General features: G+C 32.7%; 16 protein-coding genes, 1 long non-coding RNA gene and 2 pseudogenes across 19 annotated transcripts; 11 read left to right on the top strand and 8 right to left on the bottom strand.

The window, feature by feature from the left end:
* Nucleotides 1–30,511: 30,511 nt before the first annotated feature.
* On the top strand, nt 30,512–32,560 carry LOC114394910 (NAD(P)H-quinone oxidoreductase subunit N, chloroplastic-like). Its single transcript, XM_028356593.1, has 4 exons — nt 30,512–31,029; nt 31,313–31,429; nt 31,655–31,740; nt 32,023–32,560. Exons 1-4 carry the CDS (start codon nt 30,607–30,609, stop codon nt 32,084–32,086), a joined length of 690 nt encoding a protein of 229 aa, XP_028212394.1. The 5' UTR covers nt 30,512–30,606; the 3' UTR covers nt 32,087–32,560.
* A 3,480-nt stretch (nt 32,561–36,040) lies between these two features.
* On the top strand, nt 36,041–39,535 carry LOC114396373 (cytochrome P450 714C2-like). The gene is made up of 5 exons (XM_028358301.1): nt 36,041–36,387; nt 37,457–37,683; nt 37,769–38,016; nt 38,125–38,479; nt 38,907–39,535. The coding sequence occupies exons 1-5, from the start codon at nt 36,099–36,101 to the stop codon at nt 39,330–39,332; spliced, it is 1,545 nt and encodes a 514-aa protein (XP_028214102.1). The 5' UTR covers nt 36,041–36,098; the 3' UTR covers nt 39,333–39,535.
* A 7,889-nt stretch (nt 39,536–47,424) lies between these two features.
* On the bottom strand, nt 47,425–49,473 carry LOC114396374. The gene is made up of 3 exons (XM_028358303.1): nt 49,008–49,473; nt 48,541–48,773; nt 47,425–47,926 (listed from the first exon to the last, which is right to left on the bottom strand). The coding sequence occupies exons 1-3, from the start codon at nt 49,284–49,286 to the stop codon at nt 47,734–47,736; spliced, it is 705 nt and encodes a 234-aa protein (XP_028214104.1). The 5' UTR covers nt 49,287–49,473; the 3' UTR covers nt 47,425–47,733.
* A 707-nt stretch (nt 49,474–50,180) lies between these two features.
* LOC114396260 lies at nt 50,181–54,006 on the bottom strand (annotated as a pseudogene).
* A 1,758-nt stretch (nt 54,007–55,764) lies between these two features.
* On the bottom strand, nt 55,765–58,150 carry LOC114394502 (50S ribosomal protein L17, chloroplastic). Its single transcript, XM_028356095.1, has 2 exons — nt 57,790–58,150; nt 55,765–56,542 (listed from the first exon to the last, which is right to left on the bottom strand). The coding sequence occupies exons 1-2, from the start codon at nt 58,031–58,033 to the stop codon at nt 56,133–56,135; spliced, it is 654 nt and encodes a 217-aa protein (XP_028211896.1). The 5' UTR covers nt 58,034–58,150; the 3' UTR covers nt 55,765–56,132.
* A 1,816-nt stretch (nt 58,151–59,966) lies between these two features.
* On the top strand, nt 59,967–63,501 carry LOC114395050 (bifunctional bis(5'-adenosyl)-triphosphatase/adenylylsulfatase FHIT-like). Its single transcript, XM_028356738.1, has 5 exons — nt 59,967–60,114; nt 60,196–60,306; nt 61,381–61,527; nt 62,747–62,845; nt 62,946–63,501. Exons 1-5 carry the CDS (start codon nt 60,007–60,009, stop codon nt 63,060–63,062), a joined length of 582 nt encoding a protein of 193 aa, XP_028212539.1. The 5' UTR covers nt 59,967–60,006; the 3' UTR covers nt 63,063–63,501.
* A 766-nt stretch (nt 63,502–64,267) lies between these two features.
* LOC114395355 (bifunctional bis(5'-adenosyl)-triphosphatase/adenylylsulfatase FHIT-like) lies at nt 64,268–66,653 on the top strand. Its single transcript, XM_028357112.1, has 5 exons — nt 64,268–64,385; nt 64,478–64,588; nt 65,819–65,965; nt 66,120–66,218; nt 66,328–66,653. Exons 2-5 carry the CDS (start codon nt 64,478–64,480, stop codon nt 66,442–66,444), a joined length of 474 nt encoding a protein of 157 aa, XP_028212913.1. The 5' UTR covers nt 64,268–64,385; the 3' UTR covers nt 66,445–66,653.
* Nucleotides 66,654–70,138: 3,485 nt separating this feature from the next.
* On the top strand, nt 70,139–87,260 carry LOC114396797 (probable ATP-dependent DNA helicase RecQ). The gene is made up of 19 exons (XM_028358967.1): nt 70,139–70,270; nt 70,470–70,582; nt 70,692–70,767; nt 70,874–71,016; nt 71,237–71,407; nt 72,943–73,150; nt 73,721–73,806; nt 73,967–74,198; nt 74,320–74,443; nt 74,769–74,905; nt 76,025–76,133; nt 76,914–76,956; nt 77,400–77,562; nt 84,065–84,135; nt 84,232–84,325; nt 85,339–85,566; nt 85,666–85,875; nt 86,449–86,844; nt 86,951–87,260. The coding sequence occupies exons 1-19, from the start codon at nt 70,238–70,240 to the stop codon at nt 87,074–87,076; spliced, it is 2,763 nt and encodes a 920-aa protein (XP_028214768.1). The 5' UTR covers nt 70,139–70,237; the 3' UTR covers nt 87,077–87,260.
* Nucleotides 87,261–87,747: 487 nt separating this feature from the next.
* Nucleotides 87,748–90,442, bottom strand: LOC114397667 (calcium uniporter protein 6, mitochondrial-like). 2 transcript variants are annotated; one of them, XM_028359826.1, is made up of 3 exons: nt 90,262–90,442; nt 89,560–90,153; nt 87,748–88,422 (listed from the first exon to the last, which is right to left on the bottom strand). In XM_028359826.1, the coding sequence occupies exons 2-3, from the start codon at nt 90,085–90,087 to the stop codon at nt 87,937–87,939; spliced, it is 1,014 nt and encodes a 337-aa protein (XP_028215627.1). In that variant the 5' UTR covers nt 90,088–90,153; nt 90,262–90,442; the 3' UTR covers nt 87,748–87,936. The 2 variants fall into 2 exon arrangements, with proteins under 2 accessions (XP_028215627.1, XP_028215626.1); XM_028359825.1 differs by having other exon boundaries at nt 89,560–90,442.
* Nucleotides 90,443–94,198: 3,756 nt separating this feature from the next.
* On the bottom strand, nt 94,199–99,570 carry LOC114397671 (transmembrane protein 56-B-like). Of its 2 annotated transcripts, none has more exons than XM_028359832.1 (9): nt 99,462–99,570; nt 98,720–98,868; nt 97,258–97,346; nt 97,027–97,165; nt 96,100–96,174; nt 95,837–95,958; nt 95,679–95,754; nt 94,624–94,683; nt 94,199–94,529 (listed from the first exon to the last, which is right to left on the bottom strand). In XM_028359832.1, exons 2-9 carry the CDS (start codon nt 98,840–98,842, stop codon nt 94,392–94,394), a joined length of 822 nt encoding a protein of 273 aa, XP_028215633.1. In that variant the 5' UTR covers nt 98,843–98,868; nt 99,462–99,570; the 3' UTR covers nt 94,199–94,391. The 2 variants fall into 2 exon arrangements, with proteins under 2 accessions (XP_028215633.1, XP_028215634.1); XM_028359833.1 differs by lacking the exon at nt 99,462–99,570 and adding an exon at nt 99,274–99,400.
* A 2,559-nt stretch (nt 99,571–102,129) lies between these two features.
* Nucleotides 102,130–103,381, top strand: LOC114396110. Its single transcript, XR_003663231.1, has 2 exons — nt 102,130–102,545; nt 103,014–103,381. It is a non-coding gene; the product is annotated as an uncharacterized LOC114396110 (long non-coding RNA).
* A 1,321-nt stretch (nt 103,382–104,702) lies between these two features.
* On the bottom strand, nt 104,703–106,944 carry LOC114395954 (aspartyl protease family protein 2-like). Its single transcript, XM_028357821.1, has one exon. The coding sequence runs from the start codon at nt 106,487–106,489 to the stop codon at nt 104,879–104,881; it is 1,611 nt and encodes a 536-aa protein (XP_028213622.1). The 5' UTR covers nt 106,490–106,944; the 3' UTR covers nt 104,703–104,878.
* Nucleotides 106,945–111,189: 4,245 nt separating this feature from the next.
* LOC114396722 (deoxyuridine 5'-triphosphate nucleotidohydrolase) lies at nt 111,190–112,057 on the top strand. The gene is made up of 2 exons (XM_028358849.1): nt 111,190–111,451; nt 111,647–112,057. The coding sequence occupies exons 1-2, from the start codon at nt 111,244–111,246 to the stop codon at nt 111,889–111,891; spliced, it is 453 nt and encodes a 150-aa protein (XP_028214650.1). The 5' UTR covers nt 111,190–111,243; the 3' UTR covers nt 111,892–112,057.
* A 457-nt stretch (nt 112,058–112,514) lies between these two features.
* On the bottom strand, nt 112,515–115,198 carry LOC114396721 (probable 2-oxoglutarate-dependent dioxygenase ANS). Its single transcript, XM_028358848.1, has 2 exons — nt 114,302–115,198; nt 112,515–112,978 (listed from the first exon to the last, which is right to left on the bottom strand). Exons 1-2 carry the CDS (start codon nt 115,148–115,150, stop codon nt 112,730–112,732), a joined length of 1,098 nt encoding a protein of 365 aa, XP_028214649.1. The 5' UTR covers nt 115,151–115,198; the 3' UTR covers nt 112,515–112,729.
* A 1,949-nt stretch (nt 115,199–117,147) lies between these two features.
* On the top strand, nt 117,148–125,046 carry LOC114396487 (protein TIC 40, chloroplastic-like). The gene is made up of 14 exons (XM_028358495.1): nt 117,148–117,599; nt 118,432–118,537; nt 118,726–118,783; nt 118,879–118,896; nt 119,770–120,061; nt 120,432–120,535; nt 120,616–120,679; nt 121,227–121,299; nt 121,927–121,967; nt 122,329–122,374; nt 123,070–123,164; nt 124,016–124,119; nt 124,195–124,242; nt 124,603–125,046. Exons 1-14 carry the CDS (start codon nt 117,407–117,409, stop codon nt 124,657–124,659), a joined length of 1,299 nt encoding a protein of 432 aa, XP_028214296.1. The 5' UTR covers nt 117,148–117,406; the 3' UTR covers nt 124,660–125,046.
* A 1,508-nt stretch (nt 125,047–126,554) lies between these two features.
* Nucleotides 126,555–129,193, top strand: LOC114395040 (uncharacterized protein At1g65710-like). The gene is made up of 2 exons (XM_028356728.1): nt 126,555–127,962; nt 128,105–129,193. Exons 1-2 carry the CDS (start codon nt 126,727–126,729, stop codon nt 129,044–129,046), a joined length of 2,178 nt encoding a protein of 725 aa, XP_028212529.1. The 5' UTR covers nt 126,555–126,726; the 3' UTR covers nt 129,047–129,193.
* A 654-nt stretch (nt 129,194–129,847) lies between these two features.
* On the bottom strand, nt 129,848–133,299 carry LOC114397722 (WAT1-related protein At3g02690, chloroplastic-like). Its single transcript, XM_028359905.1, has 7 exons — nt 132,619–133,299; nt 132,476–132,523; nt 131,920–132,042; nt 131,498–131,647; nt 130,892–131,063; nt 130,563–130,623; nt 129,848–130,351 (listed from the first exon to the last, which is right to left on the bottom strand). The coding sequence occupies exons 1-7, from the start codon at nt 133,198–133,200 to the stop codon at nt 130,249–130,251; spliced, it is 1,239 nt and encodes a 412-aa protein (XP_028215706.1). The 5' UTR covers nt 133,201–133,299; the 3' UTR covers nt 129,848–130,248.
* A 3,178-nt stretch (nt 133,300–136,477) lies between these two features.
* On the top strand, nt 136,478–137,597 carry LOC114395559 (NDR1/HIN1-like protein 6). The gene has a single exon (XM_028357368.1). The coding sequence runs from the start codon at nt 136,628–136,630 to the stop codon at nt 137,360–137,362; it is 735 nt and encodes a 244-aa protein (XP_028213169.1). The 5' UTR covers nt 136,478–136,627; the 3' UTR covers nt 137,363–137,597.
* Nucleotides 137,598–138,554: 957 nt separating this feature from the next.
* LOC114394851 lies at nt 138,555–139,913 on the top strand (annotated as a pseudogene).
* Nucleotides 139,914–142,716: the final 2,803 nt, after the last annotated feature.

Genomic DNA, 142,716 nt, shown 5'->3' with positions numbered 1-142,716 from the left:
ATCACTACAATTATATTTTCTGTCTGGTGTGCAGTTAGCTGCTCGAAGACTCTATTTTTCTATGAAACTACTCAGAATGGTACGTATTTATTATGGAGTTTAATTAGCTTTTGAATCTCATTTAATGTGTGATGTGGGACATTCATGAAATAAGGGGTAATTTTTACGATTACATGAGCTCACATTTAATAGTCTTTGGATAGCTCAAGAATCTTGGCTATGGGAAGTAAAGACGTTTGCACATTATTATTACATGTTTGGTTAAATTTTAGACTTTTCAAAATGAATTTTGTGATGAATTGAAATGATTCAGCTGGAAGAAATGAAAAGTGTTTGATTGTAAAGAAATGATTCTGGTGACTTAAATTATATTTTATTTACATTTGAAGAGCTTATTTTATCAATTAAATAAAGATGGTTTTTTAACGTACTTTTAAAATGTTACTTTCAAAAATAATTACAATATTCTAATGTTAATCTTTGAAAATTTAATTCTAGCAAAATCTAAAACGGTGTATATTGTGCCACGAAGAAAAAAAAACTTAAATTTGCAAATTTTGTCTTGTTATATATAATACCTTGTCCCATGAACCAATTAAGCTCTGCATGGTAGAGCGAATTCAAAGTAGAAAACTTTGCTAGTTGTTGGCCAAGCAAACAGTAATAGTTTTCAATTCAAAACATACTCTTAAGGTACGACAGATAGTAATAGTTTTCAATTCAAAGTAGAAAACTTTGCTAGTTTGTCCACACTAAGCAAGCAAATTGAACATACTCTTAAGGTACAACAGATAGTTAGTATCTATCTAACAAAAAATGAAAAGGATTTTATGGCCTGTTTGAATCCCTTCAGTTTTCTAAAACAAATTTAGACTATTTAAGGATCATTTTCTCTCCAAAATTATTAAGTTTTAAACTGTTTTCAAAATAAGATTTTAAAAACCAAAATAGCTAAAAGATGTTTTTGTGATTATCTTCTGTTTTCTTATTGGTTGAAAACGTAAATTCTCCTGGCCTACTAACTGATATGCAATGCATTTTCAGTGGTTAACAATCAGCAGTTTCATGACTCAATATCATCAACACACGTGTTTAGAGACATTGACAAAATGGTTAGAAATGTATATATGACAATGCACGTGTTCATGATTCCAGTTTTGGATGGTTAGCAATCAGCAATTAGCAATGATCAATAAGCAGTACATGACATCTGATCTGATGTTACCAAATGGTTAGCATTCAGCAGTTAAAAATCGAAAAGAATAAACAATCATCACGGAAACAGGAAAGTAGGACACTCTTTTAATTTCAATGTAGAGAGAAGATTTTCCCTCAACTGCAATCAAACAAGTTTTTTAAAATTTTAATTCTAAGAAACTAAAACTATTTTTAAACAGAGAAATCAAACATGTCCTTAGTCTTCCATACTTTAGCAGATCGACCAGTACTATACTTAGAGGTGAAGTTCTAAGTTGGGTTCCTCATGATCATCATTATCATTGTTCAGAGGAAGTTGTGGAGGAACCTCTTCTGGCTGGCCTATAAGAGTACCTCCTCCTTCTCCATAATTATTTGTTTCACCTCCTAAGAGAATTTGTAGAAATGATGAATTTGGTTCCTGTTGAGGAACTGGTCCATGAGGATTCATTCTGGACACACAATCTTCTCGGTGTGGAAAAAGAGATAGCTTTGTAAGGTTATTGCTAGGCATGGCATACATTGATTCTCTTGGCGTTGGCTGAGATACAAGAGGCAGATCTGAGAGGTTACTAGTGCCTTCTGACCTTGGCTGATGCACAAGGGGTAGCAGGGCGAGGTTGTTGCTTGGCATGCAAGACATTGAGTTTTCTGGCCTTGAATGAGACACAAGACATGGATTTGGTATGAGAGACGAAAACAGTGAAAGGCTATTTCTATTGCCTGTTAACCTTGGTTGAGGACGTCCTGAGAACATGCTTGTTGGATGGACGTGAGCAAACACATTGCTGGAGCTTCCAGTGGCTAACATAGTTGGCGTACCAGCAGAGGTATTCCACTGTCTTGTGTTGCTTGTTCTGTTAGCTCCTAAGTGGAGTCGATTGGTATGCTCTTGAACTGCAGATTCATGAAAATAAGATACATTCTCAACTGGGGAAATAACTTCTAGCTTTTTGGCTGCAACCCTTTGAGCTGTTGGTCCCAAATCCTTCACAAACCGCAGCAGGCTCTCTTTGTACTTACTTGCATTTTCGTTCAACTGCAATACCAACATATGCATTATGAATGGCAATAGTTTTTATAGCACAAAATCTGAAATTGGAAATCTCGGTTAGTCATTTAAGAATTGAGATAAACAGCTACGTGGAAGTAGTATTAGTTGAATTAATAGTCATGTGGATGCAGTATAAGGAGTTAAGAATGGACTATCATGTTTCTCTTTTAAATTTGTAGCGAACACCAAATGAAATCTAATGTACAGAGTGTAAGATCCACTACTAAGGAAGTTTTATGTGCAAATGTGTCCCTATATGATCTACTGCTTGTTCCATATCCGATGTGTGCATTACACTCTTCCCAACTATTACTCATATAGTCATATTTATTATCAGCTTATATGATTGTTTTTAGATTGCCAACTTATATAATTGTTTGGGAGAAAAAAGGAACTTACTTGAATGATAGGCTTCTTAGCATTTAGGACTTCTGCAACCAGTGGCTTACTTGGAGGCCAGTACTTATCCCTCTTTTCTGTTTCAAGTACCGTAGAATGAGTAACATTGTTTCTCCCGGTGTTAAGAGGAAAATACAATTAGTTGCTCTTATTCATTCAAACAAGAGGAAAAGTTTTGGTTTACTAATTATTCACATGAATTTGGCTTTAATTAATATGTACAAGTTGAATCCGGTTATTCTAAAGTAAGCATTTCACGATAGAGGAAAAACTAAATTCAATTATTGATGAAAAAATTAATGGTTGTGGGTTGATAATACATGTATATGCATAACAAATTGTAAATGTATTAGAATATCAACCTTAATTTTCTTACCAACGTCTGAAATTACTTATTTTATCTTTATTTACTCACATGTATATACGTAACAAATCATGAATGTATTAGAATACCAACCTTAATTTTCTTACCAAGGAACTTTTTAATTCATTTTTAACATATAGTGAAAGAAGGAACTTTTTTTTTCTTCTAACAAACAATTTTTATTTATCAATGACAGAATGCACAAATGAGGATTAGGACTACATAATGGTTAAGTCTACATGCAGGTTAAATGAGGTACAGGTTTCCATACCAGCACGTTTTGTAGTAACCCTCCGTGGGATTCTCAATTGCTCCTTTTGTTGCTTTCTGCTTGGACCTCTCTGGTTGAGGGAAAGTTCCGAATCAAAATGTCCAAGATCCGAATTCAGAGCCTCAAATATCCACTTTGCATACCTATTAATGTCTCCAGCCTGAAACAAATTACATTGAACAAAGCTTATTCAAAATTTTATAGTGAATAATAAGCTTGAATAGCTTAAAAACTTCTATTTTATTTGTTCATACCACTTCATGATATTTTGATGTCTTAGGACTAGCGTTCATTCCATTGCTGCATATCAGAAAGATATCACGCTGTACATCATTGAAATAGAACGAAGCATCAGTTTGGCACTGAGGGAAATTGTTTCACAATTAGGCACTAAATAAAGAGGTGAGATATATTTTAAAAAGGGTTTAGAGACATGAAGCCAGCTAGCTTAATCATATTATTTTTATACTAGTTGTAGTCAATATTCAAGTACGTACAATGTGTAAGTGGTGAGATCAGGATCAACAAAACCAAAATAACACAGATTCTTGTTCTCAAAATAATTAAAATATAACAATTGCAATAGATAAAAATTCAAATTCAAATTGAAAGGTAAGTAAAAAGGTGAGTTAGAAAAAATGTTTGTTATAAAATGTAACTATTCAATTAATACATTACAGTGTTTATGATATACGAGTGTTCATATATAATTAAATAAGAAAAACGGAGAGCATACACCCCATTTTTTTTTTTGGGTGTGGGGGGAGTGATATAGAAAAAATATAAAGAAAGAAAAAAGTAATAAAGGTGATAAATTAATGATGTGATGAGAACCAAAAAGAGAGATGAGAAAAAAAATGAGATGAAAGATGAGATGAATGTATGATAATAATAACTCTAAAAATGATAGAGTTAAGTCTGATGATTTTCTAACCTTGAACTGATTGAGGTTTGAGTACATGCCCTCGTAAAGTTTGGCTCTCATGGTACCAAAATCCATTGGTTGCTTGACAATTTCGTGATAATTCTCCATCTTTCAAAGTAATTATTGAACATAACTAATCAAACTCAATGATCAAATAAACAAGAAGTAATTAATTAAATCATCAAATTTAAGGTAAACAACAAACCACATCAAGATTAGCTGGTTGAGCAAATAGTTCACTCGTGTCTTTTCTGCACATTTAAAAAAGCTTCATAATTATTTATACATGGATAAATTTCAGGGAGATCTTTGTAATGGAATATTATATATTTCATCCATTTTTAGGCATTTAAAAATAATCATAAACTAATATGATTTTCACCTTTGTAGGAAATCAATGATATTTTCAAGAATGCTCTTTAAGGGCACACCATTCAGAAATGAGTCTGCAAGTAAAAAGTAGAACAATTGTTATTATAAGCATATCATTTGGCAGGTGCAACTACAAAATCTATTGTGGTTGTTGGTGATAGTTATAAGAATACCGTTTGTTCCTGTGGCACTTGCATTCTGATTGTATTTTCCTAATTCCTGTATTGACTTTCAAGTGGCAGAATAAGTGAATAAACAAATGAAGTACAGAGCATATGGTTGTATTAATTATTCATTGGTAAAAACGAATGAGAGACTACAATTTGTGATGAGAAAGGGTGCAACCGTGCAAGTGTAACATCAATGTTTCACTAACTCAATCTTAAAGATCAACATTCCAACAAATTTACTAAAATAATTTGGAGATGAAATTGTATTGAACTGATATTTCTTAGGAAAACAAAGGATGATGAACAATGGCATGATCAATGGATGCTTTAGACAATCAATTGAGGCAAAATCACTAGCTACATAGAACCAAGTCCTGTGAATTTGACTGTTGGTGATATTATATTGAAAAATTATTATTTTATATTTTGTGTTTATTGGAACTAATAAGTTATCATGATATATCTTATAGTCTCCAATAAACCTCATCAAAGTTGCCAAGTTATATCTCAATTTTGTAAATTATTTCATATTAAAAAAATGATTTAAGTGAGACACATGATCTTCTAACAATAATGTTTTAAATAACAAAAGATGTCATTTACTATTTACACTAGACTTTCTATAAATTTTTATATGGAGATGTACTTTTTTTTATAAAAAAAATCTTATATTAAAAAAATGTAATCCATTTATCCGATATCAATTTATGCAACTAAAATTTTGATATTCATGAACAATATACCGCAAGTCAGAATATTGTTTCTAGCAATGAGTTCACATTCTGAAGTTCACAAATAATAAAATTAGCAAAAGTAAACAAGATATATACATGTATTTGCATTCAAGAAGTGGCATTGGTCTAACAAGCTTACTAGCTAGCTACTAGAATGGCTTACCAAATACTATATCTGCTTTGTTTAATTAAAATACAGCTGAAAAAAAATTATGGAGACACACCTTGATTGAAGAGATCAATTGATCTAGTTCTTTGCTCTTGTGCCCCTTCTTAATTGGACTCTCCTCATCCTTGTTAAAATCACTCGAGTCTTCCAGTACTTCCATTGTTTTCTTGCCTTTTCCTTTATTTTTGATGTCATTGTTGATTGAGTTGTTATTCCTTTCTAACTCCAATGCCAAATTTCTCTCTCTTTCTTGTTGATTCTTCTCTTCCAAATCAATAATTCTTCTACTTCTTCTTTTTTCTGTAAAATCTATTTCATCTTAAAATCTCACTTGTTTTCTTGTTGACACTATATGTATCAAGACATGAAGTTGAGAAGCTAAACTCTATACTCTTCATTCTATTTTAGTCATTGGTTGATTTTTTTTTCTTAAATATTTAGTCAATTTTGGTATAAAAAAGTATTTGACCTTTAGTCTCTCTCCTTATCTTTGTTCTATTAATAATGTGATATAATCATGTTATACAATATATCAATGATTTATTTGTCATATCATCACTTTCTTTAAAGTCCAATGTTAGTTGAAAACCCTAAATCCATGACCTTTCCCTCCCCCTTTCTCCTTTCAACCCCCAAGCCAATCTTATAACTCCTAATGATGCATTTACATAATCATTTCAATAATAGTAGTTGCAAGATGTCAACTAAACATAATTAGTAAGAGATGAACACAGATACAAAATGAGTAGAAAAGGAAAATAATATGAACTTGGGGAAAAACTTAGAGTTTGAAGAAATGGTTATGATAATTAAATAAACAATTTCATTTTTATGGATTATTCTTATAAAAAATTTCATGATATCAATAACTAACCATGAGTGTGATTTTTAATGTACTTATTATAAAAGTTAATAACTAACCATACACCATAAACTATGATTGACTGACATTTTAATTAAGATCAATAAATCAAGAGGATAAAAAATGAGTTGAACCAATTCAAAATCAATTTAATACTTATTATTAGTTCAATAAACTTGGTTTATGAACTAAATAAGTTGAATTTGAATTAAAAATTAAAGTTGATAATTAAATAAACTAGATTCTTGAATTAAGTGTAATTTGATTAATTTGATTTATAAGCTAATTTGATTATCTCTCTCTCTCTCTCTCTCTCTCTCTATATATATATATATATATATATATATATATACACACACACAAAAAAAAAAAAAAAAAAGAAAAAAGATATCATTGATGATATTTATGTAAAATGCCATTAAAAAATATTGATGTTAAATATTTTACATAAATATCTTTCTTTGTATTAAGGATGGCCTAAAGGCACAAGAACAACAAGCTAATAATTAACAAGTTTGGATGAAGACAACCTATATATAGCATCCCATAAACATAACAAACAAACCTCAAGGGAAAGGGGAAATTGATGTGAATGCAAAGACATGGGAGAACATTATTGTTCACCGCCATGACATTCACTCATGAATTTCAAATGGTAGATTCATAAAAATAATTTGATTCATGTAATTTTTTTGTTTATGTAATTTGAGTTCAAAAGCTGAAATCGAGTTGAATTGAATTTGAAAATATTTTCATAATAAAATTTGACCTAAATTCAAATTGAACCAATTCTCATTGAGTCGTAAGTCGAGTCAAGTTAATTTAACTCATTTATAACCTTTCAAATTGAAGAAATGAAAGTTGTGATATTGGATTAAAATAAAAATTGGAAAATAAATAAAGAATCTCTAATCGAAATACTTTGTGACCAATAAACAAAATGATAACCATAACATTTCAATTAAATAGTCATCAAGGGATCAATAGGGTTTATGATATATTTAGATCCAAAATAGTAAATTTTAATCAGTTTAAGTTGGTTTGGGTTGTTTACTTTTTTTTTACAACTGGAAACTTCAAGTTGGTTTGAGTCATGTCATCGAGTCTACTAACCAATAATTAAAAAAGCAATGGAAAGTTGAAAATATAAAAATTAAAAAATAGGAAAAAGAAATTATGGAAAAATAAATAAATAGTTGAGTAGTTTAAAAAAATAAGAATTATAAGATTACACAACAATTTTTTTACAGAATTATAGAATTATCCAACATAAATTAAAAATGTTCTAAAATGATATAGATTTAGGTTGGTTTGAGTTCGATGTACCCAGATCCAATACAATTTAACCAAATGGTCTGAACCAACCTGGGTTTCCTCTTTTGGTTTGATTCAAATATGATCTAGTCACTAAGTCAACCTAGACTTGTGTCTATCTCTATCAAGGGAAACAAAAGGAAAGACATATGAATTGGGGGAGAGTGTTATGGGAAGACAAATGAGATTTAAAGGGATTAATGTCAATCCAAGTTAGAGATGCATGAAAATCTTAAAAAAAGACAAATGAGAGAAGTCAATTAAACATAATCATCAATGATATATATTTACAAAGAAATGTTTTTTTCCACGTGGAGAATGAAATGTTTGAAGGGAACTTGATGTCATAAACAAGTCAAATCATGCATATAGATCATGTAAGGAGGCAAAAATGAGAGGAAAAGAAAAAACAACAACATAAAGTTTGGGAAGGAAGTTAAAAATTAGATATGCTAAATGGTAACAAAATAAATTAAGCATCTAGAAATTATATATGATATTCTTCAGTGAAAATTTGTCCATATGAAGTTGAAGACACATACCCATATAGACAGACAACACCAACCTGAATAAAAAGTTGAACCAGAAGGTATCATCAGTACACCAAAAACAAATATAACACAAATTTTCAAGTTAGAAATCAACCACATCCAATAATCAGATAGAGAAAGAAGAAGAAACCTCTTCTTATGAAAACTAAAAAATTTTCAAGATTCACAAATCTCTAATTTTTCTCAATACAGAAGAACTTTGCAACACTTAATTGATAAATTTTGAGTCTTGAGATTAACAAAAATGATTTCTAAGTGATTGAAATTATTGGAAGTTAATTTTATTGTTGGTGACCAGTTCACTTATAGTTGTAATGCAAATTTGACAATTGGTTGATGATTAAATTCTACCTTCAATACTGACAAAAAAAATTAAATATTAAAATTTAATGAATTATAATAAAAGTAATAATTTCACACAAGTCGTTTCATTTGTTTTCTCAAGAATTCTTGCATCATAGGCTAGGTTTGGCAAGACATGTATAAGAGTGACATGTATAAATTGTTAATAAGTGTTTGTTTGTTTAAATTTAGCTTTTTTGTGCAAAAATGTTGGGACGAATTGGGTCTGGAGGCTCGCCAAAGTCAAAGTAGGTCTTAATGCTCAAAAATCACTTATAAAGATACATATAAATTATCCACTGACAAGATACTCATATGAACATTTTAAGTGAAGTGATTCACTCCATAACAACTAAAATTAAACTTTACTAACAAAATATATATGTTTTAGCTCTAATTAACAAAAAATACTCTTAGACAATTTCTTACCACTACAAATTCACAACATAGCTAGCAACAAAATTTAGCAGTGTTGATTTTAGCAACTAATACTGTTTTATTGTAAAATATCCACCACTAATCATTTATCAATAAAAAAATCTTTATTGAAGAATTTTTATTTTGTTAATGTTTTGTATTTTTTAGTAGTGTCTTGTGAAATAAGGATGAGAAAAAATGAACTAAAAGTTTGTTTTTTCATCCAGTATGCATATATTAATGTAATTTATATAAAAATATATAAAGTAAAATTTTAGTTAATTAGCTTTATACGTTCATCGGGCTCTCTTTAAATCGCTGAATGCAATATAAGAAAAGTAATAAAAAATTTGTGTTTTTTCTTTTAATAATGTTATTAAGTAGTTGCATATATATATATATATATATATATATATATATATATATATATATATCCTCATAACATATAAGCAATATTAATTTGTAGAAAAAATTAAACACAAAGTAACAACAGTAAAATATTACAATATACCATTTCAAAAGTTAGTAAAACAATATTTTGCAATTGAAAAAGAAGGATAGTAATATGCTTTGGACATGCAAAATCTCTCTAGGATTCTAGTTTCCATTGTACCATTTGAGAAAGTAAGTCTTACTACATGTTTTTACTTGACAACATTATAGGTAGCATTATTTAGTAAAAATATTTTAAATTTGGATACAATTATATATACAAAGGGTAAATTTAAAAATAATGACAATAGATAAAAAAATAACACTACAAGAATAATCTCTCAACCCCACCCTAACACACATGATGACAATCCCGAACAAACACCATTGTCATCCCCGAACAAACACCATTGTCATCATCTTCCATATCATCACACTACCACCATCTCCAATAAGTCACACCACATTGATATTTTCATTTCTACCTACATTTTGTAGTAGTTTAGAGACAATTATGTGATATCCCTTATACTTTTGAGCTTTGTTTGTAGGCATTTTTAGTCAAGTTTGAATAAAAGCTTAGTTTATTTAGGATTTTTAGTTTATATATGCTTGATCTTTGGGTTGTTTATTTATGTTTTGTAGGAACTTTATTGAAGCTAGGATCATGCAAAGGAGAGTCCACAATTAGCTACATTAGGAGAATTTTGGAAGCCTTGAAGCTAAGAAGAAAAGAGTGATTCATACTAAAGAAATCAGAAAAGATCATAGGGTCAGGGGTGAGACCCTAGTCACCCCCATGATCAGAAGCTGAATAAATGATTTTCAACCGTCAGAACAATTCATGAGGGGAGGTGAACCTGATCATGCTTATGATTGTGACCTGTGAGATTTTTATTTTAATTTTTCATTCTGTTGCTTATTTGACTTGAACTTTATTTAGTCCATAATTTTAAATAAGGATTTTATGTCTAGTCTAGGGTTCCACACTTTGGAGAGTTTAAGAGAGAAAGAAACTAGAGACAGGGTGAGAACTTTGGTTGTATTTGAATTCACCCTCCATTGTTCCTCCATCAAAAGCTTCTTCCTTGTGGCCATGAGTAGCTAACTTTTCTCTTTCTTTGGGATTTAACTTTTCTCCCTACATTGTTTTTATTTAATAAAACATCATTATTGTTCTTATTCCATTCTTAATGCTTGTTTTTGGCCTGATCAACCTATTTACATGGTTCTAAGATTCCAATTATAATTGGAAAATTCCTTTGGATTACGAACTAAAGAAGACAACTAATTTTTCTTTATGTCAGGGGATAAGGTAAATAAGATTATAAACCATTTTTCTTAATGCAAATCGTTGATTATGTTAATTCAAGGGATTTAAGTCATCTCGCTCAAGGAATTAAGGTTGGGATAAAATTAAAGGTTGATGATAACATAAGCTTAATTGAATAGGAATACATAGTGATTGCACATTAGAAAGTCCAATGAATTAAATCCTGACGATTTTTCTTATTGAAATTACTCCAACCAAGTGTTTGACAAAATTCCTCAACCAATTTTCTTTTAATTTTCTCTTTTATTTTTATGCAATTGTCTTTAATTGTGGTTACTTAATTTGTTAATTCTCATAGTCTATAATTTTACTATTAATTACTCAATTATCACACAAGTCCCTGTGGAGATGATATTTTACTTATCACTTAGTTATTTGTGTGATCTGGTACGCCAAAATCCCAACACATACCTTAAACCTCAATTAAAGCACCACCAAGCCATATGGCAAGACCACAAACCTCTATTGTGAACAATTGTGCCATTATTGACCTCTACTGTCAATCACACCCCCCACCACACATCGAACACTACGCCAATGACCCTACCTAAAACCACATCGACCAAATCAAATATGCCAAAATACAAGCCATTGTTAATAAAACATGATAACCTTCTCTATACCGCCTCTCATAACCTCAAAACCAAGAGTTCAATTTCGCCTTTGTAAACCTTGTGCTCCCAAGAAACCAATTGAGAGTAAGGAAGGTCAATAGGGGTGGGTGGGAAGGGGTAAATGAAGGGCTAGGCAAGGGAGGGGGGATTGCAGAGTGAGGAGGTTGGAAATTTTTCCTTCGTTAAATTGTGATTTTCTTGGAGTACTATGCAATGACGGTACTTTTAAGTGGTGTGTCATACACAAACGACCTTATTAGTTTACACATCCACACATATGATAAAATCATTCAGAATTTCTAACTACATATATAACTAAAATTGTGATAATCCACACATGTTGTATTTTGCTATTGATTCATGATTTTCCAAGTCGAATAAACAACCAACACAAGAAGAACCAAATTAAGAATTATGAGCTTCACCTAAATCACACTTACTTAGAACAAAAAAAAAAGATAGAAAGCATCAATAAAGAACAAAAAAACAAATACAAAATATATGAAACAAAACAAAGATTAAAAGCATACCTTAAGGAGAATGTAACAGAGGAGAATTGCACCAGACAAAGGAAGAACGAAGAGAGAATGTGTGAATGATGAAAAATGTCTTGGAAAAGTTTATAAATTAAAAAAAAAGGGTAATTTAATATTTTGTTTGACAAAAGGGGAATTTAATAAATTAAACCTATAATTTTCCATTCATAAGTGAAACTTTTCCATATATAAGGAAACAATAAAAATTCTAACTTTTAATCATAAAGTCATATACTCATATTGTCAATGATCTTTTTTGAGATATATTAAAATTCCACCTACAAAGCATGATAAACTATTTTTTGTAGAGTGATCGAAACATATTCTCTAACACACTTCTTCAAATGCATTATCTTTAATTTGTTAAAAATAATTAAAAATTATAAAATCAAGAGAGAAAATCATTAACTATGACATGAAACTCATGAAATTTTGTCATTTTAAACAAATTTTAACCAATAATAAAGAATGTGCGCTAAAGGTAGTATTTCTAACATTTCTCTTCTATTTTTTTATTTTTTTTGCTTTTCTAAGATCCATGTTAAAAAAATTCCTTATATGAAATATTGCTTTCATATTGCTTAAACATTTTAAAGAAATTACTTCGATTCTTACCAACTAAACCACTTTCTATAAATAAAACATATGGTGTTTTATGTTCAAATGCGAACTTAAATGCTAATGAGTTGTTTAATCTGAGAAAAAAAAATTATTTTCACTTATAATTAAAAAATGTATCATATTTTTTTCACTTTAATTCCTTTTTAAAAAAAGTCTACACAGAAAATAGTGGAAACAATTTTTTTTTTCCATTTCAATCTGTTTTCACTTTTCCTATACACACTTAAAATTGAAAATGAAACCAGAAACATTGTTTTAAATCAAACGACTTTAAGTTTTGAACAAATTCGATTGAAATAAAAAGTAATTAGAAAATTCGTATTAATACAAATTAAATAAAAAACATGTTAAATAAAATTTCAATGCCCTTATCAAATATACTTACTTTTTTATTATATGCTGTATTAAAAGCATTCCCATGACAGGTTAGCAAGTTTGAATTTGGTCAAAAATTGATTTTTTTAATAACTAATAACAATGAATAATAAAGTTATAAAGAAATACTGCTTTCAAGATTCCCCAAAACACATTTCAAAGACCCAAATTATCTTAAATTTTATTTTAACTTGTCTACTCTGCAAGATAATTTTTTTATATAATTAAAATTTATACAAAAATATTTGGATTATATCATATCAATAATATTATAATTTTAAAATTTAAAATAAATTAATATTTTAATATATAAATTATATTTTGGATTTTAAAAAATCTAAATTACGATATAATGTTATTTTTAAATAGAAATAGATGTTCGGCTATGAAAATTAAGTACAACTTAAAGATAAAAGAGGGTAATATGAAATTATTTAAGATATTTTATCTACTCACAAAAATAGTGTATAAAGTGCACCTCTCCTTGAGAGAAGAGAGAAAATGTTAAGAATCTCTAATTGAAAGAGTGAGAGTTTCACTCTCTAAGTTAGAAATTATAATTTATACAATATGAATAGATTATAATTATAATTCATAATAAAAAAGTATTTTAAATTTATAAATTATATTATAATTAAATTTCATAATAAATAAATCCTTTTGAATATATGAGTTATATTTTAGATTTATATTCCCTCAAAATTGAAATATAAGCCAAAACATTATATGTGTGATGGACAAAATATAAGCAAATTTTAAGTAACTCTCGTCTATTTAATAATATAATATTCAAAATATCATTTATTTAATTAGAACTTAATTTTCAACAACATTCTCTTCTTCTTTTTTGTCGTATGCAATTAAATATAAAAGGATGTTTTAGGATATAAATGATTTTCTTTTTGAACAATGTTAACTAATTTTTTCAATGAACTTGAATTAGTTTTTTCTTTTTATATTTTAGTATGGAGGAAGTAATAAATAATTAAAATTGTGATATAATATAATTTATAATTGAAACAGATGGGGGATTAAGAAAATCAAAAAAGACAATTTTATACAAACTTAATTGACAGATGACATAATACATAATAGATGATGTGATGTTGACATGCTAACTTAGAATGCAACACATGCATCAATATTATTAAATCAAATAATTAGTTGTTTATAATTTTTAAAACTAGACAAAATCTTTATTATATTATAACTTAATCAGTTTTTTGACTATTTATTTTAAAAAATTGAGTTTTTTTTTTTTACTTTTTTACATACTTTAATGACTAAAATAAGATAATATTATAAATATAATAATTTTTATAGGATTAATTTCACTAAAAATTATATTTATTTCATATAGTTCAATTAATCTTATTCCAATATATTTATATTTCTATATAAATATATACTAATTAGTATTTATTAATTTATTAATATTAACTTTAATTATATTATTATATACATTTATATTTATTAATATTTACATTTATTATATATTATTAATTTATTAGTTTGTAATAGTATATATTAATAAATCAAATTAGTATATTTTATTATATATTAATAACTAAATACTAATTTATATTAATATTTTCTAATGTATATATTTAATAACTTATTAATTATATTTATTAATATTAGTATAAATTGTTTATTTAATACTCCATTTAAGTTTTATATAATATAATTTTCATATATATATATATACAAATTGTAACACTCAATTTTTTGTAAAAGAAATTAAAAAGGATTCTATTTAAAAATAAATAGAATTTTAGGAAAATAATGATGTTGTTGTAATTAAATAAATAAGAAGAAATAGTTTTACTAATTAAAATAATGATTTTAAGGTAAATAAGATAAATATATGTTCTTATGAAATAAGATGATGTTTTATTTATTCATTTGATAGGAAGTAAAATATAATTCTTTTTTGTAAAATAATAATAGAGTAAATAATAAACTGAGACTACCTAATTATAAATAGATATATATTAGGTCAGTTTTAGTATTTACGATACGTCTCTATACTTTCTCTTCCTCTCAAATCCGTTTTCCTTCACTTTTTCCAAAATCCTCTCTTTTTCCCACATACACTTAAATCCATCTCAATAAAACTAAGAATCATGTACTCGTTAACCGTCGGATCATCGTGAAATTGAAACACCAGGTTTGGAACTCATTTTTGCACATCCCCACGGTTGAAATTTCCGAAATAATGTTTGAGGTAAGATAAATGTCCCTCTAATTGTAACTTTCTTTTTCTCGCATACACCCAAACCTAATCCAGTAAAACTATGATTTGAGACTGGTTAACCGTTGGATTGTCGTGAAATATGAACACCAGGTTTGAACCTCACTTTCACTTAGTTCCACCGTTGGAATTTGTAAAATAATATCCTTGGAGAGATAAACTTCACTCGCATGGAGACAATGAAATGGAGGCTTCAATCACTTCTCCTTCTCTTTAACGCTTAAAAATCCTAGCAAAAAAATAAGAGGAAAAACTTGAGGAATCTTAGACAACTGCGAGAGATACCGCTATCGCTGCCGGACTACACATGTAGCCCGCTTAGAGGTAAGGGATGAGTTTATTGCAATTGGGATTATAATGAACATGTGTAGGGATCCTTATAGGATCAAATTGAGGTTTATTTTGGAATGTTTATTGTATTGAAATTCTTTCTATATGATTATGTGAAATTGTTTGAGGGGTTTTACTCCCCATGTTGTGAGAAACATTTTCGTATAATATGTTTGTATTTTGGACAAGAATTACTAGAATAGCATGATAAATTGTTATATTGGGATCATAAAATTGTGATTGAAATTGTGAGTAAGTGATAAATTGAATATGTGATGAATTATGAGATACATGTGTATTGAGATATTGTGTGTATTGAGATATTGTGAGCTATGAACTGTGCAATCACATAATTGTAAGATTCTTTAAGGGCGATGAGTTAATACGCGACGAGTATTATGATGATAACCACTGTGGGAACCCGACGAGTTTAATCACTTTGAGGCGCGATGAGATAAAATTATTTTGAGAACAATTGAGGAGTCATGTGTTTTGTACAATTCATAGATAGAGTCTGTGTGTTAAAAATTTTTCTGGGTTGGACTTGAATCAGGAGGGAGAGACCCTGACAGACTCTTTGGAGTGTAGGCCTTGGGGTAAATACACTTGATTTGAATGTTCCTTGAAGCCTATGCTAATCCCATATGGTCGAAGTGTTCTTGCAAAACAGAGTGATCCTGACTGGTCTCCCTATAATTTTACCTAGTGAGAGTGACCTAACTTACTAGTGTGTGGTCTGTCTTTTTATGTACTCTTAGGCACCCGACGAGGTTTTTCACTAACATGGTACCACGTTGCATATAGGATTGAGTCTTATTATATTTGTTACATAGCGCTTGTGTATTGATCGATATTGATTGGTTGAGTAATATTGTGTTTTGATCCTTGAGTAAGTTGTATTAAAGTAAGTTGTATTTATTTATATGATATATATATCTATATGTTGTCTCGTTTCCGTGTATTAGTTAGGAATGTGATAACTTACTTCCTGTGTGTTGTTTGTATTTGGATTATTGATGATCTTGAATCTTGTGTTCGTAGGAGCAGATTGTTAGGTGGATGACTATGGAGAACCTCATGCTAGAGGACGCTGGAACACAATACTCTGATAGAATGTGAGATTGAGGCATGGGTTTTTGTATTTATTGCATGAAGTTCTTGACATGTAATTTTTATCATTTTGTTTCACATATTAAGTCTTTTGTTCATTATTTAGAGTTTTGGACGGTCTTGTTTTGAACTGAGATACTTTTATTATTTGTTTAAACATGTTTTATTATGATGTTAGACAAGTGAATGTGAACATTTTACCCTTTTAAAATATTTTTATTTAAATGTGTTTTGAAACTTTTAATTAATTTTACATTTTTATTCCTTTTATTATTAATACATATATGTGTGAGATAGAGGTGTCACACAAATTAACATTTTGAGTGCCAACAAGTCATTTGTCATCCATTCATTCGCCACTCAGAGATTCCATAGTTCCAATTAATTAAATTTTTGGTCTTATTTCAGACGTGCAAAGGATGTTGGTTTTCCTTTTGTAATTTGTGAAACAGATTCTAGAATAGCTTTGTAGATGATCACTCAAGGTCCATAAAACCCATGCTTCAATAGTTACATCAATAAGATCATTGCTGGAACATGATTTTAAGGTTACTCTTTAGCACATGCACTCTAAGAGAAGGAAATGTCTGTGCTGACTCAAGTCTCAAGATCCTTTTATATTTTACTTCAGACTTGTCCTTCTCACTTGTGTCCTTTGTTATTAGCTGACGCAATGGGCATGTTTATTGTAGACTTTAGTTTTTTTTTTCCCTTCTGTTTGTATTTATGTTTATACTCGATCTTGAAAAAAATACATGGGATTCTTCAACTTCTACTACTAATTTATAGTATTTTAGATAGAATTTAATTTACTATCATTCTGTTTTTTTAACCAGAGGCATTACCCTTATTATTTACATAATCACTTTCTTATATAAATCAGAATAACTATTTAAAATGAGTATTTATAAGAGTTATTTTCCTAAAAAAAAGCTTTTTGTTAGAGTTTTTTTTTTAACAAAAAAGTTTTTAGAAATGATCACTCTTATTTTTTTTAGAGAGAAATTATCACTATTATGACACATATGTCTAGCTTATTCTAATCCCATATATAAAACATTTTTATTTATTTATTATTTCTTTCAAATATATTTCTTAATATTAATTAATGTGATTTGATAATTAGTTCAAAAAAAAATTGAAAGGTCTAACTCGGTTAATTGAGTCGAATGTGTATTTTATTGTAAATCTCCTGGTACCTATCTTTGATTCCCATGAATAAAAAAATTAGTTCAAAAAATTTCTTTCTAAATCATCTCAAATCATCCTTCTTTTTATTTGTATATTTAATTTTCTTAAGTTTTTAACTCTTTCTAATTATGATATTCATCTTTAATTTATTGCTAAATTTAAATTTAATATTGTTTTAAAATAAATTATCAAATACTTCAAAATAACATTGTTTTAGAACATAAATTATTTATTATAAATCTAAAATATAATTTATTTAGTAAAAAATATTATTTATTACAAATTTTAATTATAGAATAATTCATATATTAAAAATATTTATTTAATACAAATTTTAATTATATAAACTAAACACCTATCTTCTACATTGCACATGCTGAAATACTAGTTTACTTATATTCATTTAAACTAAGATACATTTTTTTAGTGAAAAAGAAAGAAACATAAATAAATTTTTTAAAAAAATACACTAGCAACGAATATACTAGTCCTATTTGATTTTACGCAATTTCATAAATAAATTGGGTAAAAATTCATTTTTGCATAACTCAGAAAACGGTATTTGATGTGAAGCATAGTAAAAAACATAAATATCCAAAATTAGAAAAGCCATAAATAATAATTAGACCTCACAACTATGGAAAGAAAACTAAACTTCAATTAACTTTAGAGATATTAAATTCAAAGAAAAAAGAAACTAAAAGAAGAAGAAGAAAAATGACCTAACCATCATCACAATGTTGGAGAAGCAAAAATTCTCTCTAAATATGTATAAACGTTTGAAAAAAAATATTCTCATCTTTGTTATGAAGTAATAAATAAAATAATTATTGTCAGATATGCAAGATTTTTTTAAGAAAATACTCAAGAATTACATTCTCAAAAAATATTCTCAAGATTAAAATAATTCATAAAACAAACGGTCCCTCATGGCTTAAAAACCGTTTTTAATATTAAAACTAAAAAGGCCATTTTTACTAAAGCCCAAATCACAAAACATATATGGTTAAAATATTCCTAATTAAAATTTAAAAAATAAAATATAAGATAAGGATATCTTAAATACTTTCTAGAAGTAGTAAAAAAATATAATTTCTAGAAGCTCCACTAATATTGCGTAATTTAAACCTCTCTAATTTCTTGATTTTTTTCTTTAATTAATCCTACTTAACTCCCTTTTTACTCCTAATTATGATTCTCTTTTCCTATAAAATAAAATAAATGTAAAATAGTGAAATAAACTAATAAGGTAAAAACATTTAGTTTCTGGAAAAATATATTCTTAATTATCATAAAAATAATTATAAGAAAAGAATAAATATGACTAAATGCAATGCATCACAAATGTTGATAATTTTTTGTCTAGCTAAATGGAGTACAAATCTCATTTTATTTATATTTACTTAAACTCCCACAAAACTTTTCCTTAACAACTTTATATACAACTGGTTTTTTGTGTGCTAAAAACAAGATACGTTCAATATAGTTGGTCTAGTTGTCTTTGTCATTGAAGTTTATCTAAGAGTCTGTCTTGAAATAATTTTGGGACGCAATTTATCACATTCAACATTAAAAAATTGCAAAATTAAGAATTGGATTGCTTGGGTGAAAACATGACTATTCATGTCAAATGTGTGTCAAAAGCATTTCCAAACACGCTATAAGTGTTGTCTCCAACCACCTGTTTTATCTAGCTGAAAATAGGAGGAATATTGATTCTGCAATGAAAGAAAACACCACATCTTCAAATCTTTCCAAGTTTGACAATGTTTCATGAAGACTTAATTAGTTGACTAATTTACCTGCATTTGCATGTCAAATGAAGTGTAAGGTGCATCATGGTGCAGGACCTATTCATGACTTGCCCGTAACGTTGCGGAAGTGCTATGGTTCATGGTTGATGAGTCCAATGTGGCTTGGAAGTCCATTGGTTGATATAGGGTGCCTAAACCATATGATGAAATGTTTGACCCATTAGAAAAGTTTGCTGTTAATGAAAGGCAAAATAGTTGAATTGAACTTGAGAGGATCTTACTTGAAACTGACATTCCTTGATTTGGTAGAGGCAAAGTAGATACACTTGTGGGATTCAGGCAGTACATGGAGTTTGCTTGCCATGGATGGTACACTAGAGATGGCTCAGTAGGGTTATTGTTAGGCATGCGATACATTGAGTCTCTTGGCCTTGGTTGAGATACAAGAGACAGGTCAGAGAGTTTAACAAAATCTTTTGGCCTTAACTCATGTGCACGAGAAAATTGTGTAAGATTATTGCTTGGCATGCAAGACATGAAGTTTTGTGGCCTTGGTTGAGACACAAGAGACAAATCTGAGAGGTTAACAATATCTTCTTGCCTTGGCTCACGTGCAAGAGAAAACTGTGAGAGGTTATTGCTTGGCATGCTAGACATGAGGTTTCTTGGCCTTGATTGAGACGCAATAGATGACTCTGGGAGGTTCATGCTAGGCCTTGAGATCACATGTGCCGGATAGACATAGGGAAACAAATTGTTGGAGCTCTCAACTCTTCCACTAGAACTATCTCCTTTGTCATTGTTGAAAAACCTATTGCTTAAAAGAGTAGCAACATAAGCATTCCAACTATCATTTGTATAGGTCTTGTTTCCCTGATAAGGACCATCCCTTATGTTAATTTTGCCAACATTATTATTGTTGAAAATTCTGTTTCCCTGAGTTGCAGAGCTAGGAATGGTGAGTGACCTGTTGAGAAAGGGAAGGGCTAAAGCAAGTGTCTGGGCATTGAGAGTTGCAGACTGCGTTTGTGGAGTTGGAGAGTCAACATTGCATAGTTGTTGATCCCTTAGTGCTTCTAGTTTTTTAGCCGCAACCCTTTTAGCCGTTGGCCCCAAATCTTCTACAAACCGCAATAGACTCTCTTTGTACTTAATTGAATTTGTGTTCAACTGCAAAACCAACATGCATTATGAGCTGTAGAAATTTTAATAATCTAAAAATGGGATTCTTGATACATGTACATGGAAGTAATATTAATTTGAAGAGTTATGTGGATGCTGCAAAAGGAATCAAGAATGCACTATCATGTTCTTCTTTCAAATTTCTAGCCATCATCAAATGAAATCTTATGTGCAGAGGGTAAGTTCCACTGGTTAGGATGTTTTTATGCACAAATGTAACTCCATATGATGTACTTACAATTTTATTACATATCCAATTTGTACATTACAATCTTCCCAACTATTACTCGTTTTTATTATCAATTTTTATGATTGTTTGGGTGAAGAACAAAACTTACTAGAATATTAGGATTGTTAGAACACGGGACTTCTGTAGTCAACGGCTTGCTTGGAGGCCAATACATATGCCTCTTTTCTGTTTTAGGTACCATAACATGAGTAGCATTATTTCTTCCTGTATTAAGAGGAAAATACAATTTGTGGCTCTTACTCACAGAAACAATAAAAAAAATAAAGTAAAAGTTGAAATAGTTTTGATGTACTAATTTCTCATGAGTTTTTCTTTAATTAATAGTACAAATTGGATCTGGCCCCTCTAAAATGAGTAATTAACTTTAGAGGATAAAGTAAATAATTTTAGTTGTTGATGAAAAAATTAACAGTTAGTAATATGTGCACATGCATAACAAATCATGGATATATTAGAATATCAATGTCTCACATCTCTCTTCATTTGTGTATGAAGATGAAACTTTATGTATTAGTGATCAAGAAAATGATGTCAATTACACATTCGTTAACTCAACAAGGGTACCACTCAGTCTTCTTCCCACTAAACATTTTCAGCTCATTTTTAAAAAATAGTGAAATGAGAATTTGTTTTTTTTCTGACAAAACAAGCAATTTTATTCATCTATGACTAATGAACATATGAGGACTAAGATTACATGAAATTTAAATGAGGACAAGGTTTTTATACCAATATCTTTTGGAGAAACCTTCTGTGAGGTTCCTAGTTGCTCATTTTGTGGCTTTCTGGTTGGGCTTCTCTTGTCGAGGAAAAGTTTTGAATTAAAATGATAAGGGTTAGGAAAAGCTTCAAAAATCCACTTAGCATCCCTGCTAATGTCTTCAGCCTGAAAGACATTATATTGAACAAAGCTTATTCAAGATTTTATAGTGAATAAACTTGGATAGTTTAAGACTTTGTTCATACCACTTGGTGATATTTTGAGGTTGCTGGATTGACATTCATTCCATTGGAGAACATTAGAAAGACATCACACTGTACATCATTGAAATAAAATGAAATATTAGTTTGGTCATGAGGGAAAGTGTGTAACAACTAGGTAATAAATAAAGAGGTGATATGTCAAGAAATTAAGGTTTGAAGACATGGAGCTAGATTGGTTGTAGTCAACTGGTGTATGTGTGATATGTAAGTGATGAGATCGGGAATAACAAAACCAAAATAATATAAATGTTTGTTCTAAAAACAATTAAGACTCATAACTTCACTTATTTGATTATTGTAAAAAACAAAACAAAACAATTCCAATTGAGAGAAATTACAGTTGGAATTGAATGTCGAGTAAAAATGTAAGTCAAAAGAATTTGTTTCTTTCAGTAAAATGCAATTATTTAATATACACAATTGAATTTGTTTTCTTGGATGAGATACTCTTGAAAGTCACATTAGACCCTGATTAATTTAATTTGAGTTGAGTGAACTCATTTAAGAAGGTAATGATTGCCTAACACCAATTTTTTAAACGCGCTTGTGAAATATATAGAATTCAACAATGTTACTACTTATTCATGGTACAAAAAATGAAGGGATGATCTCACTAATGTTCCTTGATTTTTAATACTTCCTATACAAATATTGTTTTTTAGATATTATACATTTTTATTATTCTTTTATTTATTGTTCTTACAATCTAACATCCTTGTTATGTTTTTGAAACTGCACAAATCCCCTTTCCTGTATACACAGATCTAGTACAAAGTGTCTTTAAAAATAACAAAGGTAGTTAAGTATAATTTTTAAATAAAATAGATGCTAATGTAATTTATGCTAATATTAAAAATAACAAAGTAAATAAATAAAGTATGATGTGTTTCAAACCTTGAACTGTTCGAGGTTTGTGTATAAGCCCTCGTGAATTTTGGCCCTTATGGTACCGAAATCCATTGGTTGCTTTATAATTTCATGGTATTTCTCCACCTTTCAAAGTAATTATTCAACATAATTAACAAAGTTCAATGATCAAACAAACAAGAAGTATTTTATTATATCTTCGAATTAAAGGTAACAACTAACCACATCAAGATTAATTGGTTGAGCAAAGAGCTCATCCGGGTCTTCCCTGCATATTTAAAAAACATTCTAGTGAGATCTTTGAAATGGAACATTATATATTTCATCCATTTCTAGGAATTTAAAAACAATCATAAACTAATATGGTTTTTACCTCTGTAGGAAATCTGTGATTATTTGAAGGATGCTCCTTAATGGCATGTCATTCAAAGATGAGTCTGCAAATGAAAAGTATAACAATAGTATTTATATCATTATATTAAGGAAAAATCACATGTAATGGCAAAGTGCTACTGCAAAATCTAGTTGTGTTTGCTTAAAGATAGTTATAAGCATACCATTTGTTCCTGAAGTGCTTGTATTCTCATAGTGTCTTTCTAATTCCTGTATAGACTTTGAAATGGTAGAAAAAGTGAATGGACAAAGGAAATACAAAGCATACTTTCCAGGAAAAACAAATGGGAGACGCATCTTTGTCATGAGAAAGGGTATACATACATACATATATATATAAGTTAGAGATGAAATTATATTAAACAAAATTAATATTTCAGGAAAGAAGTGGATGCTAGAGATGTTTTGTTGAGAAAAATATTGATGTATAAAAGAAATTAATCGGTAGTTCAAAGCATGATCAAATGGGTTGCTTTAGAGAATCAATTGCCTCACGAAGTTTACTTAAAGAGCTGAGGCAAAAACACTACCAAGAAAGAACCAAGTCTTATGAGTTTGATGATTAATAATATTATATTGAACTCCTTATTCTTTTATATTTTGTGTTTATTGGAATTAATAAGTTATCATGAAAACTCTAATCTAAAATAGACCCAATTTCACGAAGAGGTGTGTACTTGATTTTTTTAAAGTAAAGTTATATATCAATTTTGTAAATTCTATCATATATAAAAAAATTATTTAAGTGAGACACATTGCCTTCTAACAATAATTTTTTTAAGAAAAATAATAATATTTGTAAATCCACCAAAAGATGTCATTGACTATATATGTATACTACACCACGTATAAAATTATTAAGAGATGTACCTTTTTTTAAAAAAAAAATAATCTGAATGAACAAAAAAATGTCATTATTGATTTATACCAATTCATGCAACTAAAATTTTGACATTAGTAAACTATATATTGCAACTCACAATGAGTTCACATTGTGGGATTCACAAATCATAAATGCTATAAAATCAACAAAAGTAAAGAAGCTACATAGGCATTTGCATTCAAAAAGAAACATTTATAATATTTTTGTTATGTAAAATTAAGATGTTCAAAATTAAAATAAAATATGGAGGCACACCTTGATTGAAGAGATCAATTGATAAAGTTCTTTACTCTTGTGTCCTTTCTTGGTTGGACCTTCTACATCCTTACTAAAATCACTCAAGTCATCCGGTACCTTCATTGTTGCCTTTCCTTTTTCTTTGTAATGATTGACTAAGTTGTTCTTCCTTTCCAATGCCAATGCTAGTTTCCTCTCTATTTCCTTATGCCTTTTCTCTTCTAAAACAATAATTCTTGAACTCCTTCTGTTCATCCATTCTATTTCATCTTGAAATCTCATTTGTTTTCTTTTTTACCCTGTATGTATCAGACATGCATCTGAGAAGTTAGACTCTATATTGTACATTCTATTTACATCATTTGTTTAAAAATGTTTTTTTTTCTTTCTTGAAAATTTAGTCAATTTTAATATAAAAAATATTTTATCTTTGATTTTATTGAAATATATGTCTTTAGTCTTCTGCTAAATTAGTTTTATTAAGAAACAACGAGATATAATCATGTTTGTAATTCATCAATGATTTTATTTGTCATATCATCACTCAAATGAGTAAAATTATAATAGTGACTAAACATGTATTTCAATAGAAAAAGGATGCAATGAGAAAGAAAATGAGAGAAGTATGAGTATGATAAATAATATGATTTGATATATAGAGGGATATGGAGAAATTGTGAAATTGTAAGTGTTAATAAGGTGTCCATATAAATTTGAAAAATGGACAAGGAGAGATGATTCAAGAAGTGTTAAATTAAGTCAAAAATGAATGAAACATTTAAGTCAAACAAGTACAAGTGGAACTCGTAGAATTTTTTTAATTTGCTTTTAAAAGTTATAGAATCCAACCGTGAAAGTAAGATTTATGAAAAAAATAAAAATAAAAGTAAATAAGTGGAGAAGAAAAATAACCAACTAAAATAGAAGTATGAAATAAATAAAAGATATGCCCAATTCAAATATTTTATACCATGCAAACTATATAATTGAATGATGTTAATTAAATATAATAATTAAGAGATACACACAAAAAGACACATCAAGTGGGAAGTTCAGATTTGAATGAAACTTAATGCTATAATACACATGTAGAGCATTAGGTGAAGAGAAATGAGTAGAAGAGGAAAAATATATGGAAAGTTGAGGAGGATTTGAGAGTAAAAAATGGCTATGGTAATTAAATAAATAGTTTTTTTATGTATTGCTAGTATAAAAAAATGAACATCGTCAAATAATTAAAAATCATTGTAATTATGATTTTTAAAGTGCTTATAATAAAAGTCAACTTCAAACTATACATGACAAACTTTAATTAATTGACAATGTAAAAAAATCTTATAGTAATACATTCTAATTAGGTTCTCTTTTTTCATAAACATTAATATGAAAATATCACAATGGGCCAAGACATCCCAAGTTCCCAACTATGTTGGTACCCCAAAGTCAATTGATCATCAAGCACACATCAAGGAATTCATTAAAAAAAAAACGAGAACAAAAAGATTGGGGGGACATCAATCAAAGAAACCTAATTAAGTTCTTAAGTAAATTGATATGAGAAAAATAAGTTGAACCAATTCAAAATCTATTTAAATACTTATTTATTAATTAGTTCAGTAAACTAAATTCATGAACTAAATTAGTTGAATTTGAACTAAAAATTAAACCTGTTAATTAAAAAAACTGAAAAACATGAACATTTAATATATCGGGGATCCAATGCAATAAAAAGGATGTGAATGTACTCGCTAGATTAGCCACTAGATTAAAAAAAATTCTTATAGTAATACATTTTAATTAAGTTCTTTTTCTTCCATAAACATTGATATGAAAATATCATAATGGGTCAAGACATCCCAACTATGTTGGAACCCAAAACCATTTGATCCTCTACCACATATCAAAGAATTCATTGAAAAAACAGAACAAAAAGATTGGGGGAACATGAATCAAAGAATTTTATTAAGTTCTTGAGTAAATTGATAGGGAAAAAAATAAGTTGAACCAATTCAAAATCTATTTAAATACTTATTAATTAGTTCAATAAACTTAATTCATGAACTAAATTAGGTGAAGTTGAACTAAAAATTAAACTTGTTAATTAAATAAACTGGAAAACATGAAAATCTAATATATTATGGATCCAATGCAACGAAAAGAATGTGAATGCACCAATTAGATTAGCCATGGAGTTTCCAATTATATTTCTCTTTCTATAAACATGGAAAAACATTATTGTCTACTCACGACTTTTCCAATTTGAGTTCACAAATTGGAGTCTAGATGAATTAGAATTTGAATTGGAAAAATCTATAGAAATAAAATTTAATATGAATTCAAATTGAACCAATTTTCATTGAGTCACAAGTCGATTTCAGTTAGATTCAACTCAATTTGACTCATTTTCATCCCTACAACTTGACAAAATGTAAGCCTATTATAATGGATTAAAATAAAAATTGTAAAATATTTAATAATGTCTAGTCTATTTTGTGACTAGTTTATAAAACGATAACCATAATAACATTTCAATTAAGTAGTTATCAAGGGATACAAAAGGAAAGACATACAAATTTGGGGGAGGGTTAAGGTTTGAAGGGATTAATGTTTTATCCAAGTTAGATTATGCATGAAAATCTTGAAAAGGGACAAAGTCGGAAATCGATTAAACATAATAATCAATAATATATACAAAGACATGCTTTTTTACAAAGGGTGATATTTGAAGGGAACGTGATGTTATAAACAGTCAAATCATGCATGTAAATCATGTATGGAGGAAAAATAATAAAATGAAAAATAAAAACAAAGTTTGAAAAGGGAGTTAATGGTAAATAGTAGCTAATAAAAAAATTGAGCAAGTGGAAATTTTATATGGCATTATATTCATTTATAGAGAAATGTCAATGAAAAATTGTTCAAATGATGTTAAAGACACATACCCATGTAGATAGACATCATGAACCTGAATAAAATGTCGAATAAGAAGCATCATCAGTACGACATAAACAAACATATCACTAATTTTCAAGTCACAAAAGAAAGGTAAAAGGCAAGAAAATAACCAGTGTCTCCAATCGAAGAAAGTAGAAGAAGAAACCTCTTCTTTTGAAAGCTCAATTTTTTCAAGATTCACAAACCTCAATCGAGAACCATTGTTTCCTTGTTGACCTTTCCTGTCAACCACCACACATCAAATACACCATGTCATAACCCAACCCAAAATTGAAATAAACAATGTACAAACAAGAAAGGGGTTGAGTTGTTTGTATGTGAACATTAAAAACATTTCACAAATATTGAACAAATAAAGAAGGAATCAACCAATGTATTAAAGGGTGAAGGGTAAGAGAGAGAGAATCACACAAGACTTTTATACCGGTTCAATTTTAACCATAGTTGTGAAAATTAGCTTGGTTAGTCAGATCAGTTCAATTGAAAATCGGTGTTGTCATAGGATTCAAACACAACTCCCACACATGTAGCAAGCTAGTGTTATGTTGGGAAATCGAGAGGATAAATATCGAAGAGATTTATGCTAATGGGTCATGAGCAACTATATAAGTGAATCTGACACTAAACCTTAACCTAAAACCTTAAGACTCATATTTATGGGTCTTCTTCTCATTTATATGGTGCTCAACTTTTCTATTTCTACTTGATGTGAGATTTCACCTCACACTTATACTCCAACATATTGTCACTAAGCCAAGGTCCACTTGCTCATAATTACTAACAAGTTTAATATATATTATACATTAGCGAGATTTTTTTTTTAAGAACTAGCAAACAATGATACAATATAAAAGAGAAAAATAATTTTTATAGTATAATGTTATTTTGGATAGTTCAATTGTTATTTTGCTAATGTTTTTATATTTGGAGAAATTATATATATATATATATATATATATATATATATATATATATATATATATATATATATATAATATTGAATCAAACCGGACTAATTAGTGATTCACCTGTTCAACCATTGATTCATTGACTCATTGTTTCAACCGGGTCGATTTTCATAACATTGCTTTTAACACAATGGCTACGTTCGATCCTTTCAACAAGAAGTTCCATTAAACAACACCCATTACACCAGGTATTCTTTACAACCTTTTTAGGTCTTACAACTGTGATTTATACCCAAGATTAAAAAAAATTACAAGTATTTTTTGTCATAAAGCCTCTCTAGGATTTCTTAAACAACAAGTTTATTTATATAGAGAATAAACTCAGTGTGAGGATATTAAAGCTAAGCACATATACAAACTTTGCAAAGCAAAAATATGAATATTTAAGTTTGTATGAGGTATTGTCTAGTAAGAGCTTGTGTAAAGATCGTTTCTTCAGAGCGTCTCTGTTTTCTTGAAGCTTCAAGTCTTCTTTATATAGGGCTTCAACAAATATCCGTTGAGAGCTCTTTAAATTTTTTTTTCCCGTTCTTAGACAAAATTAAATACATGAGAAACTCCTTCATGTTAATCATGTTGACGTGTCTAGTTATGAGTGAGGAGAGTCTGTCTTGTCCTCTCGCGGTATTTTCTAGAAAGGCATGTACTAGTCTGACATGCAAATATTGCTTTGTTGCTAATTCCTTCTTCTGTTCTAGCTTTCTGTAATATTCCCTTGCAGGTTGGCTAACTTTTGTATAGGGTTGTATATAACTCAAAATATTTTACTTTTCATTAAATGCTTGGGATTTTAAATGTTAAAGCATATCAAAGAGGATATCATAGAGAAGTTTCGATTCTTACAAGGATATAAGACGTTCAATATACATGAAACCTTAACATAAACGAATATACAAGAAAATAAATTATTAGTGACAAAATTTAGAGATGAATTTATAAAAATTACATTTACATAGATTTGTCACTAAAGTTAATGTTTTTTTAGCTCGAGAAAAGAGCAGTAGATGCTTTTAGATTAGGCACTTTTTACAAATGGCATGTTGGACGCCTTTTTTAAAAAATGTTGGATAAATCTTAAGATAGAGTGTTATACCTTAAGTTTCTAGATAAACCCTTTTTTGCACACTTAACACAATTGTTAATATATTTCTAACTTTAATAACTCTTATTATCATAAACAATTTTTAAGAGTCAAACGCTTCAAACATTTTTGGTCCCTACCGCCACATATGCTCGCTCTAGCTTGATAGAGAGTTTAATGGGAGGGGTTAGGGGTGGGAGGAGAGAAAAAAGTTTCATTTATCCTTTTAATCTCAATCGTTCATATGTTAAAATTTTAATTTAATGGTTATAACTTGCCTTGTGTATGACAAAAAAAAAAAAGCTTCCCTTGTTTACACATAATTTACACATACATGTATTAAATGATTCAAATAAATAATTACTACTTTTAAGTGGAAGTAAATAGCCATAATTTACACATACACATATTATATGATTCAAATAATTAATTATAAAAAATAAAATGGATATTGTTTGGAGATTTAGCAACGACTAATAAACAGATGTTTATAAACTGGCCACATGTATAGATAGTATACATGCACGTATAGTGAGATTAAAACTAAGCATCTCAAGTGAAATGCTTAATTTTTTTTACCACTATTAACAAAACTAAAGGTGTTTTAAGTTTTGATGAAAATTTTGAAATAATACTAGTACTAGACATTAAATCAATTATACTGGAATAAAGATAATACAAAATAATTAAGAACTTATTTTTCAATATCTACTTTCCTTTTTTTTAAAAGAGAATAACAAACTGAAATAGTCTCAACTTTTTATGAGAAATTATCGCAATGCTACTACCACTAATTAAGAGTGTGCGTTAATTTTTTTTTTCTTCTTTAGAAAAAGAGAGGAAAAATAATAGTCAATTGAAGCCACATGGTATCATCTTCAATTTAAGGTTATAAGTGAAGACAAGCCCCCTCTCAGTGATCACTTTATCTCAATTCTCAACCATACAACTCACAATATTCACTCCCCCCTAATTTGTCGCGAACTTCTACTACTAATTAACCAACATTTTCTATCTCCCAACTATTGAAAAAAAAAAAGCCATGGACCTCATAAATTCTTCAATAAGCTCTCACATTTTGTGACCAAAATAATACTTTAGGAAAAAAGAAAAAAATGTCATCCACTGCTAGCTTGGGTTATGGGGCTCCAACCTGCTTCAACAACGTTCATCACACAAAGAAGCAGCAAGCAATGAGGAACAGTTTCTTGAGCAATAAGCACAACAGTGTGAGAGTGATGAAGGGTTGGAGAGGAAGACATGGTAACACTAACAACACATCCAAAAGGGTAGGAATTGTGCAGTGTAGAGGGTTAGGGGACTTCATAGGTGGAGACTTGATAAAGTTTGATCTTGGACGTTGGCTTTCAGATGTTGAAGAGCACAAAGCACTTGCAATATACCCTCCTCATGAAGGAGGCTACGAGGGCCGCTACTTGTCGCGTCTCAAACGCCAAGGGTACTATTTCCTCGACCTTACGGCTCGTGGCCTTGGTGATCCTGAAACCACCCTCACCAAGATTCACCCTGTTTGCCCTGTGAGTTTTTTCTACAAGACTCTTATAGCTGCTTAACTTTTGTACAGAACTTGCATGCAGTTCTATAGGTGCTTTTAGCATTGTTCTTCAACCAGAATTGGAGTTTCATATCGGTAATTTGTCATAAAGTATTCCATTGGATGTCAATTCGGATTACTGAGGGGAAACTCCAATTCTGATAAAATCACCATCTAAGTTTTGTCTTTAATATTTTTTTGGTTATTCTTGATGGATGTTATGTCACTCAAGTTTAATTACACTAAAAATTTGTCATGAATTTCAGCCTCATGTTGGCAAGCAGCCAATAGCAAGGTGGTATTTCCCACCAGAAGTTGATTACAGATTAGAAGCGTTGCCACCAAATGCCAAAGGATTGGTGGTGTGGATAATTGAAGCCAAGGTGTGAGGATTATAACATTATTTATTTAATTGTATTTCATTGAGAATTTAATTAGAAAACTCTTACAGGATAAAAGTTTATTTCTAATTGGTTCACAGTATATAAAATTCTTCAAATTAAATTCTTCTGTTAAAGTACCAATGTATCCTTAAACAGAGGAGCAGAAAATTGCTATGTTTTCCCGTAACTGATGTACTGGTTTAAATATTGTTTTGGCTTCCACAGGTTCTCTCTAAGGCAGAACTGCAGTTCCTAGCTTTGCTGCCAACACTTAGGCCTAATGTGAGGGTCATTGCTGAATGTGGAAACTGGTAGGAAGCCTACTTTTCTGAACCTTTTTGTTATTATTGTTAGTATTTTGTTATAGGTAGTATAGTTTTTTTCTTTTTTTGCTGCTTGTTTCTAGAAATTGTCAGTGCTATCTGCTGTAAAACTTGTGCTTGAGGACTTGAAATATAGCATGAGTTTGATTGTGCAGGATTTAAACTCATTGTCTTCATGCTTATATACCTCTTAACTTGTGTCTAACGCTATAATATGGAACTTTGTTCTCTAATACTGTTGTTTGATATCATTCTGGTGTCAATGATCAGGAGAAAGTTTATGTGGAAGCCACTTAAAGAAATTGCGGGACTAACAACCAGTGAGGAAGCTTGATGCTGCTACATTGCTACTTATCATCTCTGAGTTCCAACCATCAACAATCAAGTACAAATATTAAGTTTATTTTCTCCAATTTAAGGCTTCAAATAGCTGCAGACAACTGAGACAAGAAAGGAAGACAAAGAGATATAGGAAAAATCAAGTTCCTTGTAAATAATTAGATCTGCCACAATCATGAGTGGCACATTGTCAAGGTTTAATTCTGTCAAAGCACAAAAATTTCCTACCAAACATGATATTCCAGAAATTCCATTTCAACAAATTTTTGCATTAGGCCAATGGAGTTACAGAATAATGGTGGTTTTTATGGGGTGGTTTTCCAGCATTTTTTATCCGTATAAAACCATATGCCATAAACAGATGGATCAACTACTGGAGATCCTTCCATGTCTGCCTTGTACAACCTGTGATAATTATTATTAGCAGCAGAACTTTACCATATATTCTTATGAAAATGAACTTGAAAAATATATGGTGCAACTTGAGCATTGTTACAGTTACTTTAACTGCGATGCACGTGATGATCAGAAATTATTGTATAGTCCGAAACTTTAGGTGTTCATATAATCGAGATTTTAAAGAGTTAAAAAAACTTGATTAATGCACAGCACAGCGGATACAGGCGTTCAACCACCTGATAAAAAAGTAAAAAATAATGTATCTGTAATCTGTTTAATGCATAAGGATTAATATAATTGGCATTTGGGACGGGCATAGCTGGTTCAACACTTGGGTTGTCTCTTAACTAATATTTGGAGTTTGATTTTTAACTTGGTATGAAGTTAAAAAGCAGATATTATTTTACTTCAAAATGAGTCAACTCGATGAGAAAGAGATTAGTTGAATAATAAATAAGAAATCTCAAATACCTGGTGGTTATTAAAAAAAAATTATAAGTAACTACTTCTTGTTACTACTCTTGTCATTAATATTTCTCTTCCTCTTCTAAATGTTTGCTACTACAGTTAATTAATTAAGGATATTTTGGTCTAAAAACTATTAATGCAAAGGATATTTTGGATTGAGTCTTATAAAAAAAATAAACATCACTTCTAATTTAGATATTATAAATAGAAATAAAGGTAATAATATTGTCTTAATGTAGTGACATATTAACTTTGTTCCAAATTATAATCTATTCTCACAAACACTTATTATGAATTGTATATTGTCTTTAACTATGAGTGGTGTCATTAAATATAATCATCATTTAAACTATTTATCAGGGAGTGAGTTATCACATTTTTAAACATGTAGAGATAAATAAAAGCACACACACATATAGAATAAGTATAACAAGTTCAACTTAGCACAATTCGCATCATTTTACTACTCATTGCGTAACATCACTTGTCCCAAGGATTTAATCACAAAATCACATTTCACATCTTCACATTAATCACGTGTTCAAAACAACACATCTCAAGTACAACCCAACATCTCACACTCACACAATTAATTACTCATCATCATGTAACAAGTCATAATGATCATTACACATGCATTATGTAACAGATACACTAAGACTCAATCTTATATGCAATGTGATATCATGTCAGTGAAAAATTTCGTCGGGCGCTAATAACTGATGTGCATAAGCATATTTTGTGATTAAGACATATATGAATTATCCATTTTCTCCTCTTTTATCGCTTCTTTTTGTGTGAATTAGTGGAATTTTGACATCCTATGAGTTTTTGTGTGATAGATGCTTAAAATGTTAGAGTTATATTGTTTTGGTGGTATTTTTTTTTTGTTGTAAAAACACAGATGAGGGGTTGCAAGAGAAATTGAGACTTGAAGATTTTCGCTTAGTGCCTAAGGCTCGCTCAGCACGCTGAAGCCGCTTAGCGGGAAGATTCCACGTCACATGAAGACGCATTTAGCACGAGTTGTGCGCTTAGTGTCCAATCACTTACTCGCGCATAGCGCGAATTCGTAAAAACTCAAAGCAAAGTGGAGTTTAAGTGAGAAACAAGAAAAAAAAAAGAGGAGTTCATACTTTTACGAGAAGAAGACCTAGAGCTCACAAAAGGAGAGAAAAACACCCATTGGGAGCCGTTGCCTACCTCCACACCCATTTTCCTTCCATTCCTCCATACACTTTAATTCCTTTTTGTATAGTTAAGCCTCTCATGACAATGAGAGGCTAAATCATCCCATTGTTGGCAGTTTTCCACCAAAATCTCTTGATGTAATTACTCTCACTATCTATTTAATATTATTTCCAGTTTCATTGTATCTTTCTGTGCTTATTTTCGTGTATTTAGTTTGATCACCCACATATATGTCATGTTTAGGGTTTAGGCATTGGAAAATGTTTACAATCCTTAGAATCAGAATGGACATCTAAATGCTTCATTGCTAGGGATAGTATGAGGTTATTTAGCCTGTGTATGCATCTTCATTAGTAATGTGATTTAACTAATTTAGTTCTTAAGGGATTAAGAAAGAAATTAGTGGAATTAGGCTTTCTCATGTGAGAAATCACGGTTAGAGTAAATGAGTAGGTGTAGGTAATAACTAGAGTGATATTGAATAGAGAAAAATTAATTATATTGCATGCAGAGTAGTTTTGGTAGGAAAGTCCCAACATACTCGAACCCTGCGTTCACGATCACTCACTACTCCTTGTGTTTGTTTTCTTACTTGATTATAGTTTAGAATAGGGTAGTTCGTTTTAATTTACGAAATGACTTAAATTGAAAATATCAAACCTATTCATTAATTGTACAAAAATTGGATATACATCGTTCTAAATACAAACAAATTTCATGTGGAATTGATACTCGGTCTTACCATTTTAAAATATTATTTGGACGAATTGGTGCACTTGTTAATGAGTTAACATGCGCCTAAGGATCTCTACACATGTTCATTCTAATCTCAATTGCAATAAACTCATTCATTACCTCTAAGTGGGTTCACGTGTGTAGTCTGACAATGATAGAGACGTCTCTAGCAGTTCTCTAAGATTACTCAAGTTTTTCCTTTGATTGCGCTGCTAGGATTTCAAAGCGTTAGAGAGAAAGAGAATGAATTAGAGTATCAATTTTACTGTCTCCATGCAAGGTTAATTTCTCTCTCAAAAGATATTATTTTGCAAATCCTAACGGTAAAAATGTGCAAAAATGAGTTCCAAAGGTACTGTCCAAATTTCAGGATGATCCAACGGTTAACGAGTTCAAGATCGTAGTTTTACTGAGATATATTTGGGTGTATACGAGAAAAGAGAGAATTTTTGGAGGAGGAGAAAGGAGAACCTACAAGAAGATAGAGCTTAGAAAGTGTAGATGAACTAGGTACTCTAGGTACTCTAAGCCTATTATTTACTCTATTTTTTCTTTATTTAATTATTTTATAAAATGAACTCTATTTTACTCCCTATCAAATGAATAAATAAAACATTATTTTTATTTTCGAAAACCACATATTTAATTTATTTACCTTAAAGTCATTATTTTAATTAATAAAATTATTTTTCCTTATTTGTTTAATTATAAAAATCTTATTATTTTTTTAAAAACTTTATTTATTTTTTAAATAAAATCCTTTTTAATTTATTTTAAAAAAATGGGATGTTACAGTTAAGATTTCTTGACTTTTTTTATTAAGATTTTTAGTCACTAAACTTTTAAAAAAATTGGTTTTTAATCTTTAAAATCACATTAAATAAAAAAATAATGGATTCAAACTTTTGTTTAGAGACTAAAAACTGAAATTTTTTAAAATTTAGAAACTTTGACTAGTTAAATTTTGGTTTATGAACTAAAAAATAAATTTCAAAAAAATCGAAGGGATAAAAACTTAATTAATTATTTATTTATTTATTTTAGCTGAGCTGGTTCCAGCCAACTACTTCCACGGACTACTACTATTACCATAATATAATTAATAATGACTAATGTTCCATAAGATTGGAGAATGTTACATACATTTGTTTTCAAACCCAACACAGTAGAGTTTGCATGTGATTTGAGTCTAGAGAGAATAGTGTTCTTTGAGCATGCAGCTCCAACTTGATTCCCAGTTTTTCATGTCCATTGTATTTCTTGGTTTTGTTGGATTGTTGTGTCGTTTATACACTTCCTTGGTGGAGAACCCAAATAGGCTTCGCTCTAAGCTAATGAAGCAAGGTATCAGTGGTCCACCTCCAACTATACTGCTAGGAAATATTGTGGACATAAAGAAAGCTCGGTCTACCACTTCAAATTCTCCTTCTTTTGAAATCCCTGTCTCTCACAACTGTGCTTCTGTTATCCTTCCATTGTTTGATAAATGGAAGGAACAGTATGGTATGCTTCAATCTCTTTATATAAAGTTATTAACTGCTGCATCACATATGATTACCCAATTTGAGTATCATGAACAGAAAAAACCGCAAGCATTTACCTTCTGCATTAAATTTTCAATTTGGTTGGGTACTAAGTTGGATAGGAATGCATTGTTCAACTACTCTCCAATTAAAGGGGTAGAAACTAACGTGCCTCAATGTCCAAAGGCTCCTCGTTATGTGAAGGAATGGGAGAGGGTCATTGTACACAGTCTTACCCTTGCATATGCAAAGAGGTTGTTTCCGGATTTGAGTCCATGGCAACCAATCACCAAGGCACAACTTTATCGTTGTGCCAGGACTCGCCTTGCATATCCAATTAAAGGGGTAATTACATAAATTTTAAGGGGTATATGATATCTAATGCTGCTCCTGCTCTTATATATATCCACTTATACACACACCTACTAATATCATGGGGATGTTATGTTATTGATAATCTGTACCTATTATATGTAGAGAAGTGCTAGCAACACACTCTTTCTAGTCTTTACAGTTAGTTAAAATTTATTAAAAATTACAAAATTATGAAAGAGATTCATTAAATAAGATGTGAGACCAAAATAAGATTTTGTGAATTCTAATAAATTTCAACTGATAAAAAGTGTGTTCGAAAGTGTGTGTGTGTGAGTTTGTTTTAACAATTGAGGGACTTCAAACGGCTGTTCTGTCAAAAGTAACAAATTGTTACTTCTCACAAAACAACAATTCGGAATTCGTGACAACTGAACGTGACAGAAATATAAACATGCCGTATGTTGCTTCCATTTTTCTTGCATGTATATTTAGTTCACAAGCACGTAATACGTGACCAGAGAACTTTGTATTAGTGTATTTACTTCCCTACCTGCAAAATTATGTTCATGGAGCCTGTAAAGTAGCATGTGTTTCTTTAATTTCCAAAATTATAGTCTTGAACTGTTTGATTTCTCACCTTCTGCTTGTGAGTGGACTAATTTGTACACTGATGTTGCAAATAGTACATTGATTGATTTGAGAATTACCATGCTTCTAATATCTTGTGTAAGCAGGTCAAGTGTTCATGTTTTCTCTTGGAAACAGACAAATACTGTGTGTGAGTCAACCTGACATAGTGAGAGATATCACCACATGCACATCCTTGGACTTGGGGAAGCCTTCATATCAACAGAAACAACTAGGGCCTTTGCTGGGTCAAGGTGTTTTAACTTCAAATGGAACTACATGGGTGCATCAAAGAAAGATCCTAGCTCCAGAACTATACATGGAAAAGGTTAAGGTATATAAGGTTTTCAGCTTGCTTGATGATACTTAGTTACATTGGCTCTTAACTTGCAATAAATTTTTTTGTATGTGCTGCAAAGGGAATGATGAATATAATTAGTGAGTCTGCTATATCTCTGCTAAACTTGTGGAAAAGTAGAACAGAAGCAGAAGGTGGAGTTGCTGACATAAAAATTGATGAGTACATGAGAAATTTCTCTGGGGATGTTATTTCAAGAGCATGTTTTGGAAGCAATTATTCCAAGGGGGAAGAAATTTTCTTGAAACTTGGAGCTCTCCAAGAGATCATGTCCTGGAAAAATGTTTCTATTGGGATCCCTGGCATGAGGTACAAAATTTTTCCTTTTAAAAATTTATAGCACCTGAATTACTTATTGTGATATTGTGCCTTCAATTTTTCGGTATACAATTAATTCATTTGCACATGATGTTACAGATACCTTCCAACAAAGACCAATAGAGAAGCATGGAAATTAGAAAAGGAGGTGAAAAAATTGATACTACAGGGGGTGAAGGAAAGAAAAGAAACTAGTTTTGAGAAGCACTTGCTGCAAATGGTTCTTGAAGGTGCTAGGAATAGTAATACAAGTCAAGAGGCCATTGACCGATTTATTGTTGACAACTGCAAGAATATATACTTGGCAGGCTATGAGACAACTGCAGTTGCAGCTACATGGTGCCTGATGTTGCTGGCCTCAAATCAAAATTGGCATGACCGTGTTCGGACTGAGGTGCTAGAAATTTGCAGGGGTAGTATCCCAGATTTTAATATGCTTTGTAAGATGAAGCAGGTAAGTATCATTAAGCAGCATACACCACAAAAAAATCATATACAAATAGGATCACATTTGAATTGGCCTCCACATTGATATAGCATTTGTGTAACAGGAATTAAAGTGTGAATATATATACTTGGTTTATACTAACAGTTTGATACATCATACTAATAGACAATTTCTGTTAGTATAAAAAATTGATATATGTTAAGTACATCAAATATCAGAATAATGCATAATATTATAAGTATAAACTCACAATGTCTATACTAACAATTTGATTTCCAATAGATAAAGCAATAGATGCTATACTGATGGAGGCAATTCTAATGCCTAACATTTTTTTCCATTAAGAAATTATTTTTTTTTATATAGTGACATTTTCTGAAGATATTGAGACTTTCAAAATACCACCAACCATAACTAGCATTTGTTGTGGCAGCTAACAATGGTTATTCATGAATCATTGCGCCTTTATCCCCCTGTAGCTGTGGTGTCAAGGCAAGCCTTCAAGGACATGAAATTTGGTAACATTGATGTCCCCAAGGGTTTTAACCTTTGGATAATGGTAGTAACTTTGCATACAGATCCAGATATCTGGGGAGATGATGCCAACAAATTCAACCCAGAAAGATTTGCCAATGGAACCATAGGTGCTTGTAAGTTGCCACACATGTACATGCCCTTTGGCGTTGGTCCACGAGTGTGTCTTGGACAGAATTTGGCTATGGTTGAACTTAAGATGCTGGTAGCTCTCATCTTGTCCAAATTCACTTTCTCCCTCTCTCCACGATACGTTCATTCGCCTACTCTTAGGTTGCTCATAGAGCCTGAGCATGGAGTCCATCTCTTGGTGAAAAAACTATGAGTTGTTCCTTGAGAGTAGTAGTTATATGAAGAGATAAATGATAGAGTTTGTTATGATGTGTGAAATTTTATATAGCAAATTAAGGCTTCCTTAATGCAGGGGATGCACTCACACCCCCAATGAATTGTATAATATTGTTTCACTAGTTTCCTATTTCCATATGTCAAAAATAAGCAATAAAAAGAACTCAACACTCATCATTATGCTTCTAGCACTTGCACTGTTTGTTACATCTGAAGACAGATTTATTCCATGCACTCTGTGAAATTTCTTTCGTAGTTTTACTGAACAGATGAACTCAGTATTTATGTGAACCAAAGAAATTATAAAGAGATGCTTTGACATGATACGATGATGAGTAATGGTGTACAATAATTTAATGCACAGTTCTGCTAAAAACCAAAACCAAAATTCGGCCATTTATCAAGGAGAAGAAGTTTGTGCAACAAGGACTATATGTTACTAAAAGGACTGCGGGTATGAGACAAGGAAAAAAAATAGAATTATATAAGAAAATTAGAATTGTTCCAGCTGTAAATTGATAGATTCTATCTTTAGAACTAATTGACATCTAAGAGAAGTTAAAAAAAATAATGAGGAAGAAAGTTTTAAAATTTGATTTGAACAGAAGATAAAAAGAGAGGAAAAAAAATGAATGAATTTTTATTTCTATAAATGAACTTTTCTCTTCTTTGTTTTTCAATTTTACTTCAACTAAATAAAAGAAAATACAAAAGAAAAATCTATATTAAAATTATAGATTTATTATAAATTTTGATTATATAAAAATAAACTTTTATCTTGTGTGATACATAGACTAAAATATTAATTATATAAAAATAAACATTTAATTATGGATAAATCCATTTACTTGATATGCATAACAATTTCTTTAAAAAAAATAAGATAATTGAAAACTGAAAAAAAAGGAAAATAATATGTGGTTTTAACTCGTGGTTGCTTTCATGAGAATATTAAGGGGTCGATTTCGTTGTGTAGGTTCTCTGAGATATGTAACAGATAGCAGAGGTAAAAAGCAGATTTTCTCCAAATCGAATCCATATATTCTCGAAAAGAAGAAAGCTCTAAAAGGATAAAAAACTCTACTGGTCATTGATCCATGATTGTAAGAAACTATTAATTTCATCATATATATACTTTAAATGTGTGTACGTAAATGCAAATTCTCTTACCTACATTACATGCTAAACAATTTATCCATGCATGCATACGTGTCTGTGCATTTGTCATCATTAGATTTAACGTTCTTCATTTGTTCATGCAATGAATATTTGTAACATTGATTTTGTTAATGCACGCCATTGTTTTTCTTTGGAAATGTTATTGTTTACAGGTTATGCTATATTTATAGCAACGTTAGGGAAAAGATCTAACATATATAGCAGGAGGAGGATGAATAATGCCTCAACATACCGAATTCATAGATGTTGCAGATTCTGATTTTCTCAGTAACAAAGAACTTGATGATGAGGATTCAGAATTTGAGACCGAGTTTGAGAAATACTTTGTGTACTCCACTGCCAAGAATCGCTTCTTTGGCCAGAAAAGGTCTCTTCGTGTGATCTTAGGCTCTGGACTGAGTATGCTCTTCTGCTTATTTTACACTCCTTCATACATGGCATGCTTTGGAAGTTTCATTCGTGTTGCAAGAATTACATTGAACATGTTAACTTAGGCCATGTTTAGATAAGTTTCTCTATAACTACTTACTGAAAAAGAACATAAGATGATAAGTGGTATAAGTTTCTCCCACAAACTAAAATTAGCTTATGCATAAGTTAAATAAACTATAGAGAAGCTGAAATCAATTACCTTCTCTAAAGTTGATTTTAACTTGTGCATAAGCTATTTTTAGCTTATGGAAGAAGTTTATTACATTTTTTCTTCTACAAGTGCTTAAGGAAAAGCTCATCCAAACATGGCCTTAATTAGTTTGAGGGTGTGAATTAGGAAGTACAGTATCATTTTACACAGAACAGCTGAAAAGTTAAATTTATGGTAAAACTTGGTTTTTCTGCTTCGTCGCTGATATTATACTCTGGAGGAACAAGAAGATCTGAGCAAGCGTTCTTGTTGGTGTAAATTTCACATGGTTGTTTTTTAAGAGGATGGATTGCACCCTGATTAGTTTCATTTATGACTCTCTCATACTCCTATTGGCAACGCTGTTTCTTTGGAGCCATTTAACATCCTTTATTGACATGTAAGTTTAATGCACTCTATCAATCAGTTGTTAAAGCATTTTTTTCCTTTGTTGAGGTAATCAATTATTCGAAACTCCCAATCCAGCTAATGTAACTTCCTATTTGTAAATGAATATTAATTTTCAAGAGATATTTTTAATATCAGTGTTGTAGCTACTAAATTAACTTGTCTAACATTTGTTTCTTTAATTAAAGAGTTCTGTAACCATTTGCAACATGCCATCATGTTATATTCATATTCAAATTTGTAATAACAATCTGCAATGACACAATTCTTGAGTACTATGCCAATTCTAGATTTATCACCTCATCCGGGGTGCTGTTACTTGTCTTTGGTAGATATGATAATGGAATAACTGATTGAAATTAAATAATTTTTGTTTTGTTTTCATCTCGCTTGTCCTTACTTTCATCTCTGCCATACTCGAATCAAATTGCATTGTTGAGATCACTCTGATACTTGTTTTACAAAAGATCAAATTGAGTCCCAAACAGTTTTGCATTTAATAAGTTTGCTGCAAGCAGCAGCTTGAGTTAGTTTACTAGTTTCCTTATTCTCTGTTATTTCATTACTTGACACTAATTTCAAATCGCCCCCGCGTCAAGCTCGCCAAATCAGTGACTTAAAATGGAACATGTATTATATTTTTTCTTCTTGTCCAATTTATTTTTCTGTTTTTTTTTATCAAATAACAAAATGTCTATCACTTATTGTGAATGAACCACCTAGTTTCTTCACATTGTGCTCCCTGCCACTCAGCTGATTTTTCATTGAATGAATTTGTCCACGTACGTTGTCGGATTATTGTTTTACACCAAGGAATGATACTATTTTCTTGTGAATACAGATCACCACCCCCAGAATTATCAGCATTCATCTTGCCTAAAGGGTTGCTTGTCAGTACAGCTATTTCAGTAATACGTATACTCACTCAACATTTGGGGTCCTAGCTTCCGGACAAGATTTAAAGAAATTTCTCTTGGTGTTTTTCAGCATCCTCCTCTGCTTGCTTACTCATCTTGTCACAGTGTCATGTGGTTTATCTGACAAGAAAGTAATCTGCAGGTTACAGTAACATTGGGAGCTGTCTCAGTTCTTCACTATTGGCTCACTGCTGCAACTCTAATCTACATGTCAGCTACCTACAGTCAAATTACAAAACACCTACAATTTTCAATTGCCTGATTCACGCAGCTATGTCATAGCAATGACATTCCACCTATGAAGCACCAACTCCAATACAGATATCGGTCATGACACGAACACAGAAACAACTAATGTCTAAAATATGGGACACTTGGATATGGCATATATAAGACACTTAGACATGGACGCTCATATGCTATTTAACACCTAGAAAGATAAAAAGATAGAAGAGAGAGAAGTGCAGGCAATGATAAGTATTATGGTGTAATAGGAAGAAAGAAAGATGGATGTTGATGGGGTATATATAATGGAAGGGTGTCTATATATCACTACTCCACGGCATATATTCACATCCTCAAAACAAAGTTGTTGAGTTTTACGATATTTTAAATGATTTCAAACTACGTTTAAGAGGTGTCGGGTAACATTCCATCTTTTGTAAAATAAATTTAAAAAAAGTTTATTTAAAAATAGATTTTTAAGAAAATTTAAAAAAAGTTTATTTAAAAATAGATTTTTAAGAAAATAATGAGATGTTTATAATTAAATAAATAAGGAAAAATATTTTTATTAATTAAAATAAAGATTTTAAGATAAATAAAATAAATATATGTTCTTAGAAAATAAAAAAAATATTATATTTATTCATTTTATAGAAAGTAAAATAGAGTTTCTTTTTATAAAATAATAAAATAAAAAAATAGAGTAAATAATAGATTAAGAGTACTCCAACTATAAATAGAAACATATTAGATCAATTTTTACGATACGTCTACGCTCTTCCTTTCTTTCAAGTTCGTTTTTCCTCCTTGTTCTCCCAAAACTCTCTCTTTTTCCCGCATACACCCAAACTTATCTCAGTAAAACTATGATTCTGAACTCGTTAATCGTTGGATCGTCGTGAAATTTGAACATTAGGTTCAAAAGTCATTTTCGCACAGAGACAGTGAAATAGAGGTTTCAATCCCTTCTCCTTCTCTCTAACATTTGGAAACCCTAGCAAAACAACTAGAGGAAAAGTTTTGTCGCTATCGCTGTCGAACTACACACGTGAACTTGCTTAGAGATAAGGGATGAATTTATCACAATTGGGGTTAGAATAAACATGTGTAAGGATCCTTATAGGATCAAATTAGGGTTTATTTTTGGATGTTTATTGTATTGTAATTCTTCCTTTACGATTATAATTATGAGATTGTTATGTTTAACGGACCAATTGATGCCCTGATGTGAATTGGTTGATAAAATTGAGTGTTCTTGGTGTTTTCGTATTTTTTACGTATGATTTTGATTCTTTTGATTTTGATATGATTATATGAAATTGTTTGAGGGGTTTTACTCCCCATGATGTGAAAATCATTTTTGTATAATTTGTTTGTGGTTTGGACAAGATTTACTAGATTAGCGTGATAAATTGTTATATTGATACCATGAAATTGTGATTGGAATTGTGTGTAAGGAATAAATTGAATATGTGTTAATTTATGAGATACACATAAACATGTGATGATGGATTGTGATGTTGTAAGATGTTAAAATTGTGGACATGGAATTTAGTTGTGAATAAGTATGTGGTTAATACCTGAGGTGATATTACTTGTGTTGTGAGTTGTGAATTATACAATAATTCAACTGGTATTTACCTAGAAAAAAATGTTTATGCACGAGGTGTTAAAAGGAAATTGTAGCGCAATGCGTGGATGTTTAAAGGAAAGTGTAGAGTTCTAAGTTAAGAACCTGAATTGTAGCGCATTGTATTAAATGTGTTTGAAAATGAGTGAGATCGTGGGTATTGTATAATTCATGAGCAATGCTCACATGCAAAAGTTGTTTTAGAGGTTGAACTTGAATCGAAAAGGTGAGGTCCTAATGGATTCTTTGGAGTCTAGGCTTCGAGATAAATACACTCGATTTGTTGACATTCTTGCTGAGAAGTGTGATGAATATAACATATTAATATTGGGATTACGGAAGTGTGACATATTAATATTTGTTTTAGAGATTGTTTGAGAGATTTAATCATATGAATATAACATATTAATATTATTATTGTGTGACATGTATATAATGCATGAGGCGTGATAACGTGTTATCTTGGGATTACGAAAGTGTGATGAACTATGTGTAAGTGACAAGTTGAGTATGTGTTAAATTGTGAGATTTCACATGTGTATTGAGATGTTGGGTGCATTGAATTGTCAACTATAAACTGTACAATCATACGACTGTAAGATCCTTTAAGGGCGACAAGTTAATGCACGACGAGTATTGTGATGGGATCCACTGTAAGAACCCGACGAGTTTAATCACTTTGAGACGCGACGAGTTAAAATTATTTTGAGAAAAATTGAGGAATCGTGTGTTTTGTACAATTTATAGATAGAGTATGCGTGCTAAAATATTTTCTGGGTTGAACTTGAATAAGGAGGAAAAGGCTCTGACGGACTCTTCGGAGTGTAGGTCTTGGGGATAAATACACTCAATTTGAATGTTCCTTGAGGCTTATGTTGATCTCATATGGTTGGAACGTTTTTACAAAACAGAATGACCATGACTAGTCTTCCTATGATTTTACCTAATGAAAGTGACTTGACTTACCCGTGTGTGGTCTATCTTGTCACGTACTACTGAGCGCCCGACAAGATTTTTCATTAACATGGTATCACATTACATATAGGATTGAGTCTTAGTATATTTGTTGCATAATACATGTGCATTGATCAATATTGATTGGTTGACTAATATTGTGTTTTGATCCTTGAGTACGTGAATGATGTGAAAATGTGAGACATGTAATGTTGAGATGTGATGTTACCCGATAAGTGGTGGAATGACATGAGCAGTGTTAAAGTAAGTTATATTTCATTTATATGATATGTATATATATGTTGTCCCTTTTTCATTATTAGTTAGAAATGTGATAAATTACTCTCTATGTGTTGTTTGTGTTTGGATCTTGTGATGATCTCAAACTTTGTGTTCGTGGATAATTAGGTGGATGGTTATGGAAAACTTCATGCTAGACAACGCTAGAACACAATAATCTGATAGGATATAACATTGGGACATAGAGTTCTCTATTAATTGCATAAAATTCTGGACATGTAATTTTAATCATTTTGTTTTACATGTTGAGTCTTTAGTTCATTCTTTGGAGTTTTAGACGACCTTGTTGAGTCGAAAATATTTTTAATAAGTTTTATTTTATAACAGCGAAGTGAATATGACCTTTTTATTCACATGAATTTGTTTAAGTGATTTGAAGAAAATTGATTTAATTAAATTTCAAATTTTTATATGTTTATCTTAAGTATATGTATGTCAGGATAGAGGGTATCACAAGATACTATTTGAAAGGGTGGATAATGACCATTTGATTGTCATCCAGAGTACAGGGTGAGATGTTGGCAAGTGTCATAACTAGCAAAGCCAAAATTCATTAGCAGATAGAAGCATGACTCATCAGCAGAATCTAGTCAACGGTTGGGGAAGCTGACTAGCAATGTCTAGAAGTAGACACCATAGCTGAGGGCGAACCATAGTTGATGAATGGCACGTACTCATGGAAGGAATGAATCAAGGAAACGATTCTACCACCTTCAAGAAATGCAGAACATGTTCCACTTATGTGAACCAGAAAGAAACCTAGTGGTCCTTCTTTCTTTAAAGCATAACTTCATAATACTAAAGAAATATATCTGGTCACTTTTCTTTCTGTAATGAAACGGCATCCACATTAGGCAATCTAGACATATAACACATGAAAAGTAATACCCCTTTCTACACCATTGGATTTACTTGTAAATATGTGCAAGTTTATATAAACTTTTTTGCACATCTCTGCATGAAATCAAATAGCCTTGCACTTAGTTGGCTTTCTTGTATTCTTTGTATCAAAGTGGATCTTGTAAGACAACATAAATAGGAACATCCCACAGAGAAACTACCTTTAGTCATATAGGAGATGCACAAATGTCTCAACTAAAACAAGGCTAACAAAATAGCCCAATGAGGAGAGGAAGTATGAAACGCCTCTAATGGGAACCTGTCTTTTACTGCAAGATGTTTTACAATCTGTCAAGCCATTGTGGGGTCTATTTTATCCCGTCCCAGTTCAATATGAGCAGTTACACGTGAAAAGACATAATTAAGAAGCTATGGAAGTTGGATACAGTTAATGGAGGATTTAGCAAATTAGAAGTTGGCTATAGGTGGATCTCTTGGCAAAGACAATGGCTAAAAGCGAATGCTATAGAAGTTTTCATCAGTCCTCCCATCACAATTGCAACACTGCCCTCTATATTTTCTCAGACTCAAACATTTAAGATGAGGACGTCCAACCTCAAAAAGAAGCCTGCATGCCACATATGCCCCCAGTTTCCCAGACCTCATGACAATCACACCCATGTCATCACAAAGAGTGCAAGAATGCAGAATATGGATTATGGCACGTATCTGTAACAAGGAGGACAAGCTCTAAAACTGTAGCTGGATAAATCACCTATGTTCTTAGATATAGGCTGATACGGGTTCAGAATTTTCAGGGGCAACGGATTGTGATTGGACAAGGCTCTGAATGTTTTAAGGAAGCCTTTACATACCAATGGATAAAAAGTGTGAAGTGAGTACATTTGAGGAGGTAACTTCATTTGATGAACTGTAATTTCAAGCCTCACACACAAGCTTTATGTAATCTAAATTTGAGTACCTTAGAAGTCAGTTATTCAAAAGACAAAAATCTAATAAGTTGCGGGCCTTCACAGTTCACATACATTTCTAGAAACAGAGAACATCAATCTGATAACAATATCTATACTTAACTCATTCGAGAGACATAAAATGCAATTCCTACAACTTAGATCCTAAGGACAACGCCTCAACTTTAAATAATCATACTACCTCCCAAAAATACAAAAATGGATGCAAATTTAGCCAACTTTAACTACCATCCAGTTGCACTTGAACAATAACCATTGGAAAAGAAGATTTAAGAATACCAAGCACTGAAACAGTGTGGATAAATAATATCTTAAGGCTGCACCTCTGTCTGAACAGGGGGCAAGAAGGGTTTCCACCATCCAAATTCATATTTAGGATAGGGTGCCACCCATTTTTCAGGCTTCTCAAACTTCAGATCAGTAGGATTGAAAGCTAATGCTTCTTCTAGGCTCTCAGCTTCAAAACTGTCAGATAAAACTCGGTCCAGTCTCAACTTCATGAATCTACCAAAAGTCCAAAACATACATAGGGACAGAGTTACAAAGTGGCTGAAACATTATAAACTGGCATTTGACGCTATGTTGATGATTTTCATTGCAGCAATTTTGTTGATCATACACTACTTTTTTACACCATTGTTTCATATTATAACATTTGAAAGGGTGGAGCTCCTATCACCAGAGCCCAAACACTAAAAGTAAAGGGAGGAAAATATATGGAAACGAAGAAACCCGTTTACCATATTTAACAACTGTCAGCTCCAAGATTGCCAAATAAAAAAAGAAGCAAATGGTCAATTCATGCTTGAGAAGTGAGAATCACCATGGTGCAAGCACATAAAAAGACATTTATTTTAGCCACATAGGCTTAGCTTAGGTACTCAAACATAGGTGGCTAGGGATTTGTCTGGAGGTTCTACATAGAATGGCTTCCAATATATGAAAACATCCACAGACACACACGCATAATTTGGATATGACATGAAAGAATTTCCCTCCTTTCATAGTTAATGACGGTCAATCCAAGCATCAATGTGGCATCATATTTTCAAGTATACTCCATAGTTAAAAGCACTTGTAGAATCAAAAACCAAAAAAAGTAAAATTGGTGTTCTTACGTGATCCAGGGACCATTGGTTGACACAAGAGCAACAGCAGGTCTCTTTAATCTCTTGGTAATGTTAGGGAACTTATCCAAGAACTTAGGCTCAATGACAAGCCAGAAATCCTGTTCTTGATTACGCTCTCCAAAGAGACGAAGCCGCTCAAACAATTGCTCTTGGAAATGCTCCTCCTCATCCAACATAAACTTTGCATTTGCAACAAGAAAATAATACTTCGAGGCTTCATTCTGCAAAGACAAGCCAAAAATAAATAAACAAAGCAATAAATAATTACCATCAAAACCAATTATAGAATCACATCATCAACCGTTTTCTCTCATGACAAGGATAACACCACTCACTAGAGAACAACTTAGGATAACATAACATAGAACAGACACCAAAATGGAAAAAATAAAAATAAAAAACTAAAATTGAACACAAATTCAATGTGGGGTTGGAGTTTAAGAGAGGAAAAAAACCTTGGTGGGAGGATCAGATGAATTGAGCTTGTCAGAATCAACAGATGCAACAGCTGTGGTGAAGGGGCGTGCATGTGTTGGTTCCTTGAAGGAAGAGAGAAAGCTGAAACTTTGGTCGGTGGAAGATACCAAACTCATAGGCAAGGGGTGAGTCCTGTTGGAAACACTGTCCCTTCTGTTTCCATTGGCTGAGGCAAGAGTGGTGGCATGTTGTTGAGCATGGTTCTGAGCCACCAATGTGGTGGATGAACCCAGAGTAAGAGTGGTCACACCCAGCATCGTGGTCTTTTCTTCCCTCAAAACTTTTTTCCAAACTTTGATTGTTACTCAGAATCTCAACTCAAGTTGGGAGAAGATAGAAGAAAGAGAGAGCGTTTGTGTTTGTGTTGAGGGCTTAGGACAAGAAAGGCTGCAAATGGCGCATGGACAATGGCCAATGGGACAAGTTGGGAGATATCAACGACAACCTTATCTAGTTATCTAAATCTATCTACGTTACTTCCCTTCCTAGTTACTACCCCTACTTTCCTAACACGGAGTATTTAATTACCTTAGTGTCTATAGAATGTATATTATTAAATCTAGGCTCTTAGTGACTATAAATAGTGTTTTTAAATATTCGTTAGAAAGTAAAGGAAAAATATATTTATATGAAGATTATAAGAGCGCGTAAAAAAATAATAAATAATACGATTTTACTTATTTTAATAAAAAAATTCTTTTAATTTTTTAATCAACACTCTAAAGATATTAATTAATAATTGTCTTAGCATTTAAATAACACATTAAAACAATTTTTTTTTATACAGGAGTAACAAATAAAAAAGTATGACGTGTACAAATGGTTTCTTACGTATGTTATTTGTTCTATAAATGTAATAAATTTTAGTTTTGGCCTTATTTTATTAATTTAAATTTTAATTTGTGTTTCATCTTTACAGAATTGAATATTTTAACATTTGATATATTAATACCTAATGTCTATGATATTGGTAGAAACTAAACGTGTTATATATATATATATATATATATATATATATATATATATATATATATATATATATATATATATATATATATATATATATATTACAAAACACACAAACTTAAACTAAAAATTCACCATCAAGCACGGATCAACTGGCATAGGACTAAAAACTAAAAATTCACAGTTTAAAAATCAAACTTTCCAATGACACGTTCAAAGAGATTCTCAAACACATCTATTTCACCATTTTGATTTTCACCTTCAAGCAACTTTGTGGCCTTTGTAATTGCAGAACTGATCTTCTCCTTGTCTTCTGAGCAAAGTTTTGAACTTAAATTCCCATTTTCCAACGCATTCTCCATTTGTATGCTTTATAATCCAATTTATTCATTGCAGTGGCCTTCCTACGGAATTTCTTATATGCAGCTTGGCATTCCCCTGCTTGTTAAATCATTCTATTAATTTCTTCCGTTGACAATCTTTCTCTTTCATTGGTTATGACAATTTTATTGCTATTGCCAGTGGTTTTTTCCTTAGCAGAAACAGATAGGATACCATTTTCATCAATGGCAAAACACACATCAAAAGGATGGCCATGAGGAGCTGGAGGAAGGCCAGAAAGACTAAAAGAACCCAGCAAATTGTTATCACTGGCTCTTGTTCTCTCATCCTCATAAACCTTAATTCCAACAGAGGATTGATTATCATAAACTCTGTAAAGCATTCTTGTGAACATTCATTTGTGAGGAAAAACAACTACAAAACATTGAAAGAAAAAGGAGAGCGAAAATCATTGTAATTTTTTACACACTCACCGAGAGCATTTTTAAGATTGCAACTCGTCCACCATTAGATTGGACTGATTTTTGGACAGTAGGTTATACACGCATAATACTTAAAATTGTCCGATTGGATTGTCAAAATGATATCTGGAGAGGGAAATAAGTATTTCGCATTCTTTGTTCTGTATTTTGAAATTTCATCTTCTTATTTCTTTATTGTAAGCATTGATGTTCTATTTTGATTTGACTATTTATAGCACATTTCAGTACACTTGTTGGAGACTTTTTGATACCTTTATTAATTATAGTTAAATTATTTGTTTGTTCTGGACGACCCGTGATTTAAATCTTCCATTAAAAAAAATTTCACATTAAACAAATTATATCTCTTGTGTGCTCTTAATTTATATTGTGCGCTCTATAATTTATTAGTGTTTTTCACATATTCTTCCAATTTTGAGAAAATTTATTTTCGCTAATTATTATTTGTTATTCTGTTGATATGTTTTCCATCACTTTTCAGGAATAGTAGTATTCCTTGGAATAATTACCCTCATGATATCTCATTTTTTAAGCATACCAAGTGACAGTGGTGTAACATCCATCAGCACAAGTCTAGAACATTCTTAATGCCTTCGCTCAACAAAGCAGCCTGCACAGCTTCACCATAAGCAACAGCTTCATCAGTGTTGATGCTCCCTGCACAGATCCTTTCCATTGAAAAAGTCCGGCAATAGCTCTTGCACTTTGGGAATCCTAGAAGAACCACCAACAAGGATAACATCATGTACACTGCTCTTGTCCATTTCAGCATCAGTAAGACACTTATCTACTGTCTCCATACACTCCTTAAAGAGATCCATATTGATTTCCTCAAACCTTGCACGAGTGGTTGAAGAACAGAAGTCAATGCCATCAGATAAAGCATATGTCTCAATGTGAGTAGCTACAGCACATGAGAGTGTTCTTTTTGCCCTCTCACACGCAGTTTTTAACCTCCTTAGCGCTTTTGGGTTCCCACTAATGTCTACTTTTTTTTTCCTTGTGATCTCCTTTACAAAGTAGTCCACCATTCTGTTATCGATTTCCTCTCCCCCAAGGTGACCATTTCCAGTTGTTACCTTAACTTGGAAGATCTTACCCTTATGAGTAAGGAGAGACACATCAAAAGTACCACCACCAAGGTCAAAGATGAAAAATTTTCGCTCTCCAACACAATTATTAGTCCTCCTGTCGAGGCCATATGCAATGGCTGCAGGAGTGGGTTCATTGATTATCCGCATAACATTGAGACCAGCAATCTATGGTAGCTTTACGCTGAGAATCATTGAAATAAGCAGGCACAGTGACCACTGCATTCTTTACACGTTTCTCCAAAAACGCTTCTGCAATCTCCCACATCTTTGCAAGAACTATGGACGATATTTCCTCGGCACAAAAGTGCTTCTCCTCATCCTTGTAGTTAAGGATAATCATAGGTTTGTCATGAGTACCAGCAACAACCTTAAATGGCCATAACATCTTGTCCTTTTGAACAATATAGGATCACTATATTTCCTACCAATCAATCTCCTAGCATCTGCATAAGTTAAAAGAATTGCGGTCAACTCATTGCACTGATAAAAGTTTAGGCTTAAATAAAAGTTAACACCAATTCATAAGAAAAAAATATAAAAAAACACTCGTAGTTAAGACTAGAAAATGCACCAAAGACATTGTTCTCTGGATTGGTAGCAGCCTGATTTTTAGCAACCTTTCGTCGTCCGTGAAAGCAACAAAAGAAGTTGTATTGTTACCCTGATCATTGTGGATGATCTCCACTCGACAGTGATGCTCCTGCCATACTGCAACACATGAGTAAGTCGTGCCAAGGTCGATTCCTATGGCAATTCCATGATCTTCTTTAGCTATTGGGTTTCAAGCCAGTGAAGACTAAGATACACCGAACAGAAGTATTTGTGAAATACTATGAAATTACCTGAAACACTTAAAACCAAACTTATATACATGTGTGCATGTTGATTCCAAAAAATGAAATTACACATGCTTAGTCATCGGAAATCAAGACTTAATTATTCCCATTTACAGCGTCTCCTCGTGCACAGTAGTACAGTGAAGTATGCGCATTGGAAAACTAAAAGACTGAAAGCCTTCATTCATTAATTTTCGTTCTTTAAGGATAGTAATAAGTAATCGTTTATTAGATCAACTTGGGAAATGATGACCCAGTACAATGAGGTAATGGATTGAGTGTAGACTTGAATCGTGATTTGTACTGCAACTTTGTTGTTTATAATTTAAGAAATAGAAGGGAGACTTACGTAAAATGCTTAACATTGTTTATTACTATATTTAAGTGGATTAATTTAGCAAGGATGACATTTGTGATACATGGTACTTTTCATTTCAAGGGAACTCCGTAGAAATTAGAAGGAAAAAGGGAAATAAAAATTAAATTCTAAATTCATTCTTCTCTCCTACTCAGAGCAATACAATAGGTTTATATGGTCATATATTACCCACCCTAGCTGTTATATAAGCACCTAACAACAAGCCAAAAGCCCAAAACAGATTCCTAACAATTCCTAAGAAACCCATTCTAGAACATATTATTTCCTATTTTTAACACAAGAAACTAAGCCGTATCATTTTGTCATTTTGTAATGGGGTTTTTATTTGGGCACCATGCAAATTGTTGACACACCCGGCGGAACATCTGATTTCCAATTTTACCCTTCTGTAAAACTTATATAGATTGACAATCTGTAAGCTCATATTTATATATGTAAACAAATTAATTATTAGATAAAAATTAATTATTACAAATTTTATTATGTAAATTTACATGTGTATTAAATATACATTAGAAATTTTTTTAGTGTTATATATAGCGACATTAATTATTTTATAACATAATTTGTTTATTAACTCAATTGATTAGAGCGTCGTGTTAATAACACGAAAGTCAATTTTACAGAAAGGCAAAACTGGAATTTCACATGTTATGTTGGGTGTACCAGCAACCTACATGGTGCCCAAAGAAAAATCCTTTATAACGGAAGTTGCTATTGGCCCAAATCTCATTTGTTTGTGCCCCTACAAACGTAAGAAAAGACCTTTTTATCCCTCTCTCTTTCCATTCACCTTTTCACCCCACCTAACCCATCAGCATCGCACCACGCGGTATTGGCCTCAACACGTCACCACCTCCTCCAACGGACCCCCTCATTGTGTCACAATCTCACTACACAACCCTCTCACCAATCAAATCTGAATGCAACACCACCACCAGCATCGTGCACTATTCCCAACTTCAGATTTGCGAGTATGTGACCCCTCACCAACCCAGCCAACACCATGAATCCTCACCACCATGCCATCGCAACTCCTTGCCTTAATTCGCATGCCCTTACCATTAGCAGATTTGTTCTTGTAAAGGAAGAAGAAGAGGGAAGCATGTAATGAAATTGTAGTTCTGTTTTGGCGAAATTACATTTTTGGTTTCCCTAGTTGTCTCCAATTTCGATTTTAGTCTTCCTTTAAATTTATTCACGAATTTAGTCCTCTAATTATGTCAAATCCAGTAAATGTGGTCCCCAAATTCAAATTTAAATGTTGACTGTTACAAAGGAACGTTAACCGTCATGTGTCACGTTCTGATTGGACGACGAAAATGTATTGTTGTTGTCAGTGTCTAATCAGAATGTGACACATGGTAGTCAACGTTCCTTTGTAATAATCAACGTTTAAATTTGGACTTGGGGACCACATTTACGGGATTGAACATGATTGGAGGACTAAATTTAAAGGGAGACTAAAATCAAAATTGGAAACAATTAGGAGGACCAAAAATGCAATTTTGTCTTCCGTTTTTTAGTCAGAAAATTTTTTTTGTTGTTTTTCTTTTTGCATCCCCTTCGAAAAATAACAAAAATACAATTATGTTGTATAGTGTATAACGAAATTGTGTTTCCATTGTTATTTTTTTGCACTCTTTCAAAAAACAATGAAAATATGATTTTGTTATACTGTATACAAAGGAAACACAATTTTATGTGTAGTGTGCAACAGAATCATGCTTCCATTGTTCTTTTTTTACACCCTTCAAAAAATAATGATAACATGATTCTATTGCATATTGTACAACGAAATGTTATTTTCGTTGTTTATTTTTATTCACATTCTCTCAATAAATAACGAAAACACAATTTCATTGTATAAATATACAACAGAATTATATTTCCATAAAAAGGGTATTTGCAAAGAAAAAAAGAAAGGTGTTAGCCCCCTTGGTAGTGACCAATAACAAATGGAGTTGGAGCCAAAAACAATCCGTTTTTATAATAAGCATATATTGAGGGGGTAATCTAGTTGTAACTTCTACGATTCAAAATAACCTTTTCACTATCCATATACTACTTTTTGTTTTTCCAAATATATATCCTTTACTTGGACTAAATTTTTCAAGTTTTGCCCTCAAATTAAAATATAACAACTAAAGAATAGAATTAATCATACTTTAATAAATTCTTTTACTAAAAACTATATACCAAAAAAAAATCTTTTACAAAAACATATTAAAATAGGTTAACCTTAAATCATATTTAAATAAGTGATCACATGACCACTAACTTATAATTTTGATCCTCTGTGTTTCCTTTGGCTGGTTTCCTTCCCTCCCTTTCCCTCCTTTACCCCCTATCTCCAGCTTTAGGTCTTTTCCTAAATTATTAAACAAATATCTGGCCTTTGAAATCAATTCTCCAGAGAAAATGATATTTATTTATATTGAATGATGTTTTTGTTACTGCGAATTGCTTGTTTTTTTTTCCTAAAAATGTAGCAGAATCAGAATATGCCTTTCTGCAGAGGTCACTAGTCACTTGGAAGCAAAGATAGATAGTTTGTCCATTAGTATAGAAAGAGATGCAAACTAAGAACAGTCAAAAACAGTAAAACACACTTAAACATTTGTACTCTTAAAAAATAAGTGAATGTGTGACCTGCAGATGATCGCTTGAGATCAAAGATGATTGTTTGTCAAATAATTATTACAGCAAGAGCCGCAAACAGAGAAGTAGTCAAAAGGCATATTACAAATACACACTTAAAACATCTCAATCTTAAAAAATAAGTGAATCTATGACCTTTGGTAGATGATCACTCAAGTTCAAAGATGGTTGTTTGTCCATGAGTACAGAAATAGATGCATACTGAAAACTAGTCAAAAAAGCATAAATACAAATACAACTAAATATAGGAAAAACTGTAGAATCATTGTTTACCACTGGATACATAGCCAAGCTCAAGATTGCAGTGAGATTGCTAATAAATGCACCCAAATAAAGGCGATGGCTACACAAGTTCAATATATGCCATAGGTGCATTATCACCCCGCCTTGGTAGGGTTCTTATAATTCTTGTATAACCCCCATTTCTTTCACCATAACGTTCTGGAACCTCTGCAAATAAAGCATGAACAATTTGCTTCTCATAGATGAACCCAAGGGCTTGTCTCCTTTTATGAAGAGAACCATCCTTTGCCAAAGTGATCATTTTATCAACATACTTCCGAATTGCACTGGCCCTTGCTCTGGTGGTCTTGATGCGACCATATTTAAGGAGCTGAGTTGTAAGACCTCGGATGAGTGCGCGACGCTGATCAGGGGGCCTGTTGAGTTTGGGCACTCGCCTCCCATGTCTCATGGCAGTGACTCGACCACCATTGTCAATAATGGTAAAAGAGTGATCACAGCCGGTATATTCTGTAACATGAAGAAATCTATAAGTGAAGTCAATGGAAACGGGACTACTATATTTCAAAGGATAATGGGAACAATTAAGCAGATTTCATTCACATCCAACAACCTCAAAGGCAATGTTAGAATATGATTTGATTTCTTCACTTGATCTAACAAGAGGCCTATCAGATTAAAGACTACGACTTGTTTTCTATGGCTAAAATTACACATATCACCTATGGAAAACAATCTTATTTGAGCTGAAAACATCCACAACACGGTCTGAAAACACATATAAGGCTTAAATTAGAGACCTTACTTAAAAGAGAACCAAGCATATACCACTTGAACCAACCGTACCACAATGGTTTGAAAACACATTTCGTATTTTCACAAATAATTACAAAAATACTGCATTATTTTCACTTTATTTCCAATTTCTAAAGTCAAGTAATTGTTTTTGCCAATTCTTGTACAAGTCCTTAAAAACACAAAACAAAGTGAATACGAGGTGATTGGTGGACAATGTAAAAAACATTCACACTGACCATACATGCTTACTAACCTCTTATATAATTATTTGTAAAAATATAAAATAGAATCAGAAGACACTTTCCCGAACCAAACCGTAGAATTTTTCAATCATACAAATCAAAATACAAATGAACAGCAATTAACTAAAATTCCAATACTTAAACATCCAAATGGTAATAGATTTTGAATATCCCGGAAGATCCTTTCATAGTTGTAATCAATAAATCCTAACACCAAATGAGAAAGGAATGAACAAAGGCATAATATTATGATATCTAAGAACCCTCGCTCTCTTGCACACACAAATAATGCTCTTCACAACGGATTCAATTCAAGGTTCATATTTACTAAACCCCTGAATTCTATTATTAGTACAATAGAATAAAGCTAAGGAAGTCCAACATTTGTTACTGTTTTTACGAATATCTAAGAAATTAATAAAAATAAAAGCACCAATATGTAATGAAGATAAATCCACAACACTAGAAGGCTAATTGATGAAGGCAGCAAAACAAAAAAAGAGTTTTTTTTTATGTTAGTTGTTATTATTGTTAGTTTTGGTTGGCGGGGAAATTCGAATTCGCCACCTCTTCCCCTTTTCCTTCTCCCTTCACCACTAAACCAACCTTATATCTCCTCACAAAAAAAAAAAAAAAAGTTATAGCAATGGAACAAAAGAATGAGGAAATAAAAAAAAAAGGGAATGGGAGGGAATGAATAGTGGTGAGTGTGAGTACCTGAAGAAGGAGCGGAGAGGAAGATGGGGTTAAGAGGAGCGAGGCCGGTGAAAGAGGTGAGAAGGGATTTGGGTTTGGTTCGAGAAATTCGGAGTTTCGTTGAAGAAGAAGACGGTGAAGATGGCAATACAGGGAAGCGCAATGAAGAGGAAACAGGAGGAGAATGAGAGGGCAAAGCAGAGCGCAAGGAAGCCATAGACCACCTGCTGTCGCTGCTTGTAGCCATAACTGCAACGGACGCCATTGTTGAGCAACACCAGAAGTGCCACCACACTCACTAGATAACGAATGTGGATAGAGAACACAAACAGAAGAGAGAGAGAGAGAGAGAGTTTGGAGTGGGCTTTTTGTCCAGTACTTTTGTTTATTCTTTAAATGTCAGACTCAGACATCTTCTTTGGACCGGGCTTCTTTCTCATTTTCTTCACACGATTTCTTTCTTCTTCTTCTTCTTCTTCTTTTTTATTTTATTTTAAATGACCAATTCTGTTTATCTGCCAAATTTGGATATTTTTTTAAAACGAATCTTTTCCGATCCGGTTTATAAAACTGGTTCGGTTAATTAAACCACTTTTTATAAAATGGATGGGTTCAGTTTTTCTCCCAAAAGAATTTGAATTTTTTTAGATTCTAATCCGTTCAATTCAATTTGATTATCCATTTTCTTTATATGTATATGGATCGATTATCCTAAAGAATTGAATTAGATTGAACCAAAAAAAAATTTAAAAAATTATTCGATTAACAAAACCGTTTTTACAAAATAGTTTGATTTGATTTTTTCACCAAAACAATCTGGTTTTTCAAAGAGTTGCGGTTTGATTTTGGATCAATTTGGATTTTTTTTTCACACCCCTAATTTTGTCCTTGAATAAAATCCAAAATGTCATTTAGTTTTTGAAAATAATAGAATGAAAAATAAAATCATAATTTCTCATTCATTTTAGTTTTGATTCCTACAAATATACATAAAAAAAACATAAACTAAACTATAAGATTTATAACAATTGGTTCATCTTATTCAATCAACTGAATCCTTAAATATATTGATCTAGTTTAAGAGATAAAACAAATCTAGAATAAATATTTTTATAGTTAGGTCAAAATGATTGATCGCTAATCAGAGGAGGTATGACAGGATCGAGTTACCTATTAGATTGTTTATGCATTCAATCCAATGTGACTCGATATAACTCAACTCATTGATTTTTTCTTATGGATCACTAACACTAAAGCTTGACCTTGTACATTTCAATTGTTGCATGTTGCCTTTATTTTAACAAGAAGGCTTAAATGCAATTTTGGTCCTTCCCTTTAAAAATATAACATTTGGTCCTTCTGCTTTGGAAAATTTGTAATTTTAGTCTCCATAGTTCAATAAAATAGGTAAGATAAACATCCAGAGGTTTAATCTTAGACTCAAATGGTTGAAGACTAATCACTAAGCTACAAGACTTTATTGGTCAAGCATTGACAATATAAATTAATTTTACATCATTATTCTATCACAATTCATCATGTATGTTAAGTTTGTTAATTTTTATGATTATAATTTTAAAAAGTCATACTAACTATAATTTATGATAAAATGAAAATATATAACTATTTTAAACGATTAATACATGACTATTAAACTCATGAATAAATAATATATATATATATATATATATATATATACACACATAAAATTATTGTATTACTATTATAATTTTATTGTTTCATAAGTGTTACTCTTAGGTGCTACTGAGTGATTTCTATTTATTTTTTGTTTAAAATTTCATGGATAAATATCGATGAGTTTAAACTTAGAATGAACTTGTGAAATTATATTAATTTATGATGTTTTTTTTATACTTTTTTTAGGGTAGGATAATTTTTTAATTCTTTTAATATGAATTGAATCATATGGATCAATTAATAATTATTAGTTTAACCATTAATTTGAACAAATTGATTAGAGTTCAACCTTTTAAACGATCAAAACAAATTTAAAAAAAAGAAGTAAAGAATAAAAATATTTTTTAGCCTTCATTTTATTTTATTTTTCTTTTATTATTATCGTTTATATTTTTTCTCTCCCATTTATTTTCTCTTTAATTTACTGATAATCCAAATCTATAAAACAAATTCCCAAACCCCAACTCTAAATTATTTAAATTTACATTTTATTTTAAGATATATACATACACGTTAAATATACGTCGAAGTAGTTTGAAGATGCAAACAGTGTTGCTTCCCTGCATTGCCAAGAAGATTCCACATTGGTTTCTGCCACATTCTTCAACACAGCTACGAATCCGACCAATCTGGTCATCCTCCATTAAGGTGATCATCGATCAACCTTTTTTTCTCTCTGCAAGTTCTCATTTTCTCTCTCTAACAACCATTTCCCTTCTCTTCAAGCAGATGGCTGCAGAAGACTACACTTTTGGGCCTTACAAGATACACCACACTGAAGTGTTCTACTCCACCAATCTCTCTTACGCCATGGTTAACCTGCGTCCTCTTCTTCCTGGTAACAACAAATAACACTGCCCATCATGCCTAATTCTTCACTTCATTTTGCCTTGCCCTTTTACTTTCCCTTTTGCTTTTAATTGATTTGTTCAGACAATAAAGCCGATAAAAAAATTTCTTTTTACTGTGTTGTTTGCCAAGTTGGTGTCTTTTTTTAGATTAAAAAAGACCCATTTTGATGATTTGCTCGTTTTTGTCCCTTTGCAGGTCATATCCTTTACATGCGTTTCAGTAACACAGTGATGGGGTTGGGATGATTTTTTTTTTTAGTAGTTTAAGACTGAATTAAACTTTTAACTGGGTGAATTTCATGGTCATGCTTTTAAAAAAATGTTTTGTCACCATGGTTTCGGCTATAATGTCAAGGTTTTTGGGCTCATTGTGACCCTAATTGTGGCCGCATTTGCTCTAATTTTCTGCACTGTCAAGAATTACAATGAAACTGTGCCCACAATTTAAATTTTAAAACCTTGACCATAGTGTGTCACTCACTGTTTTGGTTGGAAAATCAGTTACAAGCAGAAACATAGTTATGTTGAGTTTTGTTGCATACTGATACTGCATTACATTACATATATCTACAAAGGCCAGGTAATCCAGCACAATATGTTTCAGGGTTTCCAGTCCTTGACTGCAAGGGACTTCTTAGTATCATCAGTGTCAATTTTAATTTATGGTTTCATCATGGTCAATGCATTCAACTGTTGATAGATTATTGGTGTAGTTAATTGTTTGATATATACCATATATAGCCATTTTTTTTATCAGCAAATGTTAGTTTGTTAATTTTGTTAGAAATGATAGTGGGTGGGATTCAAACTCACGACCTTTTCCCACCCTTAACCCCCCCCCCCCCCTTCCCAACCATCAAGCCAACCTTATATATAGGCATAGGGAATTATTTGTGTCTGCTTGTGTTGGAAGTTCATCTAGACTTAGGTGTTTATATTTATTTCATAGTTAATCACCCAATAGATTTTGATTTTTGGGTGCAAGATTCTTTTATTTTGCACTATGTAAAGTTGTAAGCTTGATTGCATATGTCTATGTAAATGTTTGACTTAACAGTTTTTACATGTGCTCATCTGTCCAAAGCGTGAAGTTAAGCGTTTCGGTGATCTCACTGCTGATGAGACTTCTGATTTATGGCTCACTGCACAAAAAGTTGGTAGGCAGCTTGAGACCTACCATAAGGCTTCATCACTTACTCTTGCTATCCAAGTAAGACTCATTTGAAGTATGCTCAGCTCGTTTAATCATTTATTTTTTAACTGCTTTGGATTTAATTCTTCTTCTTTTACATTTGAATTTACTTTGTACTTTAACACATTTTATTTCTGAAAGAGAATTTGTTGTTCATATTTCTGGTTCTATTCTAGTTGTGCACTTTGTGTTGCAAAATTGCAACCATGTCATTTGGTTTCACAGTCACCTTTTACATTTGACCAAATTAGGAATTAGATGGATGCTGACCTTTTTTTGTTTTTGCTCTTCCTTTCTAGTTATTTACCTTTACTTGTTGTCTCTCCTTTTCATGCACATGCCATTATGTGAACAAGATAGCACCTTCATTTGTTAGCATTGTAGTAGTATGAAAGATGAGATGCTTAAGAATTTAGTGTCCAATATTTTATGGAATGTATGAATGTTTAATTATTGCTTCTGTTATTTTCTAGGAAGATTCACGGTAGATATAATTGTTTTAAGAATTAGTTTCTTCCCGGCTCTTGTTTGCCAAGTTATTAAGCATGCAAGACAACCAAATGAGTTTTATCAGTGCATTATACTTTTTTACTGGAAAATTGTTTCCAAGTCACAACTTATCTAATATTTTGTAATCACGCCAACAAAGGTTGGTCTAGTTAGTAAGGATCAGACTCGTATCCTGCAAGGACGGGTTCAGATCCCACTGTCAATGTGAGAATCTTGTTGGTGGGTGATCTGTAAGTATCTTTGTAAGCACCCAGTGAGTCTTGAGGCATGTCCTAACCTTGGTGAGCCCCCAGACCCAACTGACCTAAACTTTGTTGTACCAAAAAAAAAAATTGTAATTGCTCTTAGGTGAAATGTGAAAGTATCCATGATCTCCATGATTTGATGTTTGGAAATTTCCCTACTGATTAGATTAACAAATACTGAAGGGGGAGTTCAAGTTTTTCTTAATTTTAGCCTTTATTTAGCATTCAAAATTGTACAAAATTGACACGAATACAGGTAGTGTCAGCGTTGTTCTCCAATTAATTTTTTTTCTCACTAACCACTGCCGGTTTTGGCTTCCAAGATAAAAGTAGTGGTCACCAACATGAAGTGCTAATTTTGATTAGAGAACTGTATCTAAGTTATGTTCTTAAATATTTTCCCTACTATAATAGACTGTGCTGTCTGGATGATATGCTACTGTGTCTCACAAAAATAACCGAGTTATCTTTCTGTACCTTAGGATGGGCCACAAGCAGGACAGACAGTACCCCATGTTCACATTCATCTTATCCCTCGGAAAAGTGGTGATTTTGAGAAGAATGACGAGATATATGATGCAGTAGGATGGATTTTTTCTTGTGATTATGCTGTTGATTTTAATAATTTGTTTCATTTGAATTTGATATATGATCTTTATCTTCTGTTTGTCATTGGTTCAGATGGATGAGAAGGAGAAGGAATTGAAACAAAAGCTTGACTTGGACAAGGAGAGGAAAGACAGAAGCCTTGAAGAGATGAGTCAAGAGGCAGATGAATACAGAAAACTTTTCTTATAGCATGTTTGCTAACAGTAGAAAGTGAATTCTGTGTGCATTGTGCGACCAGATTTTCTCAGTGTAGACAATCTTAATGCTTTAGACTTTATAACTTTTAAGTTGCACTGGATCATACAAGTCACACAAATTATAGTCTTCTGGGGAACTTTTTATTATTTATGGTTACATGTAGCATTGTACTAAAGTTTCAAGGAACAATGACAATTTGGTTGAACTAACATCACTTGGGTGTCTCTGATTATTTTAGCCTCAGCTTTGCTTGGTAGTGTTGGCTAAGTATAAATTTTCAACTCAAGTTATGCTTGTTTCCATTCAGAGAGCAAGCAATCTTCTCCTTTTTCCTAAAATTTTAGTACCGAAAGGAGAGAGATGTAATGAAGCAGGTGTACAGTCTTGGCTAGCTTGATAGTGATGTAATGAAGTTTTTTCTTTTTGGACTGAAATATGTAATGAAGTTATACTACGGGAATCATCCAATATTATATCTATATCTAACAAAAACGTCAATTATCATATAAATTACAAAAATAAATGCCAATTATAATCAAACTTTACATAATTATTTTTTTTATTTTTTTTGGGTTCTGCATTTCATGTCAACTTTCTCTGCACATAGCAAAGAGATGCTTTGCCATTCTGTGTACAAATCTTTCTATTAACCTATGTCTTCTTCCTTCTCAACCACTTTGTCTATTTATACATAATTTTAGTTTCTTTTGAGAATGTTTAGTAATTTTCGGTCAACATCTTTGAGTATTGAAGCTAAACCAGTTGCTTAGAACCAATTCTGTATACTCCGATTTAGATACATTCCAATTCTTTTTAGTTGTAAACCAATTTCAAACCTATGTTTAATCCTTCAAAATGCAACACAGTTACATAAATAGTTAAATAGCTATCCGAATGTTCTGAGTTCTGAATGTCAATGACTAAATAAAATGTCAAGTGTCTTATTTTAAAGTCTCTCAATTTAACATTTTTATTGCGAGATTAGCTGTCATAATTTACAATTATTGAATGTTGACATAATCAACTACTCATATAATTAATCATTCACACATTTTAAAACGTTTTTGCGAAGACTTCTTAATGGGTAAGTTTTCCGTTGTTTTCCTAAAGAAAAAGACCAAGGGAGTAAGTAAGAATATTTTTTTTTTAAAAAAAAGGATGAAAAAAACTAGTACATGGAATTTCTACACCTATAAATTCAAAGCAAAGTGCAAATTGTAAAGCATCTGTTTCCCTTATCTGTTGCTCCTAGTTGCTGCATATTTCTAATACATTCATCAAGTGCATTTTTTCTCCGTAACCCCCTACATTAAGGTAAAATAGACAACTAACCAAAATCATAAAAAATATTATCCTTGTTATTTAATTTCTTTATGCATATTGAGAAAGAATAACAATTTTGTTAGATGGCTGTTGAATATTATGATTTTGGGCCTCACAAGATCCACCATAGTTCAGTGTTCTATACAAGTAATCTTTCTTTTGCCTTTGTCAACTTGCGTCCTGCTGTGACAGGTATGATGATGCTCCCTCATCTGTGTTCTCACTTCTCTTATCATCATGTTTTATTATCTCCAATATTCAAAGTGGCATATTATTTTTTCAATTTTGTTTTCGAGATAAATTAAGTTCTTTTTAACAATTTGTTTGGCAGTGTTATGAAATTAACAAAAGAAGGTTTAATTAAATGCTTTGAGTATATGCATATATGACGAAGAAAGTCTTAGGCTTGTTTAGTTTCAGACAACGTCTTTATAAGATTTCATTTCCTCTTTTCACAAAAAATTATTACCAGACTGCAACTCTATTTTTATGTTATTTTTATGTTTTCAATGATTTGTACAGGAAATAACGAAAATATAATAATCTTTTTAAAAACCACGAAATAAAGTAAAAATAATGTGACAATTTTGTAATTATTTGTAAAAACAAGAAAATACGTTTCTCGAATCTAGGAGGCAGATAGATATGTAACAAAAAACTATAAACAACAACTAACATACAAAGTTAAGAAAAAGAATATCAATTCAGCCCTGCATAAATTTGAGATAATCTAACGATGATTGAAAATTTATGTAATTTTTTTCTCTGTGTAGTGTAGTATTACTACTGTAATTAGTGCACAGTGTTTTACTTTGATTTGTTAGGTTACTAATACATTTAAATTTAAAATTTATAAATAACTTATTCTTGAATCATTTCTACTTCCATAGATGTAACTTGCTTATTGACCTTTTTTTTTTTTTCCATTTGCAGGTCATATCCTTTTTAATATGATGTTAACAATACATGATGTGTTGAGATGATTAATCCATTTTCATAATTGGGTAAAATTCAAGTTGAGGCATTCCTAAAACCAGCTAAAAGAAGGCATTGCATATGTGATGAGTATTACATATCAGCATATGTAGCTTCATAATACAATTACAATGGTTACTATTTACAACTTCGAAGATCAGTGTGATTAGTTAGTTACTGATATAGCAATATTCAATATGAGTGAACATGTAGTTGTATAGCTAACTTGTTTCATTAGGGAATCAACATTACATGGCCTGAATATGCCCACAGACCAAAAAATTCATGTAAGAGGGCTAAAGAACAGCCACACTTGATTTAATATTGGTTTCTCATAGTTGCTTGCTTAAGAGTCTCAAGAATTATTAGGCTCATAATTAACTTGCATAACATAAATCTCATTCCAGTTAGGTATTTGAAGCTGAACTTGGTTAACTTAACATTATCTACATGTGCTTGTCTGTTCAAAGCGTGAAGTGAAGCGTGTTGCTGATCTCACAGATGATGAGACTATAGATTTATGGCGCATAGCAAAGAAACTTGGTAGGCAGCTAGAGAGCTACCATAAGGCATCATCACTTAGCTTTGGTATCCAAGTAAGACAATTGAAGAAGACTTTAACCATGTGTTTTTTCGTTTCTACTAAGTTCTATAGACTATAGTCATACTCTCTTAATGTAATTGTCTAAGACTTTCATGCCATGCTTCTACAATTTTTGAACCTAACCAAATCATCTTTAAGAACCATAGGATGGACCTCAAGCAGGGCAAACAGTGCCTCATGTTCATATCCATATCCTTCCCTGGAAAAGTGGTGATTATGAGAACAATGATGACATTTATGATGACGTAGGATGGAAGCTTTTTTTTTACTCTTCTAAATAATTTGTCTGTTTTATGTAGTTAGATCTAATATTGTGACTCTGTTATGATATTTGTTCTTTATTGAATGATGCAGATGAATGAAAAAGAGAAAGAGTTGAATCGAGCGCTTAAGGTGGATGTAGAAAGGAAAGACAGGAGCATTGAAGAAATGGCTCTTGAGGCAGATGAATACAGAAAATTTGTCTTCTGACATTTTTAAGTGGTACTTTAAATAAAATAGGAAGATCGCAAAAAGAAAATTTAGATAAAAAGGTTTAAAATAAGGGAACAGAATTTGATGATTCTGTGTTTCATAACATTTACATTGTATCAGGAGTTCTCAAGAAAATACTCTGTTTAAAGTTTTCATAACATTTACTTTGCTGTGATCAATCAATAATTTATCTTTTGCTTTGGAAATTTGAGCTGTACACTTGCACTGAATCTTATGCAAGTTGTTTGATAAAAAAATTTGATCGGTAGGAATTGAAAATAATATAAGAGGATTTATAATAACTCACGCATCTTATTCAACCAACTGAGCCCCTCAAATGTTGTTATAATTTGATTCAAGTAATTTGAAAACTAGTACATTTACTTGTTTGTTTTTGTGTGAAAGACTTAAGCTAAAGGAACCGGAATTTTTTTGTATTTTTTGTTAGTCTAGGCATATTCCTACTAGAAATTAAACAAAAAGAAAAATAGAGGAGCCAAATGCAAATAGTAATCATGCTTTCACTTGAGAAACATGGCAGAGTTCAAATTAGATACAAAGTTAAAGAGGATTTAAGAGAATTCAGAACTTGTATTATTATTAAATGAAACTAGAAGTTAGTACAAAATGAGCTACTCTTTGATTTATATACATGGAGGAAAGACTAATTAATCTAACCATCTTCTTAAGTAACCAATTACTTTCTAACGAACTATCTTTGACCATTTTTATTTTGAGTACATAAGCCGTCATTTATTTATCTATTTTTTACAAATAGAACTGCTATATACCCTAACTTTTGTGACAATTATTGTTCTTTGATGTCTTCTTTTGAATTTACACAAGACCGTCATTGATCTTTAATGACCTTTTTCCTTTATCATGTTTCTTCACAAATTTCTTTCCCGCTTCTTGATTCCCTTGGTGGCTTATATAATGGACTAAGTGACTTCCTTGAATCTCAAGTCTCGTTTCTTCCTGAACTAACATATTGTACAATTTATGCACATTCCATTCATCTTTCATGGTATTATAGCTCATTCGGAACATGTCAGACGGTAATAAGTTCAGAATAAACTGAACAAGGAAGTTTTCATTCACAAACATTCTTAAGGTCTTAAGTAGTCTTGTTGCAATGTTTTTCATCTCAATGACATGTTCATATATAATACATGAACCATCAAACTTCATGGTGGTTAATGTACTCATTAATGTCCCAACAAGAAACTTATTAGTTGTTCGAGAGTGCTCTCCTACTAACCCATAAACTATTTAGCACTATTGGTCTTAGGAAGAACTATCTTAATACGGTTTGCAACACTCATTCTCATGAACATTAGGCTGAGTTTGTAAGATTTTTCCCAAACTTTATAATGAATTTTCTCTTCATTGCTACTAGCATCAGTAAAAGTAGTAGGGTTTTCTTCCAATATAGTAAGATTAAGATCCAAAACACTGAGATGAATTTGGACGTGTTCATTTCAGTCAGAGAAGTTAAGCCCATTAAAAATTGACACAAATGATGCATGGGAGTTTAATGAATAGGAAAAAAAATAAAATTTGCATAAACGTTTTGAGACATAAAACACAAGTCATATATATAATTCATTAAGATAACAATCAATGTATATTAGTGTTCTCCTTTAGATAATACACCAACACACAACATACAAACATCATGATACTAATAAAATTATTACTATTATTTGACAATCAACGATACACCAATTAGTAATATTTATTTTCTTTGGATAAATAAATAAAACTAATGATATATACAAATTGCCTATAATTATATTCATTAATTATAAAAACAACTAATCAATCTTTGGACAATTCACAAATGTGGTATAACAATGGATTTTAATTATCCATAAACAAATAATCACATAATTTAACATACATTTATGAGTAATTAAAATAATTATTAATTTAAAATTAAATAACCTTATAAATTTGATGACTAACAAATTTAAACCTACTTAATTTCAAATAGATATACGATTTACACATTTATTATTATTAATAATTTATAGCGAATTAGTCATTTTATTAAGATTCCGGAACACATATATACCATTTATTCATATAATAACCAATAAAAAAAACTTTTGTAGTCACCTAAACATTCACGTTCACGTTCACGTTAGGTCTCTCAATAATATCTTATTTACATTCACAAAAAACCGCTTGTATTCACATTAATGCCTTATTCACATTCACGGATATATTTATTAAGTGAAAAAGGCCCAACACTAGCCAAAAGAGTTAACAGCCGTTGACCAACCATTGTCATCAAATCAAATTAGATATCACAAAAAGCAAATCTGGAATCTTTCTCCAAAAGGTGAAACATAATTGCCATACTTTTATTATAATGTCTATCCTCAAACGTTGAAACCTAATTGTCATCCTTGATGGCAGTAAAAGACACGAATTCGAAGCGAAGCCACCTCCTCGTGCAAATCGCTCGTTTCAAAAAATAAAATTCAACAATAATAAAATATAATACTTGTAATGAAAAAAAATAAAAATTCTTAAATTTTATAATCATGCTTCATGCATAATAATTAAAAAAAATAAAATATTATTAAAAAATTATAAATTTCATAACTCGTCTTGATCCCAAGTATAAACTTAAACTTTTTAGTATTTCCTAGATTAACAATTATAGAAAAATAATAAAATATTAAAATTTATGATTATCACAAATAATAGATAAACAACAGATATCTCTTTTCATCTTGAGACTTTTTTCCGGTATATTTTGATTCCGCAGAAGATGATAAAAACAAGATTTCGTTTGGTTGATTATTTTTGTTTGTTTGTAATGACTAAAGGTTGAAGAGAATTCATTTATGTTGAAAGAGACTTTTTATTAATTCGTTTTATAACCACTACTTCTATTACCAAGTAGTCATTACCTTTTAAAAAATTTCTTATTTAACCCAATTATAATTTAATTTTTAATTTTTAGTTATTTATTTATTAGTCATGTCTTTCACATAAGACATTAATTCTAACATACTATTCTATTTTTGTCCATTATTGTCAAAACTCTTATTTTATCATGCTATTTTTCATTGCTCTTAGCCAAAAGACATCTTTCTCTTTTTGTTTCCTCATATCTTTGAGCTTACTTTAATCTCTTTCTCAATCGTTCTTCCTGTCGAACCTCAATATACAAGTAAGAAAAAGAGTAAATATATAATTTGAGTTTTGAAATATGTTTTTTTTATATTACTTTGGTTCTAAAGAAAATTCCCATACAAATTGTTTCTCAAAAATATTAATTTAAAGTTCATTAGTTTATTCATGGATTATTGGCATAAATAAGAATTATAACTTACTAAATCGATGCAAACTCCATTTTCTTTTAAGGACTAAATGTTAAGTTGACATCAAATTAAGTAGTTCATCTTAATGATGGTTGTTGCTTCCTTGCACTTTCCAAGTTGCTTCTTGCATTCTTTTTGGATTATTTTTTTTACCTTTTTGATTGGTCATGCTGGAAGCCAAAAAGGGAATGCATATTCCAGAATGTAATTTTACATTTGAGATTGTTTATTCTGAAAGGAAAAAGAAAGTGCAAGAAGCAATAGCCCAGACATAAAGTCAAGCCCAATCTAGGTGAAGCTCGGGCCCATACCAAGGCCCAGAACTGAGAACTGTGTGTGTTCCTGGTTGAATTGGCGGGAGTATAGTATCAGTGTACTCTCCACTATCCATGTCAGTACCTTAGTGGCTTCAAACTTTGGGACCTTACGCTTCTCTTCCTCCTCTCGCCACCATGTCCGTGGAGACCATGTGCTCCGTTCTCAAGGTAAACCCTAATCATTCTCAACTTCTTGTTTTTTTCCTTTTTACAAATGATGAAGATGATTGGTTGAACAATGACCTCGTTTCCTTTTATTTGATGTAAGAAAACTTCAATACCCACGTTCCAGTTTTCAATTCCGTTGGTGGGATTGAAAAAACCCATGATTGTTTGATGCTGATACGTTTTGTTACTGTTATTTCAGAAATACTTTGGGTTTTCGGATTTTCGGCCTTATCAGAGAGAAGTTATTGAGAAAATTATTGAGAAAAGGGATTGTTTGGTAGTCATGGCTACTGGTAGTGGCAAGTCCTTGTGGTAAAAAGACATTATCTTCCCCCTTCTCTTACTCAATCTATCTGTTTTTTGCCTCTTTCTGAAGTTAATTCCCTAAATTGGAGAGTTCCAAGTGTTTTTTTTTAAACAGTTATCAGGTACCTCCTTTGGTTGCTAAAAAGACTGGGATAGTTGTGAGCCCTCTGATATCTTTGATGCAAGACCAGGTGAATTGATCAGTTTTTCCAAACTTGTCTTCTTGTTTTGCATTTCTATGCTCTCGATGCCCTTTCTGTATAGTGATTATCTAATATGGAAGAAATGAGAAAATAGGTGATGGCTTTGAAACAACGGGGCATCAAAGCTGAATATCTTGGAAGTACTCAGAAGGATTTCACTGTGCACTCTAAAGCTGAGCACGGTCAATTTGACATTCTGTTCATGACTCCTGAGAAGGCATGCACAGTTCCTAGCAGGTAATGGATTAGACATACCTTCAGCTGGTAGATCATGACCTTATTTTGAGGGCAATAGTAATATTTTATAGCTTATTAATAAATTGAAGGGTCATGGAACTATTCTAGAAGTTATATGATTAGTGCACTCTATCAGTTATATGATTAGATTGCCAATCTTAGTCCATACTATGTATTGTCTAATTATGATCTGCTGTTAACTTTCATCATATTTTTGTAGTTTCTGGTCCAACTTACTAAAGGCTGGAATTAGTCTTTTTGCTGTTGATGAAGCCCATTGCATATCGGAATGGGGACATGATTTTAGGGTTGAATACAAGCATTTAGACAAGCTACGTGAGGTTTTGCTAGATGTTCCTTTTGTTGGTCTAACTGCAACTGCTACTGAAAAGTAAGTGTCTTGCGAAAAGTAAGTGTCTTGCTTTGGCTGTTAGTGAAGCATATCATTGCTGTAATTTATAATGATTTATTTTATACACATTTTGTGCCTCCTTTATCTTGTATGTATTTTGCTCTTCAACTGTTCATTGACAAATTTGTTTTTAGTTGCAAGTCAATGTCATAATTATGGTTTTTTACTTTTACATGAACTTTATCACATGCTTTGCTAGCATCGAATTCAAATTTCAGTCCATTTTGGCATTCTATCTGCCTGTCTATCTCTCCATTTCTCTCTCAAGTGTCCCTTTCCCTTTCCACAAATAACAGCCTGGAGAATGATAGAATTACAAAATGAAGGTAGTTCAACCTATGAATACTGACCAGAAACTCTATTTGTATTTTATTATGTCACCAAATAATCCTAAACTGATAAACAGGACCCCCATTTTTTCATGCATATTCTTGCTTGAAGTTTCCGATTATTTCTTCATCCACCAACAAAGCTACTCTTGTCTCCCACATTTTGTGATGGTTCTGTTTAGAATAATATCTTCTGTTGTAAGCCCCATTTATGAATGAGATTATGAGCGATGGACAAAGATTGAAGCTGTTGGTGCACACCAAAACAGATTTATATTAGAAGGAATGGGGGAAGAGTAGGAGATTGAAATCCAAGTATTTTACTACCTGTAAATAATTGTCTAGCAGACAATCAAGACAGACGTGATCATGGAATTCGGAACAACGAAGGATAATTTTTTTTTTGGGTGAACCCAGGGCACCCCTGTTAGGGAGCCAAAAACTAATCCCTTGAAGTATTGAAATCCATTCAAGTAGTTGATTAGGGGCAACATGGGAGGGAAGGAGAGCCAGGACTTGAATGTATTGGGGTTGGAGAGTTGTTGTTCTGTTATACAGCACTGATTTTCATCTTCTGCTCTGATCTGGTATTCTGTCATGCAATGATAGATTTCCAGAGGTAGAGGACTTCTGTTAATAAACATTTCATATCGTTCTACATTCTGAATTCTGATCCTGTTCTATTAGAAGCCTATTAGGTTACTTAAGTTTTAAAATGATTCTTTGTGTGGCAAAAATAAATTACAAGGTTCTGGACTACTTGAACCACCTCTACAGAATCCTAACTTGTTTCTAATGAACTCAGTTTTGAGGATAGGGGAGGGGGCTGCTCAAGGTCTTGTTGTAAGATATTTTTTATTTTATTTAAATCTTTACTAGTACAACAATTCCCGAAGTAGTTCCCATACTGTGTACCTCTGGTAGTTGCTTTCACTTTCTTTCTATTTTACAACATCTTCTCAGTAAGAGGAAAGGATTTTGTAACTTGTGTTGAACACCATTGTAAGAACAGATTAGAATTTATTGACATTTCTGCTTTGTAAATTTATTTAATGTATTTATGTAATGCTTCTTTTTGTTACACCATTGTACTTCATGATTCTTTTAATTAATAGTATACTCTAACTTTATTTAGTTAAATGAGATATGTATACAGTCATGTTAATTTATGTGCTTTATTGCCAGGGTTCGATATGACATCATCAGTTCCCTGAAGCTGAATAATCCTTATGTTACAATTGGTTCATTTGATCGCACAAATCTTTTCTATGGTGTCAAACTATTGAACCGAGGACAATCTTTCATTGATGAGCTTGTGCGAGAAATTTCAAAAGAAGTCACTAATGGTGGTTCAACTATAATTTATTGCACAACAATCAAAGATGTAGAGCAGGTAATGTGCTAGAAATGTTACAAATGAATCCCAAAATAGTTTTCTATCTTGTTCTCATGTTGAAGGATAATTGAAGACAGTCATGAGATGAGATCCATGGCACATTTTGTAAGCTATGCTGAAGGGACAAATTGCTTGAGGACTCATCAGGATTTTTTAGTTTTTAGGCACAATAATTTAAAGTGATGATATATGGTTCTGTATGAGATATTTATTCATGATTCAAGACAAATGAGAACTTTCAACCTATTATGTAATAGGGAAAAAATTGTAAAACTGCTAACACTAAGTGTGCCTTCATAGATATGGCAAAAAAGAAATAGTTGTTGCATTTAACATCCTCCGAGTATAATTTGTTCCTGACCTTTCATTACATCTTGTTCAATTGCTCTTCAGATGATTACTTATGTGTTTCTTGTCATCATGTTTTGTCAAAAGCTGATGATCTATCTGTTCTGTTTTATCCACTGGAACTCTTGTTTGCATTTTTCATTGTCTAAATTCTGTCTGTCTGCATCGACTGCAGACTTTTCTTTTGTTTTAATTTTTTCTTGATATTGTTTTAAATAGATATTCAAGTCATTTGCAGAAGCGGGCATTGAGGCAGGGATGTACCATGGCCAAATGAATGGAAAAGCTCGAGAGGAGTCTCATAGGTGAATATTCTTTCTTATTTTAGAACGTGAAATGAAATTCACCTCTGATCATTGTGAAGGTGGGGCAGGCTCCTCCCCTTCCTCCTGTCCCATTGTCTGTAATGTTCAAGATGCTTCAATGCTTTCTAAAACTAACTAAACTGTTTGTTAATTTATTCAGATTATTTGTTAGAGATGAACTGCAAGTCATGGTGGCCACCATCGCCTTTGGCATGGGCATAGATAAACCTAACATTAGACAAGTGATTCACTATGGTTGCCCTAAGAGTCTAGAGTCCTACTACCAGGAAAGTGGACGATGTGGTAGAGATGGTATAGCTTCTGTTTGTTGGCTATACTACACAAGAAGTGACTTTGCCAAGGGTGACTTTTATTGTGGAGATGTGAAATCAGTATGTGTATTTGTATTTATCAGAAAAAGTTTGGCTGATTGAAGTTGCTGACTTCTTGCATATTTTCTGGAGACAAGTTATCCCTGTTCTCTTAGTAACATGTGAGTCTCCAATGTACCAGGAAAAACAAAGAAAAGCTATTATGGAGTCATTGCTTGCTGCTGAACGCTATTGTGTGCTGACAACTTGCAGAAGAAAGTTCTTGCTTGAATACTTTGGGGAAAAATTCCCAGCTGATAGATGCGGTTTGCCTTTCACTTAGATGCTTCACTACAATTGTCCAGTTGTAAAGTTAGAGCTTAAGCTTAATAACCTGCCATTGTTATTTCATTGACTTTATAGAATTAGGGAAGTAGTATGTGTTTAATCCTAATACTCCCTCTCAAGGTGGATCATGTATGTCATATGCACCCAAGCTTGTTACAAATAAAGTAAAATCTAGGTTCTTTAACGGACTTACTAAATATATCAACTAACTGAACAAGTTGACTAAACCAATAATAATCTTGCCGAAGCTAACCTTTTCATATTTACTTACTCCAATTTCTGTTTCTTTTATGTGCTTTGTAGGGAACTGTGATAATTGCAAAATCTCAAGGAAGGAGCGTGACATGTCAAGGGAAGCATTCCTTCTAATGGCTTGCATTCATTCATGCAGGGGCATATGGGGCCTTAATATGCCCATTGATGTCCTGCGCGGGTCTCGAGTAAGCTGTTCAAATTATAACTAGGAAATGTTTTAGTTTCATTTATAGGGAATTCATTCACTTTTTGAGTCCTTGTTTGGTAGCATTAGTTTCTTTCTTTATATAATTTTGCACTCCCCCTTTTATCTATTGTTATGATTATCCTTGTGTTTCTACCAACAAATATATTTTTCAGTGGTTACTGTCACTTGTTGCTTACAATAAGTTGGTTTTTTCCTGTTGGATGTTTACCTTTTTCAGCCTTACTTGATAATTGTGGTTTATTTTCTTTAGTCCTTTTCAAGTATGCTTATGTCTAATTGTCTATCCATTTTCATCTAGTTCCACAACAAGAGGTGTTTTAGAAAAATAATTGAACTTCTTCAAAGAGATCAAAGTTGGGTGTAAAATTTTAATAATGAAGCTCAGAAGTCATTTTGAAGCCTTAATGGAGAACTGATTGATGGGAGAAAATTTGAGATTTTTTTGTGATGATAGGTCTTAGGATGGGAATTGGGAAGTTAACTAGGTCTGCACTGCACAATGCATAATTGAAAGAGTATTCAAGTGATGATTCTGACAGAATGATTGACAAGCATAAACTTTGCAGTTGTACAAAGAAAGGAAAGAGAAAGCACCTATTCGTCTTCCATCCACTGATGAAAGTTTAATTTCAGATATGCTAAATTTAGATACTTTAAACTAACAATAGACATTACTTAATTTAGAATATGGTCCTAAAAGTGTTCAAATATAATTGAAGATTACAGTTATTTGACTGCACAAATAGCACTCTTAGTTCATAATCACAAGGTGGCATGTAATAAACTATAAACTCTGCATTTCCTCTCATTCATAGTGACAATCATTGAAGCCTTAGTGCATGCTGATTTGGATGTGACATGGTTGATGAGCATATTCAAATCCTTGAGTACCCAAACAGATTTTGAATCTAGCAATCTGGCACCTTCTTTTTTGCTTCCTTTAGTTACTGCACTGCTTTAAGAATACCTTCTAATTGGTATAATCTAAAATTAAAAGTGTCAGTTGGTTTTCGTTCATCCTTAACCTTTATTGTTGCCTTTAAATTTTATTATGTTCTTCCAACTGCTGATAGTTGTATTTGCTTGTAACTTGTAGGCCAAGAAAATTCTTGATGTTCAGTTTGACAAGCTTCCACTTCATGGACTGGGGAAAAATTATCCAGCAAATTGGTGGAAAGCACTTGGACATCAATTGATTTCTCAAGGTATTTTTAGTGGAAATAATTTACCCAGTTAGAGTCATGACTTATGGTCAAACAGTTCTGCCAATGCTTCAGGGTTGGTTTGCATTCTGCAGAGCAATGGCATTTACTGTTGCTTTGTCTGAGTTGAGTGCCTGTCTTTCTGGGCAATTTGACTTATTAGAAGGCAGTTTTAACTTTATACATTGTGTGCCCGTATAAATGATTTCATTGGTTGAGAAAATCAAATCACATTTGCCACTTTCTGTTAATCTACTACCTTTGATACCTTGTTGGCTTGTTCGTTGTTCCTTGTTGTAATTTTCAGAGTCTTGGGCATGATTGGATTGCATGCACTAGGTTACAATGGTGAGAGGCCATGGATGAAAAGTCTACCTCTTTTTCTGTCTGATTACCTGAGTGAATTTTTGATATAGAAGAATGGCAAGAGATCCCTTGTTTTAATCTTTCCTACTTTCATTTTCATTCAACCCACAGTGTGTGTGGGCTCCCTTCTTGCTTCAACCGGAGCTTTTGACCTAGTAGCAGTATCAACTAAATCTATAGTAAAGAAAAAAAACATTTGAAAAATAATTGGTATTTTCTTTTGTTTTCAAGCATAATCAATTGTTTGTGCATTTCTTGTTTATTTATCTGGTAAGTTTATTTCTTGCTGCAGTATATTTTACATATGACATACTTCACAATTTACATAAAAAAATGATAGTCTTTTATTTTATACAATATTTCAATTAGAAGAAAATATCTTGATGCAGTTTATAATTGACTCCTACTGTTCTACAGGTTATTTGAAGGAGATTGTTAGTGACAGATACAGAACTATTAGGTAGATTCTTCAAGTTATTTGGTAGAGTGCTGCAGTTATTTGAAGTCTATGTATGTTACAAATCTGTTACCACTTACCAGAAGATAGAATGAAAAGAATATTTATTGCATGAAAATCTTCTTGGAACAATGAGTCCTCAAGAAGGAAACAATTACAGAGAATTATCACAGGGATCATGCCCCTCCTACACGATTCTAACAACTTCCCAAAAATTTCCCTATCCTCTTCCAACTCCTGAAATCCCTGTTTATTCTCCCCCTAACTAGTACTAATTTTCTGTTTCACTCATCCACCTCATCACCCAGTCTATTAACAGAGCCAGACTTCTCTAATTAGGCCTCCTACTTCTGTTATAAACTTTCATAAACTTGAGTTTCTTAATACTTTAGTGTCTCACAACTGAAGCTATAATTAGACGTAAACTTTGTTATTTCATGAATCAGTGTCAGTTCAAAAGGAGAGCAATTTTTGGCGTCTTCTAGACCAGATTATCAACCTCCCTTGGTTTTGACATTGACTGCTGAAATGCTTGGAGAAGAAGATAATGGAAACACACAAGAAGCATTCAAAACTTTATCCACTTCAGAATCAGAAGGTTTTTCAGAGGTTGGTAATTAAGTGGTCTTATCTTTATTCAAGATCTTTTCTCTCTTTCTTTGCTTCTAATCATCAATGATGCTTCTTGAATAGGTGGTTGATAATTATTTTGTTGATGTGAGATAAATTAGTCATTGATCCAAAAACGGTTAAAAATAAGATAAACAGCAATCTTATTGTTTTCAATTTGTTTTGTTTGTAAAATACATTAGTCATGTAGTGAAGATAATGTGTGCAAATGTTGGATTTGTGGTGCAAATGTTGTAGATAAAAGCAATTTGTGGTGTAGTAAAGAGATGAGAGAGAGAGAGAGAGTGCGAGAGACCGTGACAGTGAGAGAGAGAGTGACAATGGGTGGGTGAGAGTAAGGTATAGGAATCAAAACAAAGAGGGAGACAGTGAGAAGGTGAGAGAGGATCCTCATCGGAAATATGCCGGAAAAAGGTGCGGGCAAGGACAAAGCTACAATAGAGTTAATTGGAGGAATCGGAAAAACATAACATCGTTTTACTTCACTTGATTCCCTGATGACGCGTCGGAGAAAGACCCATGGCATCATTTCAAATTGTTCGGTGTTGTAAGGGAGATCTTCATTTCTAAGAATAGGAACAAGCATGGCAGGAGGTACGGGTTCGTGAGATTCGAAGGTGTGGAGAATGCGCAGAATCTGGAGTGGAAACTAGACAATATCATCTTTGGAGGGCTCAAGATGCATGTAAATACCCCAAAATTCGGGAGGAACAAGGTCGCAAAGACAAACTCAGAAGCTAAAAAAGTGGCCAATGATGTGCAGAAGGAAAAGGTAGCACCTTGGCCTGCATACCCAAACTCGACTATGCACCATGGGTCGTACGCGGAGGTGGTAGCGAGGACTAACAGAAGTGCAGGTTCAAGGAGAATCGTTAGCAATGTCAGCGGCAGTAGCGGCGGATCATGGTCATCAGTGTACCTAGACATCTCGGAATCGGTGGCGAAGCGGGCAAATGAGGCGTGGGTGGGCAGATTGAAAATTTTGGCGATGTTTGACAGGGTCGAAGATGACTTATATTGGGATATCAGCGCCGACGTATCGCTGAAGTATATGGGTGCAGATATGGTATTGTTACTTGGCCTCAGCGACGAAGGAGCAAAGCAAATGATGGAGGAAGAAAAAGAGGGAGGGGCCACTCCATTCCATTCCCTGCAAAAATGGAGTCCCAAGCTGCGCATAGGATACAGATTGACATGGGTCAACTGCTGGGGTTTACCACTAACGGCATGCGATACGCACCAAATTCGAAAGGTAGTGGCCGCCATTGGCGACATGGTGGATGTGGATGATGCCGTCGAGCTGGTCCGGAGGATGGATAGGGTGTGGGTTCTCATTAAAACCCCGTGGCAGCCGTTCATACAACACACAATTAACGTGCACATCCAAGGAGAGGTTTATAAAGTGCACATTGTAGAAGAGAGTGGCAGCAACCCAGACATGTGCCATTGTCGGAAGGGGAGCATGTATGGCTCTTCTGAAGAAGTAGAATCTGAAGACAGCGACGTCGGAACGCCAACGGGGGTCAACAGAAGCACGTGGTCAAATGGAGATGAGGCGGAGTTCACGGCGGCGAAGGTAAACGCCAAGGCGCAGTGTCCAGGCATCTCCGCGTCGCCGGCGGGGATGAAGTGTCACATGCATGCGCATGTTTCCGGTGACGCTATGACGGCCAACGCACCAATCAAGCTCTCTGCGACGACAACCGAGGCAATCGCCCCCCCATCGGGAACCCAGAATCCCGATGGAGTGACTTTATCCAACGGGCAAAGGGTAAACAATAGGCAAAAGGGAAAAGCAATTGTCCACTGTGCAATGAGCCCAACGGCTAATGGACAGTCACGGTCCACTGGTAGTTGTCCATTGGACACCGTGGCTACCTATCCCGCATGTTTCAGCGACATCCACGTTGACCTACAGCGTAGTCTTCACGGAAATGGTGTCTCAGACACGATTGGGAACCTAATCCCTGACACAGCGGAGGAGTTAGAGTGCGAAAGAGGAAAGTTTGAAGGGGAAGCGCAGAACGAGACCATGGGGAGCCACTTTTCAAATTTTAATGTGTCACGTGCTCATAAGGGGGTATTAGAAGGTGCTTTGGGCCTTTCTATCCACACCCCTCATGTTACACTTGCACAACAGATTTTTAGCCCACCAGCAAGCAAATTGCAAGTTTACTCGCAGAAAAGGAGCTCCAAAAAGAAATTCACTTCGGGCCTTGTACATGAACCAGATTTAGCTGCAGCACTGGATACAGAATTAATCACCCTAATTATATCTCAGCCAACGGATGATGACGTAATCAAATGTGGGCCGACACAATATGCAAAAACAGCCAACATGGAGGATAGACCTGCACAATTCCAGCATGAAGAGGCAGAATTTATTCACTCTAAGAAGCAAGAGGCAATAGACATGGGGGAGATGGTAAAATCATTGGCGGTCACTAACGGGTCTTCGCAAAGGGACCTCGCAGGTAAAATAATGGACATGGAGAACAGAGATCAACAAGAGGTGCAAAGATTGGGAAGCAGGAGGGGTTCACAATGAATATAATAACATACAATGTCCGAGGGTTAGGGAGGGGGATCAAGTGGCCAGCAATCAGAAGATTGGTCAACAAACAGCGTATAGACATGATATGCATACAAGAGACAAAAAAGGAGGCTATAGACAAATCCATGTGTCAAGCACTATGGGGGGATTCTGAAGTCAGTTGGGAAGCACAAGCAGCATCAAATTCAGCAGGCGGAATTCTATGCCTGTGGAGTGAAAACAGATTTAAGCTAGAAAGGAAGGTTATTGGACAAGTTTTCATAATGATGGTAGGGAAGTGGCATCAGGAGACACAATCGATTCATATCATCAACGTCTATTCACCATGTGATATCCAGAATAAAAGAGTTTTGTGGGAAAATGTTAAACAGTTGAAAAATCAAAACCAAGGGGGGCTATGGTGTATCCTGGGCAACTTTAATAACATCAAAATGGCATCAGAAAGAGTGGGCGTCTGTCATAGGGGGTGGGGAGAAAACAACATCAATGAGTTCAACGAATGGATCGAAGAGTTGGAGGTTGAGGAAGTGCCATGGGTGGGTAGACAGTTCACATGGTTCAGACCGAATGGCACCGCTAGGAGCAAGTTGGACAGATTCTTGGTGTCTCCAGAATGGCTAGTCAAATGGCCTGGAAGCACCCAACACACATTGAATAGAAATTTCTCTGATCATTGTCCAATTTTGCTTAGATCTAAATTTGTTGATTTGGGTCCCAAACCATTTAGGATCCTAGATTGTTGGCTCTCGAACAATTCATTCAAGAAAGTTGTTGAAGAGTCATGGAGTTCTACTCAACAAAGTGGTTGGGGAGGGTATGTGTTGAAAGAGAAAATTAAAAGATTGAAACAAAGGTTGAAGGTGTGGAATAAGGAACAGTTCGGTAACACTTTTAAGAAATTCAAGAAAGTTGAGGAGGAGCTGAACAAGTTGGAGATTGATACAACTGACAGACACCTAACTCCTCATGAAGTGCTGACCAGGAAGCAACTTCAGGAAGAACTATAGAGAGCGGCTCAATCATATGAGTTTTTATTAAGGTAGAAGGCAAGGTCCAGATGGATTAGAGAAGGTGATTGCAATACAAGATATTTCCATTTGATGATGAATGCCAAACGCAGAAATAATTGTTTGAAAGGAGTGTTGGTTGATGGATCTTGGATTGAAGAGCCGGCAAGGGTCAAAGAGGAAGTAAGGTCATTCTTCTTGAGGCAGTTTCAAGAACCAGAACAAACCAGACCACGGCTGGACGGTATATTTTTTCAGTCTATAGAAACCCATCAAAATGATATGTTATTGGAGTGTTTCAGCGAAGCGGAGGTGAAGAGGGCTGTGTGGGAATGTGGGAGTGAGAAAAGTCCAGGTCCAGATGACCTTAACTTCAAATTCATCAAAAGATTATGGCAAATAATCAAACCCGATATCCTTCGATTCTTGGATGAATTTTATGGCAATGCAAGTTTCCCAAGGGGTTGCAACGCATCATTTTTAGCCCTCCTCCCTAAGGTGTCGGAGCCATAAACTCTGAACGATTACTGGTCTATTTCATTGATAGGATGTATTTACAAGATAGTGGCAAAGCTACTGGCCAACCGCCTGAAGAAGGTCATGCCTTTCATCATCGACGAAAGACAATCCGCTTTCCTTGAAGGAAGGCATTTGTTACACAGTATGGTAATAGCAAATGAGGTGGTTGATGAAGCGAGGAAAGGTCAGAAGTCATGCATTGTTTTTAAAGTTGATTATGAGAAGACTTATGACTCGGTGTCATGGGATTTTATGCTTTATATGCTGAGAAGGATGGGTTTTGGGTCCAAATGGATCAGTTGGATTGAGGGATGCTTAAAATCTGCCTCTATCTCAGTATTGGTGAATGGTAGTCCCTTGCAGGAGTTCATCCCGCAAAGAGGTCTAAGGCAAGGGGACCCCTTCTATTCAATATTGTGGCTGAAGCTTTAAATGGGCTATTAAAAGCAGCTGTGGGGAGAAACCTTTATAGGGGATTCAAAGTGGGTTCAAATAATGTGGACATCAGTATCCTTCAATACGCAGATGACACAATATTCTTTGAGGAGACTTCCATGATAAACATAAAAGCAATTAAAGCAATCTTGAGGGCTTTTGAACTTGTCTCGGGACTCAAAATCAATTTCGCAAAAAGCAGTTTTGGTGCATTTGGCATGCCTGAGCAGTGGAAACTTGAAGCAGCAAATTATCTCAATTGTAGCCTGTTGTCCTTTCCTTTTATCTACCTAGGCATTCCTATTGGTGCAAATCCAAGAAGGAGTCAGATGTGGAATCCTCTACTCAATAAGTGTGAGAAAAAATTAGCGAGATGGAAGCAAAGACACATCTCTTTTGGGGGGAGAGTGACTCTCATAAAGTCTGTCTTAACATCCATTCCTATATATTTCTTTTCATTTTTCAGGGTTCCTAAAAAGGTGATGGACAAGCTGGTTCGCTTACAGAGAAAATTCTTATGGGGAGGAGCTGCGGATCACAACAAGATAGCCTTAGCCTGGGTCAAATGGGATACAGTGTGCCTCCCAAAAGAAAAAGAGGGGTTGGGGATCAAGGATATAAACACTTTCAATCTTGCGTTGCTTGCAAAATGGAAGTGGAATCTATTCCAGTAGCAAGGAGCACTATGGGCTAGAGTGTTAGAGTCCAAATATGAAGATTGGAGGAGTTTGAATGAGGCACCTAGAGTCAACAACGAATCTGTTTGGTGGAAAGATTTAAAAATGGTCCTTCATCATCCGGATCATGGGGAAGCATTAACGAGGAGCACAGTGTGGAGGGTTGGATGTGGTGGTAGTATTAAGTTTTGGGAGGATGAATGGATAGGTGGTGATGGAGCATTATCAGCAAAATTTCCTAGGTTGTACCTCATTTCCAGGCAGCAAAATCACACTATTCAGCAGATGGGGGTTCGCAAGGATTCAGGGTGGGAGTGGGAGTTCATATGAAGGAGACCGTTGTTTGATAATGAGATAGGCATGGCTGTCTCATTTTTAAATGACGTGGAAAGTAAGCAAATACATCCACAAAGATGTGATGAGTGGGTCTGGGCGGCAGATCCTAGTGGCCATTATTCTGTAAGAAGTGCTTACAACATGATGAGGGAGGCTTTATGTGAAGGGACAGAGGATACAGCTTTTGAAGAATTGTGGAAGGTAAAGGCACCTAGTAAAGTATTAGTGTTTGCTTGGAGGTTACTCAGAGATCGACTACCCACAAGAATAAACCTCCACAAACGCCAAGTGGAAATAAATGATAAGAGATGCGTGTTTTGTAACAGCTTGGAGGAGGACACTGGCCGCTTGTTTTTTCATTGCAGCAAAATTAGTCCATTATGGTGGGAATCGATGTCTTGGGTGAACACTGTGGGCCCTTTCCCGCAAACCCCAAAGCATCATTTCCTCCATCATATATATGGATCGGTTGAGGGTGTAAGGGTCAACAGGTGGAAGTGTTGGTGGCTAGCTTTGACATGGTCTATATGGCAGCAGAGGAATAGGATACTTTTTTCCAACGATACATTCAACGCCATCAAAATCATGGACGACGCAGCCTTCCTACTTTGGACTTGGCTGCGTAACTTCGAGAAGGACTTCGGGTCAAGTTATAACCATTGGTCGAGCAATCTCAGATTAGGTTTTATTTGTTAGAGGAGGATTACACATTACAGTAATTGCACAAAATCTGTTATATAGATTTCCAAGCACTGGTTCCTATCTAGACTACTTCAAGTCTGATATCGGAACCTTGTGTTTGGCACCCTTAATTGTAAACTTTGTACCTCTGGTACTCAATTAATACAAATATATACTTTTGCCGGGCAAAAAAAAAAAACATTAGTCATGTAGTTTTCTAATTACATTTTGTATCTGTTAATTTTGAATTGGTGTTGTACTTCTCTACTCAGGCTGAGGGACAGCTCTACCAAATGCTTTTGGAAGAAAGATTAAAGCTTGCAAGAAGTGTTGGAACAGCTCCGTATGATTTTATTTTTTAACAGTTTGAAGGCTATCAATTCTTTTAAGTTTCTTTGATCCTTAATTTCTTCATAAAGCTATTATACTTTATTTGTAGATATGCTATATGTGGTGATCAAACGATCAAGAAAATTGCATTGACAAGACCATCTACAAAAGCAAGACTAGCAAATATTGATGGTGTGAATCAGGTACTATTTTGATGTTTTGAAGATATCTGCAAACTGAACTTTCCCTACTGTTCAAGAAGAATAACCAGGAACCAGTTGAATGGAAGTAGAGTTTAATTTGATAAACTGTGAAACTCATCAAAATGGATTTAGTAAACATAAATTATTTATTAATTTCCTAATGTCGATTTTATTTTATTATTTGATTTATTTCATGATTCACGTCTTCCTTTTTTTTTCCTGAATGTTATTGATTTACTCAATTTTTAATCCTGATGTATTCCTTAACTTATTTGCTTTCTAGTTTTCAACAACTAAATCTATAATTTGGCAAACTTCCCTTCCCCGATGCATTTTAATATCTTTTATTATTTCTAATAAAAGCCAGATCTATTCTACTTAAGAGATGAACTTATTTAGCATACTATCTGATTCAGGGTTTGACTTATTTTCTGAACCACAAATTATAATTTGTTTTCTAATCCATTTCAGATGTCTGATGTATGGTATTTGCTGCGATTAATCATAATTAACTTTTGTAAGAGTCCTGTGAGTGTCTTGGACCATTGCTAGTTTTGCATTGTTTGTATAAATTGTTTGATAGAACACCAATTGATTAAAGTAACAAAGTCATAACTGCCCCTAACTCTCTGTTTCCATTATTGTTTTTCTCAAATAAAAGTTTTTATCCCTGCACCAAAATCCTGTAGGTGCTAAATACTAAAATTCTTAGCAGCAATTACATGCATGAAGAAATCGCCAATTGTGAAGGTTTATTGCAATATTATGAAATGCCTCTCTAGATTACATAAATGGGGAAGAAATTATTGTAGCATACTGTGTGAACATGAGTTAAACCTCTGAATAGGCAGTCTCTTGACAATAGTTTACATTCCAATGATCACTAATCACATCTCATACCATGCGGCTTTGTCAAATATGTTTGGCCTGTAAACATGTCTTTAGATAACTGAAGCCGTTTTTTCCCTAACTTTCTGTCATTTGAAATACTAACTTCAAACAACTTTGTACAGCACCTAGTAACAGAATATGGAGATGATTTTCTTCAAGTTATTCAGAAACTGTCACAAGTATTAAACCTATCATTGGATGGGGAAGCAAGAGTCGCAACAGCAAGTTTGCAAACTAATGAAGTAAGGAAAGTATCTCTAGTAACCAACAAATCCAACAAGTTGACACCGGCAAAGTTTGAAGCTTGGAAAAAGTGGCATGAAGATGGTTGTTCTATTCATGAGATTGCTGTATGTCATACGAGTCTGTTGTTACTAATAAAGATCTATGCTTCACATGTTTCACTGTATAACTTCTTTCTCTACTGACTCTTATCTCTGTAATCTCAGAACTTTCCAGGTAGATCGGCTCCTATAAAAGAACAAAGTGTTGCTGAATATCTGCTGGAAGCTGCTCAAGAAGGATTACCTTTTGATTGGGCTAGATTTAGCGAGATGATAGGACTGACACAAGGGATCATATCAGAAATTCAGGGTGCTATTTCAAAAGTTGGATCTACAGATAAGCTGAAACCTATAAAAAATGAATTGCCAGAAGAGGTGAGTTCGAATTTCCTACCTTCATGATTTGAGTACATCTTGGTAATGATGCAAATATATGGCCCAATATATTCCAAGTCTATCTTCCTTGGCTACAACTTTATGATTTTAGATTTATTACATGTATTTATTTCTTCAAAATGATGCTAACTTGTACATATCTGGTTCTTTGGTTTTTGAGATCATTGTCTCTTAATTATATGGTTATCCATTGATCAATCAGAGTAGATAACAGTCAATTGACAAGGTCAGCAACAGGTAAGGAAGTGTAGAAAGAATTTGCAATTAATGGCTAGAGTTGAGTGGCCAGGTTTCAAATTTACCATTGAGCTGCTATTTTTTTCTGTAACGTCAAGCTCTTGCTATGTTGTAATTTGTAAATATTACTCATTAACCACTGAAATGGGAATGTCCCAAAACCCTGACAACATTAGAAGGTAATTTTTTACGAAACAAATGGAGCTTTAGTCGTTAACCTAAAAAAGTGGAGCTTAAGTATCCTATGTAACTTCTGGCTGGTGAGTTGCTTATCACTTCCATGCGCTTGAGATTGAATAATTTTTTATGGTGTAGATAAGTTATCAGCACATCAAGACTTATTTGACAATGCGAAACTGTGGAATATCCTTAGAAGCAATTCAATCTGGAAGTAACCAGACTGGGAAAGATGACGAACCTGCACACAATGCTTCAAATTTGTCAGATCCTACTTTAGAAACATGCCACGTGGAAAGATACTGTGAAGACGGCATCTCTGCCAAAAGTTCTCTGGAAAAATGGGACCTAGAAATTGATGAGGTGCCTATTCTACCTGTCAATGGTTCGGAGGTACAGAAGCTTCCATTAGTCTGTGAGGGGGAATTCACAAACAAACGACAAAAAGTCAGTGAAACAAAGGAAGTAAATTCAACTAAATTGAAGGCTACAGAGAGTTCTGTTGTAGAGTGGTTGAAGAACCTTGATGAAGGGGTTAGTGGAGACTTAAGCTTTCTGATATATGTGTGTGTATATATGTGTGAGCCCGCGTTGCTTTGTGATTATAATTATAAGAAAATGTGTTGTTTATTGGTTTCAGGCTACATTGAGCGATGTTTTGGAACACTTCAATGGATCCAGTAAAGATTCCGTGGTTGAACTGCTAAATTGCCTTCAGTCTGACTTTTCAATATATAGTAAAGGTGGCACGTATAAGATTCTGTAAAAAAGTTGATGCATCAGGATTTTTTATGGATTAGGCTTGTAAAAAGCAGTTTGTTTCCATGGCTTTTTATTTTGAAAATTTGTACACAAGTCATTGCGAAACAGGGTAAATACTTTTTTGCTTAATTACGTGTTTCGTTTTTATATTTTATCCTATATGTAACTTTGATCCCCTCTTGTTTTAATTATTTGCGTTTAGTTCTAATATTTTTTCAATTGTTCAAATAAGTCTTCAAAATTCTATCTAATAATTAACATAAATGTAATAGAAATGTTTTGTATCATTTACATTAATTCGTAAAGATGCAAAAAAGTATAATTGAATCATAATTTTTAAATGTTTATTTAATAAACGTTTATTATGAGAACCTACATTATACGAATTTTATCATCAAACATTGAAACAAATTGAAAAAAAATCTAATGGATTTCACTCAAAAACTTATTCAAGTTTAAAATACTTATAAAAGTCGTAATAAATTTCACTCAAAAACTTATTCATGTGGCTTGTCCAAGTATATCCTTTTACAACGAATTTTCAACTTGGTAATCATACATTCTAGTTTCTAACCCACTTGCTCTTCCAATTTACAAAAAGTGCAACTATGAAAGATGTAACCAAAACTTCCTGGACTAGATTGACCAGGGACCCTTACGCATGACTCAGAATAATAACGTGCAATCAACAAATGGAATAGAACATAATCTTCATGCATTGTTAAGAAAATGAAGCAAACTTGTGTATCCAAGAAGCCAAAACTATAGTTAGTTTAATCTTCTCCCCAGTAACACTAAAACAAGGGGAACAAGGTTAACTATTAACATATTTAAAAGAAAAAATTGTAAATCCACTTGAAAATGTTAATCTCTATGTAAAGCATCTTCAAGATCCAGTTCCACCCCTATGCGATTTTTTAAAACGGTACTAGCATGTAAAGGTGTCTTGCACTTGCACTGGAGCTCCTTGAATCTCTCAATGTCAAAATTTTGCCTCTTAAAAAGCTTCCTCTGCCTTGAAAGAAAGAGCCTCTTCATGAAGTCTTGGTAAGTAGGGTCTCTTGAAGTGAATAAGAAATAGGCATAGCCTATGACCAACCCAGTGGTTGTGGTAAAAAATGCAATAGGTTCCATTACATCCCATGAAAATTCCCAGAATGTTAGCCGGAAGAAGAAGCCAACAGTGATTACACCAAATCCCAGTCCAGACCAGAGGATGCGCCGCACCTGCTTATGTGCTAACACATCAATTTCCTCTTTCTTGTCCTGCAGTTTCTTCAACTCCTCCCTCATAGGATCGTTATCAGCAGTCAGTGCCAGTGGAACGGCTCTTCGAACCAGATCCACTACCTAAAGCACAGAACATTGCCAACAACAGAAATGGAATCAGCAAATTTAGAAATTTAGATCACTAAAACAGACAATTGTATTGCGTATTACTTTCTCTAACTCTAGAATGCATGTCTTTTTCAAAACTGTTTCCTGAAGAGGTTCGTATTAGCAACAAAATGTTGGTTAAGCCAATAAGATTTATCCAAACAAACAAACTGCTAAGACTCAGCAAACTGTTTGTACAGACAAGGCAGATACCTCGCATATAGATGGTAGGATACCAAACACACCATAGAGAATTGAATAACTAAGTTCTGCTGTGGTTTTAGTTTGAATCATAGTAACCAGTTCAAACAAAAAGAATAGTCCCGCATCAAAACAGGTTGGGGCATGATAATCCATGTCAAACAGTGCACTTGAAATATAACTAATTAACTATACTAAACGACATTGGAAGTTTTCATGAACACTGCTCCGAAATATGTCTCATTAGCACATGCTTCAGCCTCAATATTCTTTGGAATTTTTAGTGAAGGGCAAGAGAAGCACAAACTTTGATATAACTGTGTCTTGAAACCTTTTGCACAACTAGTACATAAGGACTAAACTAAAATATTGTACACTTGTATTTGCAGAATCCATTATAAGGTCTCCATAGAGGCAAAACGTATGTGGTAATATATAATAGCTAACAAACTTCCAGGCAATAAGAAAAATAAAATTACAGTGATGTTAATGTTCACAATCCAAAAAGATTATTTATGAAATTATTTCAGGTCGAACATGAAGTGTGCTAAAGTGTATATACGCAGGATAAAATGAAGACTAGCAAGCAACAACCCAAGACTCACCTACAGGCTACAGGACTAAAACTCAAAAGGGCGATGCAACACAAGTCACAACCCATCCCTACCTTTTCTCAACAAATCCATATACAATCCTACCATATAACATTTCCCTGTGTGAAATGAGATGTGTAACACATGGGTCAGGGAGGACCCCCACACACTAAAAAGCAGGAAAAGAGGCAATAATTGACATCTCTTGCATACTGTAATATACTTAGATCTGGTCATACTTTTAGTGAGACCCACAAGCAAACTATGTTCTTATTATGCCAGCATAAACATAAACAATTCAAACATAAAACCTCACCTTATCAGGATGCAAATAAACTTTGTCCCGAAAGAGGAGAACAACCCCAGCCTCATCAAGAACCCTGGCAAATGCTGCAGCCTCCTCAGGACTCCTCGCAATCCCCATACTTTCACAGGCCTCAAGAAGCTCAGAATAGCAAATAACTTCCTTCCCTTCCATACCAAGCTTCATCTTGAGTGACTCCACATTCACCAATCTCATAAGCTTCTTGGCTTCAGAGAATGATATAGAATCTTCTGTTGTTCCATTATTGCCATTGCTGACATCACCATCCCCAGTGGAAGTTGATACACCCCTCTTGATTTGGTTCAACACAACAGATAAAGGTGCCCCTCCACCACCACCTCTTCTTCCACCACACATCACTTCAACAACACCCCTCAAACCCAACAAAGGAGGGTCCAAAGGGTGAAGCTTTTCTCCATAACCATGGCTAAAACTACCAATTGAAGTAACACTACCAATTGAAGATACCCTTTGCCTCAGAAAACCGCCACCAGCACACCACCACCACCTACCCCACATTTTCCAAAACCCAGAAAATAAAAATTGAAACTTTTATGAGATAAACACCATCGTCTTCCCTCTCATCTGAAACATTCAAAACATATTGGTCACTGAAAATGATGCTCAAAAGTAGCAACTTCCGCAAAAGGAATGGGAAACACTTTGGAATAGTTTCGTCACAAAAACATTTACCTTAAAATGAAGAGAGAGAAAATGAGGAGAAAGAGAGAGAAACTATAAGCCGAGAAGGTTAGAGAAAGAGCATAGGAAGGAGAAGGTGGAGGCTAACGGAGTTACTGCCCCGCAAGCACTCCGTTACTTTTGATGTGAATCCACGTTGTTACCAACAACGGTAGGTAAAGGTTTTAAACGGCGATAAGTGTTAGGGTAGGATTGTTGACTGTTGAGACTTGTGTTGTGTGGGTCCGGGAACTAGGATCGACACCTACGCACCGTGTACTCGGTTGTTACTTGTTGGACTTCAGTGTCGAATGTGTGTGACCATTCAAAATATATGGCGTTTTATTTTCTTATACTACACATTTTTTTCTTTTGTTTGTAATTGATTTTTTTTTTCCAGAGATTTAGAAGAGACTAATTTAGTATGTTAGAGATTAATTTATTGATTTTTTTCTCCTAATTCATTGCATCAATACTAATTCATCTGCATGCGTAACTGTGATTGGTTAAAAAAAAATTATATATAGTACAATCTAGCATAATTCTTTTATTGAATAAATTTTTTTTTCATATAAATATAATGAAATCTTACATCACTATATTAATATTATGGATTAATTTTGTAATTGTGTTAAATATTTAGAGATAAAAATTTTTCGATTATGTTAATCTAATGATTTTATTTCAATCAGATAAGATTGACACACATGTAATTCTTAAAAAAATATCAATATCTTTCAGATTAAAATACACATCACACATCTTGATAAAAATTAAAAAATAATGCATGAATATGATAAAAAGTGTAGAAATAATAAATGAAAGTATGATGTAATAATAAAGGGAAAAAATCATAAATATTAATAATATTTTTTAGGAAAAATATTAATAGTATTAGTGATGTTGATGTGTGTATATATAATTATTGATAAAAAAAAATTGTAGAATGTTAGAAATTAGGGTGGTGTCAGGTGATTCAATCACGAAATTTAATGTTATTTTATTGAGAGTATTGTTAAATTTTTTATAAAAATTTTCTTTTTTCATTTTTTAATATTTCATAAAAATACAAATTAAAAAATAGTTATAAAGAAGAATATTAATTAAGTAAGAAACCTCAATAATGTTTTAGTACATGTGACAAAACAAGTTAAATCAAGTTGTCCAGTCCACTATCAATTTGGTGGGATGAGGTAGAGAACCTAACCCGCCTTACTTAACCTGCTAGTCCAGCAGGTGAACAATAAGATGGGTTGACCCACCAACTTATCATAGATACATTTTTTTAAAATAAAATACAAGTACTAGTAGGTGTTTAGGATTTGGATTGCTACTTTATATTTTTTTTAAAAGTTTATAATTTTCTTCAAAAATCAAAATACATATTTGTTATTTTTTATAAATTCAATTTCTCTCATAATTATAAGAAAAATTATATTGAAATCAAATTTAGGATAATCAATTGATATACCTTACCTTCTCTACTTAAATTTATTCCTCTTTAAGAAAAATTAAATTTATTCATTTGAATTAATTTTATAAAATAAGATATTAAAAAAAATCATTTTTGACGGGTTGACCCAATAACCTGACAATCTACCCCTAAACGAAATGTGTCAGAATTTACAGTCCATCATTAGAAGCTAATTAGTCTATCATGACTCATTATTGGTGAGCCAGGGACAAGGCAAGCCATTTTGCCACCCCTATTGAAGGATGAAATCACTCTGTTTTCAATTTTTTCACCTATCAATCAATGATTCACATTTGAATTTTATACTAGAATTAGTAATATGTTGATCTTCCCTTTTAGATGTTGTCTTGCTCCATCTATTTATCCCCTTTTGCATCAGTTTTTCAAACTCATTAAAACTTCATTGAAATTGCCTGGACAGAGCCAGACATTTTTAGGAAAGGGCTGAAGGTGATGATGGATTGTATTCCACAAATTACTTCTGGCTATCCTTAGACAAATATGCAAGAGATTCAACTGTATATAATGCAGTGGATCTATCTTTGAGGGAAGGAGTGGTCCAAAATAGGTCAGCTGTCCACTTTTTTGTTTGAGAATTTTAAATGTTTCTTAAACTTTAAAAAAAAATCTCTAAACTAATAAAGTAGATCTCTTGATATTTGTTTATGATGGTTTGAAATCATAAAAAAAAATGAGATATTAGTTTGTGGTGGTTTGAAATCATTAAAAAAAAAAAAGATAACTTACAGTGTGTTTTTATATATAAGAAAGTTACATGATAAAGGATCCAATTTTTTTTTTTTAAGTTTAGGAACTTACTTAAAAAATTTCAAATAGTTTAGAAACTGATTAAATAATTCTACCTTTTCACCATTATGCATACGGTCTCAAGAGTTGTATTTTTTTCTTAGCCCCAACCCCAAGCCTTAAGATCGATCCCCATTGCTTCTCTGGGTCTGGGAAGAACAGTCTCAAGAGTTGCAAGAGAGTTATAATTTTTTACAATTAATTTAAATTGATTTTCTTCTTCTTTTTTTTTAATCTCAAGCAACTATTTGCAGTTCGGTTTGAGCACTGGATTTTTTAGCCAGGCTATTTTTTCCCACTAAGCTTGATATATGTTACGAGGGGGTTCCCTCTCCCCCAAATTAATTCAATTATATTATGGCTAGGCTTGTTTATTGTTTAGTCTTTTAATTTTAATTAGAGTAGAATTATTAAAAGTCTGGAAAATATAAAAGATTAAATTGCAATCTATTTGTCTCACAGATTTTTTATTTTGGTCCTCCTATAATTTAATTTACTAATTTAATCCTTAGTTGTTTGTAATCTCATTATTTCAATCCCCAAACTTTGAAATTGGACGTTTACCGTTAATTGTTTATGTTGATCGTTACACGAAATTAAGCGTCTAATAAAAACACGACATGTGACTGTCAACGTCCAATAAAAGTACGACATGTTACGGTCAACATTCAATTTTGGGGTTGAGATTGAAATAAAAATAATAATTTAGCCAATATAAAAATAACAAGTCTTGTAATTATAATTTAGACTACTATTCAAGCTCGTTGTATATCAGGAAATTGTATAGTTTTGTAATTAAACTAAAAAACATATGTTTTTTATTCTATTTATTATGTGTATATTAAAAGCTTACAACATGCATATATACAAATAATGAACATGGACCCAATCAATAAAATGCTTTACACATTTTAATTTTGGAAAGAGGGACGCGGAAACAGTTGTCAGATTCATATGTGAAATTATCAACAGAAAAGAAAAAAAGTTTCACATGTGAAAAAAATTAAAGATTTGGTTTTGGTCAGAAAGCAAATCAAATAATCAACAGTCAATTAAACTAAGATTTCTATGCGCTGCTATCTACTGCTTTTTTCAGTACACGTTGGATGTTGATTCTGATGCTTCTTTTTACTCATATTCTATCTTCTCTCTCTAGTCTCTATTTCCTTTCTCAAAAACAAAAAGTCTTAGTTTTTGTCACAAAAAAGTTAGTCTTGAGACCTGTACCATATAGAAAGTTGCATTCCAAGTTACAAGGTTTATTGATTATACATGTTTAAATTCCATTGCAAGTTGGCTTTACCCTTTGCTGAGGTTTTGAGTTATATTCTGGGAAATGCTAACTCCTTCATATCTTCACCTTTCAAAGTTTAGTAACATGATTTAGTTGATTACTCAAAGCAGGTCAAGCACTTGGAAATGCACTAAACTTTCACTTGGCCTTCTTAGAAAGAAATAGTAAACTCATCAAGGCACAGTAGTAGGCTGATATCCTCATGTAATGTTTGTAGGTAATAAACAATATAGGCATGAAACTGAAGCTTGAGTTATATTCAATCCAATTGTAGTCATAATGGTTAATTAGAAGATAAGAAAGATGCTACAGAATCTTTGAACTATGTTTTTTTTTTTATCAGCAATCTTTGAACTATGTGATGACAGATATTATAACTTTGTGGTTTTAGGCTTTTAGCTCTTGCTGTTCTGTAATGATTCTGAATACATGTAGTCACGGAAAAATATATTCAATTGCTTAATGCCAAATATACAGCATAGAACTGTACTGAATCTTGCAAGTTAAATGGGGGAAAAAATGTTAATCACAACTGTGCTAAAGTAATTAAATGGCCATTTGGTAGGCTCATATGCTATGCTTTGCTTTTGATATAGTTTTAACCAAACCCTTGGCAATTTTCCAGAACCAAAACAAATTCATCATTGCCAACACTGGAGGCACCACAAGCAAGCTGTAAAAACCCAATGGGTAGATCTCCTTAACCTGAAATTAGGGAGCAAAAAGTTTGGATTTGTTTCCTAGATGAGAATCAAAGGAAAAACTGTGAAGTTATATGAATCACAGAGAAAATGCTTGCCTCGTCAAAATGGGTCCACATGTGGATAAAAAAGAACATAAATAGGAAAATCCTTGCAATCTGCAGCACAAAATATATAAAGGGATAAAGCATGTCAAGATTTGTATTAGAACAACGAAGTAAACTTGTTTCACAATTCCATCATTACAAACAATCATTGGAATAAGAAACAGATCACAACAAAGTTTGAAATCTTTGCTAACATATAAGAGCCTGTTTGGATTCAGGATCAAACAGATTCACAACTGAAGTGGAAAAATAATTACTTTGAGAAATCGGAGCATTGGAATGTGTTTTCCACATGCGAAATCATGCAAATGAAGTTAGCAAAATAAAACAAACGGCCCCTAAGCAGATACGTGAAAGCACATAAATAGTTTTATATCTCTAACATGTCCCCTTCAAGAAATTGCCCTTTCAAGTTTGAAGTGTGGGCAATGCATTAGCCAGCCAACTACCTTCTGCTTGAATTCAACTTTTATTTAAAAGAATGACTATGGTAGATCAAACTCTAAATTACTCGGTTATAGAGACTTTGATATCATGTCAAGAATCAACTATCCTAAAAGCTTAAGATGTCTGGTAAAGACACCAAAATGGTTTTGTATTACTATTAACACCATGGACTTCCTTGATGGTCAGGATAAAGAAGATAGGATAAGAAATGCTATCATATCCTATTTTAAATTTTAATCTATTGTTTGGTGAGTCAATAGGATACGATAAGAAAAGAATTAGGATCTACCCAAAGTATTTGTGCATTTATTTTAAAAAAAACTATATGTTAAAAATAGAATGAGGGAAAACATCTTCACAAGGTTTCCTCCTTCGGCATGCAATATGCAGTATACGTTTTGTTAGAACCCTTCTGATTATCCCTTCCAATTATCTTTATCACCATCACTACTTGCTCCTTTTGACTCAACATAAGACTCACCCAAACTCAAGAAAAAATTAGAAAAAAAAACCAAAATATAACCATACATGACCATAAGCAGTTCCTTTGGATACTACAATGGAATTAGAATTGAGGTCAAAAGTATATTATACAGTACCAACCACCCGAAGAACAATGCAATGCCATTCCAGACGTAAAGTTTGGAGCTCTTAAGATCAGCAATATCCAAGTGCCTGAATATGTAATTAAAGTAATAAGTCAATGTTAACTAAAGTACATGAGATGATGAAATCAAACTCTGAACAACATATTTACCATCTTAGATTTACAAAAGGAGTTGTGCTCTCAGAGAAAAGAACCATTAGTATGTAGATCTGTCCTTGACCACATAGCAAAGATTGGATAATTGAAAACATGGACAACCCATGGTGTAAAACCTAAATACCAAGAATGAAGTTAGTTTACCGCTTCCTAAACAGAAAACCTGGATACTGAGTTCAATGTGCAAAAAAATAGAATGTCTAATATCATCTACTATATTAAACATAGCAAGAAAACTTAATATCTTTTCAACTTACGTATTCCAGACCCCCTAAAGCTGGGAAATGCCAAAGAATCATTGCCAGATCTGCTAGAAAATAACCTATAGAAATCTGTAAAAAGAGGGGAAATATTGTAGAAGACAAAATCACAAATAAGCCAACAGGACAATCATTGTTGTAATAAGGCAAAACAATAATGTTACTCATAGGAATTACCGAATTAGATAAGAGATATCAAAATAGAAGAAACAGGAAGATTAAAAATAAAGAGTAACAGGACACCAGCATGTGCACCAGACCAATGGGAAACTAAAAGTTGGCTTGAAAATGCTAATCTGGGTCCCAACAAATAACTACCAAATTTATAATGATCAACTGGGGGCATGCACCAAGTCCATGCAGGAGCCTTTCCTATTCCAAAGAGCACACCATGCAGGAGTCTTTCCTATTAATTTGATGTATGTGATTTGTGACCACTGTTCTGTTTGGTGTAAATGTTAATTGTAAAAGAGTTAATAATGAAATGAATAATTTTGAAAACTTCAAATTTATTCATTTCATAATTAACTCTTTTACAATTAACATTTCATTATTAAAAAAATGCTTTTGTGGCTCTTGCATTTATCATAGAAGATACACAATCTAAAACTGAATGCTAAACAAGAAAAGACACGGGTTCGTTTTAAAAGCACTATGACCTATACAAATCTAGGCTTCTGCTTGATTTAGTACTTAGTACCTGAAGAAGATTAAAGATAGAACTACATGAACATTGAATTATAAACAGAAAATGCTAAAATAACAAGTAATAACATATAACTTTTCAGTCTGTATATTTTACCAATATCCTCACAAGCATCACGATCATTTTAGCCCAAATATAGTTAGAGTATAAAAGGATTTAAAAATCAACTTATGACGAATCAAACAAGTTAAATTTTACTTGCATTATCTTCAACATACCCCCAGTACCGAATTTGAGAAAGTGGATGATCTATTAATAACAAGTTCTTCATGTGAATCCTTGTTGAAAATATCTGATAACACCAAGAGGTAAAATGACGTAAATGATGCAAACAGAGCATGAAATGTTGAGAATCCCCTGCATTGGCAAAATGTCTTAAAGTTAACATAAAAAATTCAATCATGGACAAAGCAAATAAAAACATAAATCTTTATACAAAGGTATTTTACCGGTTATTCCATTCAATTTTCTCTGCACTACTCAATTTGCCATATCCCTTGAACAACAGAGAACTCAAAATAGCAGTCAATCTATAAACCTTCAAGAAGGAAATGAAAAAAGGATCAATTTGCACTTGTTAATTGTTAAACAAAGTAACCTCCAGAAGATTAGAAATTTTTTATTTTTATCTCCCCATTCATCCAAAACTGGACATATATGTTTAACAAGAGCAATAAGAAAAGGGAATGAAAGAACACTAGTGCATGTATATAAACCTAAAATTTCAAACTTCAACTCCATTCTCAATTTACACTCTCAAATAACCAAAAGAGTAAAGACATCAGGATCTGAAGCTACAAAAACAAATAGTCAGAGACTCAGAGTTCATAGACCTATACTAAGATACAGTCAATAAGAAATTACTTTCAAAGAGATTTTCAGGTTGTTATTAAGTGAAAATCCAATTGGATATGAAAGCCATAAAGGAACAAACTCTCGATCATCATAAGTTCAAAATATAAAGTGCAAAGCAAAATTATGCAGACGAAGTAAAAGGCATTAAACCCTAATGTTAAATATAATCTTCAATTGTTATGTTGACGGCAATGACAAGACAACTTATGCATAAAATCTTTTGCTGAACAGTAAAGCATTCAATTTTCCTCTCGAATTGTTGTTAAAGGAATGGTGTCATCATCTATGAAAATCATTTTGGGAGCAATACAAAATAAATAATGAGAGTGAACCATATTTCTTTGAAATAAAGAATCCAGCAGAGCACTTAAAATGAAACACTTCTTCCCAAACCAGAGTAAGCACACAATTGCAACTTCAGTCTAAGGATGTTCCATAACTACCCACTCAGCCCCATATCTACAAAGCTTTTACCAATAACTTCACCATAAAAAATGCACAAGAACACAAGCTCTTCCTTTTCAATTGAATTTTTCTTTTTTTGCTTCTTCCCCATAAACCACATTTAACCAGGTTATACAATAATAACATCATTTTGAAGATACCTACTCTCCAAATTACACCCTAAACCTGATATGTAATGTTAGTATCAAAAGACTAGTAGTAACTCCTACTGTATGGATATCACATCCCAAAACTGATCCTGCTTTTGGAAAATAATATGCATGATTAACAAATAGTAATTCCCTCATATACATTCAAAGGGATATTATACTATGGAAAAATATTGATTTAGTATCCTGCTTTTGGATAATAATATTCTTATACATCCAATCCTTCATCTGAATTATCACTTATCAGCCATCTTAGTTCAGTTTAAGAAAAGGAATATCCCTAATCCCTCCCCACCCCTTCTCTCCCTTTTTTCTTTTCCTTGTGATGTTTATAAAATGATATTCTACAATCATGCCTTCAAAAACCTAATTGGGCCCATAGAGACATAAGAGGCATTTGCCACATAGAAGCCACTGAAATTGATGAACTCATTTTACTTACAACAACACAGAAGATGATGCCAGTGAAGACAGACCCCAGCCATTGAATTTCTTTATTTGGGGTAGCAAAGTCATAAGAGGAAACCAAAACAGGCAAGGAACCAAAAGACAAAGCAAATCCCATCCAATCAACTTGTTGAAAACACCAAACTGCATAAAAAAAACACACATATTGCATGAGTGCCCATCAACAATAAAGGAACCTCTATTGAAGCAAACAAAAAAGGGGGGTGGAATCCCCACTCAACAAGAAACTGGAATAAAAAAAATTAAAGTTTTCCGTGAGTAATGGAGAAGGAAAACTTGTCTACAATAGTACTAGTAGTTGTTTCATTTGCACACTGCACAATTCACATGACTTTCAGCACAAGCTGACTATTCAAGCCATGATGACCATAGGAAGAACCAGTTAAGAAAAATTCTTGGAAAACAAACAAACAAACCCCATCAAAGGAAATAGCTAATAGGACAAAGGGAAAAGTCATCTGAGCACATCATATTCATATAATAATAATGATGATGATTATACATAAAAATAACAGCGGCAAAGCATACCAACAAAAAAAGAGAAAAGAAGAGGCAAATTAAGAAAGACCAAACAGCAGCGTGTGAAGGAAAATCAGGAAATACTATAATGGAAGTGAATTGAAAGAAATTAGGTGACCCATTATGACTTAGTACACTCATTCAATTGAAGCTTGAAACTTTAATTTAGAGAGAGAGAGAGAGAGAGAGAAACAGACCTGAGGCACTGAAAGAGACCAACAATTATGGAAGGGTAGGGAGCGTGTAAGCCATCTCAACGCAACATCAAACTCTTGCCTATGTTCAGTCAAAACGAAACTTATTGATTGTTCCCTTTATCCGTCAAATTAAATAATATATACTGCTCATAATTATATTTTAAATAAAATAAAATACTAAAAATATAAAAAATTATTATGCTTAATTATGACTTATGACATCATTAAAAAGTATTGAATTTTATAAGAAATAATTTAAAAGTTATATCAAGTCATTTCATTTTTTTAGGAAAACATTAAAAACCTGATTGATGATTCTGAGATCTTACTTAAAAATGAGTTTAATATAATTTGAACCAAAGACTCCTTAAGTAATTTTTGTATGGCTAACAAATGTAAAAAAAAATACATTAATAGTGAATTAAAATTAAACTAATAATAATTACAACGTGAAACTCATTAAATAATAATAAGTCATATTTGTTGATTATTTTTTTTACATAAATGATACCTTAGTGAGCATGACACAAAAAAGGTTGATAAGAATATGTTGTTGTTTTGTTTCCCAGCAAGCATTATTATTATTATTATTATTATTATTATTATTATTATTATTATTATTATTATTTTATTATTATTATTATTATTATTATTATTATTATTATTATTATTATTATTATTATTATTATTATTATTATTATTATTATTATTATTATTATTATTATTATTATTATTATTATTATTATTATTATTATTATTATTATTATTATTATTATTATTATTATTATTATTATTATTATTATTATTATTATTATTATTATTATTATTATTATTATTATTATTATTATTATATTATTATTATTATTATTATTATTATTATTATTATTATTATTATTATTATTATTATTATTATTATTATTATTATTATTATTATTATTATTATTATTATTATTATTATTATTATTATTATTATTATTATTATTATTATTATCTTACTTTCCTTTAACTATCTAGCAGTTTTGTAATTATTTAGTAAAATAGTCAAAATAAAAAAAGTATAAATATGACTTCTTTTTCTTTTTAATTTTAAAGTGTTTGTTCTTTAGATACCTATAATTATTTTTTTCTATCATAACAGAGGGTTTAATATAAAACAAAAAATTCAAAGATACATGAGTGATTTCAAGTTATCTAAAACTAATATTATATATAACAAATAAATGACTATTTTTTTGTAATTAAAATTGATAATAAATACCTTAAAATTTTGATAATAAATAAATGTTTTTAAATATATAAATAATGAGATTTGTTAATATATATCTAGTTGTTTTTAGAAGGAGTGCATTACCAACCTACACCTAAGTATATTTTAAGATAAATGGTAGATATAGTTTGCTAACATATATTTCTTGTGAAAAATAAGTGAGTATATGTTAACAAAAATTCCACAAGCATTTATTAATATACACTTACTTATTATTTAAAAGGAGTATCTTATCAAGCTTCACTTGGGTGTATTTTAAGTTTAGTTGTAATTATAATTTGTTAATGTACTTATATAAATAATAAAAAAGGATATATAGATATACTATGTTTTAAATTTATTATAAATAATTTAAATTGTGATATAAGATTATTTTAATTAATTATTTGAAATTTTAAAAAATATTAATATTCAGATTATGATAGAAAATAAAAAAAAGATAATTAGAAATGATAGGTCATTAAGAAAAATGAGTATAAAATTAAAAATAAAATATGAAAATTTTAGATGTTTGAGAGATATTTTTTAGCTAATTGCACGATTATTGTGTGAAATACAAATCCAAATAAGATAAGGGAAAAAATATTAAGAATATCTAATTGAGAGAGTGAAATCAATGAGGCATACATGAATTGTTTCACAAATTCACAATGGTATATACAAATGTGATTCAACGGGAATATGTGCATATAACTGAAATAGAAAATTTGCTTCTTACTATAGATTAATTTCCTCATACAACTCATATTTATATACTTTTTCGATGTTTTCCCCTTAGTTATTGGACAGAATAATTGCTTTTCGGTATAACAAACAATAGAACGTAGGCATAAAAAGTATAAAAAAATATAAAAAAGAATAATTCATTTTTTTATATCCACCAAAAAAAGAAAAAATTATATGCAACATTTTTTATAATTCTAATATTCTCCCGATCGATCTATATTCTTATATCCTATACTATCTTACATCTCTTCATTTTCTCTTTCTAATTTCTATATATCCTAAAAATGTCAAATAATTTTCGGCTAATTTTTAATTAATTGATAGGGTGATCATTTCGCCGTGTCATATTGTATTTGGCATTACATCAGTGTAATACGAAAGCGAAGCAAAATTGATGATCACGTAATAATTATTGTCAATTAAATTAAAACTGATATATCTTAAATATATTTAGTATCGTGTGTCCATAGATTAATTAGGCTTGGCATCTGCAATAGGTGATGAGTGAGGTGCAGCATATAATCGATTCCCGAGGATAGAATTTGGCTAACATAAAATATTGCTAGCTTAGTTTCTAAGCAATGAAGTGGGAACATTTCCTAAGCTGTGCAGTGCGTGTGTTCATCTCTATAAGATACAGTGTTGCCTAATGCCTATCATCAAGGAAAAAGAAAATAGGTGGTGGTGGAAAAGAGAGCAATATAAATATTATGATCAAGAAGCTACATGAAATGATCTTGGTCATTATGGGATTAGAATACTAGTGTAGTAATTAAGAAGTGTGTGTTTGGTTTTCCTTTGAGAAATCTCAAAGGACCATTGAATAAAAAATTATGAATTTTTTCTTCTCATAAAATTTGCATGAAAATGTGTTAAATCAAACACATACTTCAGTCGTGCAGGTTTCCAAGTGAATTGTTTGATTTGGAGTATGAGTCACAATGTCAAGCAACAACCGAGAAAGAACATAGATGTAGAGCTATGGGCATTTGAAATTGATTTGGCTATGTACAAAGCCAAAAGAGACAAGAGAAACAATGCTGCAACTGAAACCACATCTGTGTCATTAGACAACCTAAATAAAAATCCAGGTACACACCACTCATTTAACAACGGAAACAAAACTTCTCTGATGCAACCATTAATAGTTTCAACTCCAACCAAAATTTCACTAGATGCAACCCTTGCACATTCAGAAAATTTGAACATAGGTTCGTCTGCAAGCATTGGCTGTAATTATTCAGATTACTCGATCCAAAAACATTGCTCTGCTGCAACTAATAATACCTTGGTTATTGCTACTAATGTTCATTATCATTATCATTACAAAGTGTGGCTTTCGGCTATGTAATACCTTGCTTTGAGTGAAAATTATCATCATTAATTGTCTATCTATCTATTTATCTATGCGATCTTGAAATGATATTATCAATAATTATAGAAGTAGAGTTTCTCTTGTATGAAGATGTATAAACATTTTCTATATACATGAATGAAGTAAGATACCTATCTCTTTTCACTTTTTTTTTCTTATGCTTAAATCTACTTTGGATACATAGATGGATGAAAGGGACTTCACTGATCACGTAATGCAAGTGTATGGAACTCTTAAACAAGAAAGGGAGAAATGGGAAAAAACCATACAAGTTGAGCTTATTACAAAGATAGCTAAGGAAGCATATGCCAAGGTCACCGAAGTACCTGCTGATATCAACACTGCCTTGCAAGAGGATGTCAAAAAAGTTGTTTCACCAACTCCGTCCAATGCTGGTAGGCTGATGAAGGGTTACACATTGAGGATTGTACCACTTTGGTCCCTTAATTTATTTTATTGTACATTTGGTCTTCAATGTTTTTAAAAATTAGCCATTTTGATTCACAACTGTTAGATTGTCATCCATTTTTTTAACAGAGTTTGCTAACATGACATCTAAGTGATAATGAGACACTTCATAATGACATAGCAAATGACCTAGCAGTCTAACAATGTGTTTATGTTGCAATAACAATGACCAAAAATTGTATTGTTTATGCTATGTTAGTATACATGTGAATTATCACGATCTACAATGTCGATGCGTTAATGTCATATCATTATTTAGATGTCATGTTAGTCATGTTAAAAATTTGATGACCTAACAGTAAATAAAATTGTTAAATTTTAAAAACTGAAGACTAAACGTGGAATAAATTTTTTAGGAATCAAAATTGCACAATCATAAAATTACATAGATAAAAAATAGATTTAAGCATTTTCTACGTATTTTTTCCATTTTTTAGTTTCTTTATGTCAAGAATAACTAGTCTCTTAAAAATCTCAATTAGGTATAATTAGTCTAATAATCACCCGGATTTATTTTCTTAATTATATACTTTTCATCCATAAAGCTAAAATCTTAATTTTACTTAAGGAATCCGAATTGAATTTCCCTGGTATATATTTTGTGAATCCAAATCGAATTTCCTTGTATATATTGTGTATTTGAATTATAGTTAGTGCATGTTTGAGTTAACTTATTTTAAATTAGAAAATTACAACTTTCTTATAAACTTTTTCAAAAGTAACTAATTATTTTCTTAATCCCCCCACATGCTATTAATGTGTGAATAAAAATTAATGAAAAAAGAATCAGCAATATATTTTATATTGAATGAAGAGTACGTAGTATTTCAGATTTTGATTCCAGACCGAAATTATGTGCGTATAACCCAAACATTTCTTTCGTTCGTAACATATTTTCAAAGGAAACACTTTAACATAATGAATGACTGAGTAGCTACCGTGATTACTTCCATAAGGGAATGGCTCCTTTTCAAACTTTCTGAACGCGAAGAAATCTCATCTGAAAAATCCACAACCCCGTGTGTTGAAACCGATACAAGAGTATTACCAAGAAAACGGTAGAAAAGTTACATCGACAATGATATAGATTATAGAATATAAACAGAATAGTAGCTATCTGTATAAAGTTCACACGAGAGCTTCAATTCTATGGATTATTTTCTTGCTAGGAGCCTTAAAGGTTGTGTGTAGAATTTAAAATATATTAGCATTTTCACATGCCACACATACCCAACATACCTACTATTTGACTTGTTCTCATTCTATATAATTAATATTGGTCACACACCTAATCATCACTTTCAACCCATGAATATTTTCTTATATAATTAGATGTTATGTCAACAACCCACATTCCCTAGCTAAAACCAATTATTTGTTTGTTGCATATAGGACCATACAAATATCAATATTTTGATTATTTGTTTTTTGAGTGAAATTGCATACAATATATATATATACTTTGGTCTTACATATTATTTTGATTGTCTAAACTTGAAGAATAGAACAAATAGAAGAAGAAGAAAAAGATGACAATCAAAAACACTTTAAACGCCATTTCTAACAACTAATAACATGATGCTAAACCTCAGCACACCTCCTGGGAGAATATCCCAGCCTAGACCTTTTTACATCATACAGAATGTGAAAATTCTGTTGTAGTAAGTTTCCAATGATTGTGAGATGAGAATGATTAGGTGTCTTCAGAATTGCCAAACAAATAACTTCATCAGGTTCATATTGGTAGAAATAGTTCTCTGCTGGGAAATTCCACACAGCCCCATCTGCAAAATGAATCCCATAGTCCGGTAGCTCCACTTGCATTGCCCCTGACACATTGTAACATGGAGACATAATAAAATCATCTGCAGCAATTTGTTGCAGTTTAATTTTCTTCTCAAAGGCTTCTTTGATAACATCATAAGCTGAATCAGGGAAAAAGGTCAAGGTAGAGCCAGAATCAATAATTGTACCACCAACACCTTCTGATGACCAATGCCAAGTTTTTTCAGGAATATCAAGCACTTCCCCACCTACCACGATGGACTTTATCTGGAGATAGTAAAATGTATCATCTGGAGTTTCTTCTCCTGCAAGCAATTTAGTAAAGTTCAAGTTGTGGTGGTTCAATAGCTCCTTGTCCTCACCAAAGATCAATTTGCTGCTAACACTTGTGTTGCTGAAAAGGTCAGTGAGACAATAAGAAAATGAGTGACCATAAATAGATTGAAGCTGTGAGGGAAAGGAGAGAGGTCCTCTCCCAAGTCCTAGCAATCCACCAGCCCCATGAAAAAAGCCTTTGTTCCAATGGCCACAACCAAACATCACATCCACCACATGTTTAAACTTTTCTTTCCCATTAGGCCAGGTGAGGTTCACAGTAAATGTTTCTAATGCAAAATCTCCTGTTGTGTTTGAACCATCTGCATAGTCATAGAAGTAAGGACATGTTTGGTTTTCAGTCTTGCAATGCTGAAGAGGGTCCGGTGAAGAAACCAATTGACACCGGGGATCATAGCAGCTTATGTTCCTATAAGAACTAGACTCATTGGGATTATAATGGGGTCCATTTTGTTCAAAACAATCATAACAAGGATCACATTGAATCCAACTGAGGTCACTGCCAGTGTCAAGTATCAACCAAACATGTTTAAGAGGTGTACCTACAAACATGTCTATGAAGTACTCTCCTGTGCCAAGAGAGGCCCCAGATTCCAAGGTTGCCATGATGTTACCTGAAAACTCATCTTTAGAAGATTTCAATGATGCTACAACAGCATTAGCAAGGTTGTTCTGCTGCTGGATGGTGATAACCTTGACTTCTTGCTTCCATGACATGCTTTTTGTGTCCTTTTTCTCTATGACTTTTCTATGAAGAGTCTGAATTCTGACCAAATCCCTGAGTGCTGAGTCCAGTGCGTGTGTTTTAGGCTCATTCCCATGATTGATTGGCCTGCGTTTTAGGTGAAACTTTGCTGACCTTTTGTGAGGCTTTGCTGATATAGCATCATCTCCATCTTCTTCCTTGTTTAATCTAGTTGATTCTGAACTTTTGGCTTTCTTGCAAAATTCTTTGTTGGCGAGAGTTGGATCATTGTTGTGATCATTTTGAACATCAACTTCAGTGTATGGTTTGAAAGTGACACAGAAAATTGAAAGGAGGACCAAAATCAGGGAAACTTTCATGAGCATAATGCTGCTTTCTCCTTGTTTGATGGCATACACAATATGAAGTTTGGAAAATTACCTAAAGTTTATAACTCAACAATGGAAAACAAGATTGAGGTACTAATCCTAACATCTGTAAAATGGGGATAGACAAATTATTTTTTTAAATTCCTAGGAGACAAGAAATGAAACCCACAAACAGAACAAACAAGGACAACAATTCACTAGAATTTGCTAAAGCATAACTTAGTTAAAGGTCTAAGGGAAAAAAAAAGGAGGCGAAATTTTGAGATCCAAATTAAAACATGAAACATGAAAGTCAAGGAAATAAGGGAATCAATGAAGTTTTAGGCTTTTAGCCGAAGATAGCTTTGACTAGGTGATATGGATATACTGAGAGGGTTAAAAGCCAGAGAAAGTGAGAGGTACATATAGGTGGAAACTTAGGTAGTATGAATTTGGGGATCATGTTGGTTAAGTTGAAATGACAAGGGTACTTTGAAATCAAGTTTTATGTGTCACTTTATACAGGTGGTTTGATTAAATTATTTTTACCAAATTGAACTATTTTACGTGAAATTTCTGGTAAAGGATTTTCGTTGAGAAAGTCTTAAATAAAAAAAGTCCAAACTCACGCTTCACACGTAAGATTTTGTAATCTGCATGTATAATTTATTATATAGTCCTAGGCATACTAAACCAATCTAGGACAAGTGAATATAAATAGACATTGACTTTCTTTTCCTTTTCTTTCTGTCATAAAAACAAAAAAAGAAATATCATATTTGACTAATTATCGAGAAGAGCAAAGCTTTTCACATTGTTGTAGTTCTAGTCAAACAAAACCCACTTCAACAAAGTAAGAATGCAGATAAAGATTGCAGATTCAAGTTATGACAACCATTAGTTAATTTTATCTTATTCTATTCTAAGTTTTTAAATACGGACCTTATTAATTTTAAGAATTTTTACTATTTTAATAAGGGAATTGTTATTATTAATGTTTGTGTGAAGGTAAGTTTCTTTTTCGCCTAAAAAATTTCCTGTCTATTTTCCACCTCAAAACAAGTCACCATGAGTCATATTATACAACTCTTGTAGTGATTATCACACTCGTTCAACAATATAAATTAACCATATTTATATCATTATCAAAGCTTGTTCACTAAGTCACTATTATCCAAATTTATCTCTCTTCGCACAATTTTTTTTCTTGCTTTCCTTTTCTCATAACAAACTTATTTTCCACTTTCATTTATTTATTTCCAAACCTCAAAGGTCAAAACATTTTTTCCTTCTATTTTCAAAAGTTTTTCTTTTTGATATCAAAATAGCCCCCAAGACATTGAACCAAATTAACAGTGTGGTACCATATAAATTTAATACGCGTGTCATACATATCCTAAGCAAATGTAAGTACGTAGTATTCATCCATGTAAGTATGAACTAAGTCACTAACCAAGCACCACTAAGGAAACAATGAGAAATTAGAGACCCGTTGAAATTTTGATCAAACTTGCAGGGAAGGTCCACCTGGAATTCTTATATCCCCTATTAAAATTCCATATCTGTCAAGGTAGGTGAAAATGTGACATAATATAACTCAAACGCTATGCTGCAAGCCAAGTGGGAGTTTCTTGTTGTTGACATTTGAACCTTCTACCTTTCTTTTACGAGTTCTCTTCTTTTCTCTTTTGGGATGCTTCTGAATTTGAAATTGGCACATCGGGGTACATTAAACAAACCAAAAAGTCTTTTGACAAATATTAATAGTATCTTTCTCTATCCTTTGGGATGCTTCTAAATTTGAAATTGGCACATCATGGTTTTGAATATAATTAACATTTCATAAAGTCTTGGACAACTATTGATACATTGTGCTCGTTTTAGGCATTGATAGTGTCTCAAGACTAGAAAACCAAAACAGTCACATTATAAGGCAATAATGTCTAGAAAAATAGGTGTAACTAGCTGGAGTTGGTGCCAATTCAACTTTGGTCATTGCATCATCAAAAGCAACTTTTGACTCTATGGTGCTAAAAGACAGTGGCTTTAGTTCAGATAGTACCGTGATCATTTGAGGTTGGGACTTGGGATTGCAATTCTTGCAAAGTCTCGATTATTTATTTATTCAGTTGATGTTCTATTCGTCAAATATAGAGGAATTCTTCAAAGCCATATTCTATTTCATTGACCTAATCGACACATTAATAAATAAGGGAATTCTTCAAAGACATTTTAATAACCTTCTTTGTTACAGCTCAAAAGCTTCTATTTAAATTAAACAAGTATCCTGTATATTTTTTTTTAAAAATGTTGACCATTCAAATATAATTTAATAGTTTATATTTATAGGAGTTTAATTTTTATGTACTCTTTAGTCAACTCATAAAAAAAACATTTTTTATAATTTTAAAAATAATTATTATAAAACTTGATAAATTTACTTTTTTTTCGTACAAACTTCTCATACATATTAATTTATAATAAATAACGGGTAAATAGTCACTTTTATTCCTCAATGTGTGATTCACTGACAAATGCGTTCCTGAAAGATGAAAATACAAAATTTAGTTCCTGAAAATGCAAAAAGTGCAACAAATATATCCGGTCGTTAACTTTCATCCGTCACCGTTAATAAATTAACATACATGGCACACAATAACAAATTTGTCACTGAAATGATTGTTAATGTGATCATCTCTAATTGTCAGCATAAGACCATATTTGTCATAATATTTTTTTGACTTTTCGTCTTCCTACTTCACTGACAAATGCGTCCCCTAAAAGATGAAAATACAAAATTTAGTCTCCGAAAGTATAAAATGTACAACAAATATATCCGGACATTAATAATAGATTGTTACTAATTATTATAATTTTGAAAAATTTATAATGACTGCGACAAAATTTTGGGAGAGCTATATCATATCGGTAAGTGTCTGTTTTCGTTATATAATTTTTAAGTTTCATGAACGGTTGAGACATGCATAAAATATCACCAATGGAAGTTAATTTTTAGTGCTTTGATGAATTCTTCTTACTTTTCTTCAACTACAAAAAAATCAATCATTTGGTTGTTAACTCTTGAATAAATGCTATCAACATAAAAAAAATTACTATAAAATGATAAAAAAAATCATTGGTTTTGTTTAATCAAATATTATTTATTTAATTGTTTTTTATAATTTTTTTCATAATAAAATATGAATGTCTATTAATATATGCAATGACATCAAATTATAAATTATAATAAAAGTTTGTTGATTTTTAATTTTTTTAATCATACAAAATTATTTTTTATTGACTGATTATTTAAAAAATCATAACCTTAAAAAAATCATTCAAAAGGAGGTGAATGGTTTTTGCAAATTAAAAGTGTCATTGCAATTACAATTTTCCCTAAAAATTATTCATGGACCTAATTTAACTATAAGCATTTTTTTACTTGAACCTTTCATCAAGCATGAGAGTGTAAAAAAATTATCTATAATTTATAAAACGAGTATTCTCTTTTCTTCTATACTCAATTTAATTTATGAGTTTGTTTAAATAAATTTGTCACAATCATTATAATTTTTTTAAAATTATAATAATTAGTCACAATCTAATATTAACATTTGGATATATTTGTTGCACTTTTTACACTTTCGGGAACTAATTTTTGTATTTTCATCTTTCAAGAACGTATTTGTCAGCGGAGTGGGGAGACGAAAAGTTAAAAAAATATTATATGACAAATATGCCCCTATGTTGGCAATTACATATGATCACGTTGACAATTTCAGCGATAAATTTATCTCTCTATGTCACATAGGCTATTTTATCAACCGTGACGGACGAAAGTTAACGGTTTGATATATTTGTTATACTTTTTACACTTTCGGGAACTAAATTTTATATTTTCATTTTTCAGGGACACATTTGTAAGCGAATTACATATTTAGGGGGACAAAAGTAACTATTTACCCTAAAATATTAGTGCATATATTATTTACATATATTTATTAGTTTTATACTTCTTATGTCCTATCATAATTGTTATATAAGAAGAAAAAATATGTCCTAAAATAATTATCATTTTAGTTTTATAATGTAATATTAATTATTTTTTCACTTATATCTCTTATGATATTAATGATATGGGTTAAATAAAATTAATGATAAGGTTAATTTTGTTGTTTCTTTAATTTATTTATTAATTTTTTTTATCTGTGTAAAACAATTATAATGATGATTATGATGGGAGGAAAGGAGTATTTTGTATTAAAAAACCATATATGTGTTTTTTAACTCAAGACGTAGCTTGGCTTAAATTGAGTTTATGTCCTTCAGCAAATCAACTAATTAAACTTTTTAAGGCAGTTGTTATATTCACTCTTCTTTTCAATTTATTTTTCAAAAATATACTTTTCTATTTACTCAGAAAAAGAAGGGACGTGGATATAACAAAGTTGCACTCACACCTTTATTACTTGGATATAACAAGTAACTTTTTTAGTATCTTAACTTCAAATTAGGTTAACGAAGTTGCGCTCACACCTTTATTTTGTATTTTTGTTGTGTAAGCTCAACTTTACAAAAAACGAAAATTGAGCCAGCCCAACACAAGAGGCCCTGTATCACATTCTTCAAACGCAATGTAAAAAAATGGCGCGAAAGTTTGGCGCGGAAAAAATAAAACTAACATCGATTCTTATATAAAACCCCAACTCTCTCGCTTCTGCACTTATTTGATTATTTCCGTTTGTTTCTTTACATTCCCACTCGCTACAGAAATGGCCGAGACAAACGGCGTCGTTTCCGCCACTTTTTTCCGAGTGAAGAAGCTCTCCGACAAGGCCGTTTTGCCTTCTAGGGCCTCCCCTCTCTCCGCCGGCTACGACCTCTCCAGCGCCGCCGCGACCACCGTGCCGGCGCGTGGGAAGGCTCTGGTCCCCACCGATCTTTCAATCTCCATCCCCGAAGGAACCTACGCTCGCATCGGTAACTAACTTTCCCTTCCCAAATCCAATTTTTCTCTCTTTTTTCCCTAATTTTAATTTTTTTGGCGTGTTTTGTGCAAATGTTAGTTTGTTAGAATGACTTGGGGGAATTCGAATTTGCAATCTCTTCCCCTCCCTTCTTTCTTTCCCAGCCAAGTGCTAACTTTAAATCTCCCCGTTTTGTTTTGCTTTTCAGCACCGCGATCTGGATTAGCATGGAAGCACTCGATCGATGTGGGAGCGGGCGTGATCGATGCGGATTACAGGGGTCCCGTAGGGGTGATATTGTTCAACCATTCAGACACTGATTTTGAAGTAAAAGTTGGTGACAGGGTTGCACAGATGATAATCCAGCAGATCGTGATGCCGGAGGTTGTTGAGGTTCAGGATTTGGATTCTACTCTCAGAGGTGAAGGTGGCTTCGGATCCACTGGAGTTTAGGAATAGATATAGTAATAGAAATGGAATGAAATCAATGAATTGCCTTTGAGCAAACGTATCATGGTACACCAATGTGTTAGTTTAGGACTTTTGTGTTGCTGAGATAAACTGTCAATGTTCAAGTTCGTATCGAATTTTAGAATTAGACTTGTTTATGCTTTCTTTACTGCTCTTGGGTTTTATAGTATTTTTTCCCCTTGTAGACATCCTTGTTTGAAGAACTGACATATCTCTCAATATGGATTTTGATTCTTGTTCCTCAAGGTGTGAGGGACGGATCAATGTTTAAGTTCCGGATAGAAAAGACTAAAATAGTTGCAAAAAAATATATTCAACTTATTTAAATCAATTATTTTTGTAGCACCTATAAGCCATCAACTATCTACAAAACCAACCCAAAGAAATCAATATATTGAACTTGCAAGCTTGTTAAATGTAGGCCATCTTTAAGCTACTTCAGCTATAATCTGTAATACAATAATTAGTTTCACATTTATCTTTAGATGTTACTTGTAGGTTTTGAACGACCTACCTGTTCTCTTGCATTCCAAGAAAAACCTTTATGCTCATTTGAACATGCTGTAAGTATATGGACCCCTTGAAAGCTTAAACATAAGATTGGTGTAGGGTAATTACAATCAAATACCAATTTCTATAATACTTTGAATAGTTTATTGTTCAAATTGACAAATTAGCGTCATTCTCAGTTTGAGTTGGATTCCAAGATCCATATGAAAACAGTATGTTGATATCAGAACTTTTTGCATGAGAGTTAATTTTACTTCCTTTCACTCCCAAGATACAAGACATGAGACTAGGAGAGAAAAAAAGCATTAGCTTAAGGATCCAGCAAAAGTGCATCAATATTTCGTTTTCCTCCAGGGCCTTTGGTATACCATGATGATACATAGTCTCCATAAACAACATCACGGTATTTAGCTAGTGATGAGTCGTTTATCAGTTCAGAAGCAGGGGAAATCTTGACTGTCTTAGCAGGGTCATGAAATGTTGCCACAGAGAGCCTTGCTCTATCAGGATTAGTGATTGCCCTATGCTCACAGCTCCTGTACTTTCCATTGGTTATAATCTGGTGCCAAAAGAATTTTCTGTTAGTTGAAAGCTTCCAAAACAAAAAAGTCTGGTTGAATTAAACCTAACTTTTATTTAACTTAATGAATGAATGGTCGATCTATCAGGAAAACATAAAGAAATCACAAAACATCAGAATACACTATTAAGCTGCCACATTGTAGAAAACTGAATACCATATTTACAAGTAAAATGAAAATAGTAATAGCTTATAATTCAGGAGGGAACATTGTTCTCCATGACAGAGGGGTAATAATGGTGCCAATTTAGCTGAAAGTTGCAACTAAGTGAATAAAAAGGAGAGACTGCCATTTTTACTAATTCCAAATGATCACCATCATTATATACAATATCTCTTTTCCACACATATTTTTGCTGCTTACCCCCATTCACCATTGAAGTGAAACAGCTTTCGATATTGCATATAATATTCGGTAAATCATAATTTGCCCGTTGAATTTATTGTCCAAATCAAAGTTCAATACACCTTAAAAACTAATATATTACACCCCCTTGAAGACTCAAAAACACTGCAATTGTTATTAGTTCAGTTAAAACTGGCCACAAACCATTTTAAAACAATTGCAGGAACTTATATACCATACTTGTGCCACACATTTGCTCCCTATACCCGTTTGCCCATGCTCAATAATCTAAATTTTTGAAAATATGCCTTCCCAGAAAAGCTTCAAGCAGCTGGTTTTTAAACTCTTAAAGAACTCTAAATAAATAAATGACAATACAACAGAAAAACTCTAAAGCGCTTAATTCATATTAGAAGAATGCGAACAACACTCTTTAACACTCTCTTCTAACACTTTTTCTTCTACTAATTGAAATTCACATGGCTCTCACTAGTTTGGGAATAAAACCCACCAAATGAAAACTGTGACCCAGGCGAATTTCACCCATTAATAACTAGGTATGTTAGGAACAAAGTGTTTGAGAGTTTGTTACTAGCATTCTTCTTTTTTAGGTACTACTTTTGGTATTGTTTTCCAATCAGAATTAGAGTTTCATCTCAGTGATCAACATGGCAAAGGAAGAAGGAAAGGAAAGAAAGATAATGGGTTCGATTCTCTGGGCTAATAATTAACAATTAACATTTACCGATAAAAAACAATAATAAAATCAGAAAATGTCAATACAAAATACCGAGATAAAACTTCAATTCTAATTACAAAACAACAACAAAAGCATTCAAGGAACCGGCTTTTTTTCTTTTTTTTTTCAACACAAAAAACAAATGTTCAACTCAACTGAATTATTTCCACATTGTATTGTAAATTTGTAACAAACCAAAAGGGGTGTTCCTATTTACCTCAGTTTGGTCAGCCAATAGAACAAGGATAGCATCTGACAGAGGCTGAACAGTGACCCACTTGTTACCACCCTTGAGAACCTGAAGACCCCCCACATCATCCTGAATCAAAAGCGTAATTGCCCCCATATCAGAATGCGATTGCAACCCTAGGGTGAGGTCTGGTTCGGGACACGGAGGGTAATAACTAATCGTAATGTTCTGATAAAACTCCCCAACAGCATCTTCAATGCACGAGGCTCGCAACCCTAGACTCTCCGAAATCAAAGCCAGCAACTTTTGCGCCAGAATCTTCATCTCGTCGCTGTACGTCGCCACCAGCTCCCGGTAGTCGGCGGGAAACTCCGGCCACCGGTTAGGGTTCCGGCGAGAGAGGGGGAGCGTGTGGTGGTCGAAGTAGTCCCTCCAATCGAGGACCTGAACGGCGTCGTTTTGATCGGAGGTAGTTGTTGCGAGCATTTTGCTGCCGTAGCCCTCGGAGGCGGCGGCGGAGCAGGAGTAGCGGAGCTTGTCAGGAATGGGGGTGTCGGAGAAGAAGGAGAGGCCGGCGCGGCGGAGGGAGGCGAGGAGGGAAGGGGGGACGCCGTGGTTCGTGACGTGGAAGGCGCCCCATTCGCGGCAGGCGCGAGCTATGGAGTCGCGGGTGGAGGCGCGTTGGGTGGGGTCGAAGGAGGAGAGGTCGATGACGGGAATGGAATCGGGTTCGGGTGCGGTGTGGCGGACGGGTCGGGTTTGAGGGGGTTGAATGTATTGTGGTGGGACCCGGGAGAGACCCGATTGGGCCAGGGATTGCACCCTCGTCGTCATGATGGCTTCGTCGCTTACTTGCATTGGATAAGAACGAACCATCGATGGAATGAAACGTATTGTGCGCAGTGTCTATGGATTTGGTATATGATTGAATTTAATTAATATATTTCTTTGTTTTTGAGGACGTATTAAAAAAATGCTGCAGATTGGAGTCAAATTTACGTATTAGCCTATGACTGGGCTAGGCAATGCATACTTAATTTATTTAGCATAATCTCAAGAGACTATAATTCAAAATTTAATATATTATTATTATTTACATTACTTATAATTCTAATTTTAAGAGCATATTTATTTCATGGAAAATCTTGGAATGGATTCTTAAGCTCAAAAATTGATCTTATGAAGATTTTTGAGTTTAAGAACCCTCAAGGATTTTCACTACTGTTAAAAACATATTTTTTTTAACGATTTTATAAAAAAATTTACTCACGGTCATCTCTATTCGGGATCATCAGATATATTTGTCCTTTTCCATTCTTGTCCACTAAAAAATTGTTACTACTTTACAATAATATATTTGTAGATATTTTAAATTACATTTAAAATAACCTTATAATATAAATATTGATCAAGAAATATTTATTTATGAAATTATTTAAATTTATTTTATACAATTTCTATTTAAAAGTTGTTTTATAAAATTTTAAAATAAAAATAAATTTAGCTAATTAATTTATAATTAAGTTGTACCCACCCCAACTCTTTGTTCAATGTTAGGTATATTTATTTTGTCCCATTCTGAACCATTATAAACATCTACTACTTTAAAATAATATATTTGTATATATTTTAAATTAAATTTAAATTAATTTTTAGTATAAAATATTTACCTTATAAAAATATTAATAAAAATATATATATTTGTAAAATTATTTTAATTAAAAAATGGTTTTATAATATTTTAAAATAAAAATATTATCATTTGGGGTGAGATATATCCTATCCGTTCCGTCCCATCCTTCCGCTAAAAATCACTATTACTTTAAAACAATATATTTGTAATCTAATTTTAAAGAATATATATAAGAATAAACACGAAAGAGGAAAGAAGATAAAAATATTCTAAAATAAAGAGAGACAGAGAGAAAAGCTAGAGAAAAAAAGTTTTGGAACGAAAAATTTAGAAGAGAATTATGTGTATCTTAAGAAGGATAAAATATATTTTATATGTATTAACAGATTAATAAAATATTAATTCATATTATTTAAAAAAATAAAAAATTATAATATAATATTAAAGCAAAAATTATTTAATACGGTACGTAGTACATAGATAATAGTATGTAATATCATAATAATATGATAAATTATAAATATATTTTTTCATATGTAATAATAATGAGAGGAAGGGAAAAATTGAAAAGGAGTTGGTAGGAGTTGTGTGTTTTTAGAAAATAGAAGATAAAAAATCTAAAAAAAATAAAAGCAAATGGAAAAAAAGTTAGAGAGGGAATAAAAGAAAATTGAGCAGTAATAATATACAATAGATGTAAATTATTTTTTTATTGGCTAACTTTATAGTATTCTTAATGCAATATAAATTATCTTTTAAATATCAACATGATAATTGCTCTTAAGAAAAAAATATATCAACGTAATAATTTAAATATAATATTGCACAAAAAGAAATATTTAATAATAATAATAGATGTTTTTGGCTAATAAAATGATAAAGATTTTTTATTTTGTATAATAATATATAATATAATAGATAAAACTATTTTTTCTTTTTTTTTTATATATTTGTTGACTTTATAGTATTTTTAATGTAATATAAACTATCTTTTAAATATGAATATGATAATTACTTGTCAGAAAAAAAATATGAATATGATAATTTGAATATAGTATTACACAGTTTTTTTTAATAAAGTACATAAATAATCATAATAATAATAATAAAAGAGATTTTTTCTAATAAAATAGGGAAAAAAGAAAAAAAGTCAACAAATATTCTATAGACGACATCGTTTCAATACTTGTAAAGTTCAAAGGCTTTTTTTTTTTTTTTTTTTTTAACTTATCCCTACCACAACACAGGCCAAAACCCAAACCTTGACTTGGCTCGCCACTCCACACGCCATTGCAAGTCCCGTGCTCTCTCGCTCCTTCACCTTCTACTCCCCAAACTCGAAACCCCACTTACTGAACTTTGTTAAAGTTCATAAATTTCACAAAATTTTTCGACCTTCTTTGCTTCAAAATCTACTTCCTTCAAAATCTACTTCCTCTCCTATCACTAACCGTTTCAATTTTGATTTTTGGGCTCCATAGCTTGGAAGGCAGAAGAAGATGGAGAAGCTTAACTTGGCCCTTGTGTCTTCCCCAAAGCCTTTGATGTTGGGACATGTTCCTGCAATAGACGCCACATCCAGAGACGTTTTCAGAAGAAAGCACTTCTCTTTTGGGAGGGTCTTAATTGCTCCTCATCGTTGCAGATTCCGTGTTTCTGCACTCTCTTCCTCCCATCGTAATCCGAAATCTGGTATTCAGTTTGTAACTTCTTTTTTTTTTTTTTTGTTGATTATTCTCTTTCTATGTGTGTGGGGCATTATAATTTTGTTAGAATTTATGCCTGGTAGGAAAAATATTCACTGAATCACTGGATTCTTATGGATTCAATTACATGAAATGTGTGTTTTGAAGTTGAAGGTGAATTGATAGGTCTAATGATGCTCATGCTGTGTTTTTTTTTTTTCTTCATCATTGTTCTAAAACTTAAAGAAGAATCTGAATTGAACATGTTGGTTCTTTTGTTATTGGACTAGAGCCATGAATACCCTATGTTGACATTTTTAAGGGTTTATAGGAGTGTTTGGATAAGCAGTTAATGAAAAAACGTACTTTTTATCACGTGACCTTTGTTTTGCAAGCCACTCTTTCTGAATTTCTAGAAAAGTTTAAAACTTTTTTGTTTCCTTTGTGATTTTGGCTTCTAAACGTGTTAAGATAAGTGTTTCTATGGTGAAGCACTTTTTTCTTAAGAAAGTACTAACAAACAGGCCCTAACTTTTGATAAATCACCAAAGCGTTTTTGCAATTAGTGTATAGTGTTTGTGGAAGGAGCGGATTGTGAATTTTGGAGCAAGGTTATGCTCAAGGTCGATTGTGGTTGATAGCATTTTGAATCCATGGTTAAAAATCTATTGCATATATGTGTGTATTTTGAATCCATTTCGGCAATGCATATTTATCGTGTGTAGTTACTTCTCTTCTTTTGTGGTTAATGAGTGCTTACTTGTTGTACAAGTTGAATATCTGTCAATATTTTTCACTCATCTCTTAAGATGCCCAAGTAATGCATGCTGGGAATACAGTGCAGGAGAAGCTGATAGTAAAGCATTTTGCTAGTATTTCTTCTTCGAATACTCAAGAAGCGACGTCAACTGGAGTTAACCCACAATTATCACCATCTTCAACTATGTAATCATTTACTCTTTTTTTTCTTTGGCATATTAATTTTCTTAAAAAAAAATTGTCATATTTTTATAATGGGTAACTACTAACTACTGGGGGTGGGGGTGGTTGATCGATACTTTATTGATTTAAATTTGTTGATATCTATTGCTTATTAGTTCACATTCTTATTGGTCCTATTTACTATATTCTAGAGGGTCACCTCTCTTCTGGATTGGTGTTGGTGTTGGGCTTTCTGCACTGTTTTCAGTGGTGAGAACTGAGAACCATAATCACAGATCTACCTTACATACACTGATAATGAGTTTATCTTTGATGTATGTTTAATAAATTGTGTTTTTTTGCAGGTAGCTTCAAGATTAAAGGTGAATGCCACTTTATTGCAAGGCATTGATATAAGCTGGTTCATTCTTTGAGTTCCACTGTAATTATGGGTGTAAGAAATTTTGCTAGTCATGGGTGTTAGGCAATAAGCTGGTGTATTCTTTGAGCTCTACTGTAAATATGGGGTATAAGATGTAGGAAATTTTGCAAGTCATGGTTATAAGCTTGTGCACTCTGAGTATCTGAAGTACCAAACACCACTCCAACAATTGTTTTATAAGTGTCTGTGCATTCTTTTCTAGTATAGTTTTTAATTTTTACGATGGGATTTCTTATGAAATTACTTGGAAGTTGAAGGCACATATCCACCGGCATATTGCTGTCGACACTCTAGAAATAGAAATACACAAATCATGCAGATTGGCTGTATCTATTTTTAGGAACTTAAGTAAACCGCCCAACTCACCTCTTTTATCTGTTAATTTTGTTTGGATAGTACGTTGTTTGAATGAGACTACTCAAATCATATAGCATTCTGAGAGTTTTATTGAATTTGAGATTTTGATTTATCTTTATGAGAATTTGGGTATTGTTTGTGATGGCATTTTCTATTGTTTGTGAAAGGACTGGGAGCATGCATCAAGAGGCTGAGATTAAGCCTACAAAGAAAGTCTTACAAGTTAATTCATGTATGCCTAGTAATAGCCTAAACTTGCAAAATTTTATTTTTGGGCTTAATCTTAGCTTCTTGATCCATGCTTCCAGAGTCCCAGTGCTATCACTTTGTCAGTTGTAGTAGATGCTCTGTCTAACCTTAATTTTCATGGATTTTGACTAGTTTCATTGTAGAATTACAAGAGCTAACCCTGAACATTTTACATATTTTAAACTTTTTTCTTTTGATTTTCTTTTAGAAATATGCAATGCAACAAGCTTTCAAGACCATGATGGGCCAGATGAATTCACAAAATAACCAATTTGGCAATGCTGCCTTTTCTCCGGGATCTCCTTTTCCCTTTCCAATGCCTACAGCAGCAGGGCCCACTGCACCTGCTAGTTCTGCAACTACTCAATCTCGAGCACCTTCAGCATCTAGTGCATCTCAATCCACTATCACAGTAGATATACCTGCAGCAAAAGTAGAAGTTGCTCCAACTACTAATGTTAAAGATGAAGTCGAAGTAAAGAATGAACCCAAAAAAATTGGTAACTTAAACGTAGAATCTCTTCTTAGCAATCCTATTTCTTTCTTGTTAGATGAGACTTACTACTTGTGAAATTTATAAATGGTGAGGTAATGTGTCCGCTAGGAGATGTATGTGGTTTCAGGTTGATTAAATAAATGTTATTAATTAAATAATTAATAATATTGATTACTAGATTTCCTTTATTAATTAATTTTAAAAAAAATCAATCAAGGTAAAAAAAAATTAAAATTTTTTGCTACAAAGTTGAAGATGGAAAACATTCAGGGAATTATCTTTATAAGTAGCAGAGATGCTATCTGATGTCGGCTTTATATTTGTGTATAAGTTGAGTCTTTTCTTGTTAAAATTCTTAAAATTTTCCATTACAGCTTTTGTAGATGTTTCTCCAGAAGAAACTGTGCAGGAGAGTCCTTTTGAAAGTTTTAAAGATGATGAATCAAGTTCCGTCAAGGAAGCTCGGGTTCCAGATGAAGTGAGTTTTTAAGATACATGTTTTTAGGTAAAGAAACTCAGTGACTTGTGTTGTTCTTAATATGTATGCATTTATTGAAGGTTTCTCAAAATGGAGCCCCCTCTAACCAAGGTTTTGGTGATTTTCCTGGTTCTCAATCTACAAGTAAGTACTAAGTAGAGTCTGTTGAAATTGAAAATATTTACAATTCGGCTTTATAGGTGGAAAACCCCATGCAATGTGATGCATCTACTCAAGTCTCAATTTCTAGGAAATGCATTGACATGACATGGTTTTAGTCTTTTAGATCAGTCCTGCCAAATAGATGAGTTGTACTTGTTGTCATTATGATATTAAATTTAATCTTGTTTTCATTGCTGAGTTTATCATGGATCATGTGCACTTCATATGTCTTTGTAATTTTACTTTTTAACTTTGAAGTTTTTCTTGTCAACTATCAATTACTTTTTGACTCTGATTAAATACTTCAGTACTTGGATTGAAATGATGTCATAAATCAAATATGACTAGTTTCATACATCATTGTTTTCTAATCACATTCATACTACTGGTTTAAATCAATTTAAACGTTGTTTGTTGTCATGAAATATATATAGGTTTTACAATTATTGTTCTTTCAATGTTTCCTTCAATGAGCTGCATTATGGGTTAATCAAATGTCGTAAACATGCCATTATTTATTTTTGGATAGAAAAATCAGTCTTGTCAGTGGACGCTTTGGAGAAAATGATGGAGGACCCAACAGTGCAGAAGATGGTTTATCCGTAATATCATCTCCCTTCATCTTAATAATGATTATGATTTTGCATTTCTATTTTCTAGTAAATATTCTATTGTGGCTTTGTCAGTACTCAGTATGAATATGGATATGCTTAAACTTCAAGTAGATCCTAGTTTTAAATATATCAAATAAGGTTCCTTAAATGGTAGAAGTCTAATCTTAGAACTGCTGATGACAGTAGTACTGGTATCTGTGATGTTCAGAATTGGGGTTTAAAGTAGTTCCATTGTTTTGAAATATTTAGTTTGGAAGTTTGAAATTTGTATGTGTCTAAAATTCTTCTGGAGCCTGTAATTATTTTTTCCCCATGTCCTCTTGGCACTTTGCTTCTGATGGTTTTAGGGGAAACCTCTACTTCTGTATGCTTTCTTTTCTAACAAATTTTCTTTATCCCCAAAAGTAAGTTTAATTGGTTGGCTGGTACCCTTTTAATTGTTGATAATTTAGTGGAGCTAACTAATGTTCTATACAATAAATTGATTCCCAATGTGTATTTGTTTACGATTACTTGATGAAAATTTACTGATAGGTTTTACTTGATTGTTTAGATTATATAAGAACTTTTCCTCCTTGTTATCCAAAAGAAGTTAAATTTTGGGTTTTATTGCAGCTATTTACCCGAGGAGATGAGGAACCCTACTACCTTCAAATGTAATTCTCTACTTTTAACAGTTTTCTTCTAATCATATTTTTAAGGTTCATTATTTGTGCAGTGTGTAATTTTCATTGTTTAATACCTTCCTGGAAATAAATCATGGGTAACCACAATGCTGAATTTGCTCGTTTTCACGTTTACATGTTCAATATAGTCTATATACAACACTTCTATACAAATATCTTTTTTCATTTGTGAGCAACATCATATAATGGAAGCACTTCTTTACGTAGTTTAAAAATATTTTGTAGGTCAAAAGTCATGTTTTCTTTGAATTGGTATATTAATTTCTACATGACATCTTTAATATAATTGGCCAATGGGTAATAGTTTCTGTACTGTTGCTGCTTTTAATAGGGATGCTGCAGAATCCACAGTACCGTCAACAACTTGAAGAAATGCTGTAAGTTCTTCATACTGTTTCTTCAGAGGCTCATAGCCTTTTTTGTTTCAGCAATATTATTTCACTGATCATTCATTTGGACAGATAAGCTTCTGGGAAAATGCTTACCTGCATTAAGCTTGCTTGACATATTTCAACAAAAACTAGTTTTGGAGTGAATGAAAAAGTCCTCCACAATTTACTATCCAGTTATTAGTCTCTCATTTCATGAATTTGATGAACTGACAATTTAACCTGATCCTCTTTCTTTATCCTTTATACATTAGACCTCCAATTTGGTATTAGAAAAAAACGATAGCCGTGGATGAAATGTCTGTTTTACTTCTACTTTTGTATTACAGGCTCCCAGCCCTCCCTCTAACCTATGAGGGTGGAAATGCCTGTTCTTACCTCCAGACTTCGTTGTTTTAAGTTTCTTCTCTTTGTCCTTCTCCCCTTGTTCTTATTTAGATTGATTTTTGTTGTTGTTGTTGCTAGGATTTATGTGACTTATAACAACCACATTCCATGTCATTGCATTGACTTGAGATCTTAAGTAGCTGAAAAATGTATTTCTTATTTGTTGTTTCCCTCTCAACCTTCATCCTTTGTTCTGCAGTTAAATAAATATATGCATATTTTGTTAAGATATAAATCTTCTCTGGTGATTCATATATCCTGAATTCTTTCTCTTTTTTCTACATGTTTTATTTCAGAAACAACATGGGTGGAAGCACAGAATGGGACAGCCGAATGATGGATACCTTAAAGAATTTTGACCTTAATAGTCCTGAAGTTAAGCAGCAATTTGGTAAGTTATTATAATATTATTCTTATTCGTCAAGAAGTGCCATGTCTTCTCTGAGAGCAGGATAAACTAAGCAATAGGTTAATTTAACGTAGTTCAATTTTTGCTAGCTACTCTTATTACTTGTTGACTTGAAAATATTCTTAAATACAATGAACTCTTTTCTCGCTTCCATCCTATGGGAGTTATATGTTCTACTTAGTTGATCATCTTGATTCTTGAAGATCAACAGTAATTGATCAGTGACTTTTTTTTCTTCCTGAAGTTGCATTACATATGGGCAATAACTGTATCTTTATTAATAGCTTGTTTTCTTAAATTAATTCCATTTGTCTGGTTACCACTCAATATTCTAATATGGGCAATAACTGTATCTTTATTAATAGCTTGTTTTCTTAAATTAATTCCATTTGTCTTGTTACCACTCAATATTCTAATATTTTCTTAATCAAATCATTGCTGTTAATTCTTCTTTGCGGGTGTGATATACTGTTATTTGTTAAAAAAAATCAAAATAAGAATTTTCAGTGAACTGATAAGTGCCTTGGTAAGTCCCATAGAGAGAAAGCTGTGAGGTTCTCATTCAGAAACACATCACATTTCATGCTGACTTATTAAAGGATACTATTTGGTGTGATTCAGCATTGTTTTTGACTCATTTACATGGTTTGCTATACTTTGCTGACTAATTTATCTTTTTATGCTAGTAGTACATTTCATCAGTTTCTTCTTGTCTCTAGGGTTTAGTTTATTGAATTTTATCTTTGATAATATCATGTATATTTTAAAGAGCCTAAGTATGAATCTTTCTTTCCACTTCTGGTCTTTTCTGAATATATTTTTACTTTCACCAGATCAAATTGGGCTTTCTCCAGAAGAAGTCATTTCAAAGATTATGGCCAATCCTGAGGTTGCAATGGCATTTCAAAATCCTAGAGTTCAAGCAGCTATCATGGATGTATGTTCTAATTTAACTACTTTATTGGTCTTACATATCAAAACTCTGCTCTGATTTCGTCTCTTGTGGCTGCAGTGTTCGCAGAATCCAATGAATATTACTAAATACCAAAATGATAAGGAGGTATGTTGATACTTCTCTGACTTCAATTTTGTCCTACCTGGAGGAGTGTACTTTACCGAGTTTGGTTTTCTCTCCCTTTGTTTCCTGTTTGCTCTTCGGCATGCATAGGTTCTCTAGTTGTAATTAGTTTCAGGTTTGTGTTAGGTGATTTTTTTTTTTTTTTTAATGGTTATCAATGAGACTACAGGTGGTACTGGTGGTTTGAATTTGCATGTTTTACTACGTCTCTAAAGAATAAAGCTATGATATAATTACTCTCTATCAATAATTCCTTATGAATATAAATATTGTCAATTTTTAAAGATTTGGCTGTTGAATGTTTTATCTGATGATTGCTTTTTCCTCTTTAAAACATTGCAGGTTATGGATGTCTTCAATAAAATATCAGAACTCTTCCCTGGAGTAGGTTCACCTTGATGCATTTGTGTGTTGTTGCTGTTTGCTGGGTCAAGTTATGCATCCCTTTCCTGATGACCAATGAAGATTAGCTCGGCCTAACCACACGGAACCATGCAAAACTCTTATGCTCATGGCTGTATACTGCAGGCTCGCGGTTACAGCTCCATTGTGACATGCGGATAGTAACTGTGTCTTCTTCGCTGGGCTAAAATAATGCCACAGTTGGATTTTTTTGTTTCACTAAAATAGTTGAGATTGTGTAGATTGATGTTTTATGTTTTCATTAAATATTTTGTTTGAGGCATTGTATTTGCAGTGTGGTTTTTGGTTGAGTATTCAGGTGCAGTAAAAATGTGAATGCTTCGCATAATAATTTCATAAAGTATAATCTGAGATTAGGGGCCAGTTTGTTTTTTTATTTGTTAAAATAAGCGTTTATTTTAATGAAATAAATAGTTTTCTATTTTTTGAGTGTATTTGTCTAAATTATTTTTACTTAAAAAATGTTTTATTTATTTATTTTAAGAAGTAAATTTTATTTGTTTCTTTAAAAAATATTTATTTCAAAATTATTTTTTTAAGTTTAAACAAATTAAGAGTAAACTGCATAATCAAGATTCAAGGGCTATTGGTTGGAGTAGGTAGACATTTGGTTAAAGTTCAGTGTTTTTCATTATTTTAGTAATTTGAAGTTTGACTGTACTTTCTTTCAGGCGTTCTTGTACCTGTTGCATTTGACTGGTTGGTAGATGCAATTTCTAGATTTGTTGGTAAACTTGGTGGGTGGAAACATTCTGGTACATCACAAAATTCCAGAAAGTATAGCCATTGTTGCTGGTTTCTTTAGCCAACATAAACTATAACACCGGTAAATTTTTGTTGATCAAAATAAATATATCCGTTGTACAAATTTGAATGAAGACAATAAGAACTAAGAAGAGCATGCAAAATGTCATTTATTACTTTGTATTTGATTGATTATTTTACATTTGTAAGTATCCGCCTGACATCTGCCCGAGTAGATGATTATTATATATAAAAATGTTTAATGTTTTTAATGTTAGTTCATAAGTAATCAAAGGTAAATGAATATAATTGTATATTGTTATCGATGTGGTTAATATTATTAATCTCATTTTAATAACCTCAATTATACTATTTACCTCATTAAAAATTGTATATAATTCTTTATTTATTATTAACATTTATGAGGTAAAGCTAACTAGATTTAGTGACTATATGTGATAGTTAATAATCTAATGACACTATTATATGCTTGTGAGACAAAATTCATCACATTAAATATTTCTTCTACATCATTTCACTATTAACCACATTCATAACTAAATGCAATTATGTTCATTTACTTTTAATAACTTACAAGACAATCAACCATATTTTCTATATAGTATTAAATATTCATTTACTTTTAACTATAGAATTAACCCCATATATATATATATATATATATATTAAAAGTATACGTAATTAATTAATTAAAAAAATTAATTTAGTTAGTTGAACAGAATGTGTTATTTATTATAAATATTTTGATACTATTTTTTATTCTCATAAATAAAAATAATAATTAATTAACTACATATTCAACTTGACATTGATATAAAAAAATTAACAATTAATAATTAAAATTTAATTTTTGATAAAAAAAAAACCTAAATTTGACCCTGGATGTATAAATTCCGGGCGTGCGTTACTCTTTTTCCTTGCCGTATGGGGTATCCATCTATGGTAAAAAAAAAAAAAAGAAGACATTATGTTATTATGAAATTAATAAAGTTAGTGACTTTGTGGGGTCAGCTGGGTCAGACAACACAACTTGACCCTTTAACGGATCTGTGTAGTGTTGCAGAATTCCAGCCCGCTCTGTATTTCAAATTTTGAATTTTTTCTCTTTCATTGTCACTACTAATAAAAAGCTAACAATCTTTTACTATTAAAAATTGATTCTTGGGCTGCGTTCCACACCACATTCCCCTCTATTTGCAATTCCATTCTCCTCTTCTTTCTTTCTTAACACCTTTTTCACCTTCCATTTTCCTTCTACTATCTCTCCTTCAAAATTCCATGGGTGCATGTTTGAGTAAGAAGAAAGGGTCTTCTTCTACAGCAACCAAGTCAGCTTCTTCCACAGCACATGTTGCTGTGCCTGAGCTGAAGAACAATCCTCCTTCTGTTAGTGGTGTCACTGTTTCCAAACCCAAAGTGGAAACTGAAACTGCCCCAGAAGTGAAACTGAACAAGGACAATTCTAAGAAAGTGGAAGAGAAGCATGAGACAGTGCCAGAACCTGAAGGGCATGTGAAAAAGGAGATATTCATCATCAAGCACAGGAAGAGCCATGATGATAGAGAGAGAAACTCCAATTCCAAATCCCCATCTTTCACTGAGGAATCAATGGCTGATAAAACTGCCCCAACACCATCCACAAACATGGGTGTTGTAGGAGTGAGGACTTCAAGCTGCACCAAAGAAGAGGTGGATGCAATTCTCATCCAGTGTGGGAGACTCAGCAGAAGCTCTTCAGGGAATGCTGCTGCTGCTGCTTCTGGTGAACACAGAAGAAGGTACTCAGGCTCAAAGAGAAGCTATGATTTTGACCACTGTGACAATGACACCGTTTCCAATGATGATGACTCAAAGAAGGCCAATGCCAATGAGAGCAACAGTGATCTGTGTGAGGAGGAGAGGCACCAGCAACGGCCACGGCAACGCCAGTCTCCGAGCCGAAGGCCTTCTTCTTCTCAGGAAAGGAGAAGAAGAACACCAAGCAGGGAAAGGGAACAGCAGCAAAGGTCAAGCAGCAGGGAGAGGAGAGTGAGTAGATCTCCTGGAAGAAGGTCATCAGAGAACACCACACCTTCCAATGCAAGAAACAACAATTGCAGCAACACTAGTTCTAGGCCTGGGAAGATGGTTTCTGTTCCTGCCACTGTTTCATCACTGGTGATGGATAAGAGTAACAATAATGGCGGTGGTGGCGGTGGTGGAGAATCTGGAGCAACCACTGGCATCAAGAGGATCACAGTGAAGAGAAATGTGGGTGCTGCCTCGCCGCGGTCGCAGTCGCCAGCAAGAGCAAATGGGAATGCTGCAAGTGGTAATAAAGCTTTCAATGAGAATCAGCAGCAGCCATCCCTTAGCCGCAGCAATTCAAGGAAAGCAGAACAATCACCTTACAAAAGAAATCCATTGAGTGAGATTGAACCTAACTCCCTTGCTTTTCCACATTCAACAGCCAATAATAGCAGCAGCAAGGTGCAAAACAGACCCAAAAAGGAATTTGAAACAGAAGCTAATCAGGTATTGTTCACTCTTTTAGTATTTGGTTCACAATTTATCAGCTTTTAAGATTTGAATTGTCATGTTTAGTAATTGATTGATTAGTCTTATTGATGTGATTAATGTAAATTATTCAATTCAATGGTGTTTTTCCTTATTGTAGAAAACAAACGGCAGCAGAACTGCATTGGACAAGGGAATGAATGTAAATTGCAAGACAAAGGTGCAACAAGAGGAAGATGTGAAAGTGCAGTCTTCAATTACTGATAATGTTGTTGTGAAAACAATGGTACCACCAGGAGTTGACAACCTAAAACCACCCTATACATTAACAAGAAGCAGATCTTCGAGGCAATCGCGGGACTTAGACCTCAACCCTGAAGCTCTATTGAATCCTCCACAGTCCTATGCTTCACTGCTGCTTGAAGACATCCAGAATTTCCATCAGAAGAACACACCACCTGTTTCTCTCCCAGCATGTGTCACCAAAGCTTGCTCTATCCTCGAAGCTGTTGCTGATCTCAACTCTAACGCCGGCTTAAATTTCTGCGGTGCAGAAGACAGGAGAAGTCCACTGGCTTTTCAGTGTAGCAGGAATGACTACAATGTTTCATTGACTACCCACGATTATGGAAAAAGGGAGCCAGATGCCGAGGACCCGGTTGTAGAATCAATGTTATTATTCAATGATGATGATGTGATGGAACAAAGCTTGCACAAGTATGTGACAGTGAATAGGGGTGGTTTGCTTGGTGGGGTGGACATGGATGACCAAGAGTCTTCGGGAAGCAACAGCTTCACTGTCAGTAGTGGTCAACAGCACTGGGGTGTTTCTTCTTCATCATGGGAACCAAGTTCTGTTGAATCAAAAGATTGCTGGACTTCAAGATCGAACTACTCCAAAGAGGAAGGCCAGAAATTGGGCTTGGAAGGGAGGGTGGCATCTGAAGCGGGGCTTGACGCAGGTGGAGCCAAGAAGAAATTGAACAGCCAAAGGAGAGAGTGTGATCATCATCAGCATGGGAGTGGAATAGGGCGTGGCAGGCTTGGCGCCAATAAAGTTCTTCACAACAGACCTGTTGTTACAGCAGCTGCATCCACATAGATGTTGCTTTGTTGAATGGATTCTCCTTCTTGTATCTTAAATACTCCATGAGTTTAACTGCTTCTGTTTGGAGTTGCACACTTTGCAACCAGTTCTCATTCAATTAAGATCCATATTAACAATACTTGCCACTTCTCTTCACTTTTAGCTTTATGGTCTTTATTTCTTCAAATTGGAATTGCATAAATAGGGTGATCGATCAGTCATGCTTTTAGCTCCATTTATACCAACTCAGACACACTTAAAAGAATGGTCAGGCATTGGTATATGTTACAGTTTCCAAATGGAAATTGGAAATAAAATCAGGTTCGTCAAATAAATTATTAAACAAAGTCTAGTACGGTTGTAGTAGTGTTCTACAATCTAAAATCTTGGGGTCTCTCGCCAACGATTATGTTGCAATTGACTTCTGGTTGGCGCAGCATTTCTGCATTTTAGTGTAAAGACTTAACTAGTCCTGGTTTGCTGCAATGCAATATTTTATAAATTAGCATCGCAGTTGTTGATTTTGATTAGTGCAGCTTAATCATGCAATTAATGAGTTTGTTTCATTTTATAAATATTACAACAGCTATAACATATTATAATTGATCGAGTACTCTACAGCTTGTACTCATAAACTAATTAGTTCAATAATTATATAATTATATTTTGATTAAATAGCAGTAGCATCGCAGCATCCTAATTGCACATACTATTATCAACATATTTTATTCTACCAATAGACAATAGTCACACTATATGACAAGTATAGCACTTCCTTCTTGATCTTATGCTCAATATAGACATCGGCCCGATCTGTATATTTCTTTCACAACAGATTCATTATACTCGAAACTTGCCATCAACAGTCATAATATATACATTTTGTTCAGTCATAATCACTTAAGCCATTTTATACAACAAAAAAACCTTTACGGAAACAATTTATTCCGATATAAGGCTTGTGTTCTGCCCAGGTAACTTCAAGTTTTTGGTATATATTGCATAGGAAGAGGCTCGAGGCCTAAATTAACTAACAAAACAAAATTGTATTTACACTAGCATGAGCACAAGGGCTCCAAGTTGTATATCACTGCAATTTCTCCTCTCCATGTCCAAACTTGCTTTTATCGTTCCCAATTTGAGTTCATGGAAAACATCTAATTCCCAGAGTTGTTTTCCATTGGATTAGGTTGAAAGAACCAGGCAAAAATGACAATTCATTCAGATGTGCTTCTGAAGTTAACCATGTATATTCCAGCCACAGTGACTAAGGCCCCAACTAGTTGTACAGGAGAGAAGGTCTCACCAAGATAGAGAAACCTGAAATGCCAAAGTAAAGTGTGAGTCATACAAAGGTCTTCAGGAAGATACATAAACATGAAATTTGAAAAATGTCAATTGCTAGAGAAAATGTCACTGGATTGTTATTCTCTTCCAAAATTTTTATAGTTGAAAAAGGTCACTTTTTTCTCCTTAAGGACTTGAAATTGCTTGAAAATCCTGAGTCTATCCCACTGTCAAGCAGCCTTACCCAAAAATTGAAGCAAACATTGGGGTCAAAAACGTAAGTGAACTGAGTTTGGTCAAGCTACCTGCAGTGCAACAAAAATGCTATATCAATATGGTACATGGGATCAATATGGAATTTGAAAAACAAAAAGAAACTTCAAAGCTGTATGCAAACAAATTAAAGCTAAAGATGCATCAATAACACAGTGATTACAATATGGAAGAAGAAATGAACCATTTTGGACTTAACATGGAAGCTGGGATTTGTATATTTCATGTGACCATAAAAAGAAAATCATTGGCGAAGAAGAAAAAAAAAGGAAAAGATCATGGAAGGAGAGACATACAGACCTTTAGTTGCACTATAAAAGAACACACCATAGCTGACTGCGCTTCCAAAAATGGATGTGTAGAGGAGTGCCAATATATCAGTCGAACTGTACTCTTTGAGACTCAAACTCACTGCGGGGTCATTGTTAAGAACTGCGAATAGCACAAGTGGGAGACCACCAATAACCATATGCTGCAACGGAAAAAGTGTAAAGTTTTGAGCCATAAGCTTATACAGTGTTAAACCATATATCATCTGCTATATAGCTTCCTCCATTTGCCAGTCATTTCCTCTTTTTTTCTTAGATAACAATATTTTTATTTATTTTTGATGAAATAATCAATAAGATACGAATATAAGACCTATACAATCCATTTCACTAGTTTCAGATACAAACTTATTGTTAAAATATATGATATTCTAGACACATCTGCAACTATAATCATGAACCATAAAGTCTAGCATATCCAAATTCATAGTTTACCAAAATTGCCATGTTGTACGGTTTAAAACTGATAATGCAAAGAGGCAATATGACACATTAACACACAATCATTCAGTTAAGTTTCATAATAGGTATTTAAATAATAACAAAGACTAGAGTCAAAAGGAGATTTGAAGCACACCCATCCAGTAGCCATGACAGGGTCAGAGTACTTGGAGACCCACCGGACCATGACCGTGCCAATTGCCATACTCTGAGCTGCAAGTAGCATCCACCACTCACCACTTCCCCATAGTGAGAAGTTGCTTTCATCAAATGATAGGGCAGGTAACTGCAACAAAATCATCAGTGCTTGCATTACTAAAACTGTAATGCATAATACATAATACTGTAATAATGTAATTTTGAAATATAAATTGTATATTTCAAAATTACAAAAAAGAGAATAAATTAGGTAATTGTATGAATCTTCTGGATGGTGGTAACAATTGCAAATCGTATCCTTCTAAATGAAACAGATAAGAATTCAACTGCTAATTTTGGGTTGTGCTTTAAAGGGTACGATAATTGATTTACTGATTTTTGGTTAGAATTTAAGTTTACCTCGAGCAGTACAAGTCCTATGACACCAAGTACAAGCCCAGCAGCTCCAACAACTCCGATTGACTCACCAAATAACAAAGCCGCAAGTACAGCCACAGTCAAAGGCTGCGAATCAATTATAACCTGCAATATATCCACCCACGGTAGATAATCAAGGCAAGCAACAATAATTACTCAGACTTGAAAAGTAGAGTTTGAATCAACACAAAGTTCGCTCAAAACAAATTCCCCTCGCAGCATTTTACAGAGAAAAATTTCACTAGTTTCCATATTAAACTTATGCCGTCTATTATTATCATTACTATTATTATAATTACTATAGAGTTTAATATGCACGTAAAAGTTTACTAGTATATTGTTAACTAATCAAAAAATAATTTTGGTATGAATTTTAAATCTTCTAACCATAGATTGCCATGTAAGGTGAAATTGATAACTTTAATTACAATTACTACTTCAGAAGTCAAATTTATATAGGTTTTCTGGTTGACAATATGTGAAAAGTAGACTCTACTAATAATAGTAAAATTGATTAAGAAAATAAGCACCAACATACGCTGCCCAAACCAGCTGAAGTCCTTTGCAACCCTTCTGCAAGAAAACCCTGTCACAATGAATCAATTAAAGTTCAAACCAATGAACATTGCATTCAGGTAAAGTAAATACAGCAAGTGAAATGTGAAGAAGAAGAAGAAGGACCTGAAAGCACGCGGCATCGACGAGAGCGAAGAGGGTGATGGAAAGCCAAGCGTTGAAGCCAGAGGGGAGAGTTCTTCCTCTGGAAGCGGCGAATGCGACGAGAAGAAACCCCGCCGGAATGAGGCGAAAAGCGGAAACGAAGAAAGGACCGCATTTGGGAAGCACTTCCTTCATCGCCACCATGGCCGTGCCCCAGAAGAAGAACGGCGACACCAACACCGCCCCTTCCCACAGCGCTTCCGCGAGACACAGCATCGATGACGATGATGATGATGATGATGACGATGATGATGGTTCCGATTGTTTCTCTTCCGTGTTAACGAGGCATTCCACGTCTTGGCCTGTTCCCACGCAATCCACGCCGTCCTCCGGAAGCTCGGTTTCGAAGGCGGTTTTGTTGGAGCATGGAACCCTAAATCGGAGCGAAGGTGGAGCGGTGGTGAAGCGAGTAAAGGAGGAAGGTGGGAATGTGAGGGTTTGGATGCGAAATTGGGAAGTGTGAGAAAGGAGAGAGAAGTGGCGGGTGGTGGTGGTGGAGACGGTGAGGGTGGCGGAGGGAGAGGAGCACCACCACGACGCCATGGTTGGAGTGAGTTGAGTGGGTAGTGTTCGGTGATGTGTTGCGTTAAGTATCAGAAACAGTGACAAGATTTGTGGTGGTGGTGGTTATAACTTCCTTCTTGCAAATTACATAATTAGATGTAACTAATATACAACTATTACTGAAAATTAAAATAAAATGTTAGAGTAATTTATTATAATGGAGGATAAATATATAAAGGAAATGATATCAAAAAGAAATTATTTTTTTATATTAATTTTAGAATAATATTTATAGATTATATATAATAGTTATAACTGCTTCCTAAGTGCAATGAAATAGAATTCAAATAATCTCCTTAATATCTGAAAAATGCAATGTCAGATAAATTAGTTTATATTGATTAAATTAGTTCTTATTAAATTCTCCGGGAGGCAGGAGCTATACATTAAAAAAAAAATCACCAGGAGCTAATCTGTTGTGATTAACAACATATATTTTTATATAGTAATTTTATTTTTCATAAATTAATGCGTTGGACATTATCGATTTTTACTTTTCCTCATAAGTTGTTCATTTATGGAAAAAAATATTTACAAATTTGTGTAATTCATTTATTTTATATCTTCAATTAAATGTTATAAAAAAATCTATTTCTTTTGCTCATTTACACCCATCTCGAGAGTGAAGAATAGGTTTTGGGCTCAAAGTTAGTTGGGCTTGATTCTGATCAATTAGGGTTGGGGCATTTGTTTGCTGCACATCCCATTGTGAATCCTGCACCTTGCAGAGGAATTGCAAGGAAGTTAAATAGACAAAAATGTTTCACCTTCTTTTTTTTTCTTCTTCCTCTAGTAACTAGTAACGTCAGCCCCTTGCCGTGCCCTACGCCGGCCACCGCCCCACCCTTCAACATCCTCTAATAACGGTGTCACCCACCACTTCATCAACTTCAGACTCCAATCCTGTTGCGCCACCCACCACTGCACCATACACCACCAATCGTCACAAAATCCATAAATCAAACAGCACCATTGTGCCACACACCATCGCACCATACACCACCTTGAAAGGAAATCGTAGATACGAACCATCACCTTCAGAAAGGGTTTGAGCAAGAAGAGTAGATGAAGGAGAGGATTACAATTTTAGAAACATTCGAGTTTGAAGCTTCTAGCGTTGACGATTCTAGGATGAGATTTTTTTTTTTTATTCTAGAATAGCTAGTCCAAAAGTATATATGTATTTCATAAAACTATTTCAGAATACATATATAATTTCAGAATAGTTATTCCAGAATAGAAAAAATCCCATTTCAGAATAGTTTTTCCATAAAGAATAAAAATTCTTTGTGGAATAATTATTTCAGAAGTACATATGATAAAATTTTAGTTACATAAGAAAAGCCAAAAAGTAAGAGCTATGACGATTTCCGAATACTTCAACTTCTTCTGTCCTTATGATAAAATTTTAGTTACATAAGAAAAGTCACAGAGATGATGGCGTCCAAGAGATTACTGCACCGACAGGGTTAGGTAATTAAATTATTAAACTCGAAATAACTCTATTTCAAATTAAATTATCAACACACATGTACGTTAATTAATTTATATGGTTTCCTTTTATTTTTATGAACTCTAACAATGAAATTAAACGTCAAGAGCTATCTATGACTTTGTCTCTGGAACGCGTTGTATGCGGCTGAAAAAGCATCCGTTGAACCTTCTAAAACCGTTGTTTACATAAAATATATATGTGGATGCGTTTTACATAAGCAACAATATGTGATGCAACAATGTATAAAAAAAAATTGTGATGCAAGTTGATTATACAAAGGGAGAACTAAAATAAATTGTCATGTGATTTATATATATTTTCAAGTTATATTTTAATTTAATAATGTGGCACTTGAAACTTTTTGAACCATCCAACTCATGTATTTTAATCATTATATTTTTAGATTTAGGGTCGTCCCTTTGGAGAAAAGAGCTTTGTTTTCTATTATTGATGAGAAAGATTATTTGCAATGCGTTGAAAACAAACTATTTAGTGTTTGGTATTCCCTTCTGTGTTTTTCTTTTCTTTGTATATATAGAACAATTCATATGTTTTGAAATATTTACATTTACACTCACCTCATTATTATTTTTCTTTAATTTTGTACTCCCTATTGGAGAAAGGTCAAGGCTGTCAACAAAGATAAAGTGGAGAATATATAAAAAGAAGGGAAAAAAAAAAGCAGTATGAATATATGCATGAAAAATTAATAGAATTAGCTACGCCTTAGTTAAAATTGTGTTAGCTAGACTTGATCCAGATTCAAATGAGGGATTGCATTGTTAAACATTTCCCATTTGAGGGTGATGTTCAGTTTGAAACTCTGAAACATTTTTGAGTGCACGGCTACTCTTTTTCAATTGTTTATAATTAAGCTTGGGAATTCCTTGGGTCAATATAATCCTTTTTTCTTCAAATTGTCCAAAATTAAACGCCATCTTTTCTATTTTATAGAAAAGTAATACTATACTATTCAGATGAAAATGAAATTAATAGTATTTTAAAAAAATATGTGAAGAATAGAAAACACCATAAAGAAAAAAGAAAAACAGAATTTTTTTGGGGGGCCTTAATTCCTTAACAAAATAACTAGTAACGGATTAATAACATTTTTAGTTATTTTATGGAATAAAAATACTATTAAATAATACATGCCACACTGTTAAATTAAAGGATGTATATACTCTATTATTAATATACATAAAAGTTACTATTTATACAATATAGTTTATTATATTTTACCTTTTTACACAAAGGATGCATATACTCTATTATTAATATACATAAAAGTTACTATTTATACAATATAGTTTATTATATTTTACCTTTTTACACACAGCATTTTCTTTTGTAATTAAATATTGGTTCATGACTTTTGCATAAGATCACAAATGTATAGTTGTTTTATGCAGCAACAGACCAATAAGTACGTAGTATATAAGCATTTTATACAAGAATTCTGATTCCTAGCTAAAAATACTAAAAATCAAGAGTTAGTTCGACAACTTCGACGGCGCGCATTATATATTGAATTAGTATTATAAAGACACAATGTTGAATAATCGCCACATGTGATTGATAAGTCTGCATACAAAATAAAACCAACGATGGTGACCCTTTCTAATTAGTCTTAACCATTCAAATCAAACATATTAAATCGGAAGCTTCAACCCTTGTCATCATATGCCATTACCCACTCCTAAACGTGTTCATGTTCCCACCCTAATTCATCCACCTATATGCTATATATATATTAAATATACATAGAGAAAAACCAAAAGAGAGGAAAAAGAAGGAATATATCATATCAAGAGCTTTGTCTAGTGTCTACCATATTTATACAAAGATCATCACATATATAATATATGATATATTTCTTCTTGATACAATTTTGATACCAAAAAATTAAACATGATGGCTGCAGATCAGCAAAGAATTCATCCTGTTCATGATGTTGAGGCACCACACAGACCTTTGGTGCCTGAAAACTATGCAAAATCTGATAAGGGTATTCCTCAGCGCACTTTTCCTGTGATGCATTCAAAGCCACCTAAGAGAAGAAGAAGCTGTTGCTGTAGGTTCATGTGTTGGACACTAAGCATATTGCTGATTTTGATCATTGCTATTGCCATCACAATAGGGATCCTATACCTTGTGTTCAGACCAAAGCTCCCCAAATACTCAGTGGACCAACTGAGGATAAGCCAGTTCAATGTTTCAGACAACAACACCCTCTATGCCACCTTCAATGTGGCAATCACTGCAAGAAACCCTAACAAGAAGATTGGAATATACTATGAGGGTGGAAGCCACATAAGTGCTTGGTACATGGACACAAAATTGTGTGAAGGGTCCTTGCCAAAGTTCTACCAGGGTCACAGGAACACCACAGTGCTTGATCTGCCTCTAACTGGTCAAGCACCTGATGCAAGTGGTTTGGTGAATAGAATTCAGGAGCAGCTGCAACAGACCAACAATGTTCCTCTCAATCTTAAGGTGAATCAGCCTGTGAGGGTTAAGTTTGGTAAGCTGAAACTCTTCAAAGTCAAGTTCAGGGTTAGGTGCAGGCTTGAGGTGGATAATTTTGGTGCTAGTAATGATATTAGAATTTCTAGCAGTAGTTGTAAGTTCAAGCTCAGGCTGTGATGAATTCACTAGTACATATATTATTATCATTATTGATTAGTATAATATATATGTGCCATTGTTATATTATATTACTATTACTATTTCGTTTCATCTTTTTGTGGTTTGTTTGATTGAGATTTTTCGTAAGGGATGGAGGATCAGATGTGGTTTTTTCTCTCCATCTGCACGTACTTTGAGTTACATTTCATGTACTTCGATTCTATTAATTCAGACGCTATTTCTTATTCACAAATTAGCATATATTATTATCTATTTCATATGTTTAATTAATGACAAATATTGTTAGTTTTTTCTGCACCCAGTAATTACTCGAATATAGCTAGCTAGCATATATGACGATCTTTATATCGAATAGAAGGATCTGAATTCGAATCTCATTGTTAATTAACATGAAAACTTTGTTGATATATGTAATTGCAAGTATTTTTCTAAGCTCTCAAACTCTCAAGGTGGGTTAGCCTTCAGGATTCAACCATCTAAATTAACTTTTCACACAAAAAATACAACAATCTTTAGATAACGTATTAAAATTGTTAAAATCATAATAAAAAATGGAGATCAACTAACACAAATTATGGTCTTAAATACAAGTCTTGAAACACAGCTAGCTATGTTAATACATGTAGACTGTAGTTTATATATAAAAAAAATTCATTGAAATTGAGATTTTATTTAGGGTTGAAAAGAAGGAAAACACATTGTAAAATTATAACACAAATTGTAAGATTTTATCTAAATATAAAATTTCATTTAATACACAAGATAATAACATAAAAAATAACCTTTAAATTACATGAAAGATGCATATTTCCATATATTAAGTTGATCATTTTATAATAAAAATCTATTAATTTTTCATCCATTTAAGTACTTAATAGATACAATTGTATGTAAACATTATATTATATATTATTATACGTAACTAATAAATAAAATCAAAATTTTATCTAATAATTATAAAAATATCACTTTAAAAATGTCATAAAATAGATAAAATAAAAGATCATTGAATCATTTAAAAAAATATAAGACATTGAAACTTAAAATAATAAAAGAATTAAATTAAACCTAAAGTGTTAAACTACTCATTTAGCACCAAAGCTCTCCGATTACAAAGCTAGCAACTTTCTAAGGTGTTCGACGAAATGTCAAACTGACCGAGTTTGCATAAAAAAGGGGTCGTTGACACTAATGGGTGTGAAGTTTGTGGGCAAACAAGAATTCCTAACTCGTTTTTCCATGTGTGTTCGATCCAAGACGACGTCTGCGCAGTATTTAGCGACAAGATTTCGAGACCCCACGTTTGAGAAACTCATGGACAACTACAAGAACCTTGTCAAAGTCATTGCCATTCAAGACCTCATCCTTGCAAACCCAAAGAACCGATCAGTCTCCATTGACTTCCTCCGCAAGTTTCCTCACATCTTCCACATTTACTATGACCCTTCCAAGTTGAAGCCCTTTTGCAGGTTAACTGATACTGCTCTTGATGTTTCGTGGAAGGAAACAGTGCCATTAATGCTTCTTTGCCTGTTGTTGCTGATGGACTTGTTCGGATACTGTCAATGTCTTCATCCAGAATAGTGCCTCTTAGAGCTGTTTTTAAGGTTTGGAAGGAGCTTGGGCTGCCTCATGATTTCGAGGACTCGGTCATATCTGCTAACTCTGGTGTTTTTCAGTTGTGTGATGCGCAGGAACCGAATACTCATTTGTTGAAGCTGGTTGATGGTGCTTGTAACAATGGTTTTAGGGCAGCTGTTGAAGATTGGAGGGTTGTTGAGTGCTGCAAGGAGGACTGTAGTGTTGATAGGATGAAAATGTGGTTCAGTTTCAAACATGGGTATCCTCCGGGGATGAGGTTGACCAAGAATTTCAAGGCCAAAGTGAAGGATTGGCAAAGGTTGCCATACGTGGGGCCTTATGAAGTGGTGGGTGAGAAGAAGAAGTCTAAGGCTGGAATGATGGCTTCGGAGAAGCGAGCAGTGTCGATTGTTCATTAGTTCCCTGAGTTTGACAGTGGAGAAGATGGTGGAAGTTGAGAAGATCAGCCAGCATAGAAAATGGTTTGGGATTGATTTAAATATAAGGGATCTGTTCCTGGACCACCCAGGGATCTTCTATTTGTCTACTAAGGGTAAAAGACATACTGTTTTTTTTGAAGGAAGCTTATGACAGAGGGTGTTTGATTGAACCAAATCCTGTCTATGATGCAAGAAGAAGAAGGTTACTTGATCTCGTTGTTTTAGGACGTCGGGGTCTGCCAGCTGTTAATTCAAAGTTGCAGGATACAAGCAGCTGCAATGAGGTTGGACAAGAGGAAAACCAGCAAAGACATGATTTGTCATCATCTTGACTAAAGCATTACAGCTTTGTTAAGGTGTCTTCCTTAATTTTCTCGTGTGTTGCTTTTGGCATATAAGTACCTAAAATTCAAGAATCACAGTTTTGATTCTAACTTGACTAAATGCTCTGCATAAATCAGTTTGATATATAGGAAGATGTCCTAATTAGTGAGAAGCTTCCGGGTGAAACTCCGAGCACAAGTTAACTCCATAAATACAAATTCCTTTGTTCTGTGAAAGTGTAGCTGACTTTTTATTACATTGGAAGATGCTAAACTATGGTTCCCTGCTTACCGCAGAAGCTTTGCTACCATAAATACAAATTCCTTTGTTTTTTATGCATTCCTATAACAACACTTTTCTTGAATGGCTAAGGGGGTGTTTGATTTGGTTGTTTTCTGTTTTCATTTTCACTGAAAACAGAAAACGGTAATGAAAATATGTTTGGTTGGATTTCTGAAAACAATAAATTTTCGTTTTCAGTGTTTTCAGTTGAGAACAGAAATCACATTTCGGGTAAAATGAAATTGTGGTGACAATGAATGTAATTTTAAGCAAATAAAAAAATACAAAAAGAAAAGAAGTCAATATATCATAAATTTTCAGTATTTTTATTTCATGAAAACAGAAAATAAGAAGTCAAATCAAACAAATTTTTAGAATTCTAATCTTTTAAAAATGAAAACAGTTTTCAGAAAATGAAAACAGGAAATGAAAACAGAAAATGAAAATGCAAACCAAACACACCCTAAATTAATGAACTCTCTGTCAAACCATATTATTATGGGTCTTGCTAACGAATACCCTAAGGACACTGATTAACATTTGTCTATTATTATATCAGTGATTATATCCTAGTAAATATGCTCTGTAGTGTTGGGAGCCTTGCCTACATTTGACATAGTTATCATGCTAGAGCTGGAACTATCTTTCTTTCTCCATCATATATAGTTCTACTACACATTCTGGGATGTCCAGCATCCTCTCTAATGCACAAACTTAAGTTTTTTTTAAACTATTATTCATTTATTTTATCTGTATAAATTCATAACCTGGTCTTCAAGTTACCTAAATAATTTAAAAAGAAGAAAAATGAATTTAATACTAATTTTTCTGGAAATAGAGTTCCCCTTCATGGCGCCTAAATTATAGTGACCTCTTATCAGAGTGACATTAAACAAATGAATCATTTAAAGATATAAAACAGAGCTTTATAGCATGCCATCAAGAAACAAAAACAAAACCATTTTCCATTAAGCCATTGGACTATCAAAAAACCAAAATTTCAATAAAATAACATTTAGATCAAAGAGTCTCAAAGATATCTGTTAATGTGTTGTCAGGTCTTCTATCCCTCTTCGACTTTATTCCATTTCATTCACTTATTTAAAATGAGAAATTAGTTTATTTTCAATAACAGTTCGTTATCTTGTAGTAAGCATTGTCTTACTAGATTTTCGTTTTCTTGTTTTGCTCTAATTGAAGGAGAATGACGATTTGGCATTAGTCCAGGCAAGTTTGACATTTGTGAACAAGGATTGGAATTTGCTTACGAGATGTCGCGGTTACTAAACACTAATTCATCTTTCCACTTTGAGGTTGAACAGCAGGTCAATGGTGAATTCGTTAACTTCAGTTTTAATGGTGTCTAGAGAATTTAGGTCCTTGAGGAGAATGGCAGCTGGTTGGAATGAACAGTTGAGGACATTGATATTGGGATATTGCTGTTTGTGCTCATCTTCGTGGCTGAAAGTTCATATTTCTCATTGATATTAAGGTGCGTTGTAAACTTCTAATTCAAATATAGATGTCTAATCATTTTTTATATACTTATTATGTTTTTTGCAGTGCTTTTGTGAACTTTTGTAGAAACAAGCATCTAAGGAAAAGCAAGCAACACCGCTGCTAATCTGGCCCAATGCAGTTCTTTCGTTTATGTTTTATTTATATAATCCATTCAAAGTTGAATTTATGCACTTTTGCATTGTGGTGTAATTAACTTCTTTTTAATCAAAGAAACTTTTGGCATCAAAGTAAAAAGAAAACTTAATCCTTCTAGTAAGTTAAAGTTGGGTGTCAGTTGTTTTCTAAGTTACATTTATAAATAAAAAAATTTATTGTTGTAAAATCCTGATAACTGTCTTCAATTTATACCAATAAAAAAGATAAAAAAGAACCATCCAATTTAGGTTTATGGAAGTTGAATCACTATTTCTGAAAATGACTTATCGGGATGCCTGGCACATTTATGAAATTAGATGATGCAGTGACCAACTTAGATTAGCATAATTTAAGACATTCTAAATAGAAGTGTATCCTCATTCGAATCAAAGGGTATTTTTTGCTTATGTAATTACACGGCTCTAGCCTCTACTAGTAAGCTGAAGAAGGACTAAATGTGTAATAACTTTTACGGCTCTACTTCCCCCACTGCTATAACATAATCAGTGATGATGGATAAGCATGCCATCTCTGAAATTCCTGCTTTTAAAAAAGTATGCATCTCAATATTTCTCGTTTGCAGCAGTTACATTTTAACGTTGCTAGCAAAAACGTTATCAACTTCTCAAACAGTTATCAACTTCTCATGCCCTTTATACCATAACTAAAATTTGAAACCGTCTATAACATAATATAACCCACAACTCTTATAATTTCTACCAAAAAGGTAACTCACGTAAATAGATTAACAACATATCTGAAAAGCTAACTGTAACCAGAAATTTTGGATTCTGTTACCATCGGAAATAAAAGATTGTTTACTGTAAAAAAAATAATGCAACATGTTTTGACATGCAAATACTAACGTTTAGCATAATCCAACTATTATCAAGGAGCAAGAAAAATTACTAATTAGTTTGAATCACATGTCCCAATCAATTTCTATGTATCATGTTAACACTTTTTAGTAAATTGAAAAATATGCAGGGTCATTATTTGAATATTCATACTGCATAGAGTGACAATTTTGGCCTTTCTGATTCTTCAATTCAAGATGGTCTAGCCAAA

This window comes from Glycine soja, chromosome 18 (assembly GCF_004193775.1).
Source record: "Glycine soja cultivar W05 chromosome 18, ASM419377v2, whole genome shotgun sequence".
NCBI classification, from domain to species: Eukaryota; Viridiplantae; Streptophyta; class Magnoliopsida; order Fabales; family Fabaceae; genus Glycine; species Glycine soja.
The sequence above is the reverse complement of the archived record's forward strand: the minus strand, read 5'-3'. Positions and strand labels throughout refer to the sequence as shown.

Bases quoted from the DNA above. Each gene is read 5' to 3' on its own strand.
- LOC114394910 (XM_028356593.1), top strand. From the start codon at position 30,607: ATGTCATCCACTGCTAGCTTGGGTTATGGGGCTCCAACCTGCTTCAAC. The intron at 31,030-31,312 runs GTGAGTTTTTTC...CATGAATTTCAG, and splicing joins AGATTCACCCTGTTTGCCCT to CCTCATGTTGGCAAGCAGCC. The intron at 31,741-32,022 runs GTAGGAAGCCTA...GTCAATGATCAG, and splicing joins ATTGCTGAATGTGGAAACTG to GAGAAAGTTTATGTGGAAGC.
- LOC114396373 (XM_028358301.1), top strand. From the start codon at position 36,099: ATGCAGCTCCAACTTGATTCCCAGTTTTTCATGTCCATTGTATTTCTT. The intron at 37,684-37,768 runs GTATATAAGGTT...TGTGCTGCAAAG, and splicing joins TATACATGGAAAAGGTTAAG to GGAATGATGAATATAATTAG. The intron at 38,017-38,124 runs GTACAAAATTTT...ATGATGTTACAG, and splicing joins ATTGGGATCCCTGGCATGAG to ATACCTTCCAACAAAGACCA.
- LOC114396374 (XM_028358303.1), bottom strand. From the start codon at position 49,286: ATGCTGGGTGTGACCACTCTTACTCTGGGTTCATCCACCACATTGGTG. The intron at 48,774-49,007 runs GTTTTTTTCCTC...TTGTCTTTGCAG, and splicing joins CATCTGATCCTCCCACCAAG to AATGAAGCCTCGAAGTATTA. The intron at 47,927-48,540 runs GTAAGAACACCA...GACTTTTGGTAG, and splicing joins ACCAATGGTCCCTGGATCAC to ATTCATGAAGTTGAGACTGG.
- LOC114394502 (XM_028356095.1), bottom strand. From the start codon at position 58,033: ATGGCGTCCGTTGCAGTTATGGCTACAAGCAGCGACAGCAGGTGGTCT. The intron at 56,543-57,789 runs GTACTCACACTC...TTCATGTTACAG, and splicing joins CCTCTCCGCTCCTTCTTCAG to AATATACCGGCTGTGATCAC.
- LOC114395050 (XM_028356738.1), top strand. From the start codon at position 60,007: ATGCAAACAGTGTTGCTTCCCTGCATTGCCAAGAAGATTCCACATTGG. The intron at 60,115-60,195 runs GTGATCATCGAT...CTCTTCAAGCAG, and splicing joins TCTGGTCATCCTCCATTAAG to ATGGCTGCAGAAGACTACAC. The intron at 61,528-62,746 runs GTAAGACTCATT...TCTGTACCTTAG, and splicing joins CACTTACTCTTGCTATCCAA to GATGGGCCACAAGCAGGACA.
- LOC114395355 (XM_028357112.1), top strand. From the start codon at position 64,478: ATGGCTGTTGAATATTATGATTTTGGGCCTCACAAGATCCACCATAGT. The intron at 64,589-65,818 runs ATGATGATGCTC...TAACATTATCTA, and splicing joins TGCGTCCTGCTGTGACAGGT to CATGTGCTTGTCTGTTCAAA. The intron at 66,219-66,327 runs GTAGGATGGAAG...TGAATGATGCAG, and splicing joins ATGATGACATTTATGATGAC to ATGAATGAAAAAGAGAAAGA.
- LOC114396797 (XM_028358967.1), top strand. From the start codon at position 70,238: ATGTCCGTGGAGACCATGTGCTCCGTTCTCAAG. The intron at 74,199-74,319 runs GTATGTGTATTT...CCAATGTACCAG, and splicing joins ATTGTGGAGATGTGAAATCA to GAAAAACAAAGAAAAGCTAT. The intron at 85,567-85,665 runs GTATGTCATACG...CTGTAATCTCAG, and splicing joins GTTCTATTCATGAGATTGCT to AACTTTCCAGGTAGATCGGC.
- LOC114397667 (XM_028359825.1), bottom strand. From the start codon at position 90,087: ATGTGGGGTAGGTGGTGGTGGTGTGCTGGTGGCGGTTTTCTGAGGCAA. The intron at 88,423-89,559 runs GTGAGGTTTTAT...TCTGTGCTTTAG, and splicing joins TTTATTTGCATCCTGATAAG to GTAGTGGATCTGGTTCGAAG.
- LOC114397671 (XM_028359832.1), bottom strand. From the start codon at position 98,842: ATGGGATTTGCTTTGTCTTTTGGTTCCTTGCCTGTTTTGGTTTCCTCT. The intron at 97,347-98,719 runs GTAAGTAAAATG...TCCTTCTTGAAG, and splicing joins GCATCATCTTCTGTGTTGTT to GTTTATAGATTGACTGCTAT. The intron at 96,175-97,026 runs GTATGTTGAAGA...CTCTTTTTACAG, and splicing joins TCTCAAATTCGGTACTGGGG to ATTTCTATAGGTTATTTTCT.
- LOC114395954 (XM_028357821.1), bottom strand. From the start codon at position 106,489: ATGCTCATGAAAGTTTCCCTGATTTTGGTCCTCCTTTCAATTTTCTGT.
- LOC114396722 (XM_028358849.1), top strand. From the start codon at position 111,244: ATGGCCGAGACAAACGGCGTCGTTTCCGCCACTTTTTTCCGAGTGAAG. The intron at 111,452-111,646 runs GTAACTAACTTT...TTTGCTTTTCAG, and splicing joins AGGAACCTACGCTCGCATCG to CACCGCGATCTGGATTAGCA.
- LOC114396721 (XM_028358848.1), bottom strand. From the start codon at position 115,150: ATGGTTCGTTCTTATCCAATGCAAGTAAGCGACGAAGCCATCATGACG. The intron at 112,979-114,301 runs GTAAATAGGAAC...TTTTGGCACCAG, and splicing joins TATTGGCTGACCAAACTGAG to ATTATAACCAATGGAAAGTA.
- LOC114396487 (XM_028358495.1), top strand. From the start codon at position 117,407: ATGGAGAAGCTTAACTTGGCCCTTGTGTCTTCCCCAAAGCCTTTGATG. The intron at 120,536-120,615 runs GTGAGTTTTTAA...CATTTATTGAAG, and splicing joins AAGCTCGGGTTCCAGATGAA to GTTTCTCAAAATGGAGCCCC. The intron at 122,375-123,069 runs GTAAGTTCTTCA...GTTTTATTTCAG, and splicing joins CAACAACTTGAAGAAATGCT to AAACAACATGGGTGGAAGCA.
- LOC114395040 (XM_028356728.1), top strand. From the start codon at position 126,727: ATGGGTGCATGTTTGAGTAAGAAGAAAGGGTCTTCTTCTACAGCAACC. The intron at 127,963-128,104 runs GTATTGTTCACT...TCCTTATTGTAG, and splicing joins TTGAAACAGAAGCTAATCAG to AAAACAAACGGCAGCAGAAC.
- LOC114397722 (XM_028359905.1), bottom strand. From the start codon at position 133,200: ATGGCGTCGTGGTGGTGCTCCTCTCCCTCCGCCACCCTCACCGTCTCC. The intron at 130,624-130,891 runs GTCTGTATGTCT...GTTGCACTGCAG, and splicing joins CTTTTATAGTGCAACTAAAG to GTAGCTTGACCAAACTCAGT. The intron at 130,352-130,562 runs GTAAGGCTGCTT...TTGGCATTTCAG, and splicing joins ATGTTTGCTTCAATTTTTGG to GTTTCTCTATCTTGGTGAGA.
- LOC114395559 (XM_028357368.1), top strand. From the start codon at position 136,628: ATGATGGCTGCAGATCAGCAAAGAATTCATCCTGTTCATGATGTTGAG.